The 133,566-nt window shown below is 37.3% G+C and overlaps 2 protein-coding genes across 2 annotated transcripts; one reads left to right on the top strand and one right to left on the bottom strand.

The window, feature by feature from the left end:
• Positions 1 to 18,427: 18,427 nt before the first annotated feature.
• HEPACAM2 (HEPACAM family member 2) lies at positions 18,428 to 39,189 on the bottom strand. Its single transcript, XM_041466601.1, has 9 exons — positions 39,120 to 39,189; positions 33,188 to 33,538; positions 32,078 to 32,362; positions 25,809 to 26,105; positions 22,809 to 22,934; positions 22,703 to 22,727; positions 22,543 to 22,580; positions 20,654 to 20,727; positions 18,428 to 18,544 (listed from the first exon to the last, which is right to left on the bottom strand). The coding sequence occupies exons 1-9, from the start codon at positions 39,187 to 39,189 to the stop codon at positions 18,428 to 18,430; spliced, it is 1,383 nt and encodes a 460-aa protein (XP_041322535.1).
• Positions 39,190 to 41,737: 2,548 nt separating this feature from the next.
• Positions 41,738 to 121,665, top strand: VPS50 (VPS50 subunit of EARP/GARPII complex). Its single transcript, XM_041466619.1, has 28 exons — positions 41,738 to 41,861; positions 44,236 to 44,304; positions 51,529 to 51,651; positions 52,258 to 52,329; positions 56,951 to 57,004; positions 60,068 to 60,138; positions 60,541 to 60,658; positions 60,749 to 60,784; positions 63,163 to 63,245; positions 64,361 to 64,403; positions 65,906 to 66,004; positions 68,899 to 69,039; positions 72,126 to 72,261; positions 76,894 to 76,991; positions 77,665 to 77,759; positions 78,375 to 78,473; positions 81,727 to 81,817; positions 83,326 to 83,502; positions 87,857 to 87,975; positions 89,412 to 89,518; positions 96,904 to 97,025; positions 100,253 to 100,333; positions 111,589 to 111,737; positions 112,822 to 112,918; positions 113,042 to 113,200; positions 115,528 to 115,649; positions 118,553 to 118,742; positions 120,216 to 121,665. Exons 1-28 carry the CDS (start codon positions 41,829 to 41,831, stop codon positions 120,333 to 120,335), a joined length of 2,904 nt encoding a protein of 967 aa, XP_041322553.1. The 5' UTR covers positions 41,738 to 41,828; the 3' UTR covers positions 120,336 to 121,665.
• The last annotated feature ends 11,901 nt before the right edge of the window (positions 121,666 to 133,566 follow it).

Genomic DNA, 133,566 nt, shown 5'->3' on the forward strand with positions numbered 1-133,566 from the left:
CCTTCAAATATGAACAGTACTGTATACCTCAATAATTTTTTATGAAAAATAAAGATATATCCATTTTAATTTTTATTAAATATAGTTGAAATGCACTGCCTGGTTTTTTTCTAGTCTTTCTAATTCAAAGGATGAAAACTAGCATGAAACCAGGATTGCTTCCACTGAAATAATGCACCTTCACAGAAGTAAAAATAGTGCAAGGAGACACTGAAGTCTTCATTCCAGCATTTAATGAGAGGGGACCTATGAACTATGTTGTCAAACCACAACAAGCTCATGTAATGAAAGGTCTGACTCTTCTGTTACTAGGGAGTAATTTAAAAAAAAGTTCCCTGAGATTATTCACTCTTCAGTTTTTAATTTTTTTATTCTTCTTGTCAAAGGGATTGGGCCACCAATTGGCACTAGCTTCAAGCAGAATTAATGCCCCCTCAAGTAATTTTATATTGAGCTCATTTTTATCTGGTGAAAAAGAAGCTTATGTTCATATAGATCTATATTTTTCTTCTACAGGCATTAAAATAAAGAGAAAGTGTGTAACATGAATCTTGATAAATAGGCTCACAGTATTGGCAAAATACTTAAATACAGTGAAAATCAAATTCTATAGAAGGAGAATACTGATGACTGGGAGATGTGTCATAACAGACCTTTCTGACTAACATACCCCATAACTAGCTTCTGTGTTTCTTACAAAGGTGGACACATCTGATGGATTTTGTCCTAACTGACCTCATAGGAAACATCTATATGAAACAAATAAATGTTTGAACAATTCTACAAAAAATACTGCAAAAAATACTGCAAGGTTTTCTGACTCAGCAGGTATTCCAGTAGAATCAACTGTCAACATAATTGTTTTTAAATACAATTCAAATGTGGGACTAAACATCCACTTTCTCAAGCTACAGCCATTCTTAAATACAATGTGGGGAGTTGAGATTATCCTTCAATTACTCTTGAACACACCAAAGCAAGTGCAAATTAGGGGTGTACAATTAATTTCTGTAGTGTTGCAGATAGTTAAAAGTAATTCAGTCAATGGTTGCAATTCAGCATTAGCTTGGTGAGTGTTTCAGTATTTGATAACTCCACATTTGCTTACTGCAGCTTCTTACCAGAAGCTGTGTTCCTCTACTGCAGTCAGAGGCATGTAATCCAGCTAAGGCAATTTCTGTATTGTGGGCGTGTAGCAAAACACCTCCAGTGCTCAGCCTGGCACGTCTTTAGAGAGCTGCCAGCTTTCCAGGCAAGTCTGGAAGTCTAGAGGGTAGCAAAGAAACCACAGCGGAATGCTACAGTGAAAGCATTAAGATAAGAAATACTACAAAATATAAAAAATTAATAACTATTCTACAAAAAGCTACCCAGTAAATAACTTATGGAAATAAGCTGTATTTTTAATTTTTACTACACTAACTGATCTTCTGTGGAAATATAATTTTCTCTGTTACTGGCTAAATATATCCAGACAACAGAACAGCTTACTCTTGCTTGCCAGGTGGACGGACCTTCCTTCCTTCCTTCCTTCCTTCCTTCCTTCCTTCCTTCCTTCCTTCCTTCCTTCCCCCTCCCTCCCTCCCTTCCTGTAGAGATACCTAGATCACCACTTATTGCTGGAGAAAGTGATGCAAGTCATATATGCAAAATATCTGCTGCTGAGCCAGTACTGTACTTTTCAGGGGCCTTAGCTAGAAGAAACTTGAAATAGCTACTTGATACAGAAATTGTGAGACATTAAAAAGTAGCTTTCAGTGGTGTCTGTCAGGTTTATCAGAGTTCTCTGTCCTTTCAGACCCCTGTCAATCCATACACTTGGTCCTCCACAACAAGTACAGACAAGTGGGATATATTTCTTTCACATGCTAAAAGGACTCAGTGAATGTATCTTGCTGGGAGATGGTGCAGGCAAGAGGTTCCTGGAATGGTGAGACAGATCTTCTGTAAACTGCTTTTGCTTCAGTTCCACAGCTGCAAGAGCAGCAGGCGCTGGAGTCAGATGAGTCCAGAGAAGAGACTTTGCTAAAGGCTGGCCAAGAAAGCAAGCCACAGGCAGAGACACTGGTACGTAAAATGCATTCCAGCGGTTGGCATCTGGGCCCTGCAGCTGCCAAGCACACCCAGTGTGTGGCCATGGGTGTTGGCTTCAATACTAGAACATTTTGAGGGGGAGGCCAACACCAGTAACCAGAGAAGACGGTGCCAAATTACTACAGAAATTAAATTCATGTGCCAATTTCCTTGCTATTTCAAAAGACAAAATTTTATCTCATAAGTATTGTTTTGAACAGAGCCACAGAACAGTTAACAAAAATATGCTGATATTTGCTAGTGGGGGGAGGGGGTAAAATACTCATGTAAGTGAAACGATGCTCCTTGGGGCACTGGTTAACAAAACAAAACCATACCCATTATACTATTCCTTAATTAATGCACGAGTTTCCTTAGAGACCACGGCTCTGTTGGGGGACACAAGTCTGGTGTATTTCTTCCCCAGAGACAGTGTAGGGAGAGTTATATAAAACAAAGACAGAGATGAAATGAAAGCTATAGCACAAGGCTGAGCAAGTTTCAGCTCCAAAGATAGGGTCTGTGAACTAAAAATATGTGAGTAGATCAAAGTGTCATGTAAAAACAAAAAGGTTGTATTAAACCTTTAGAACATAATAGAATTTAACACATGGCTTAGAGTATAGTATATCTAATGGCATGCATGCTGCACAGTCCCAAGCTGCATCAGGCTTTATATCCAGCTCTTCAGTGGAGACTATGTCACAACAGATGATTACATTTCATAATTTGTTAAGAGTTAAAAGAGGGTCAAATGTATCTTTGCCTCTCTCCTGGGAGAGCTCCTTTTAAAAATAAAAGCCCTTAGGTTCTCAAAATACTTGAGCTGTGGTAGCAAAAACTTCATAGAGGCTAATTTACCAATCAGATCACACGTTAATTAGCAAAAGGGATTACTGTTTTAAACACAGCATTCATGTTCCTTTGAACGAGGCTTGAGCACACTGCTACTGCATGATTCTTCAGTCCCTGTCTCCCCAAACCCAAAAGCAATGCTGGAGTGCAGTGCGTCTCTGAAGGAGAGCTCTCTAAAACTGTGAGACTAAGATCCCCTCTCAATGAGTCACAGACCTCCCACCAAATCTCACTTCGCAGCATCTGCAAATTCAGTTAAGAATCTGAATGTCAATCAATGGTTTTCTCTGGCTCAGTAATCATTCACAATAATGATTTTGTTATTGAAACTCCAGCACCAGTTCTGTTGAAGATTTACAGGCCAGAATGGAATCCAGCTCTCTGGCCTTTAATTATCCTAGCTCTATAGTACAAAAAAACCTAGGAAAAAAGTATCAAAAGCCACTGAATTAGGCAGATATAACTTTACAAGCTCTTGGGACACATTAATTTAGAAAGACAACGTGGCAAATTGAAATTAAAAAATACTAAGTTTCAATCATATATGGGCTGGAATAAATAGAAACAAAACAAGAAATCTCAAATTGCACTGTCAGCAATCTCTTGTCATAATTTTCTTCTGAGACCTTAGCTTTTAAATGCCTATTTCGACTATAAATTAGCAGTGAAATCTTCAGAAGTTAAAATGGGCAATATGTAATATTCATCCTAGTTAACATGAATGTTTTTTAATTCTGTTGAAGTCTGCAAAATGAGAAACAACTACCTTAAGTATTAGTTTAACTTAATAACTATTTTGCCTCTGAATAAAGCTGTTGCATATTAAGTGTTTGATTTTAATTTCTTTGTTATAACTGAGAATTTACTTACCAAATTACCATGTTCATGTCAATATAAGAAAATATTGTATGTGTATCACAGGAGAGCCTGTGAATTCAAATGGTAATGAGATCTTTTCTTTTCTGTTTCTGTGTTACTGGACTAGATTGTGCCATACTGGGGCTTCTTAACAGTTTGATGTCTGTGGAACAGATGGCTGAACAGAATGAGTTACTGATGCAGATGCAAAGTTGACACAGAACCATCTCCAGGCTGTGATAATAGGGATGGATGGCTCTGGGAGGGAAAGTTCACACAACGGTGTATCTTATCAGAACACTATAGACCCTAAGTCTTTGACATTTCAGCTTGATCTCAAAAAAGATGTTTTCTCTTTGCTAGTATGCTTATTTTATTTCTTTTGCTACTGCCCTTTTCATGGCAACTGCAGATTGAAGAAATTTAACCATAGAGATTAGTTGTTACAATGTAAAAACCCTACTTGTAAGACCGGTTATAAACAGCTTCACTAGGAGGGATTTTAAAACACCCTCCCTCTAACAAGACTGTCATTCCTGCTCTATCTTTGCCTTCTACTTGGCCTTTTGGGAGAGCAGGTCCATATACTAACATGTAACTCACAAATAATCATCATCACTGATCATCATTATCTTGAAATCTATACACCGATGCCAATAGGAGTTTTCTGAAGGATCTGAGCTGTTTTTTTCTTGTTTCTGTTCTCTGCAGTCCACTGGGCAGTTTATCATGAGGTGGTAACTCATGTCTGAAGTATGTAACTCTTCCTAGGTTTTGTTTCATTGGAGCACACACATCCCATTGCATGCATAAACTGGATTCATCTTGACTGCTTGTACTAAACCGGTCAGTTTGGGTTCTTCTCTCATTTCCCTCAGTTAAAAGATTTGCACACAGGAGTTATCATTGAAGACTGGGAAGTTAGCACAAAACCAGGTCTCCCTTCTTCCCTCCTTCCTCACTTCTCATTACCATTATTAATTCATAAGTGTTACTATATTCTTTGCAATTGTAACTTTCTCCGTTAGTTTTTATGTGCTGTGAAGCCAGACCTCTCCCAATGCAACCATAGCTGCACTGAAGCTGGTGCTACAATTTGGCTCAGCAAGAAGTGGTGGAGCCCTGAACTGCTCTCAGGGAACACAGCTGCTGAGTAGGAAAAAGAATGGTTTTTATTCTGAGCTCTTAAGCAACAGTGAGGAACAAGCAAGGGCCTACAAAGGGGAAGTCAAAAGTCGTCTTGTGACATGTTACATAAAGTGAAGATTTGTGGTTCTAATAGCCAAAGGGAAACCAGAAAAAAGCTTTCTGCAGCAGACTCCTCAAATAATATGGATTTGTCACAGCCAACACTCCTTTCACAGAAGGGTGGGTTGATGCTTCTAGCTGGAATCAGCCCAGTGAGAAACTGCTTATGGTGTGCTGGCTCTCCTCGTTCTCTTTGGACAAGGTAAGTCCCTCCAGCTGAGCCCAGGCACTCTCACCGCTCAGGATGCATTAACTCTTGCCCCGCTGACACCTGGATCGGGCCCGCGTGAAGCTTCCCAACACGGGCGTTTGTGGTTGAACAAAGTCCATGTCATTGCAGCCCTGTCGATCTCTGGTGCCTCTGTTCAGCATTTGCCCAAACGGTGGCAGCGATGGAGAGGGCCATCTGCCACGGCCCTGGCACAGGTGACACACAGGTCCACGCCGACCCCTCTCGGTACCACGGCTGCTTACTCGCACATGGCTTCGCGACGCTGCCGGGAAGGGGAGAAGGGGAGGGCCCTGTTCCGCCCTGTCCCGGTTGCCCTTGCGCAGCTTCTGGAGCGATTTCTGCACGGCTGTGGGACTCCCCCGTGGGAATGGGGTTTTCCACATGTCCCCGCAGGGCCAGGGGCTCTCTTGCTGCAGCGACCAGGGTACGTGGCAAGAGCGCGTCTTTCCAGAGGCCACTGTGATGACAGACTGTGACAGTCTCGCCATCAGCACCCCTTCAGCCATATAGCTGGAACATATCTTTGCAAGAATCTAAGACCTGGGTAAAACATATTACTCGTTTAACTGGTGTTTCTTTGTACGGGCTGCGCTGACCGCAGCGCCCGCTGTCCCCGCCCGCCGCCTCAGCCCCGCCATGGCGCGGAGCAGCAGCGCCCCCTGCCGGCCCGCGCCTTGCAGCTGCTCCGGAGGGAAACTCAAATTCCTCCTGCCAGGAACCCAGCGCTCCTTTCCCATCAAATTCCTCCTGCCAGAAACCCAGCGCTCCTTTCCCATCAAATTCCTCCTGCCAGGAACCCAGCGCTCCTTTCTCACCAAATTCCTCCTGCCAGAAACCCAGCGCTCCTTTCTCATCAAATTCCTCCTGCCAGAAACCCAGCGCTCCTTTCCCATCAAATTCCTCCTGCCAGGAACCCAGTGCTCCTTTCTCACCAAATTCTTCCTGCCTTATTTTCTCCTTCCACGGATGTATCAGGTTATTTCAGCCCCCGAATCTTTTGGGTCCTATACACATTTGTGTAAGAAAAAGCCCCGAGAACCCAGAAATAAGCAGAAGCACATTTGTTCTTTAGAAAAACTTGGGCCACGCAATTTGGTTTGAAATGGAAGTGTGAAGTGTGAGTACTAGAAACACTGCTCATTGCACCAGGCAGAGGTGAGGGGAGGACTAGGCAGCATCAGTGTGTAAAATTTTCACATACAAATACTAAACTATTGTTATGTCTGTAGTATGAGTAAATAGGAATACATTTCATTTCACAGATGGAAATATTGGCATAAAATTGCTTCCTTTATGCTCCCCTACATGGAGACTAAATGACAGACCTGGGATTTCAGTTCAGGCATTACCAGATAACACGTGGTACATATGGCTACCCACCTAAAGTTTATGAAAAGAGGGTTGTGTAAATAGTAATTGTGAAGAAATATCCACAAAAAATATTAATATGTGTTAAGATGTAAATCTTATACTCTTGCAGAGATATGCTCAAATCTTGAAGTGGATAGCTGAAGTTTTAGAGGTTCTGGTAACAAGACTGTGTCAGTCTGTAATCACAGCAGCTTCTTAAGAGAAGAGACATGCTCTTGCCATGTACTTGGACATTGAATTAACTAACATTTTCATTCTTTGCACAGGTTTCATCTCTGCCTCTAAGAGACTATTCTCTGGTGTTGAACAGCTAGGAGATGTCCTTTGTGGATGCTTTCCCTAGGAATATCCAGCCTATCCCAGTCTATCACTTTTACTGATACCTTTTTTTTTAGTTATTGTTGTATAGCTTGAATCTTTCCTATAGTGTGTTTTTACTCTCAGTCCATAGCCACCTTGGGCATGGAGAATATTTTTCTACCTTCCTTTTCATCCTCTTCTTTGCAGAAGCCCTTTATCTGTCAGGAGACACCGTATGCTCCTCCATTTTCTCTTTTCTTGAAAATCTCTTTGTTCTGTCTTACCTCATGAGTCCTATTGTCCCTGCTCTGGCTGCAATCTTGAGAGTCTTCAGCACAAGAAGTATTCCCTTCCCTTCCCTTCCCTTCCCTTCCCTTCCCTTCCCTTCCCTTCCCTCCTCTCCCTTCTTCTTTCCCTTGAGCATCACAGCTCTCCATATCTGCCTCTTGTTTCATCATTTTCTGGTATTTATTTCTCAGCTCATTTTCCTTCTTGCCTAGTCTAGACCCTGCCACAGTTCCCATCCTAAATCTTACCAGCCATGCTCCAGTCTGTTTCCCCTAAGTTCTTCTTAGTGAAAATTTCCCTTTCTGTTACTGCTTGTGAAGCCCCCACCATGTTCTGTATTTCTAACTCTTTTTAGACTGGGAAGATTTCCCAGGACTTTTAACTTCCATCCCCTCAATGCACTCTTCCAAGAGAGGATTCCTCAGTCCTGTTCCTGTGCAGGAGTTCACAGTCCCTAAATGCTACTTGGGCACGATGGGGACCCTGACTGCTCCACCAGCACAGTGGAGGGAGCTGCTGACAGAGCACCACAGTGTTTGGGAAAATCACACTCCTTGGGCCTCCCTGTCTCTCCTCCTTCCTGCAGATTTGCCTCTGGCTCATGTACAACCAGGTTGTGTAAGGTTGTCTCCTCCAGGTTTCTAGACTCAGGACTGACAGCGCAGGGCTGAGCTCTTGGCACTCACCTGGCCCATCACAGCCCAGATCTGCGACTTCTGGAGTTGTCACCTGTGTGTAGACCCTGCTGTTACATCCTGAGTTTGCATATGCCCACCTAGCCTGCATAAGAATGGCAGTATTTTCTGGGCTTGCAACTTGACAAAATTAGGCCTGTGCAGACAAATTTCCCCTAGCATATCCCCTTTTTCTTCTAGCAGAGTGAAGCCTTATTTGAACATGCTGTAAAAAATTCCTTAGCATGCTGGGAAAAGCTGGTAGAGTTGTTTAACATAGGCAATATAATATATTTTTTTCCTTGACCTCACATTTGGAGGCTACTGAGCCTTTTGGCTTTAATTAACATGAAACATATCTGAGGTAGATGTTTGGTGTGGGACAGCTTAGTTTTAAAAAAAACCCAATAAATTCACAAGCCATGTAAAAATGTCTTACAAAGTAGTGGAAAATAGGAGATTCTTGTAAATAGCAATTCTGTCAGTCTTTTTCTGTGATATATAATTAAATACAGTTCCACACTGTGCAATTGTGATTGTTATTAAACATGCATTTACTATTGGACTACTGCTGAAAATACAGTTTTATAACAAGCAAACTGCTGTACACAAATAATAAAATCTCTATTTCTGTAAACTAAGATAGGCATAGAGTGCAGTATGCACTAAGATAGGCATAGTGTTTCACATGTGCCAGATCCCAAGGGTTATTAGTAAATATACAAGTATTGCAGGCAAAACAGTCTTGACTTGGAGAGTTTGACTTAGTTTATTGTCAATTGCAACCTTTAAATACTGATTGGGGTATTAAGAAACCAAGAAGACAAACAACTAAGCAAACATGGGGAAATGCCTTTCTTCCCACCATTCCTCCTTCCCATCACAGCTGCTACACTTTCTCAAACTTGTTGGATTTCCTTGGGCTCCCCTGAATGGCAGAGGTTGGTGGGAGACAAGGTGCTCACCCCAGTGCTGAAGCTGTCTGAAAGACAAAATATTTTTTAGGCCTGTTCTAAACTTTTTTTCCTCATTTCCACATTTGGCTGTATCTTTCAGACACACTTGAGAAGAGTTTCCAGTGTCTAGTTTTTTTCAGTGTCCCAGCCTACTGTTTAGAATAGAGCTCCAGAATATTCAAATGTACATGTTAGATACTTCTGTATGACTTCTTTAAGTCTAAGCATGTTAGACTTAAAAGGACTTGAAAAAAATTATTGAAAGTCAAGTTTTGAATTTAATATGATTTGATAAAACAGCATACAAAAAATCAGCATGCTGAAGTTAAAGAAGAGAGTGTCACTCTGCGGAAAACACATGAATGATGCCCAATACAATTTTTGTTTTCTCCCAAATAAGCAATAGTCTTGACTTTGCAAGACATCCTTACACAATTACTATTAAATGAAAACAAGTCATATAGAAGCTACTTTTTAGCCCTACAATATAAAAGCTGTAGCTTGATGAAGATATCAGTGTTGACATTGGACAATACTTTCCTAAATAAGAACATATGTTACATTTGGTTGGGTTGTATTTTGGTGAAGTACTCCAGTAGAGAAGCTCTGCCCTAATAATCGTACATTTAATTGTATCTGAGTCACGACATCCTCTGTGACCAGCAGTTTGTACTTTGCCCTGGAACACAGCACAGCCTGAGGAGATACATACATATTATCTTTTTAGGTGGAGTAGGATTTCCAACATGCTGGTATTTGCATTTCATGTTTAACTGAACTGTGATAGAGATTTATACCTGAAAGGACTCCTTAGATGTCTAATCCTTTATTTATCTTCTTTGCTCCTTGTCTGTTGTATATTTACCACAGATTCTAATCAAGAAACGATCCTCCACTTTTTTTCCTTATTATTTAATGACACAGCACAACTGTCACTTTCCATGGCAAGACTGCATCAGTTTCATTTCTTACAATGGGACACTTTTAAATCTCTCTGTGAAATGTTTGAAAATTTTGCCACAGTTCTGTTTTTTTCTACAAAAGCCTTGTGGTCTCCACAGAAAGGCAGTGACAGAGCTGGGCTCCTTTGGAAGAGTTGGGTTCATTTCATACACTTAGGAGTCTTTATGAAGAGTTACTTGTTGAGAAAAGCATTTCTGTACCTACTGACACGGCCTTTTATATTGTCAGCCAGTGTTAAGATTGGGTACTGAACACTGAAGTTTTTAAGAGATGCTTATGAACAATGTTCTGAAGTTTTTTGTGGGTGAGTAGAGAATATACGCAAAAATACATAATGATTGACTGTTCAAGGGCATTAAAAAATACGTGGTTGGATGCAAAAGTATTCTCAAAACTGCCATTTATATACCTAGAAAGTAACTTCTATTAATCAGGAAGTCTCTTGCAGGACACAGCACTGAGGAAACAGTCCCCCTTCAAATGGACATGATCAACTTGCACACCTTTCGGAAAGTTAATATTTACTAGTATTGTGTCATTTCCCTTTCTCCTTCTCACTGTCTCAAGCATAGTTCCCAGAAACTCCTGCCATGTCCTGTGGGAAGCCATTGCCCTCTAGCTCCCAGAAAGATGTATGATATAAATGCATTGATAGGTGACAGATTTCCAAAGGAATTGTACTAACACCAAAGAAAGTCCATCGAAAATATCTGATTGTATCTTATCTGAATAAGACAAAAAGTAATAAAAAGAATAAAGCTACTTTAAAAAGTGCTTTAACCTGAGGTCATAAAACAATGGGACGTCTCCTTTTCAAGGCTCAGCTTTCTACAGGTAAAGCATGGAAGTACATGCAGTGTATTGTGCTTGTATTTTGCCACCTTATCTTGCTTAGCTGGCCATGCATTTTTAAAGAGGTGTTTAGTGGAAGCATATATTTTCTTTACAATAACAGGACCTCATTTTGTTTTAACTGCCAGTGCCATTTTTGCTGAGATCTACCTACTGATCATCTCCCTCCCTGAGTTCACAGAATCACAGCATGTCTGAGGCTGGCAAGCACCTCTAGAGATCATCTGGTCCAACTCCTGCTCAAAGTGGGGTCTTAGGAAAATCTCACTCCCTATCTATTATACCAATTAATCTTTGTAATATAAAATGGTATTAACTTTCTTTAAAACATATGTATAGTTTACACTGGATACTGAACAGTCAGGCTTAAGCAAGCAAACTAAAGAAACCCAGCTTATTGTAAGGAGAAGGACAACCTGGTTCCCAAGATAAGGACTCTGCTTCTTGGAATTTTAATCACTGTCCACGAAGAATAAGATACTCCTGGGTGACCAAGATAATGCCAGCATTCTAGCCCCTCTAACATGTGTTTGAAACCCTCCCATCATCTGTAACTATAGATAAGTAAGTATAGCAAGACTGACTCTGGGTGCATCTGATCAATAGAGAAGCAGGTGGACGATGACGTCATAGAAACGTAGTTGCTTTGCGAAGTTTTACTATGATTAGTAAATATTAGTGTGTGTTTGTTAGGCAGCAGTAAGTGAAATGTGCACCTGAATGCCTGCCCTGCTTTGAAGGGGACACCTCATGTGCATGAATAAAAGAACTATGCTTGTAATTCTATGCTTTGCATCCCAGCTTGTCTCCTTATATGGCATGGTCCAGTGCAAAATTTAGTACAATGTCAACTACAACAGATTGGCCAGGACTGCATCCAGTTGGGTTTATTGTATCTCCAAGGATGGAGACTCCACAGCTTCTCTGGGCAAAAGTCTGTGACCACCTTGTCAGTGTAAAAGGTTTTTCTTGTATTATGAACATTGGTAACATCTCCCTGAGGCATTTCTTCTTCAGGTCCCAGCTCTCTCAACTTACCACTGTATATCAGATGATCCTCATCATCATTGTGGGTCTTTGCTGGACTGCTCTGGTGTGTCCATGTCTTGTATGGAAGAACCCAACACAGACTGGACTCAGCACTCCAGGTTTGGCTTCAGCAGTGCTGAAGGGGCAGAGTCACTGCTAGCAGTGCTTGTCCTAATGCTGCCAAGGATACTGCTGTCCTCCTTGATCTTCCTGCAGTCTTCAAAGCAGTGTGGAATATAGCCTGATGGCCCCTGTAAGAAGGGGTTAATATTTCAAAGCCATAATGAAGTGTGAGTTGGAGCATTCCCATACAAGCAGTGGTGAAAGCTGATACTCTTCAGTGTTATGAATTGTTCTTATGAATTGCTTTTAAGATATGTAGTAAGAAAGACTAAGTACTACACACCACCTTGTGATATGGTACAAGCGCCTGAAGGTGCTGTGACTGCTGTTACTGCTCCTACACTTCAGATTACAGAGTTAGGCTTATCTTCCCTACCTTTGATCTCAGGTCCACAGCCTCACTTCATCAAAGAAAGCCTTTCTTGACCCTCATCAGCAGGAATGGCTAAAGCCTCCACCAACAGGAATGGAGGAAAAAAATAAGACAGGATTTTAAAAATTCCTCCCTGTCCCATTTCACACTGCTTTCTCATTATCCCCATCTTATATTTCAACTGCCCAGTGTATACATCATCTAGTTAAATGGACACACACTCCATTGGTTTTGGCAAAATTTGGAATAGATTTTACATCAATAAATAAAAGCTTATCAATCTCTTTTGAAATTTGTGGTAATAGTGAGAAAGAGGCAAGAGTACATTACGCAAAGGTTTTCTTTGTCATCTATTAAGCTCCTGTGACATTTCAGAATTGTTTTTTCCTTGTAGTTTATTGTTTTTATACCTCCACCAAATGGATTTCCCCACCATAAGTAGCTCAACACACTGTGCAAGTTCCGGAACAACAGTAAAGAATGAGCACAGTTTGAATAGGAATTTATGCCAGTGTATTTTTGGTTAACAGTCAGTAATACACAAGACAAAATGAAACAAAAACAGATGAGAACAATATATTATAAGCAGAAGATGACTTGCCTGTGTTTGCCCCCTGTCTGTTTCAATAACATATTCCTATCTGCAGAGCTGGTTCTGCTGCCATAACTAAAAGAATTATTTACGCAATTGTTTTTCTTTCTATAGTAAAATAAATTTCCCTTTCAGTTGAGGTTTTTCTCTGTAAATTTTTGTTGTAAGTGAAGAGTAGGAATGTGAGAGCCACGACTTTAATACAGGGCCTCTAAGGGACATTCTACTTGCAACAGGCAGGTTTTTGTTTCTTACAAACCTGATGATGGGTGTCCCTTCCAGTGAAAATGCATGGACCCACAGAGCTTTTAGGCATTATGTGATGCATAAACAAAATTGTTTTATTAAATTTACAGTTATTTTTACAGGCACTTTGCAGAAGTTCAAAAGACTGTTAAGGTGGACTTTCGTATTGGACTACTGAAGTCATCTCCCATTATTGACAAATGGCTTAATCCAAAACAGTTTTCCCCTCTGTTATTGAGACATGAGCACAGATTCTGAAACAAAATGTTTTGGGACCTTTAAAATGCACTTAGGCATGGGCTTCTGTGAGCTTAAAAGAATGTAGAATGGAACTGACGTTGACCTGACTTCTTTTTTTCTTTCCTCACAAAAGCTTAAAAAATGTAAACAATTGGCAGTTTTAAATACAGAGGGCCCAGAGGTGGAGAAACTTTCTCTTAATTTATCTGCATTTCCTGCCCTGTGGCCTGCAGTGACATCCAATGGGGTAAGATGGAATGGTCTCAAGCACTTCACTAATCAGCATACTCCCTTCAGAGCAATTAAAATTATTGCTCCAGCAATAAGAGGAGGAGAAAAGAGGGTGAAAATCAGACTTTGCAAATCCCACAGAGCTGTCCTGATTTGAAACACACATGAAGTCTGTTTTGACTGAACAATGGAGGAATTTATGGGGAACTCTCTAAGCTTCTCAGTCTTTCAGAGTTCTGCCCAAACGTTTCTACTTAGAGCCTATGCCTGATGCCTTCATGTCAGATGGCTATTTCTTAGGGAGCAAATCTGGTGACTATGTTATTTTTGAGATCATATCACTACTACTTGCCTATTTGGGCTTCACGTGCTGCCTTTGTGTAATACCAAGGCCTATTTTCCTCACATGCAGTGGTGCAGTTGTTTTATTCCTTTTTTTGCTTTTCAGCCTCACAAGATCAGAATGCTGACTGAAAACCATGCTATTTTTTCCTTGTCTTTGAAAGATGGAGACAGGAAGAATGTTTAGTAAATATGGATTAGGGAGGTATTTTAAATAAGTGTACATTATTTTTCTTAATACATAGTGCTTTAAATAATACCATACAGCCTGTCTTAAAGGGTGGGCTCACTGTCTGCATTCTCATTAGTCACAGTAATGATTTTATGCACATTTAACTGTCCCTGAAGTAACTTTTTTCCCCCTGTAAATTAATTAAGTTCATATTTCCTCTTTTCCCTGACTGCAACTAAGTGACACCAACTAATAGCTAACCCCGTGGAAATAATAGTGAATTTTCCTGCAGGATTCAGAAGCCAGCTAACAGAAACTTCTGGAAGAGTATTCTTCTATTTGCAAGGGACTTGTAGCACACTGTTTAAACAGAGTAAGATTGGTTTCATTTGCACTGGAGAATTATTTTAATGTACAAATAGCCTGAACTTCCTGCAGCTTTTGGAAATAACTTGAATATTACTTACTCTCCTAGTCAATGAGAAACAGGCTCTTCAGCAGCAAATAGAAAACCATTTCAAATGCAAAGGAAACAGAATTTAATGAGAACACATTATTCTAAATAATATACATATGTACATTTTTGTAACTGCCTGACAAATCCATTTCTATGCTTGAAAATTATGCCACATTAAATGAATTAAAAGAATTACTTTATTCTTAACCCCAAATGTATTTTGCAATCTGACATACTGCATTTATTACTGTTCATTCGAGTATGGAGGTCTTCTCTTGTGAAAGTCAACCCAAATAAAAAAACCTTCTGTTTGCTATTTTTTGCTATTTTTAAAATAAAACAAGCATGGATGGCACCTTGGGCCTTGTTCTTTCTTGTGCTTCTGCTGAATGTTTTTTTAAAAAAATCGTAGGTTTTATAGTGCATTTTTTAAGCTATTCCTTTGTCTTTTGTATTCACTGATAATGAAAAAAAAAAAAGAATTTAAATATCCCTAGTTTCTGAGGAATTATTACTTAAAAAAAGAAAAAATAATTTAAAAATGGGCAATTTGGACTACCCCAAGAGAAGTTTTTCAGTCTGAAGAAAAATTGCTATTTCAAGACAAGGTGGCATAAGCCTTTGCTACTCTTGAAATTGTTGGCATTTCCTTCAATATGTTATAAAGAAGAAGAAGAAGAAGAAGAAACTTTACTATTTTCAGATGCTTTGATTTCCTCTTCCTGTATCTTCATATACATCTAGGAAAGAACATATACATAGATACATCTAACACTTGTCCACAATGCTGTATTTCTTTTCTTTAAAAGAACTGTTGCAAACATGTAAGCAAACCAGCAGCTCTAAACACAATTCTTCAGCCTGAATAAGATCTGTGGGGACAGATTTGCAACACTAATTTTTGACTGAATTTTTAGTATGCATAGTGTGTCTAGTTTTTAAAAGACAGCCCAGGTTTGAGCCATAAATAACATAATGGCTAGTATGGCATCTTGCATTGCTGCTCTTTCTGTACAGCTATTTCTGTATCATATTGTATGATACAATATCATACAATATGATGACGTATATAGGTGTTCATATTGTATAACAATAATGTACCTGCTAAAGGGTGGTGGTAACCATGGACTGAGCCAGTGCTGTCCACAGCACAACCCTGTACTGAAATGCATGGCAAGGCTTTGTACCCTTACTGCTTTAACAGCTGGCAGAGCAGAAATCTGTGAAATGGTTAACGATTGATATGAGAGAAACAGTATGGATCAGAGGAGAGGAAGGTGATGTAAAATTATCTTCATGTGGAGTGAAAATGAAACCTAAGTTACAGTTTTTAGTGGAATGGTTATGAACTGTCCATACTTATCTGTAAAAGCTGCTCGCTCATTAGCTTTGACAGACGTCTTTGGATTTCTTCCATACATGGAAGAACCTTCCTGTTCAGTTTGTCAGAGGGTTTATATTTAGTTAAAAAAAAAATCTAAGGGTGGGAAAATAATCAAACCAAAATGGCTTAAAAGAATCTGTTTAATGAAATACTGGACTATGACAATCCTGTAACTGCCTGTAACTGTGGATCCCAGAGATGGAGCAGAACAGTTGCCTCAAAATCTGATTTTGTGTTTTCCCCTTGATTCTTTGGAAGTGCAGAAGAGGTGAGTCTGAAAAAGACTGTTGTGAAAAGCAACTAATGGAAGCATATGAATGTAAAATTGCAAAGCCAGCTATCATCTCACCTTATGTTTTGACTGTAATTAAGTTATAAGTCTGTCAGTCCAAATCCAAGAGATTTAAAGAATTTAATTACTTTCAAGTAGTCTTTCTACCTTTTAAGAGCTGGGGCACTTAAAAAAAATTTGTAATTATTTAGACTGTCAAAGGCATATGTGCATGTGTGGATGAAAGGATAAAAAGGCTGATAAAAGTATGATGAAAAGTGGAAAAAGCTATTCCCAGGTGTTAGGCATTGGCTAGTCTACAAATCTGCTGGTACTGTCACTGGGGTTTCTGAGAGCAAGAGAGAGAACACCAGCTAATTCTGGTGAAGATACATTCAAAGACAGGATTTGAAAGATTCAAAAAACTGTAAATCTGAGAATTAAACATTGCTTTTGACTGATTTTGCTTTACATATTTATTTTAATAAATTTGTGAAATCACAGCAGTTCTATTTAGAAGAACTGGGCATAAGAATAAAGTGATCACTTAACTAACAAATTTGTTTGGCTCCCATAATATCTGTTCTTTTGCTTTGTACAAAGAGAGATTCCTGCCACAAAGAGAGTGCAGGCAAGTTTTGTGTAATTTTTTCAGAGAATATTGCTATTACTGTACAGATGACTGTATACTGAGTCTGTGGGATTCAACCATAAGTAATCATTACTTTGCTCTACACGAGTTTGCAATTACTTCATTCTCTGTTCTATGGTGTTTTGTTTCTCCCTTATACTGAAATGGAAGCATCCTCCTGTAAGCACCAGTATTGACTTAGTCATCCCTATTTATCACTCAGAGTGCTCCTTCTCAGCAGGTCAGGAATTGGAAAATTCATTAACATGGTCCTTCTAATCGAACTAGTTTGCCCAGTATCATGTTTAGCAGTTTTTGTGCTATTAGTGAAAACTTTTTCCTGTTTCCTTTTTAAAATATAAAATATGAAAAGAGCAGCAGAATTGGTTTATGCAAAAGAGTCCTTTACAACTACAGAATATGTTTTGCAAAGTTTAAGTTGAAATCTGAACTGTCACAGAGTTCAAGTTACCTTTTTGTTGTCTTTATTTCTTTTTTCAGAGGGGTCATGTATCAGTGAGAAAGTTGAGAAGGAAGACATGTAAGAGAAAGAGTAAGAAAATATGTAGTTTATGAATGGTATTTTTTTACATCTGGCTTTAAAAATCTTAGGGTTCAAAGTGAAAAATTCTAAGCAGAACAAAAACATCATTAGCAATTCAGTTTTGCTTTCTCACTGACCAGCTTGTTTTGACAAGCATGGCTGCATACTTACATACATAACTTGGACACACAGTTGAAGACATAAATTAAGATATAACGACATTTTTTGTACTGTAAGTACTGCATGCTAATGCAGTCACATAAACATTGTCAGCCAACTGGTTAGCATATTGTTAAGAATGTGTATTTTTCTTTTCAAATATATAAGAAACCAAACACATTAAAAAACCATGGAAAATGAGATATAATAGACTTGTTACCAAATAAAGTCTTGTGCACTGTTTTTAATTTGTAAGAAAGACTACATTCACAATAGATTTTTGGCAGCTATGCAACAATTACAAAAAATTTAGTGTATTCACCCTTATGCTAGGAAGTGAGATACAGGAGGTGATTTGAACAAAACCAGGTCTACGAGACATAAGCACAAAGTGCTGTGACCTTCCTGGTATTGAACTCAGCAAAAGTGTTTCTGTGGAGCTCCCAGCCAGGGTACCACACAACAAGAACTCGTTTGCTATAGAGACACTGCTTACTTAAGTAGTAGTCTGTTAGTATTTCAGTGACTATTTTAACAACCACTGATTATTATTCAGCTGACCAGTTTCAACATTGTAAAAACCCCCACTCTAACTCTACTTGACACATGGCTGAGTGGTCTGGAGGCCGTGCTACCAATTAAACTGCTTTGATTGAATATTTAACCTATTCAGTAGGAAGTGCTAATGTTTCAGTGCCCTATTAAATTAAGTGGGAATTTTAATTTGAAGCTGTATTTGAAGATTTCACCTTTTGTTTTTTACACTTTAACAAAACTGGTGTAATGAAACTACAGACTGGAGCCTTGAGGAAAAGGGGGGGATTGGATAGGAAATGGTGGAGGAATTAAGGTAGCTTTTATCTTTCATTCCATAATCCTCTCAGTGGAATAAAAAAATGTAAATTGCTCTGGATGAAAAGTATTTGTCTTCAAGCTACCACATGAGTGAACACAGTCTGTAACTTACTGTTGGTAGTCTTGCTCTGGTTGCTCAGGAATGTGCTGAATAACTTCATAAACCGTACTTAGCATATCCTGGCCTGCGACAAAGTCAGGGCCAGGTACAGATTGACTTGAAACCTAAAACCAACAAAGTGTATTCCTACTGTAAGTACAAATATGAAAAATTCAAGAGAAATTAAACTGTTCATGTAACTTGTTGTTTTTAAAACTTTTTGTCAAAGCTTTGTTTGTGGATTGAATGGGTAATCTCTGCTAGTTTAGATTTCGAGTACGTTCTTGTCACATTAATAGTAAGGCAAGTATTAGTTTTAAATTCATTTAGCCCCTTAAAAGATTTAGGATGCAGCTATTGCATTTAATACAGCAAATACTTTATATTAAGGTACCACAAGTCAAGAAAGAAACATTTAATAAAGAGAAAAGCAGGAGAACAGACAGTAAAAAAGCAGTAAATATTCAGGCCATGAGATCAGCATAAAATTCCCCCCCAGCCTGTCAAAGAGAGAGACATGCATGGAATTTTTGTAAATCAAGTAATATTGATTGTTCAGCACATTAAGTATATTAGTTTCCTCTTATGTTATGACAACAGATTTACCTAGACTCTACATCCATAAGGAATTACCAGTCTTTCTGCCTATATGCAACCTCCAACTCTTCATTATTTACACTTTCTTATTTTCCCCTTTCTCTGCTGACTACAATGAATCAGTGGATCAAATGCTGACTTTACCTGCAATGCTACACATTTGAGTAGCTGAACATAAATGAGTGGAGTTTCTCCTGCTCCTTGAAAATTTACTGGAAATTATAGTAGATTTCATTGCTTGTACATCCATCCTGTCATTCTTGTCACTGCTTTCTCCCTCCTGACTTACTAAGGCCCTAATCCTGCAAGATTGTGATATGATCAGCTTAAGGGATATAGAAGGTCTGTGTTGGAAGTCCCTAAAGATCATCCAGTTCCAACCCCTCTGCCATAGTCAGGGACATCTTTCACTAGACCACGTTGCTCACAGTCCAGTCTGACTCTGAACACTTCCAGTGATGGGGCATCTGCAACTGAGGCAACTTTCACTTGCCTCACCATCCTCACAAGTAAAGAATTTATTTAATCGAAATATACCCTCTTTAGTATAATATCACAGTATGCTTAAGGCTGTAATGATCTAGGGTCTGATCTTTAAACTTAATAAGCCTCTTACTGGCACAAACTGTAAAAGAAGCAGTTCAGCTGCTCTGTTTTCTAAAAGTCTTTTATCTCTGCTGCTGTAAAAGTCTGTCCTCTCCACTAACATTTGCAGTAGCACTTTAGCACTATAAATGTATATTTCAAACATCTAACTCCATCAGAGAAGACAAATTAATCTATGACTATTTTTTGACATCATGTATTATGAGTACTAATCATAAGAACAAATTAGGTTATGACAATGTGACCCTGTGACCATGCTTTAAGAGCTCTCCTTTACCTGACCAGACTGATGCTCTCCAAAGTTACAAGATTACATTGCTGGCAATTTTCCCTAGCAAAGTCTCTATTCTCTTTCCTCCCAGTTTTACCATTGTCCCTAAATTTTGTGGCCCTGTCTCTGATCTTTTTTTCTGTCCTTTTACATCATATCAGAATGGTCTCCAGCTGCTATGCAGTAATGTCAGCAAAGACACAATGCAAGGAAACCGCAAATGTTGCAAGATTTCTTTTCTGCTAGCAAAATTCCAATGCTTAACTCCTACCCTACAATACACAAAACCAACCAAATAATTTTTGTGAAATACAGCTGAGACTTACCTTACATTTACACTTTAAATAACTCCCTGAGACTTTTCTGCACTGCCAGGGCTGAATGTTGATGAGCAGAAATATTAGGATCAAGGGAGAAAATGGCATCACAATAGTACACTTGCCTGTGTTACACAAGTGGCTCAGTGCTGCTCAACTACCCGACATTACTAATATTCTTTTAATATAGAGTAGTTGAATGGAGATTGTTGTCTTTAGAGCTTGGTTATTCCTTACTTCACTATGTTGATTATGAAGTACTGAACTAGTAACACAGGAAAGAAAGAGCAAGTATTGGGTGAACAATAGCCATGAATATGATGTCATGCACACATCCGTAAAAAGCAACAGAAGCAAACCTACAGAAGGATTCTGGTACAGTTATTTAGTATACCTAGAGAAATGGAAGAGAAACGGTCTGTTTATGATATAAAGTCACATACCCTAGAGCCACTGGTAAGATCTGGAAAAGTGATGAACTCATATATCCCAAAATCATCCAAAGCACTTTCATGTCCTAAAGTTAGAACAAAGATTTTAAAAAAGAGATGTAATATGAACCTGGAAAATAATGACTGGCAAAGTATTTTGCCTTGATTTTTAAAACACCTGAATAGTGCTTGTGTGACCTGCTTTAGACCACTTCCCTGCTGAGCTCCTAAACTGGTGTGGAGCGAGGCAGGACAGCTGCAGAGCTGGTGTGCATGGTACTCAGTGACTTCCCACACCTTGTACCAAGAGAGAAGTCTCTTGCTAACCTCAGCAACAATTTTGATAGAGACATTCATACTCTCTATTCTGGAAGGCTAAAATGACCAATTTGCTTTCATTTCCCATAGAAAAAAAAGGCTGAATAAATAAACTCAGCACATCCACAGTGTAGTGAAGCAGTATCACCTGAATGTTTTACAATTCTGAGAAAAATAAAAGGGAACATGGTACCTATAGATGCACATTATTATTCGGGACTTCAGATACAGCTTGTATTTAGGTGTAGTTAGTCTACCCTCCCACTGCCCAGGAGATGTGAGGCTCTTGGTTGTCTCCTGGGCACCATTCCACATCAAAGGCTGTAGCACTAAAAACAATGATGAATTTCTATCCTTTGATATGACTTTGATGGACCCTCTGTGCTCAGGTGAATGTCCTACCTTCCTAAGCTTCATATACTTCCCTCTACTTGTGCATGTAGCAGTTTATGGCCTGCTCTGATACTTTGGCAGAAAGGAATGGGAATAAAAGTGATATCCTTCCAAAGGATGGCTGGTCTCTATCATCTCCTGCATAGGATCAGGTGGGAAGTATTGTGGAGGGAAAAGAGGCAGTAAAAAAACCCACTCTGGGTCCTGATAACACAGAGAAAGGCAGTACAGAATATGACAGAAGGTTATATATGTATACTGCAATGTCATTAACTCATGATTTTGTTACAATTCTGAGAAAAATAAAAGGGAACATGGTACCTATAGATGCACATTATTATTCGGGACTTCAGATACAGCTTGTATTTAGGTGTAGTTAGTCTACCCTCCCACTGTCCAGGAGATGTGAGGCTCTTGGTTGTCTCCTGGGCACCATTCCACATCAAAGGCTGTAGCACTAAAAACAATGATGAATTTCTATCCTTTGATATGACTTTGATGGACCCTCTGTGCTCAGGTGAATGTCCTACCTTCCTAAGCTTCATATACTTCCCTCTACTTGTGCATGTAGCAGTTTATGGCCTGCTCTGATACTTTGGCAGAAAGGAATGGGAATAAAAGTGATATCCTTCCAAAGGATGGCTGGTCTCTATCATCTCCTGCATAGGATCAGGTGGGAAGTATTGTGGAGGGAAAAGAGGCAGTAAAAAAACCCACTCTGGGTCCTGATAACACAGAGAAAGGCAGTACAGAATATGACAGAAGGTTATATATGTATACTGCAATGTCATTAACTCATGATTTTGATAACAACTGATGCCATGAACATTTTCAGCTGTAAACCTCCCACGGTGTATCACCTCTTACTGCTATCCCACAATAACACTGATTTAAGTCATATTGGTGACAACAGCGGAATGCAGGTATTCCAATCGCAGAATACTGGGATAATAGGCAGAATTCAAGACAACAACACATACTGCTATGAGCTCCAGGCATGAGCTAAACCCAGACTGACTTATCATTTAGGTCTAACCTTAATTAAGCTATCATAGAGGTGTGCAACCCAACATAAAACCACACTTTTATTCTTTTCCTTTTATTTTTTTTTTCCTGTATTTTGTGATGTTATTTTTCTTTTTCAGGAATGGACTTTGACCTTATGCTCACACTTACTTCATTAGCATTACCTGAAAATGCCTGTGCCTTTCTGTAATCAGTCTCTGCCCTAGAAAACATAAACATGTTTCTCAGTTTGACGTCATAAGCCAAGGAAAGAAAATCAATATGATAAAATGCAATTCTCTGGATGGAAAGTACTTTTAGATGTAAGATGAATTGTTTTTCTACCTGCTCTGTAGCTTCTGTTGTATCACTGAAAAGAAGAAAAAAAAAATTATTCTTTTTGCTCCAAGGGTCCAAAAGAAGAGCTGGACTGTGTTTAACTTTTACATACCTTTATGTGGCTGATATCTTTTCCATAGGAATAAAAAGGCCATAGCTAGGATCAAAAATAATGAGATTCCTGTTATTACTGCAAGAGAAGACAAAGACTTTCCTTTCTGGGCCAGCTTTTCCAACCCTGTGACAAAGAAGATGAGTACTGTATTTAGTTCCTTGTTCTTTACAATGTGCTACAATGACACTGAGAAATGCATCTTTAAAAATTATTCTGAAACTAGTAAACCTGCACAGAGATACAAAACAGGTGCAAAATTTGGGTCTTCTGAATGGGTAACATTTATTTTTCCCCACAGATCTCCTGAACTGAAAAAGCAATGATATGCATATCAGAAAAGACTCCAAAGCAGATTAGTGCCTGGAGCTAAATGGAAGTCAGTAAATGTAAGCCACAAATTACAGCATCAAAAAAAGAAAATGCATATTATAACTTGTGGTATAGAGACACTGAACAACCAAAAAGGAGGGTGAGAGAGCAACTTGTGCTCGATTGGAGGGAAATCCTCCTAGTAGTTGGGAGCTATAAAGCAGGAGAAGATAAAAGATCCATTCGACTTTTTGTAAAGATTTTTAGATCACTGACAGTCTGGTTATTTATCAAACCACATCTGAAACCAATACATCTTCACAGAATCACAAAGTCAGTTAGGCTGGAAAAGACCTCTAAGACCATTAAGTATAACCTGTGACCAAAGATCAACATGGCATGGATCAAAAAGTTCTATGTCCAGTCTTTCCTTAAACACCTCCAAGGATGGAACCCCACCACGTTGTTTGTATTCATATCTAAATATATTCAAAATATTTCTTTCCTTTGTTCAAGTCTTTTGCTGGGATATGCATTAGCAGAACTTTTCCAGCAGGATTTTCTGATACAACACATACACAAATTGCATATAATTACATACCTAGAAGCACATGGAAAATGTTTGCAATGATTTTGCAAAGACAAGAATGTGAAAGTTAGGAAATGCCAGACATATTTACTTGTGCACTCTTTCCTCCTTTTGCTCTGAATTGTGCAGAATTAATGTCATTAAAGGATAAGTCACAATCCATACAGGTAAATTAATGTTGCATATTTGCTAGTGCCAGATTTACTAGTACAATTAAAATGTGTATTATTTAGCTGGATGTGTTTCCAGTAATCAATGAACTCCTGTGCAGAGGGCTGCTTATATCTACTTACACCTTCATGTAATTCACTGGCATTGTGCTGGCTACATGTGCAGTGGTTTTCATGAAGATTAAATATGAGGATTTCTAGACAGATATGTCCTAAAGATACAGGAAAATAAATCACTGCAACTTCACAAAATTTTTAATAGTCCTTCGGTGTACTGCTCTCCTTAGGAAGAAAAAGTCCAAATGCTGAAGAATCAGATGAGTCCTTAAAATTGTTCCTTAAAGTGAGTAATTTCAAATGTAGACTCAATAAATCACATCTCCGTAGATGCATCAGTGCAGAAAACAGACATGCTTTTTGCATGCATTTAACACACTCAAGCTGACTAACCTTGAAAACTGAGCAATGACTGGTGTACATGAGTACCTCATCTTATTTTAGAATCTTGGCTGAAAATGGCAACAACTTAGTACAACTATTGATATAATTGTAACTTATTAAAATAACTGTTTTCTAGATAATTTTTAGGATTCATTAGGCAGCTGTCTTTAGCACCATATAGGTGAGTTTCTGTCCCATAGGGAAGTTGTGTAAGGTCTTCTGAAACATCAGAGTTCCTGTTGCTACTGAAAATGGGGTTTTCACTATTTTGAATGCCATAGTCCAGCCTCTGTAACAAGGATTAGGGGGTGTAAGGAAAAGGAATATGTACAATTTTCATAGTCTTTTCTTAGTATGTTTATTCACCTGCAGTGAGAATTTAGCCTAAGCAGCATCGCTGAGAATGAATTGTGTGTGAATTCATACCTCTTAGAATCAGTCAGTGCTGCTCTGCAAAGCGTAGCCTTGACATCTCCATTTAGTGCTATTTGAATAAACACTCATCAAAAAGAAAATGGCTCCAGAGGGGGGAAAATATATTATTCTATTTTTAAATACACAGGATAAAATGTTTTAATAAGATGTAAGTAAAATATTTGTAATTAGGAAATCTATTATTTTAAGTGCAACCAACCATGAAGCTGTGGAGTCTTCCCTCCTTTTTGGCCTTTGAAAGGAAATCCCAGCTGAATATCATATCTTACATGAACTTCCTGGAGAAATGTCATGTTTATTTCTATAAACACATAGTTCTGGTAGCATTTTCTTTCACTAGTAACCACAATATTTAGTTTTTGAGTGCACTATTCTTACTATGAAATTGCAACCCATATTTTTCCCAGCATACTGAAAAAGCCCTGGATTCATGATGAATCAGTAAGTAGCCTGAATCATGGACATATCTTCTTGTTTATCAGACTAACAAATTTGTTAGCTCTTTGCTCAGCCCATGTGAAATTGCCTTGTTAAATTTTCTATCAGGCAATCTAGTAATTCTTGTTGAACATTTATGGCATATATTCCTTATCTAGAAATACTTGTATCTGTCTGTATTGAGAAGAGACATCAGACTTCCTTGATATCCCGTTCTTTGCTCTGTGCTTCTGGAGATTTTCTGAAAAACTGCTTTGTTGCTATTGAACACAATCATACAGGAGCTGAGTACAGGAGCTGAGGTTATACTGTAGGAGCAATGAAGGTATGTGTTCTTCAGAACGCAGCAATCAATACAGACATTCATAAATATGACAAGGAAACAATTTACATGAACATTGTAATAAAATCCCACAAAACTTCAGTGTCTTGGTGGGTTGTGTTCCAAGCTGTGCCATACAGCAAGTAAAACCTGTATCCCACAGAATGTCCAAAAGCCCCTTTACTATATTCTTAGCAAAACCTAAATTTCAATACATTTTCTAAGAATGACTTCCTTTTTCTGGGGCATCCATGCAGACGTTACGCTTTACAGCAATAAAGTTACATTCTTACCTACAGACATAACAACAACTGTGAAGTGAGTTTCATCTCGTTTTCCAGTCACGTTGTTGAAAGCACAGCACATGTAATCCATTGTCTTCTGAGCCACATTATCAGATACAACTTCCAGATGGGGTCCATATTTGATTACTTGAGTGTTATTGTCATCCCTTTGAATCCATGAATAAGTATTTGGTGGATTTGAATCTGCTGAGCAGTCAAACAGTACAACTTCCCCCATGTCCACTGTAAACACTGCCCCTATGTTCAGACCTTTGTCTGATTTGACTCTAAGTCCATAAGGTCCATCTGCATTGGGAAAAAAAGGGAAATACAGTGAGAAAATTAAAATCAAAGTAGATAATTAAAATTAATCAGAAGTGTATCTCTAAAATTAGAATATTTAGAATGGCTGGCCGTCAGTCATTTCAATGAAAAGGCTTTCAGTTCAATACCTGGATCTGTGCTAGGCTTAGCTCAGGCTACACCCACTTAATACTGGTCTAATTGCTGTTTCAGGAAAAAGCATGGATCTAGGTATTTTTCATTATGATAAAAAGAATGAAAACTGATATCAGTTGGATTTTTATGAAGTAAAGGAGCATGTCTTCTTCAGGAGCATACTTGATTTCTACTTCAATGCCAAACTTACCGGCATAAGTAATTTCCCTACAAATTTAAAAGTGAACAAATTGGCCTCACAATGTTATCTTCACTGCAATAATTTACAATATAAAAATCATTCAGGGAACTAACTTACAGGTATCATATTTAGTGGGGTGTGCCTTAGACAAATTCAGAAAAAATTTTCCATAAATTACTGCTAGAATAAATTTTAACTTTTCCCCTATTTTAGTGGATTTGTATTACTAAATAATACTTTAAATTATTAAAAATTTAAAATAGTTAAATAATTACTACTGTAATTATGCTTTTTTCAAGAGCAAGTTCTTGTCCTGAAAGTTGTTTTTCTGAATATAATTAGAAGAAGCATATGTTGTTCTATAATCATGTGTTCATTACTCAAAAAATTGAGCAGATAAGTATTTTTAGTGCAACCTGCATAGGAAAATGAGAAGGGAAACAATATACTTAAATATTATAAGAATATTTCTCATGTTGTTTTTATAGAACATTTCAGATAATTGGGGCTTTTATATCTTTACATGTTAAAATTATTTTTACAGGTATTTAAGTATAGAAATTTACATAGAGAATATAATAATTGAAGTGTGCCTTATTAAATACCTTTCCTACTTAAAAACAAAACAAAACAAAAACTCCTAATCATTTTAATGTTGTTAATTCCCTGAGGACTTGCATGAATAATCAAAAATGCACAGACCTAATATCACAGAGCAAAAGAAGAAAATATGCAGAGTATCCTTTTGGTAGGATCCCTGAAGATGAGTAAAGCTGCCTCATACAAAATGGTGTAGCACAAAACAGGCACAGTGCTGTGCCCACTCCAGACAGTGGAATCTAACAATATTTCCACCTTCCTGTGGTTGTCTGGAAGAATTAAGACAATGTAGCTGGGTTTGAATGGGAAAATCTCTGCTACAAGAAGCTGCACACTTGTATATTTCAGACTTTATTTCCCACGAGGAAATTCAGGACCATGTTACAACATTCTCTAATACACACTTCTATTTACTGTTTGCCTTTTTTAATGAGACTCATTTATTCTTCAAGAACACCTAAGCCACCAGCACACAGCACAAACCAGGCCATTTTTTGTGTGCCTCTGTGTTTTTTTCTGTTTGTTCAGGCTTAGACAAGAGACTATAGACCACCACATATGACCTCAGTTTAGTCCATTTTTAAGTAAATGTCCATACTTCACAACTTAAACTTGTCAATCTTTAAATTTTCTCTGCTTATTTCCTAGTGGTAAGCTTTTTGCAGTCTCATTTTAAGGAATGGCCAACATCATGCATAATATTTTCTTGAGAAATGCAATACAAATTCACTTCAGCATGAATTACTGCTGCTCCCACCTACATTGCAGCAGCCACTCTGAAGAAGCATGGCTTTTCTTTAAGTTCTAGATGCTGGGCTACTTCCCCACAGGCTTTGCAGTTCCTGAGTCACTTGCTTTATTGTCTCCCAGAGCCAGCTGACCCCGTAATGATGATTTGTGTGAGTACAGACCTATACCCCACTGTTTTGGCTTGGCTAGCCTCACTCGGGCTGCATGTTTCTGTGAAAGGGGACCTTTTCACAGGGGTTCACCTCTTATAGGTATTTACTTCCCTTTTTTTCAGATCTGAAAGGAGAAGGGATGTACTGGCCTTTGACATTTTTCCTAAATTAATTAAAGTCCCTTACAAACTATGTATATGCAGGAACCTACTTTTTTTCACTTTTCCGAGCAATTCAGTGGTTCTTCCAATCCAATTCTTCCTTCTTAGGAGAATTAGCTTTTATTTTCGCAGGTAATATGACTTTGATATGTGTTAACAGAAATTATTGGTAAGAATAGCTGACTGGTTTCCATGCTCTCCTTACTGTAGTGGGTGGTTTGCCACAGTCTGCAAAAGAATTTGAACTGAGTTCTGCTTTTCTATCAGTATCAGAACTGTGCAGCATAAAGAGATAACACTGAGAACTATATTTTAATGGAAGCTGCAAGTTGAAAGAAATCATTATACGAACACTGACACACACTGGCTGGGGAAGTAAGTTGCATAAAACCAGAGGGCTTATCTTAAGAAATAGCCAAATCTTGGCAAAATTGGAAAAGCGGCACTCCTGCTGAAGTCAACACAAGGATTGGGTAACCCTTCTGCTTTGCCTGGAGCAGTATTTTGCCTCTCCTGGGCACAGTGTACATCAAGGTCCCTAAACAATGGGTAACTGACAGTTATACACAGCTTCAAGGGTGATTCTGAAAAGCAGCCAATTAACCATTTTCTCACTAGAACTAAGTATATTCTATCTTTTGGAAGACTTGAGGAAGAAAATCCCACTTAGTCTGCTGAGTTCAACTCCATCAACACAGTACAACAGTGTCTGCTGCAGCCTACAGGACAGCAGCTTCTTGAAATAATTTGTTTCTGAGTCACGTGACTGCAATAGCCATGTTCCAGGCTGCCTTATCATCATAACTAATGGAGAAGCAGGATAATATTAATAAGACATGAATTAAAAACCACTTTTATACTCAGTAACAACCCACAATGATAGCCTGCATGGGTCCCTCAGCTCTATTTTCCCTTTCCAGTATTGTTCTCTACAGAAGACTGCCTCTTGTCTCAGTAAAACCAGTTAACTAAATGACGTGTAAAATAATAAATCAATCTTTCTGAGTAACAATTTACTGCTCCATGGGAATATTTCCAATTGCTCCCATCACTACGAGACTGTTACAGTTTCCAAGCAGATGGCAGGTATTTACCGTGAGCAACCTTTTCTTTATCACCTCCAGTAACTCCCCCACAGCAATGACATATGGCAGAGAGAGATCTCAGGGCCTGGTCTGGATTGTTATTGACAACTGGGAGCTAGGAGACAAAGTATTTGTGCAGGCAGAGGCTGAACCAAACTAGGTGACTTCATATAGCTCAGGAAGTAAGACCCTAACCCCCATCACTGACTTGGATATAGAGAATACCACAGGTATTTGCAGTCTTTCAGCATTTGTTGTTTGCTCACCTTATTTCAGATTTTATATTATACACAAACCAAACCCTCAGTTCTGATGAAGGACATTCATAAAATGCATATAAAATAATATTTACACACATGGAGAAAAAGTGAATCTCAATTTTTGATAAAGCTGTATATCACAACCATTTAAACAGCAAAAGATTCAAGAAAAGTCACTTAAGTAACTTTGAGATTTTAAATTTCTGGCAAACAGTTGGTCAAAAACAGGTTTCTAGTTTAGAACTTAGAAAGATTTTTCAAATTTACTGAAAAATGCATGTAGTTGAGTGAGGAAGAAGCAGGGAAGCAGTACCAGAGCTGGGATTGAAGGGCACACACGTTGTCAGAGCAAGTGTCCCAGACAGCTGTGAGTGCCGTTAGTGCTTTGGAAACAATCCCATGTGTAACAGGTCAGAAATTCAAACCTCACACGGGCTGTGCAACAAACAGAGATGTCTGAAAGGTAGCAAGGGTGGCAGATGTTTTTCTAGCCTGACCCGACTTCACTGCATGGGAAGGGACTGTCAGGCTGGATACAGTGTCCCAAGTTCTGTAGGTATTCTTTGTTGAAGACAAACTTGTACAAGGCCAATTCACAGCTCATTAAAGTGAGAAACGCAGTAGAGGAGCTGCATTCATACACCTTCAGGTCTCATTCTTAGCACTTTAAGCACATAAGTGAGCTGAGATTGTGACAGGCATATAAAAATGTGCTACCTTGAGAAAAGAATGTGATTGATTTTTTTTTTTTTTTTAAATTACAGTAATGATAAGTTAAAGGTCTATCAGTACTGGTTATTTCCTTGTTTATCATGATTCCTCTGTCTAATGAGATGGAAGCTCAATTAATATTGGCCCTGTTTAGAACTCTGCAACTGCTTCTTCCTCTTCAAGTCTGCACTGCTGTCAATTTTATAAGCTACACATAAGCTTATATCAGCTTATATCTAACAATGTCCTTATTAATCTTTGCTAGTTTAGGCAGTCTTTTTCTCTTCTCCTGCTGCAGTGTAGAGACCCCACTCCCCCAATATTTTAGATGCAAGTCATCCCCTTATCCAATGAATTCTTCCAAGTTATAATAAAAATCTCTGAACAACTAGCAGAATAGTCAATCAGAAATGAAAGGAGATGATGGAGGAGGAAAATATAAAAGGTAGAGACACAAGAGATGTAGGTTCTGAATATGTTGGTAGTGCAATCATAACAAGTTGAGCATGGGCTGCCTACCAGCTGCCAGAGCCTAGGGAAAGCAGGAATGAGCACCAGCCCTTGGCTGGACAGGAATTCCGTCTCAGTCCTTGCAGTGCCCCTTCCAGATCAGGCCACTGGGTAAACTGGCTATATCTGAACAGGACTGGTGGCAAAGTAGGTCCTGGCCTTTCAAATTTCAGCTTTCCTCTGAGAAGGCTAATTAGACCCCTGAGAACATGAGGATTAGAGCATAGCAGGTGACATATGTGTAGCATGTGCTACTTGAAAACTGAGGAGGCACTGGGAATTCCTGACATGGACCAAAATGAGAAGGCTCTAAGATTTATCGTATAATTGTTGAATGGTGATTAAATCAATCTTTTGTTTCCTCCAACTCAATCAGTTTCTCAGGTGCTTTAATTTCCAGTCAAAATACCTGGTTACCTTATGCTTTATTCTTCTGTCAAAAATGGTCTTTATGCAATTCTTCTTGCTCCCTCATGTTTCCCATTTGATGTGGAATGCAATAACTTTCAGCTCTAATTTTGCTAAGCCTGACTGAGGTCTCTGTGTCTCTTCTTCATTCCTGTCTTTCTTTCTTTCTTTCCTTCCAGTTCAAGATCAGCATTCTGGGATCTGCAGGGACTGCATGAATTATTGCACATGTGGTGTTATCTTCAGTGTGCCATTAGCATTCTCCTTGTTTCCTTGTTGGAAATTAATTTCCCACTCCCCTAGAATTAAATATGTCTTTCTAATGCCTGAATCATGCTGTCAGTTCATAGATATCATGTGATAGCTCAACCATCCTAGGGTCACTGCCTTGATTATTTTCTAATAAATCTCAATCCTATCAGCAGAAGTTCATGTTTTTTATTCTCTGAAAGGGCATGCCCATTTATTTTTTTAACTGGCAGATCTCATCCCAGCTCTGTTACTCTGTCAAAGTCATTCAGTCCTCCTGTTTAATGTCATGAATGAACTCCATTGAGATACTCCCTGTCTTTTTTCTGGTGTCATTAATGGAAGTATTAAAAAGAACTGGACTTCAAATGATCTTGAGGGAACCCACTAATACCAGTTCTTCAACCTGGTACTTCCTGTGCTTAGCTTTTTGATACTATTTTTGTCTTCACATATAACAACATTTTCATGTATAATGATCTCATTATCTTTCCTTTGAGTCACATCTGAGGATATCTGTGGAGATTTTGAAGTTTCTATTTGAATTCTGCAGTTGAGACTGCTCTTCACAACTACACAACACTGTATAATTTTATTATCCTAAGTTAGAGCTATTACAAACAAGCTCATTTTTAATGCAAGCTCACATACAATGTTGACTCCACTGTTTTCTGCCTGTTTTCATATTTGGAGGCACTCCTTCCAGCAAAATAATTAATACAAAGATAATAATGAATATTTCATATACTCACAATATATGGTTGGCACAATTATCTCACTTTCCATTGCACTGACAGGGTTTGATACCAGACAGCTGTAATTCCCAATGTCTTCTTTTACTGCAGGAACAATTAGTAGTGTAGCATTGTTTGATGAAAAGATATAATTAGGGCTAGCATGAAGACGCTTCCCGTTTTTCATCCACTGGTAAGCTATCCTTGTACCTCTATTCACAGTACATTTTAGGGTAATATTCCCTACATACTCCACTACTCCTGAAGATGGTTCAGTATGTACAGTTGGCTTTGTGACTGGAACTGTAAAATAAAGAGAAATGAAGAGTTGTTAAAGTGACATTAAAGTGACAAGCCATTCTATTACAGTCATCATGGTCAAGATGATTCAAATCATCACTCTTTCTGGAAACTACTAATATTTCAAATTTTTTCTCTTAAATGCACTTAAAGGTTAAAAAAGAAGGCCATATTCTCAGCTGGTGACTGTAAGAATTGTTATGGGACATAAATAAAACCAGACTGCTTATACTACTGGTATTAGGATAAAGGCAGCAGTCATGTGTACCATGGCCTCTTGCCTCGTATACAAAACACAGAAAAGAAAAGTGCACAAAGCATGACACTGCCCACCGTGTGTGACCTCAGCATGACTGCCCACAGCTTTGCCCACACTGGGCACCACTGAAATCTGGGCAACCTGTCATGAGGATGTCTGCAGATTGGGATGGGCTTGGGAGTTAAATGGCTCCTCTTTGCTACAGGAGGTAAAATTGTTCAGGGAAAAAGACTATTTGAAATTCAATGCATCCTCATGATAGCACAGCAGAAACTTATGAAATCTTATTGTTTGTCTAATGTCTAATATAATGCCAAATGTTTCTGTGCCTCTTCAGTATTTTATTTATGATATAGAAACACCAATCAATATATTAATTTTCATTAAAGATGACATATTTTAGTATTCCCTCCAGCAGCAGTAGAAAAAAACATAACTTAGTGTTTGCATTTATTCATGTATTGGTTGCATTAAATGAGACACCATCCTAATGGGATACTAAGAACCAGGACTTCAAAACTATTGTAATTTTATTTTCAAAATGAAGATACTATCTTTTACTAACTTACCATCAACAGCTACTTGAATCTTTTGACTTGCAGCTATGGTCCCATTTCCACGGACATTGACTTTTACAATGTAATTGCCCTCATCACTGAGATGCAATGGGTTAATCCTCAAAGATGCATTCGGTGGCATAAGGGTAAACTTGTCCTGGTATTCCAAGTCTGGAACTACTCTTTGATTTACAGAGCCAAGCAAGTATTTTGGATTACTTTGAGACCTCTCAAAAAGCCAAATTATCTGGACTTCAGAAGCTGTAGCACTGAAATTGTAGTCAACAGAAAGATGAAGTGGTTGCCCCTCAATACCATGGATGGTATGAGATGGTACTGTCAACTTTAAGGCAGAACAAATCCCTGCATAAAAATGAAAGAGCAAATAAATAAACAAACCAAAAACACAAATGCAAACCCCAGAAAACTCAAATGAGAAATTCATAGAGTGAAAAAACTCTCAAGGCTAAAACTTACATTTTTTTTGCATGGTTATAACTCAGATTTTGAGTACAAAAGGGGCAAGAGCTCATTTACCTTGGTGCTGCATCTAACTACAGAGCTCTAGCCTCATGTTATACAAAAAAAGCCAAAGGAAGAATCTTTTACTATTGAAAGTTTGACAAAAATGAGATAATGTACATTTACCTTAATGTATAAAATATCTGCCCTTTAAAATATTTTGCATTTCTATGTCTTACACTGTCTAAGAGTCTTGGATTGTAAACTCAGTTTTTAGGATTTTTTCTGGGCTGTTCAGCTGCAGAGGACTTCTTAGGTACTCTGCCAGTTATACTAAGAAATTGACTAAAAATCTGACAAGCACTATCATGAATTCTGACTAAAACTATATATAATTGTTATTGCTGACTGCTCTGTACCTGTAAGACTAAATTCAAGAAACATTACAAAGCTTGCAAAATTCAAGTATTTAAATTAAACTTTGTTTAATTCCAGTCTTAGGAGATTGCCAGAATTAAGCCTTGCTGTTGATATGCACAAAAGTGAAATTTTCAGCCACATGATTAATTCTGTTTTCCAAGAATTCTGTCTCCATTACAATGCAAAAAGGCCACTCCTTGGTTAATCACTGTCTTTCTCATACATTTTTAAAAATAATTTTTGCTTGTGCTGGCCTAAGACATATTTATAGAACACTATTAAAGCTTTTGTCTTGGAACTAAGTGATTAACACTGTTAAAGCTTTAGTCTTGGAACTAAGTGACTGATTTTCACATTAACTTTTCCATGGCACTCATGAGAACAGCAATGATGTAAAGAATTAACATTAATGAACTGATCTCACAACACCATTTTTACTGATAGGACTTTAGAGATGAAGAATTTAAGCCCAGAGAAAATTAACAGCAAAAATACAGACACATTTTGGATGATCAATTTGAAATATAAAGGATACGATTTTTCAAAATACATATAAAAATATTTTGGTATGTTAAAGATGCAACTCCAATTGACTCTAGCTGCAGGTTTGATTGCTCAGATTTGTGTTCAATACTGCTAAAAAGTACACTGCATGTGGTAAAAAAAAACCTAAGAAAAAAGCAACCTCTTATAAGTAAGAAATGTAAAAACTGTGATGTAAGTAATCCATCTGCTACTGCATAAGAACACACTGGACTGGATAACACTGCCTGAGAATGCACTGCCCTGGATAACACACAACGCTTTCACCATGAACCATCTATCCTTTTCCTGCTAATGACCATTTCTGGTTGGACTTGATGATCCTTGAGGTCCCTCAAACCTGAGATTCTGTGGTTCTTGACAGGCTTCCAAATACCTGTAATGAAAAAGTAACTTCCCAGCTGATGTACATGGAATGCATTTCTACCTGGAAAGAGCTGGGTGGGTAGGGAAGAGCAGAAGGAGCAATGTATGAAAAAGATGTGACTCTGCTCATCAATATAATGCAGAGTTAACTTTGTTTCTTAAATGTCCTACTTTCATATCATTATTCTTTACGATAGAAATGGTTAAAGGTTCATTTATGTCTAATTTCCTAGGTTATGTGACAGAAAAAAATCAATTCAGTAGCATAATGTGGTGGCTGTACATGTCTTTTGGATTAGAATCATCAAATTTCAGTGCACAGTTGTTTGCTATGAGGTAATGGCAAAGCAAACTTGTTGGGGATGAGGGTGGGGACACAAAAAGGGAGTGGTGGTTACAGATGCAGCTGTAAGGTCAGTAATTAATGTCAGAGGTACTCTGGGGTGTGAGTGGACTGGCTCATGTGTAGCCAGCAGTGCGGTACAGAATCTACCCCAAAAAAGTAATTTTGTGGCTGGCTTCCCTTTTCATAAAGCTGAGCAATATTACACTCAACTAAAGATAGCTTACAGCTTTTCTGAGGGCATGGCAGGGAAGCCAAAGGAAAACATTGCAGAATACTAACAGGGAAATATACAAAAAGACAGTGAAATCCTTTGACAGAAAGTCTGGCAAGCCCCCATTAATGGGGCTAAGGAGGAAGCAGACAGAGGGCTTCAGGCTGCATGAACTTTAATTTGCAAAGGACTGGCTGGGGTTCAGCTGAGATAGAAAGAGAACAGGGTAAAAAAAAAGGAAGAGTGTAGAAAAAATGTGGAATGGCTTAATTGGAGGATACATAGTACAGAGATGTTTACATGCTTAACTTTCTAGATGAAAAACCTAAACCAGATGACGCACATCAAATTGAAACCTGCTCCCCTTTTAAACAGTATTTATATCCTGTTATTCTTGCAATTTTCTAACACAACTCTTCAAGGCTTGATAGACTCGGGTTAACAGGACATTAAGTATTTTTTTGGTTATTCTAACACTTCTCAGATGTTAATATGCTCCCTGAAAACATTACAGTACAAATCAGATTTAAACTGCTGTTGTCCACTTGAAAAAGAGAGTAACTCCTCAGCAGAATCCTTAATGAAATATCTAATGTTAGAGATCTATTTCATATAACCTACTAATTACATAACCACCCATTTAAATTTTTAGATCAACTGGACTAAAGTCAAACATCTCTCAAACAAACAGAGATCTGCAATTAAAAGATCTGTCCATATACTTACTCACTCCTTATGTATGATGCTGTTCAATTTTTGAGTTTATTTAGCTGTCAATAGATGATTGTGCTGTTGGACAACATGTCAGTAACAGAAGCAGTGCAATCATAAAATATGGAAAACAAAATATGGAAAACAAATAATATTTCTCACATATCTGTTTGTGCAAAAACTTAGTGTAACTAAGCAGGTCTTGTGAGCACCAGGATAACTGGGACCACCATTATGGAAGGTAACAGCATAATAGAGTAATGAAAACAGAATCAGGACTGGAAAACGAACTTCAGTAGCAGCTAAAAACTGTTGGAATAGAAACTGCAAATAAACTTTGTTCCACTCGATTTACAGGGAAAATTGGTTCTGTGTCGTGTCTTGGAAAGACATGTTGATCTGCAATTAAGGAAATTCTTTTAGCTGGGACCAGAGGTGGTGAGGGCAGAAACCCCATTTTCCCCTCACCCCCTTCAGGAGTGGCTTTGGATAACTCCAGTTCTTGTTGCTCTCTCTGGCTTTGCTGGGGTGATTTTGTGGAGTGCCAACATTCCATAGGATCTTCCCCATGGCTGGTATGGCAAAGGAGAAGGCAGGCTGAGACTGGGGCAAGTTATTAGATAACAGTGTTCTGTCAAAGGCAAGGGTTTTACAGGAGCAGTGATGGAAATATTCTAGTCTTAGCAGAGATCATGTCTTCTGCAGTCTGGAATATTCTTTATTGAGAGGGCTATCCTCTTCATCAAGTGTTGTCAGGCATTAAAATGGGGCACCCAGGGAAGTGGCAGAGTCATCCTCCCTGGGGATACTTCCAAGATGTGTAGATGTGACACTCAGGACCATGCTTTAATGGAGGAATTTGCAGTGTTAGGTTTATGGCTGGACTTGATGCTCTTTAGGGTCTTCCCCAACCTAAAGGGTTCCATGATTCACTTCTATTAGACTAATCTTGATTTTTAATTTAAACTGGAGACTGTTATCACTAATCCTTGAATTAAAGTTAATAGAAAAATCAAGCCAATGTGTCAAACTAAATTCCTATTTTTCAGGCCCGAATTCCATAAAATTCAAGCCTATCCCTACTGCTTCACAAATATAATACACTTTTTTCCCAAGATGATGAAATTCCAAGACCTAACTTTTGCATAATGATTGTAAGGGCTGTACCACAACGACCTCCATTTGGAGCTCAGTGATCTGTGCTTTGCTTCCATTTCACATTGCTATCACCAGTATTAGCAAGCACAACAGAATTGTTGTTGACATAAAACAAGGGCTGCAGTTTTAGTTTAAATAAAAAACTATGACATAACTTTTGAGTTTATGGCATAAACTGAAACCTGCTTAGCGAGATTTGAGCATTCTCTGAATTTAACATGCACATCTCCTTGATAAAGTGAGTTTGGATTCTCAACTGTTTTTCACCAGACTGTTCATTTAGCCCTTCAGCTCTCCTGAACTTGATGCAAAATGTCACTAGATCACTGAATTTTTTTTTCCTTTTTTACATGTATGATCATTTATGGAACAAAAAACCCCAAACAACCCAGATGTAATGGTCCAGGAAAGCTGCAATTTCTATACTTCCATTTATATAATGGAAAACTTGGGAATATTCTTCCCTGGATTGGGATTTTTTTTGCCCAAGAAAAAGTGCCACTGAGCTTTGTTACAGGACTTAATTTTATTTGCTGAAGTCAATGTCTTCAGTGGCCTTTGTGTCATGTCTCCAATGTATCTGATTATCATCATGATATGAAGTATGGGCAGGACATCTCCTTTACTAGAAAATGTGTTTATCTGGGTAAGGGTATAAGGCTTCATAGTGAATAAACCTGTACTCTAAGCACTCTGCTTGCATGACAATAACCCTTGTAGGATTGTAATGAAAAATATCCAATAAAGTGGTAAAGCAGATAAAGCACAAAATCACTGCTTTTTATCAACCAAATATTTTTCATTTTTAAAGAAGAGATCCAATCATCAACATATAAAACATCAATAATTATAAAGCCAAAAGTCTTGGAAAAGTATTGAGCTCAAAATCAAGGAAACTAGGTGACTCTATAATAAGCTAGAACTGCGAGGTTCACAAAGAAGATAAAAGAAAAGTTGTTTCTATACATGAAGGATTAGAGGATGCACTGTGTTTGTAATATTATATATTTCCTCTGTTGACATTCACAAAAACAATTAAATATAGAGAAGGTAATTACAGTAGTTTGTAGAAATAAGCTTATCTAACATTTGATCACAGGATATTTCTGTCAAAGTACATAGAACATCTATTTTTTATTCATTGCATGGATAAAAAAGCAGACTTGCAAAAACTGCACCCAGACACCAAACAAATGCAGTACTAATGGGGAGATATTCTTCAGCTGACTAAAAGTTTAATTTAGTTTCAATACCAATTACATTTAGATGTTATATATAAACTAATTAATAATAAAGAAGTGAAAAATAATGTATCAGTGCTGTCTCAAATTTTTAAACAAATTAGACAGCTTCTGTATAATCTTTGATTTAGAACCTGTCCAGCCTTACTGGTTAAAAAGAATGCACCATGTATATGTTACTCAATAAAATGTAATAGTATTTATTTAATCAATAACTATGTTTTGCATGTAGATTATGTATATTTAATGAACTCCAAGTTTTACATAGAGATTATGTATAGCACCCATTTTTGTTCAGCTGCTAAAACTTTATTTTCACATATAAAACAAAGTGCCACTACCTGATGACAAGCTTTTAGGCTACCTTCCTGAAATGAAACATCTAATAATGCAACAGAAATACCTTTAAATTTATAAAGATAAATCTTATAGAACCAATTCACATTTCCACAATGACAATCAAATATAATTCATACTGTATCTTACCTACAAGCAGAAAATATATTTTGCACTGTAAGTCCCAAAAGAAGCTGGCTAAAGGGCTCCATGAAAGCATCCTGTCCCACACAAAGGCCACCTTCTCAGCACTAAGCCAGGGCTTGGACCTGCAGCTGCTGGTTTATTTGCTAGGGAAATCAGCAATGAGTTAACAGGTCCTATCCTGTCCCCTGCCTTATGTGATTTGAATATGTGTATACAAAGAACAAAGGGAGTGGAGCACCTGTTAGATGAGGACCCATCTTCATTGCCTCTGACTTTATCATAACCCATCCCCAGCAGTCACAGCAAATATGACACAGAATGTAATAAATGGGGCACACAATACAAAGTACATTTAATTAATAGAAGTAAGTAAACGCATCAAGTGAACAGGTTATACAGTCATTAACTTCCTTTAGTTACAGTTTCATAAAAATACTGTGATGCTACATGCTTATTTCAAACTAAAATTAGTAGTCAGAATATTTTTTCAGAACTTTTCCGACAGCCTCTCATTTTCTGTTACAAAAAAACCCCCATAAAACAGCTGTTAAAGAGCCTTTATAATTTTTTTCTTAGCACTTTCAAGCCCATAATTTTCTGTATTTTTTCCTTAAAGTAAGTATAACTCAGCAAAGAATTAACTCCCTTTCTTTAAACAACATGTGATGTCAAGTATCTATGACACATCATTGAAATGAAAATCCTATGGCTAGAGTGGAGAGCTTACTACAGTTGTTAACTGCTGATTATTGTTTCTTCTCCATTAACTTACATCAGTTTAAATTAATATTAATGTAGGATTTGGATTTTGTCCAAAGCTGTCATTCACCATACAAATCAGCATCAAACTGGACAAACCCTCCCAGAGCTGTGCAGTAACAGTTTGCAACAGCAAATATTAGCAGTGACAGAGATGGTTTATCCATACAAAACCACACAGTATTTTTCACTAAACAGCACTTAGACAAACTATTATGGATTAACAAACATTAGGCTAGACTTTATTCTGCTTTGTGCAGGAGCAACTTGTAGGAAGAAATTGCCTCCCCCTCACTGTGTGCTAGAAGCAGGGGTTCAGCAAGGTGCTAATCCCCCATCAGGAGGAATGAGCACTCAATTTTTACCTTAGAGGTGAGAACACCCAGATGCTTCCAGGTCCAATATAAGAAACACAAGGGTTATTACAGATTAATAAAGCAGAAGTACAGTGATCCCACCAGAAATAATATCACCAACTGACATATGTCAGGAGATGAAGAGAATATTTCACATATTCCCAAAAGCTTTCTGACTCCATTGCCCTGTCCACCTGAACGTTGCTGTTTGGAAGCTGCTTAATCCACCTAACTGTATGCTTGATATATCAAATTGCAACCTTTCATAAAACCTAGGTTAGAAATTATCTACTTGATTTCACCATGTAACAAAATATTGGTCATAGATTCTAACTAAGTTCTAAATGAAATAATGGGACCTTTAGCATTGGAATAAAACTTGTGTTGGCACTTCAAATGCCCCATATGGGCTAGGAAAATAATAATAAAAAAAGAAGAGATAAGCAGAGTTACGTTTTTCAATTGTGCCCTGTTATTTCCAGCATTTTAACATATCTTTGATGTTATTAATATACTTCAAGTTTTTACATGAACATACACAAATGTTGCGCACGTGAAAAATGGATTTTCTTTTCAGCAGACTTGTAGCTTGTACTAGTTGTTAAATGGCATTTAAACTTAATACAAATCAAACCTTCCTCCTTTTGAATAGAAGCAACTACATTAAAGCAACACTATTTGCAGCACCAACATTCTGCAAATTTTAGTTATTTTATTAACGAGAAGTAACTTTGTCATGTGCTAAAATCGTTAGAGGTTTTCTACTAAACAATCACACGATATTCCCAATGGCAGCCAGAAGTAATGAGCTCCTGGCAAAGAAAGCAGGGAGGGACCATGGCTCCCGACCCTCCTTTGTCAGTGCCGTTTCAAAGGCACCTGCTCTCACCTGCCCTGCCCCAACACAGCAGCAGCTGCGGCGCTGAGTAACAGCAGGATCAGGAAACAGCGGAGCTGACCTACGTGCCCTCGACAAGGAAAAAAACCTTTTTTCTACAGGCACAACCGTGCCACAGCGGAAGTGCAGGTGGTCCCACCCTCGAAAGCTGTCTCCGCTTAAGCAAAGACTGTAGGATAAATTCTTTCTTGCCTTGTGCTGATATAAAATAGACTTAAAAAACTATCTGGTGGGTCTTGGTGTGTGTGTTTTTTTAAAGCTGCTATCAATACAACTAAATAAGAGTGACACAAGCCTGTTTTGCTGATGCAAAACTACATCCATCACCCGTGAACAGGCCAGACGCGCTGTGTGCCTAACGCCAGAAAAAACCCGAGACAACCAGGAAATTCCCCTCGTCTTCGTGTACGCTCCGGCTTGTCCCCACACACAGAGCCTCGTTTTACCTTCCAAGCTAATCACGTCCAACCTACACAAACAAACCCCAATACTCAAACACCCCACCCACCCCGGCAGCCGCAGCTCCAGGCCCGCCCTGCCGGCCGCGCTGCCGGGACTTGTAGTCGGGCCGGCCGCTCTGGAACTACCGCTCCCGGGGAGCCGCGGGCGGGCGCGGTCAGGTGGCGCCCAACATGGCTGCGCCGTGCCCCGGCGCCTTGCGCGGCCGCTGAGCGCAGTCGGGGCGGCGGCGGGGCCATCATGCAGAAGATCAAGTCGCTTATGACCCGCCAGGTGAGCGGCTCTTCTCGGGGGGCGGCGGGGTACCGCGACGGCCGTCCCCGGCTCTCCACGGGGCCGCCGTGCCCGGGCACTCCGCGGAGCCGCCGGTGCGCGGACATCGCCCTCTGTCCTGCCGGGGAGGGAGGGAAGCCTTGGGGCGTGCGAGCTCCTGCTGCACACGCATCCACCTTGTTTCTCTGTGCCGAGAAATGGAAGCGTACGCAGGTGCCACCGCATAGCTCATGTCACAACAGAGAAATCGTTGTTGAAGATGACAGGGCGGGCCCGTGTCAGTTTGCTTTTTTGACATATAATTTTGAGAGCTGGGCTGTGGTTCTGTAACATGGCTTTGTCTGGCAGCAAATGCCTTTGGTCCATAGGGAGGCGAGGCTGAGAAGGTGCTAGGGACATATCTGGGTGGGCACATAGTGAGTGTGTACCAGAGCACTCGGTATGTCTGTCAGCTCACTGCCGTGGGCCACTTGTACCGGTTGTCTCCAGGATTGTGTAGATCCAAGCCTACTTTTGGACCAATTTTTCTAAGATTGAGATGTCTTTTAAGGAAGTGTATCAGCAGAACATTCCAGTTATTCACATATATAAGATACCCCTAAAAAAAAGCCTCTTTATTTTTGTCTAATTGGAGAACTTAAAAAAAAAATCACTTGTGTCGCCCACATCAGATATTCTAGGTAGTTACAGAAAATCATGGAAAAGTCAGAAGCTTTTTTTTTTTTTTCTTCCCTCAAACTATGTTCTCAGAGTTGTGATCCTTATGCAGGAGGCAGGGCTTAAAAATGAACACTTGTGTGAAAGTGGAATTGCCAAAATAATATTCTGTTCCACTTCAGTAGAGGGTTACATGATTTGTTTTCAGATTGACTAGGAGGAGTGCTGGGAAGCCTGCCCGGCGTGGAGATGATGTTTTCTGCAAATAATAACAACTTAGGCAATTTTCAGTCATTTGGAAAGATTAGGTTCCACTTGCCATTTGATAAGTGAAACATTTTATTTCTTCTAGAGGTAAGTCACTAGAACTACATATTTTGGAGAGGACTTAGGGATGAATTTGTGTGAAGTATGAGAAATTGCAGCAGTTGCTGTGCTTGTTTCTTACTTTGAATTTCTGATGCGCAGAGGTGAGTCATCTTTGATGGTGGCAACTGCAGAGGGAGGATGTTTTGAAGTGATGTGTGACAAAATCTGAGAATCAAAACCAAAATGGAGAGGTTTTGCATCTTAGGTGGATGAAACAGTTGTAAAATGTAGTAGTTAGCACGGAAATTATGTACAACACTTTGTCAGTTTCAAGGAATAAATACAAACTTTCTCACCATAAACTAATATAGTACTTGCACAGGTCCTTTTAGAAATATAGGTACTCAGGACCAGAAAAGGGCTTAGAAAAAATACTGTTAACATTGATCATATGAGAAGGAAGAAAATCTGCCTGAAACTTTTGACTCACAGGAACACACTGAAGTCTCAAGGGAAGCTGGAGTCAGAACCATATCTGAAACCTGAACTTGTAGATTCATTTCTGTCTAGGGAGCTGGCAGAAAATATACTGTGCAGCCTGTTCTGTGGTATTGCTGTTTGAAATGGTGAGATGCTGTTTCAGGTTGTCAGGAGAAGTTGTGGATTCCCCATCCCTGGAAGTGTTCAAGGCCAGGTTGGATGGGGCCATGAGCGTCCTGATCTAGTGCAAGGTGTCCCCTCCCGTGGCAGAGGGTTTGGAACTACATGATCTTTAGACTCCTTCTAACCCAAACCTTTCTATGAAAATTGTGAATATGTTTGATATTCAACAAACATATATGCTGTTTATGTGGCTATACATGTTTTAAGGAGTAATAATTATATAAAGCAGCTAGTGTGGATATGCAGCCTTTTCAGTTCAGTTACACATAGGGAAAGCCAGTCCTAGTAGTGGAATATGGTAAGTAGAAAAATATACCATCAATCAGAAATAATCTTGCAATAGATTAGGTGGCACCTAACTTGAATTCACTTATTTGATTCCATTAAATCATTATGTCAGTGGAACAAAGTATGCTATGTTTTTTTGACACATGCTCATTCTAAAATTTAAGATAACACCTGGATATTGACAGGAGGATGTGAGTTTTATAAAGAAAATGTTAGTGAACTGTACTGAAAAGGTACTTATTGCAGCATAAAAATGGAAATGCTTAGATGTTTGTGGAGCATAATTTATATACCAGGGATCTTGCTTTAATGTTTCTAGAATGAGGTCTTAGCCTTCCAGCAACATGTCAGAGTATTTATTAAGGGACCTGTAGATACCTTTTCAACATCAGGTAAGACTTGATTGCAAGATACATAAAGGAATCAAACTTAACTGATTATTAAAATTCTTTTAAAGGGTCTAAGAAGTCCTCAGGAGAGTGTTAATGACCTCAGTCCTATTGAAAACTTTCGGATTCCTACTAAGGTATGATACAACATTCCTCCCCTCCCACTCCCTTTGTTTTTAGTTTTTCATTTTATAGCTGAATGACATTTAGTTGTGTCTTCTTTTCTTCCTTAACACCAGGTTTACTGTTGTTCTTTTTTCAGTTTTATTTCTTGCTGAAAGTCTTTTAGAGTGTTTTAATGAAAGAATTAAGAGCTGTGAGACAAATCAGTTCACCAACTCCAAATGAATTTGCATGAAAATTTTTTCTTGAAACTTTTCAGTTGTCACAGGATGTTGATCTTAATATTATTTAGGTTTCTTGCTGGAGTAAATTAAAAAAAAAAAGCAGAAAAAAGAAAAAAAGCCTTTTTGAGTTTTACTTTGGAAAGTAGATGCTGTGTGGACGGCCTGTATAGTTCTAGTGTTAACATTTAGTTTCTTCATGCTTTGAGTGCTGTAAGTATATTTTGAAATTTCATAGTTTTAATCTTCAGCATATATAATTAACTTCATGTTCTACTTTAAAAGCTATCTCTTTATAATAGCAATAGTTTTTGGTATTTTTTTGGGTCTCACTATTTAAATGAAGCCAGCTCACTGTCATCTCACAAGTCATGCTGAGTAATCTATGTGTGAGGGTACAATTGTCACAATAATTGGCTGTTCCTTATTCCCTGTTGATCTGAGGGGAGGATTCACAAGACTTCTGTGGTTGTTGTCTATTATTTTCTGTGAATTTGGCCTTTGCCTTTAACCAATAAGATACTTAAATTACTGACTTTAATTTAGATGACCTATTTTACAATAGTTAAAAAGTCAGACCGAAAGACCCCTTGTGTTTCTTTGTCTCTGTATAAGTACTGTGTAATATGTTGCTTGTGCTGAGACAGACCAGAAAATTAGCACTGCTATGTGTTTGAAAAATCAGGTAAGAGTCTCTGAATTGGTACATTATACTTTGTAAAACAGTGGCCAATATATTGATATCAAAGAGTAGAAGTATTCAGTTGCAGCAATGTTGAAAAACCTGTCACATCTTCATTGCTTAAGTCTCACAATTGCAGATTCCTGCCACTTCCTGAGCAACCAGTTTTTTGCCAAGTTGGCTCTCCAGGTAAAAGCAGATGTAGGGTATCTTGGCTGGATTTCCATTCTGTAATGGTTTCATGTTATATGTCTGATAAGTCTACACTGTGTAGCAATAATTGTTTTTATTTAACTCTTGAATCATGAAAGTCTCAAGCTGTTTTGACGGCAGAATGGTTATGATGCTGCACTTTCATCGTCACACTTCCACATTTAAATTGGTATCTCCAGACTGATTTAGGGCAAATGATACTGAAAACTTCAAAAGCTGCATTAAAGCTATACAGAAGTACATATAATGAAAGGCTGCAGGGTCAGCATTAATTAGGGCCAGTGTGAATTCCTGGTAAAAGGACAAGCCATTTGTTAGACAACCCTAGGTACAAACCCATGTTTTTTGGGATGACAGACTACCACACTAGTTTGGAGGTCAAATGGGAAATATAGAGGACAGGAAGAAGAATCTGCTGATGTGCCATCCCCTGAAAGCATAACCAGCAAAATTCTTTTGGGTCTGGATATCTGAAAGTTGTTAATTTGCTGACTGTTTGCTGACTGTGGCCAGCATGATGAAGTGATGACTGTACCCCTCATTTTTTTATTTTCAGGCAATGAAATTGTTAGGCATTTGGACATTTTAGTGAGTACCTGAGTGTATTCACTCACGTTAACTGGTACTTCAATAAGTTCTGCAACTATTTTGAAAAAGTTAAATTTCTTATCATATGAAGGCAAATCACCAGCAAACTTGCTTAACTTGTTAATACAGACTTGTGCAGCCAACTCACTCACATAGGGAAGTATCTCAGTAGGAAGTAAGTGTATAATAGTTTGAGTCTGATAAAGTCTCATAAAGTAGAGAAGCCAGATCTGAACTGGAAGGCTGGATATAACAGGTTGCCCAGAGAAGTTCTGGATGCCCCATCTCTGGCAGTGTTCAAGGCCAGCTTGTATGGAGCTCTGAGCAACCTGGTCTAGTGAAAGGTGTGCATGACAGGAGAGTTGGAACTAGATGATGTTCAAGATCCCTTCCATCATTCTCTGATGATTCTTTGATGATTCTATGATATCTAGAAGAGAAAGTCATCTGTAGAAGGACATAACATCTATTTTGACTGAGATACCTTACTTCATTGGCATACCCTGATTACTCAGGGAAACTAATTTATTTTGAACCATTCTGTTATTGTTGTTTCCCAAGCTGATAACAGTTTTGTCACAAAAGTCTGAGGTAGGTATTTTGCATGCTTGAATTCAGGTGTGTTGGATTAATGGTGAGTTGACTTTGAATTAGGTTATGTCTATTTTGATGATAATCAGCTCATATGCAATATACAAATATTATTTGATTTTGTAGCTTATCATGGTAAATAACACTGAGGTTATTTTAAAAATGTTTTTTTCCTATAGACATAGGAGTGTGGGTTTCTATTTCCCCAGCAGTAGCTGAGTGCTTTTCAGGAGTGCATTAAGTAGTAGTGTGGCTAACATGTGTTCTATGGATAGGCTTTGTTGTTCTCTCCATTAGGAGAGTGGTTTTCAAAGTATAATATTTGTTTTGGTAGAGTGAGAGCTTTTTAGTAGGTACTCTCTGCATATATTGAACAAGGGAAAATCAAAAGGAGGTTCTGAGCATTTTCTATGAAAGATAGGGAATACCACCAACTTCCCTGTGGTACTTCCTTTTCTAGCTAGGGAAGAGGGAGGGAGGGGCAGGGGGGAAAAGCAAAGTATATATATATGTATATATATATAGCCATACATTGTATTTTTTGGTATTATAGACATTAATTGTTATATAAAACATACAGAGAAAATTAGATTGATATATATAGTTATATATGTATATTGTTATATTAAATATATACTGTTATAGTATATACATTAGATAAGATTTTAGATAAAGGTTCTTCACCCAAGGGTGGTTGACCACTGTAACAGCTCTCCAGAGAAGTGGTCACAGCACCAAGCCTGACAGAATTCAAGAAGCATTTGGCTAATGCTCTCAGGCACATGGTGTGACTTTTGGGGATGGTCCTGTGCAGGGCCAGGACTTGATGATCTTTGTGGGTCCATTCAAACTCAGTGTATTCTGTGATTCTGTGATTATAAGACAAATATAATCTCTAAATATATCTTTGTATATAGATAGAATTCAAAGATGGTGTTTGCATGTGTGTATACAGATACATATATAAATGCTTTAATACTTTTATTTCACAGTGGTGCAGTGTTGCAGTATAGCTGCTGATTGAATTTGTTGAGCACGGCCCTTATCCTGATATTTAGGATTGGATTTTAGCACAGGTGTTATCCATGCTCAGAATGGAGGGATATAAAGCAGCAGCATATTCATTGGTGTGTTTTTGGTTTGTGACAGAAAGGGAGGCTGTGTCCAAATCAGTATAGTGCAGACTTGGCCCCTGGTAGTCTCCAGATAAAAAAAAAAAGTGCATAGACTGTTGCTGAACTTCAGCTTTTAATTAGATTAGAAACTGTTTAGATTTTTTTTTTCCTGAGTAGTATCAGTTAACTTTTTTCAATGTCTTCATTTCCCAGTCTTTTAGGTGATAGTGACTGGAGTGCAGAAAGTGTTTGCTTCCACTCCTTACAAGCAATGCTTCATTCAGCAGAGCAATATTGGTTTTGCTGCTACAGGCAATATAGCATACAAGGAGAGTGGGAGTGTGATGCACTGGGAAATAGCTGGGTAGACATCTAAAACTTGCTGAACTGCATTTCAGATGAGTCTGCAATGAGATGACTCTTCTGAAATACATTTCAAGAAATTGCCACAGGCTTCTAGACTGTAAACTCCTATTTCCATAGGACAGAAAGACAAAATGATATGAGAAGTGTGTGGATGCAAACACTGTGTTTTATTTAGCAATGGCTTCTTTGAGCACGCAAAGCTGTCAGACTTCTTTTTCCTTCTTTCTTTTCCTTCCCAGATGCTGTCTTTCACTGATCTGTTTAGGTGACATAATGAGAGAGGCCTGCTGCTGAAGGTTGCACTAGTGGTAACCCGACAGGATAAATTGTTTTTCCATGAAAGTATGATCCCACAGTACTAGGGAAAAAAAAGGTGCAATTGGCACCACAAGTGGCACGAGTTTTAGGTAGGAGATGAGTCCTCTTGCTGAATAAAACTTAGGGAAAATGAGTAGCCTGTGAAACAGTGTCTTACCAGGCTGTGTTGGTCCATTATTTATTGGAGAGTTTCTACTGCTGGATGCATGTGTTAACCTGGACAGGTGGATTGAAGTAAAGGTTGTGGGGTCCCCCTTGCCAATATGCTGCTCTTTCTGACCTCCTGTGTATCTAGTTAATGCTGTTTAGCAGTGGCAAAGTTCTCTGTAAGGGTATTATCATGAGATCCCTGCTGTCACAATTTTTGACAGGATTTTCTGTTCAGAATAGCACTCGGAATTGCTGAATTAACATAAAATGTAAAATTATAAATGTGTTTTAATGTTGACTTTTTTTCTTTTTGAGGAGGATATTTATATGGCAATAGCTAGACAAGTTTTGGGGTGGAAAAATACCTTGAGGGATTTAATACAGCTTCTCTCTTTCCTTCTGCTAAGTGTGTGAGTACCAAGTCTACAGAGCTAAACCGGCCCTTTGCCAAGACCCCTGAAACTATGGACTTATTTCTACATAGTAAAATTGTTTTTGTGTATCTGATTGAAAGGATGAGGAAAATGGAATATCAGCAAATAAACTTTAGCTAGGGATAGTTGCCTCCTTTAGTGGTGAGTGAATAAATTTTCCTTTGCTATGTTGGTTATTTCAAGCTACTGGAGCGTGATGTGCTGAAAGCTGCAGGTTATCATGGCAGAAAGTCTGGTGTCAGGTAATGTAATTTATGGGGGAGCTAAAGTTTATCCTGGAGAGTTACAACTAGACTGCTTTTCTAGAAAAAAATGAACAAGGTAAAGAAAAACCTTCTAATTTAATAAATATTTTCCTGAGTAGTGTTTTGACAAGAAACACTCAGATGAGTGATCTTTCTGAGACAGAATAAAATGGTTTCTTAGCAATTTTCCTAGGCACTCCAACATCAAATCCAGAATATGTGTCCGTAATGGCTTTCTTAAAGCATCTTTAGCAGATGTAAGTCACCACTGACCTATGGTATTGAGATATTTTTTCACCAACATGACAAGGTATCAGTAGTCCAGAATTTCAAATGATCCTAAGCATTTCTTCTTTGGTTGGTTTTTCATATTTTTTTTTCTTTTAGGAAACAGCCATGCAGGAACTTGTAGGCAAATATTGGATGATAAATTCAGTTATTCCATTTGCAGTGGTTCAGTGGACCCCGTTGCCTGTCTTGGATAATTTTTAATTTTAGTTTCATATAGCTAAAACTCAGTGTACTGTAAGATGTGAAACTGATTTACAGTGGGATGTACATTATAAAGCTACCATTACAGCTATATAACGATATAACTGTATTATTTCCTTGTTCCTCTCGGTCTGTGGGTGCAGTCCATATCCTTTCTCTGGCTGGGCGTGGGTTGCTGCGTTCACCTGCGCTGGTGGCAGTGACTGCATCAGGCGTTTTAGGGGGGGATCGGAGGCGCTTGGGCGGGAGAAGGTGGCTGCTAGAGAGCTTTTCTCCGGTTCCCCGCTGCCTCCTCGATGGTTTTTCTCCCGTTCCCCGCTGGCCCGTCACGGCTCGGAGCCTCCCGGCTGCGGCCTGGCCCGCGGCCCAGCGGGGGCGCCCGAGCACCGCTGGCGGCCGCGCCTGGAGCTTTCCTTCAGCCTCGCGTGTGGCCGCTTGGGGACGCGACATAACGCTTGAAACCCGTTTTTCTCTGTATCGGAGTCGTTGCTTTTTATTTCCCCACCGCCCCACCTTTTCTTATTTTCATTTTTTTCCCACTCTTTTTTTTTTTTTTCTTTTGAGAAGTATTTCAGAGGAGCAGCGGCTCCTCTGATGCTCTTCCGAACAGCCCACTTGTGACCCCTTGGCTGCCTCTTACAGCATAGAGAAACAGCGCCGTGCTGTGTGTTGTAAGGGTCACTTTGCCTCGGGGCGCCTGCACAGTGACCTTATCTCCGCTGACGTGCAAAATAAGCAAATTAGTGGTTGTTCAGACATTTAATCTAAAATTGGATACCATTAGCTGGTGAAATAAACCTTTGATCTCTTTGGGTTGAAAATACCAGCACCTTGCCCCTCTGGAATAACTCAGCACTGCTGGGAGGCTCAGGGTCATTATGGGACTCTTCAGTCTGCTGGATTGCTTCACCAGAGTTTAATTTCATTATCAAGCAATTTAATCCATTTTATCTTTACTTTTAATGAAAATAATATTCTAACATTTCTCGCTTTCGAGTCTCTGATAAAGGATTTTTCATTTTTTTTTTGAGTGAGTGACATCCAGTTGAGGGCCAGTGTTAGTTGCAGTGTCCAGTGCAGCAGAGGAGGAGGGGGTTCAGGCTGAGTCCTTGGTTTGCTTCAGCCACTGGAAGCATCCAGGCTGCCGGGGAGACCTTCCAGAGGAGATCGTGACAGCAAGGAGGGGGATGCTTATCTCTGGAATGTTAGCTTTCCGAGAGCTGACAGCACATCTCTGCTTAGACCACTGTGCTAAAATCTGAGAGCTGTTAATCTTGTGCAAAGAAGGCAGATCTGTTCAGGTTTTACCTGTAGAAATGAAGTGTTTAATGTCATGACTTTTATTTCAGTGAATGTGAGGGCTGAACTGAAAAGTTATGCATTTGTAATGACACTGTCTACATGTCATTTACAAAGAGGGTTCTTCTGTTTTAAAAATTCGGGTTTTATTTGTTTTGTTTTGTGCAATTTTTTTCTCCTTCTGGAGAAATAGTCTGCCAGTTTATTTTTAGTTTATTATGAGAATTTCTAAAGGTGAGGAGGAAAAAACTGAACTCAGTATGCAATTGGTGCAATAAATCAATGAAGAAGTTTTTAAGTGAGCTGCAACGTTGAAGTCTACACTATGTTTTTTGAAAAGTTTTGGATGTCTTGCTCTCCCTAATGGGAAGTACAAGCCACAGTATGCTGATCTTTTTGTGTATTTTGCCACTGCTTCTTGTGCTAATGTTGGAAGTGGCTTTTGGAAGATGTTTGTTTTGTTAAAAGGTCATTCTTCCTCGGATGTGTTATTACATTATGGAAATTATTTTTATTTCATGCAGGAGGAGCTCAGAGAACTACATGAAGAACCAACTGATCCTCAGGCACAACAGGAAATAATTAACAGCATTGAAGAAGTTTATTTTTCCAATGACTCCTTTGATATTGTGAAGTATGAATTAGAGGTAAGCTATCATCTTGAAAGAAAAAATGGCAACATAACAAAAAATGAAGACCAAAAGTATGCTTGTTTCAATGGGCTATTTTTTGTTTCTTAGATCTTGTATGAGTACAACACTGTACTCCCCTACGTCATCTTGCAGTTGTGTGCAGCTTCTAGCATAGACTATTGGTGCACATATATAGTATATAGTCTCTTCTTTTAATGTAGTAGAGTGTGCTAACAGGCATATTGTAATTTAAACTGAAGTGAAAAAGTCAAGATAGGTGAGGAAATCTTTTCTACAAATCTTTTCTATATTTTGTGTATTTTTTTTAGCAAACTAACAGAGGCAATCATTTCTGTGATTGGGTGGTTGTGTGTATACATATATGACGTAAAATAGAGTAACTTTGAGGTAATTATAATACTACATGAAGCAATTATGATCATATATTGTATATTTTAACACTAATTGCAGTATCCATCATTTGAAAAAAATGGATTAATTCTGCAAATTAGATTACAGAAGCCACAAAAATGTTTATTTAATGAAACTGATTGCCTAGCTAATGCTATATGTGAGTTAACAACCTTTAATTTCTCACTGATTTTAATTTATTAAATGCAGAGGCTTCCTCCAGTACTTAGTCTTCAAGAACTGGAAGAGTACAGAGATAAACTAAAACAACAGCAAGCTGCTGTAAGTAAAAGTTTTTTCCTCTGTACCCTTACACAATTTGTTGTCTTGTCTGTAAGTCTAGCAATAAATGTAACTGAAAAAATTTTGATTTCTTAACACATCAGATTTTTTTAACTAAGTATTTTTTTAACATCATGTTGTGTGCTTTTATAGTGGAAAATCATCACTAAATCATATAATCATATGAAATGATGAAAGTAAATCTTAGTGTTAAGTATTGTAACAAAGAGCAAATGTGCTAACTATTTCTTTAGAAACTTGACTTTTTGAAAGTTTATCTTGTAATGTTCAACACAGTGCTGAATAGTGGACTAGTGGGACTTCTGGCAATGAGGGATTTCTGGCAATGTAAGACTTAAAATGTTTTAAAAACTCTCTCCTTGAAGATGCTATTTTCTCTTACTTTTCATTTACCAATATGTTAATTGTTCACAAGGGTTTCTAGAGAACACAGATACAGAGTTATTATGTAATAAACCAAATGAAATGTAATGAGTAGTAACTGTGAGGTATGAGGCAAAATCGGAGTTGCAGCATTTGAAAGGTGCTTGTTATGTTGCAGAATTTTAAATTTTCTATTCATGTGTTAATTGTTCTGGTACTCCTTTGAGATGAATAACATGGTACAGGAAACAAATCTATTAATTGTGGCATTTGGAGAGTATCTGCAAGTAAAATAGGAGTAATCCTAATTCATGTCCTCAAATAAATGAAATGTATAGAGAATCTTGCATTGTTAACAATACATAAATCAAGTGCCTTCTGCCTTAAACTGCTTTCCCCATAATACACCTATGAAGTTTTGTGAAAGAGTAGTGAGAAGTTGAGGAAATGAATATTCCGTGTTTCTCACCAAGATTTGTAAGGACAGAAATTGGAAGTGCGTGAGAGGTAGTAATTTTTTTGGAATGTTTGTCTATGTGATGGTGGTAGGGGTTTTTTTTTAATTTTAAGAGGACATCTTGTGGTGACCTTGTTTTGCAAGAAAGTGCTCTCAAGACTGAGACAACTTGAGTGAGCTATGCTGCATAATCCTGATATGTGTTGTCAATGTCTTGGCCATTTTTTGCTTGCAGGATGTGAACTGGCTGCAGCTGAGGGAGTAGTTTCAGGGCATGGCTGCTGCCATGAAACATTTGAACTGAAAAGTGCATGCAGCTAATGAATAATAGGAAAGAGAACTGAGCACAAGGCTTCCAGTAAATATGGCCAGATGTGTCTTTTAGAATACAAACAGGCAAAAGCTCTCAAAGCCAAAACTTTTGACAAGAAACATGTGCCCAGTTCTTCCCTCACCAACTTCCCCCAGTCAGGATTGGTCCTTGCTTGTTTCTTTCTTAATTTTGTCAAAATGTGTTTCTGGTATAGGAAGGAATTATTTCCTCCTTGAGCGTGTGCCAAAGTACTAAATTTTCTTATATGCTGTATTTTGTGTCCTTATGTCGTATTTTCAGGTTGAGTGTGAGAGACTGTTGCATGTTTGTTTCTTGTGTCTCAGGTATTATACATTTATCTTGTGATAGGTCATTTAGAAAACTGTCTGCCTTAAAGGACGTTAGTGTCTTTCATGGAAGACAAAACTGCAGAATGTTGTATGTTGTTAGTTCAGTCCTAAAAATATTTTAATGGTGAATAGATTATTAGCTAGAGGATTCAAGAAGTCTGTTGACATATTACGCAATGGCTCTGCTTCTGCAAAAAACTAAATACTGCCTTTTTCACTTCAGTGTCTGTACCTACAGCTGGCAGAGGAATTTACAATAATAGTTTGGAGATAATACCAACTTCTAAATTCTTCTAATGCAAAGCACTTATATGAGTGTGAATTACAGGTGTTAGAGCTCTGATCTTTAACAACTTACTGCTTTTGCACAGCTGATCTTGGTCATCCTGTTGTTTTCAGGGTCACTATAGACTTATTTTCTGTAGATTTCTCAATAGTTTTCCATTCCACTGGAAGGATCCCAACTTGCTCAAACATTTTTTAATGTATGTATCATAACAACTTTAATTTGTAATTGTCTTGTTATAGACAATTTGGATTAGAAAGGCTTTTTAGTTGTATGTCTGCTAGACTTCATTTTAATTAGTGGTCTAATATCCGTAGCTGTGTTGTTTTTTCTTTAGGAGATGAAATATTTTTTACTGATGTGATTAAGAAAGAGAAAATTGTTTGTCCCTTCAGCAAACGTTGTTGGCAGGCGTTGATAACCACGGTCACATTCAGTGCTAGCTGCTGCAGTTCAGGATTCCAAGACTGAGCACAACACAATTGTATGGAAGATGCCAAAAGGGGTGTGACAGCTTGGAAACAAATGAAGTATCTGGCGATAGTATTGCTCATCTGAAAAAGTATCTGAGGGCTTGGACCCTCAGAAAGAAAAGTAGTATCGCTAAGTACTGGGAAAGGAAAAAAATGAAGTATCTGGCGATAGTATTGCTCATCTGAAAAAGTATCTGAGGGCTTGGACCCTCAGAAAGAAAAGTAGTATCGCTAAGTACTGGGAAAGGAAAAAAAGTGCCTGTGGCAGGTGCTTGTTAGTGTTGAGGTCGTTATTAGTCAAGGGTAATTGAGGACTTGCAAAACAAAGAGTGTAGAAACGGAAAAGAAATGTATCTTTTATTCATGTGTACTGCTTGAACATTGCTTAACAGTACTAGAGCATTGAATATCTAGCAGATATATCCATGTTCTAAAGTTTTTTACAGGTACAGGACTAGAATGAAGAATACGTTGAAAAAAAGAAGGTGAAAATTTCACAGTGCATAGACTGTGGAGTGAACAAATTTTCTTAAGAGCCCCAGGGTCATGTAGGCTTGTGTTGCATTTGGCTTGATAATATCCTATCCTGACCCCACCTCACTCTGGAGTGGTTCTTCTGCTGTCCTGCAGAGGAAGGATTTATTAGTTATGGAACAACTAAAAGGTTAAGAACAACTGAACTGTTTTAAAATTGCTCTGTGAGTCTGGCTTGCTTTTGATATGGAAGGAGGAAAGCATAGCTGGGTATATGCTCCTTGTCCCTGATGACATTGGAATATTTCAAAGACCATTTATGTGCAAGTGCTCTTCTAGAGGATGGGAATTGAGCTGGTGGAGCCAATATAAGATTGTTACAGGAATGGTGATTGAAGAGCTCAAATCTGTGCTACGTTTAGGCAAACATAGCAGTCAAGCAGTCAAGTTTACAAAAACCTCTTTGTTTCTCTCTGCCAGTAGTGCATTGTGGGCTGGCTGTCATAGCCAGTTTTATTTTATTTCCACTTCTGGCAGTATTGTTCCCCCAAAAGGATATAGAGCAATACCAATAATTTCTTTGTCATGTATGAAACCATTTCTTAAATATTTTTAGTCCCTGATGAAAAACAAAACTAAATACGCTATTCTCAAGCTGTCATTTATAAGACTGTTACTGTTGGATTTCTTTTTAAGCTTCTGTGTTTGTGGACAAGAGATTGATTAAGGTAGCAATGCCCAGTTTTTTAAATTCAATACAGACAGCAGCTCTCAGGAGTGTTCTACTTAGAATTATACTCAGAGAATGGAGAAAATTTTAAAATATACATATTCTGTGTTCTAAAGAAAGGGTATAGTATGCACAGGATGCATATTCATTTTGGCATAGTTTTACTTTAATGCAGTATCAGTCTCAAAGATAAGTGTTCTTATGTTAAATGTGTTGTGGTTTAACTCTAGATGGCAATGAAGTATCACACAGCCTCTCACTCACTTCTCCACCAGTGGGATAGGGGGGAGAATGGGAGGACTAAAAGTGAAAAAGCTCATGGGTTGAGATAAAGGTAGGTAATGCAGAAGAAATAGCTAAAAATAGGTAAAGCAAAAGCAACTGAAGCAAAACAGGGAATTAATTCACTGCTTTTCATGAGCAGGCAGCTGTTCAGCCTTCTACAGGAGAGCAGGGCTCTATCATGTATAGCATTTATTTGTGAAGACAAATGCCATCACTCTGAGCATCCTTTCCTTCCTTCTTCTCCCCAAACTGTATATGCTGGTCATGACACCGTACATTTAGGATATCCCATGGGTCAGTTGAGTCAGCTGCCTCAGCTGTGTCCCCTCTCAAAGGTTTGTGCACCCCCACCCCACTTGCTGGTGAGGTGGTTCGAGGAATAGAAAAGGCCTTGATTCTCTGCAGGCACTGCTCAACTGAAACACCTCTGTATTAGCAAAACTGGTTTCATCTCAAGTACTTTGGAGAAAATTGAATACCCCAGCCCAACGCAGCACACCATGCTATATCATTAGCTTAAATTTGTACTGTAGCAATAGCATGAACAAAATGTAAACACTTGCAGTACCCCAAATTATTTCTATTTGCTTTTCTAGCATGTTCATTAACAAGTGGAGAGTTAAGTGAGTAGTCTAAAAATGCGCACTAATTGCTAGATGGATTTGTGAACATTTCTCTTATCTTCGTTCTAAGGAAAGCTCATCATAACTTTTACAATTTTTTTGTATGTTGTTCAGGAATATTTGTTAATAAATTTGAAAAATGCAGAACGTAATGGTAGAGAATCATAAGCTTGTAGAACTTTATTGTGGGCATGGCCTATGTAATTGAGATTGCTATGTATCATATGGAGTGTTCTTCTTTTTAAGGTATCTAAGAAAGTTGCAGATTTAATCCTTGAAAAACAGCCTGCATATGTTGAGGTAAGACAACTAACAATTTTCAAGAATAAACTGCTCAATTTTGTGCTGTTATAATGCTGCAGTTGTGTCGTTACAGTGATTTGTAGTAGGGGTGCTAGTGCCTGGTTAGAACCAGGTCTTTTGTATGCTAAAGCTCTGTCTCTATAGTGAAAACCAACGGTGTATTGAGTTGAAAGTCCTTAAGATGATAAAGATTTTGTAATATGGTCATTTTACAAGGCCTTCTGAAGAATTCAGGAATTCACAGGCTTGGCTAATACCTGTAACAGACTTGGAGCAGGAGCTGCTTTATTGCCCCTGTTTAGGAGTGGTGTCACATCTTATTCCATAAGAGAAAGCAGTAGTGATCTTTCTTAAGATCACTTACCTGCCACTCATCACAGGCAGTTGTGAGAATCACAGAGTCACAGAATATATGTCATGTTGGAGGGACCCACGAGGATCATCAAGTTCAACTCCTGTCCCTGCAGAGAACCATCCCCTAAAGTCGCACTGTGTACCCGGGAGTAATGTCCAAACAATTCTGCAAAGTGAAAATGGTGATTGTTAGTAAGTTAGTCTGAGAATGGTGAATACTTTTGTTTGTGTACAGCGCCTTACATCACCATTGTTGTATTGGTGATTATGGCAATTCTTTGGGCAAGAAGCTGGAGAGAGTGTGGAATAGCAAAGATGGCTTCCTGGCTGTTAAACTGTGGTAGATGTCATGGAGCTGCAGTAATTTTCCTCTTATCCAGAGGACACAACATCCTTTTTGTTCTCTTGCTCTTATGGCCAGTGCATCCAGCCTTAGTGAAGTTGCCATCTGTGCTCTGGCATCATTACCTGGGGAAAGGAGTGCTGCTGTTTAAAGAACAGTGTGGGGGGGGGAGAAGTGATCATTGCTTGCATCATCTCCTTTGATAGCAGGTGGAAGAAAAAGGCTGTAACAGTAAAGTTGTTTCAGTTTTAGTTAAAAGGGTGATGAGGTGGGAGGCTATTGCAGAAAGAGGCTGGTAAGTGCTACTGTACAGTAAGGGCCAGTGGTTGAGTCTTCACAAGATCATGTAGAAGGGGGAGAAAGGGTAATTGTATGGTATAAAAATATTCAGGTATTATTTCACTGTTGTGTGGGTTTGAAATTGATAGTTTTGAGTGAGTGCTGCTTTTCCTGAATCCAGCAGCTTCACTTTGAAAACCTCTCACTGCATAATGGAACTGCAGCAAATGTTCTTGCATTTTGCTGTGTAATGCTAATGTTTTTATTGCAGACATCTTAGTGAGGTGAACCTATTTCATACCTAGAAGTGCTTTCAGATATTCCAAAAAGACAGTTAAAAATCCCTTGTGCCAGTAAAAATCTTTAAAAAACTTTTCTTAAATGCTCTTGTGCCTGATTAAGTCAATAATCCTTCAGTGTTACTTACGGGCACAGGCCTGCACAGCATTATTCTTGGTTATTCTTGTCAGTAGACTTATTGGTGGGCATTTAGTGAATCACTTTCCCACTGATTCACTAAATGAACCTCCTGCTGTGCTGTGTGAACTTGTAATGGCAGCTCCAGTTCAACTACAGTAACAAATCATTATAAGAACCAAAAATGCAATTGAACACATATCCTGGACACATTTTCACTGTGCAAAATGTAGTTTAGGGATATTATGGTTTGAAGCCCATGCCTAGTGTGAAGTACTGGTCTAACAGGCACTCCTGTGGCCACAAGATGCATGGCACAGAGACAGGGTAGGGGATTTACAGTTTTCTGTTCTTGGATGAAAGACTGTTTTTGAGAAGAGGAAAATTGTATTCAGCCCTAAATGGTGGGCAGAAGACTCCCTCTTTGGGAACATTTAGACTGCACTCTCTTCCCATTCCTCTTCATCCAGTTGTGTTCGAAGAAGAGATTTTACAGAGTCTTTGCAAGAAGGAGGACTGGAGTGGAGTTGCTCCTTACTGTATGTTTCCTCATGAACAAGGGAACAATGGCTTTTTGAGTAGCTGTGGTATTTGCAAAGTATGTTTTTAGAGAGAAGTAGGTATTGAGGAAAGTAATCTTCAAGTTTGGTTTCTTAAGATATTTTGCATATCAGCAACTAGGCTGTCATTTATAAGAAGGCAACACTGGTAACATGAAGGAGCAGGTTGTGGTGGAAGATGCAGCTTAGTGATTTGGAGACTGACTGGGAGCTGATCTAAAACTGAACTGAACTTTGAACTCATTTTTGTTTGTCATATTATTAGAATTAAATGAGTTTTCAAAGTGAAAATCTCACTTCTCATGGAAAGCACTTGATATATTTTGAATTGATTAGCAGAATTAAAAGATAAAATAAACCTCCCCTGCCAAAAAAAAAAAAAAAAAACAACCCCAAAACCAGTAAAAACTCTCAGACAAACAAACAAAACTCTTTTTTCTGTAGCCTGGGGAAAGAATGCACTTTTCTGCAGAGCTGTTCTAACAAAAGAAATCCTAATAATTATATTAAAACATTTATTTTTTTCAAGGAGTTGAGATTATGCTAGGCACTTCCCTAAGTCAAAATCAAGCTAAATTCAGGTCACCTCTGCTGAAGAGTTTTCAGCTGAAAGTCAACAAGATACAATTAACATTCATTATGATGTGACATCTATTAAATTGGTGGAACACAAGTGCTTCTAAACAAGAAAATGCTGTGTGAAACATAATTTGAGTTTTTTGTTTTGCTGCTCTCAGGCATATTAATGCAAATTAAACCCTGTGGTTCTATCCCTGAAGCTTTGATCATTCTGTTGTGATGCATTAATGGTATAGAAGTTTTTAGGCTAAATGTGCAATATATAAATGTAGAGGGTCCCACTGCAATGAAAACATATTTCAACTGTCTTATCTTCAAAAGAGAATTGTATTTCAAAATATAGTTTATGTGAATGTTACATTGCAGTACTTAGTGTATATAAAATGATGAAACAAATAATATATGAAGTAACTCCACAAAGTCATTATAATATCTCAAGAGAAATGTACTAATCAGTAGTCTTCACTGGTGTGTAACTTGTGTATTTGTTTAACTTGTATATTTGTTTAACCTGTTGTCTCTCTGTAGGAACTTGAACGTGTTACATCATTGCAGACTGGCCTTCAGCTAGCAGCAGTTATTTGCACAAATGGAAGAAGGTATCTTCCTTAAGGAACTACCGAGATTGAGAGTGGGGAAGTATTTAACAGGAAATCTGTAAACCCAGGAAGTTTGCTTGCTGATGACATTTCCTGTTCATATGCTGAATGTTATTAGCAGTAGTAGTTGAAGATACTAAAACAGTTGCAAACTCTTGCAGCTTTCACTTTTGCAGTTGGTAGTTCTCTTTGAAGCAGAAAGCTTTGGAGATACACAGACAAGTGCAGAAGGGAGGATGTACCCTCTTAGTAGTCTGTTGGTACATGCTCATTTTCTGAGTTCCCCTAACAATGCTGACAGTCTTACCTTCTACCATGTATTTTGTTGGACTTGTTAGAGCTGATTGGAAGTAAGTTTTATTTTATGAATTGTTGAAGATTATGTTAATTTTTATGTTGCAGACACCTGAATATAGCAAAGGAAGGGTTCACACAAACTAGTTTGGGGCTCCTTGCAAATCAGAGGAAACGACAATTGCTTATTGGACTGCTGAAATCTCTGAGAACAATTAAAACACTGGTATGTACAGTTGTTTTTGTTCAGTAACAAATATTTTTCTTAATTCCTGCATAGAAATGACTGGATTTTTTTTTTTTTTTTTTTTTTTAGCAAAGAACTGATGTGCGTTTGAGTGAGATGTTGGAGGTAAGTCCCTAGCAGACTGGTATAATTTGAAGCTATTCTACGTCTACATTTGTAGTCATCTTAATTTTTGTCTTGCAAACAGGGTGTGTGCATGGGATAAAATTATATTTTTATTCTTCTTATAAACTGAAAAAACCTATATGTCAAATTAGATAGCCCTGCTGCCAGGGGACAGTATTTTCTATCAAAAACTCATTCCTGTCCTTACGTCTGGGCACTGAAGCTTGAGTTAGTTCAGTAAAATTTTGTGCGGTCTTCACTTAGCCCTGCTCTCAACTTATACCTGTTTTCTTTAGCTTGATATTTGGGGAAGAAAAAAAAGATGAGAGATTTACCTGATTGTTGATAAGCTGGGTCTGTATCAAGAATTTCTATTGATATATTACAATGTAAATCTATAGATGGGCTCCCTGCTCAGCATTTTATTTGTAAATGCAGTAGCATTTTGTCCTTATTCATTGGGTTGGCTTTTTAATTCAGTTGTAGAAAACATTGCAACATGCAGGCCATGACACTGAAAATTCTTATGCTGTTATATATACTGGCTAAAAATGCAGTAGATACTGTACAGAGCAAAATAGGATCTTGTCTTAAGGTGATGAATTTTATGAAAGGAAGCCTCAGGATTTTATTGACAGCTGTAGTACTTGTAGTGTAACAATTTCTACTTACAAGTTTACCAGATATTTTCAGCTAATACTGGAAGGAATGTCATGGTGACAATCCCCATTTATTAAATTTGGAAATGGAATCTTAATAGTCTCAGCTTTCAAGATTCTGTGAATTTAATTCCATCTTGAGTAAGTCACCTTGTGTCAGCAAACTTTCTTACTCTTTACCAAGCAAAATGGCACTCATTTTCAGGTGGCATAAAGGCTTTCTGCTCTGTACAATGATTTTCTTTTAATTTCTGTGCTGTGTTTTGCTACCCAGGAAATTAACTCTTCACTGTCTACTGGCAGGAGTTGTCCTGGGGAAGTGTGGTTGTTGCATTCACACACAGACCCTAATGTCTGATTACCATAACTGGTCAGTGATTTTTAAGGGCTGGAACTGCTGTTTTGGCAGAGTGTGGTTGTAGAGCTGTGCTCAGTGTCTGCTCCCAGTAAGTTATTCCAGCTACTGGCCCATTTATTTTCTGTACTCCTAGAAGTTAGTAGGTTGGAATATGCATGAGAGATATTAGTAGCCACTCAGGGAAGAGCATTTTGAAAGGGTTCCCACTGAAAAAAAGACCTGGAATGAAGTTATGGTAGCTTACAGGGCTGAGCTGCATCTGGAATATATTAGTAACATATTTTATGCAAGCAGGCTTTCTGATTTGAGCCATGTTAGACTTAATGGAGCAAGTACTAGGTTTCCAGTGGAGAGAAATATAAAGAGCTAAAAATGCAGCAGTCCTTTTAGACCAGTGTGCTGTTCTGTTTTCATCTAATGGATAATGTATTTAGGGTTTTTTAATGTTTTTTAGTTAAATTCGATCTGCATTAGAACATTTCTGGTAAAACCAATTTCATTTCAGAAACTCCTCTATGATAATAGCTGAATATAGATTACCCTTGCATTTTTGCTCTTCAATCAATGACTGAAATTCCAGTAACAGCTTTGCATTTGAGCTCTCTAAAGCACGTAATATAACAGATGTAATTATGACAAAACCCAGAAGCTCTTAACTATTAAAGATAGTTTATCTTCTTCCAAGGTTCTTTCTGGTCTCATGTCTAATAGAATACAAAAATAATAGGTATATCTGAGGCAATGCCCATGCCTTGTTGGTAGGACCCTTGGGTTTTACATTTTTGTGTGTATGTTTTTGTTTTATCCTCATAATATTTCCTCATTGAGCTGTCTACCTATATAATTCTTATATATTAGGAAAATGCATCCATAGTGTATTCGTTGTTTCCTGAGGCCTTCTGTGAGTCAATTGTGTTTAAGCTAATTTCTAATGAGCTGGATGTGTCAATTTAAATAGTGTTTATTTGGGTGTATTGTTGGGAGTGTCTTCCTTGTCTCCTTTTATGTCTTATAAAGGATGGGAATAGGCTGCCAGTGCCTGAATTAACCTCTTTCCATGCCCATTAATAGATTACTGGGAAGATGTTAGTTGTTCTGTAATAAAAACTTGGTGATGTATTTTTATGTATTTAATACAGCAAGTTGTTTGCATGAGGTAATGTAATACCTAGTGTTTTCAGATGTTGCTAATTCTAAACTACCTGCACATCAAGTGCTGCAGTAGACCCTCACTCTTTAACTTTACTGTGGAGACAGGAGAGGTAAAATGTTTTATTCCTAATGTTTATACATAAGCATGCAAGAAAAATGGGTGTTGCGCTGTTGCTTCAGATGAGCTTTCAATTGTATTTTATCCTAAGGAAGAGGATTATCCAGGAGCTATTCAACTCTGCTTGGAATGCCAGAAAGCTGCCAGCACTTTCAAACACTACAGTTGTATAAGGTAGGATGACATTGTGCAGATGTCAGCTTTCTTATGATTTTGTTTGTGATCATTGATTCTCATTCTCTAAAGAAAGTTTAATTGAAGAGCAATTTTCAGCTTAGAATAGTAAAATTGAGGCAGTTATAAAAGCGTAAGTAATGGAAGCCCTTCTATTTGAAGGTTCATTGCATGTGGAGAAATGATAAAGCAATACTGGCTACTCTCTTTAGTGTTTAATGGCAGTTCTTTTTGATGCCTTTTTTTCCATTTAAACTTTTTTTGCAGGGTGTTGTACCCTGTTTGTCTAAAGGAAATGAAAAAGGAGGGTGATGTGTGTATCATTTAAGCGTAAAGAACTAATCAGAGATGCTAGAATCTGTCTCTTGATAATTAATATAGGCTCCTAAGGAGAACATTCACAGCACAGAGGGTAGTTGTCTAAAATAAGATATGGTGATTATTTAATGAAACTGCGTTCCGTGCAAGAAGATAATATCCTGCCTATTTCTTTGTTGCTTTTACCCTTCCAAACAAAAACATAGTAGTCTTTTTTTTCTTTTTTTACTCCTGCTGTTATGAAATCTTTAAAGCTGGTTGTTGCAAAGGTGCAGTGGTGCCTTTCTTTGTCCTAAATAGTTTCTCTTACGGTAGCTGTTTCGGTTAATTTTTTATACCAACTTCAATTTTTTTTCTGAGAATGCTTAAATTCTCTTTTTCCAATAGCATTTCTGCAAAGGGTTCCTGAGCAACAAATAAAAATTACTGTAGTTTGCAAAGACTTGACAGCCCTGGCCCTTCTGGGTACGTTCTGCTGTAGATCACAGTGCCAAACCAAAACATTTAAAGCAAGTTTCTTGGGGGTTGGGAATGTCTTTGAATTCTTGGTTAAATCCTAGCAGGATGGAGTTTTGTCTAGACCCTCTTAACACTGTTGTGTTATAAACCTAGAATAATGTGCTTTTCAACATAGCAGTGGTGTGATGGTGCTAGTCTGGCACAGCAGCAATAGCTTAGTGGTTTATGATGAATTGCTATGTTGTGGCTCAGTAGCAGGGTTTTTGGAACTAAGAAATGGTCTGAAATGTTTATATAATCAGTAATTTTATTCTGAACATTTTTTTGTTCATCAATAGTGAGTTAAATTCAAAACTACAAGACACCTTGGAACAAATAGAGGTAAGAATTAATATACTGATGTTTAGTATATGTTAATATTTAACGTCTGAGTATGTGCTAGTATTTAATCTCTAAGTACTAGAGCTTTCTAGTAAAGTGTTGTTAGCAATTATAGAATGTGTATGGTCAGCAAACTGGAAGCTGCTGGATAGGACCAGTGCTAAGCTGCTGAACATAGTGAAGGAATAGCTGTGAAGGAAGAGACTAAAGTTGGTTTAAGTTCGTAGATAGTATCACAAAAGGAAAGGAATATAAAATGTCAAGTGTCTTCCTGGAAACTGGTGGAAAAAAAGGGAATGCTTTGAACTCCACTACTAGGTAATTTTGAGCTGGAACTTGGCAAGCTTTTTGTAGGAAGTCTAGTAATGTAGGTATGTATAATGTGTATGTGATGCATGTAATGCATACACATGTAATGTCTAGCAGGAACCTGAATTAGCTATTTGAGTAGCTGTCTACACCTGTTGTTACATGCTGTTCAGAAAGTCAGACTACCACTTCTTTTATCCTACCTTGTTATTTAATTCCCTGTAAAATTAAAATGTTGTCAGTTTCCTTCAGTTATGTCTTTGTACTTCAGCTTCTATGCAAAGCATTTTTTTGTTCCTTTAGTCATTCTCAGATAGTACTTTATTCAGAGCATGTCTGGTTCACAAATGGTGAATGACTGTTTTCTTCCTACATTAACACAGGCCGTGTGAGAGTGAGCACTCATTTTTCCCTTGTGAGCAAATACTGATGTTGCTTAAAAAGAGACATGCATTTTTACTTCCTTCTAGTAACAGCTTTGAAGAGCAAATCTGATCTTATCAAAATATGACAAAATGTGCCAAATTGGTTGGTGAAAGCAATTCACAGCTAACTAAATAATCACGCTCAAGATTTTTATTTATTACTTGTGAAATTATAAAAATACTTTCTTCCTGTGAAAATATCTTATTTTTTACTGGAGTTATGCCTGTGCATATGGAAGAAACATAAGTCATCCTGGGGTCCATGAAGTATTGCTGAAAAATACATGGACTAATTAATATACAATAATATTCTGCTAGTTAGAATTTCCATAATGAGTCTTTCCAATAGTTGAGTGCCTCTACTTAAGTGCATTCCTTTTCCCATTTTTTAAATATTTTTTTAATTTAGGTTTTAATACAGATCTTACTTTTATACTGAGTTACAAATAATGATGGCTTTTACAAATACAGGATGGCTTTAATGGAAGGAACTATTGACAAGTGTAACAGAAAAGATTAATGTTCTCTGTTTAGTTGCTTGTTCTTGGGAGTGGTGGAACTCTTTGGATGACACTGAAGTACTTACGCTGCAAGAAGTAACACTTAAGCACCTCAGAACAGTCCAGTCACACAAAGTCTTAGTTACTTTACAACATAATTATCACACTGTTTAAATAAACATCTTCCTCCCTTGCTGTTGTTTAAGTAATGTATTACATGGCCTGGTTTTTTTTAGTGTTTAATGCATTTTTTCTTCCATTTTTATAGGAACAACTGGACGTAGCGCTTTCCAAAATATGCAAGAATTTTGATATCAATCATTATACAAAGGTTCAGCAGGCTTACAGGCTGCTTGGAAAAACACAGGTTAGTACTTATCTTCAGAGGAAATCACAAAGAATAGTCATGTCACAGCATGAAGCTTTGAGTACTGTGATGGAAATTTATTTTCCTAATTGTTGTGGTTTAATCCCAGGTGGCAGCTAAGCCCCACACAGCTGCTTGCTTCTTCGTCCTTGGTGTGATGGCAAAGTCAGAGGGCAGGCAGGTGTTCAGTCATCCCCAGCACAGCAGGAATCCGTCATGTGTAACAGTGACTTGTGAGGACAAACTTCATCACTCCAGACATCCCCTGTTCTTTCCCCAGCTTTTATTACTAAGCATGACACCACATGTTATGGAATTTCCCTCTGGTCAGTTGGGATCAGCTGTCCTGGCTGTGTCTCCTCCCAGCTCCTTGTGCACCCCCAGCCCACTCTGGAGGGTTGGGGTGAGAAACACACCCTGGGTAAGCTCAGCAATGGCTAAAACATCCCTGAATTATCAACACTGTTTTCAGCACAAACCAAAACCATAGCCCATGCCCCATACCAGCTACTGTGAAGAAAATTAACTCTATTCCAGCCAAAACCAGCACACTAATGCTGATGGATCTTGCCAAATATATGTATACAAAGGTTTTTATAATGCTCACGTAATTTAAGAGTATTTGCTAAAGGTAAGCTGTGTGTTACTGCAACATGTAAATTTTGGACAGGTTATAAGAGTAACAGTTGCATATTTCAGCTCTGTTTATACTGCTGTTTGCACTACCCATTCTGTTTGGTCATGTGAATACTACTTTTTATAGCTAAGTCTGTTTTTTTGGGTTGTGCACTACCTCTGCCTTGAGGATTTCCATTTTGTATTGTACTATTAACATGATGGCAATGTAACATGTGAGGAGATATAGATTTTTACAGCAAAGTACATCCCATGGCATGTCAAACACATACTGTGGACATGTCCTGAAAGTTACATCTGTGTGTGCCTAGAGCATTTTCTGTGTACATAAGAGTAGACCTAGGTTCTCCCATAGGATGGAGTTCTCTTCTGTTTGGTGCACTGTCTTGAGGCTTCATGTTGGTTTGTTTCTCTGAGGAGGCAATGAGACAGTTTCCTTCAGAAGGTATGAAGTATAGCAGCTAATATCAAGGTCCTGTGGAGTAAGGTGGATAAGGAGACATGAAAGTCTTGGACGCATGTTTTGTCAGTGATCAGTGCTCATAATACAGGCTGAACGTGGTGATGCCAGTGTAGCAGGGATTGATTTGCTTAGGGAAGAGGTTCCCGCAGAAAGCTTTAGTTGCTAAAGATGAAGTCAAAGCACCTGTCCCCTGGTGAAGACAGGACAAGAACCCAAATAATTTTTTATTATGTTTGGCTTTTTTAATGTTCTTTCCTGATTTCAGGAGAATATCTGGTATAAGGTTGCCTTTCTTGTTTTAAATTTTTGTTTGTTTGTTTTGCTTCTTTCTAATTAGAACCTTTCTAGCAAAGTTAGGTTATTTTTTTCCTGGTTTGACTGTAAAACCAGTGGAGGTCTGCAATAGGATAGAAAGGGATTTCTCTTCCATGCTTTGTTAATGTGCAGAACTATTGGGATGCCTAAAGACTGCAACTTAAAATCAGGGGAGAAGTTTAATTAGACTTGTCATTTTTTTAGTGCATTGTATTCAGTTTCTTATTTACTGAAGAAAAATAGGTACATGACATGTTGAGAAAGGCAGATATTTGTTGGAGAGGAATGAAGTTTCTGACAAAACATACGTGTTATTTGTTACTGCATGGTTTTGCTTGTTTTTTCCATTATAGAGTGACTTGGTTTTGGCATTCTTTTTATTACTAGTAAAAGTACGTATTTTGAACTTTTCCTGAAAATAATTTAGTTGCATTTTTATTGAAATCTCTCCCATATTGACCTCTTCTCAGTAAACAAAATGTCAAGGTCCTTCAGTATCTTCAGTACTTTTCATTGTTTAATTTGTCATTCTGTTTTCTTTAGCTAATTCGGTTAGGACTACCTATAGGAAATGGGCTGTTATCAATAGGATTTAAGCAGAATTGCTTCTTCATTTCTTGTGGAGTGATTGAGTTCTCAGCTCTTGTTGGTAGCTAAAAATGTCAAATAGGAAGTAGTGAAACTGAGCACTTTCAAATCTGCTGATTACATGTGTGTGAAAACAGTGAGAAAATTCAGTTTCTGAAATAATGTTACATACAATTTATTAAGAACAGGGACACTGGGGAAATGTCCTGACCTGAAACTCAGACATGATTAGGGCAAAATGAATATGTTACATAGTCATTAGTCCTTAGTACATGTTATTTTTACCTGGTAAAGGTAGTCCTTTTTTTTTAAACAAATGTCTTTTTTTTTTCCCTACCAAAAAGAAGAGTTTTGTAGGAAATTTATTTATATGATGTGCATGCCTTTCTGTAATGCTTAATTGTACTTTGGTTCTTCACTCTGGCAAGTGGATGAAGCCTTTGTGATTGTGTTTTTAATTTTAATGATTGCAAAGGAAATATTTTTGATTTAGTTGGCAGTGTTTCTACTGGGAGAAAGAGCATGAATTCCAACTAATTTATTTTTGACATGTTGTCAATGATTGGGAGGAGGCTAAATGAGTGAATAAATTCTATAAATAGCTATATTATATTAATATGTAGTGACAGTGTACAAAAAAAGGTAAAGAGGGAAGATGGCAGAGGAAACTGATTTTACTTGCAATACCTGAACTCTTTTATGAGACCATATTGTAATATTGTCAAGATCTGTGTTACGTATTTTCGAGACAGAGATTGGAGGACATGCTTACTGTGTTCAGTACTGAAAAAGATGTATGTTAAAAGATGATGGCTAAAATGGCTAAAAGATGGTTTGGCACATGACAAATTGAGTTTTACTGTTTGGTTTTATGTTACTCTATTTCTTTCAGACAGCAATGGACCAGTTACACATGCACTTCACCCAAGCCATTCACAACACTGTGTTTCAAGTAGTCCTTGGATATGTGGAGCTGTGTGCTGGAAACACAGACACCAAGTTTCAGAAGTTACAGTACAAAGACCTCTGTACAGTATGTAATTCTTGCATATATGTATTGTTCTTAATCTGAATTTTTTCACTGTTGTAGGTGTACCTTTTGTCAGTAGGGACTACTTTGTTAACCCTATAGCTGCTCTAGTTTCTTAATACAGCTTATGACTGTTTGAGATATTTGTTACTCATAACTTAATGTTGGTTTTGCATAAATCTTAGCACCTTGGAGATTTTGTGCACTCCATCTGACAAATACCAACATTTCAAAATGTGTGTGTCTTCAGTGTGATATACTAGTTAGTGGAATAACTGTTATCTTTGAACTTTATTCCAGTGCCTTTAGGTAGTATTCACAATTTCTCTGATACTGCATTTCAGTAAGAATTCCTGTAAAGATTCTAATTTAATTGGTGTCTTTTCATTATTCCTAGCTTTGTATCGTTCACTTTTCATTCTCACATTTAATTTTGCACTTTTGATACCAGGATAAGGGACAGCTATAATATTGAGATATGAAAGCCTGATGATAGGCAGATCATGGGCTGGGAATATACATATGTTTTCCTCTACTGCAAATTTTAAGTGCAGTTTCTTGCATATTTTGTAATGTTTTTAGAATGAATGTAGCATTTTTTAATTCACTCTTTTAATTTTTTTCACTTGAGATTTTACTGTTACACCCTGAGAAATTTTCTAAAACTTCAGTGATGGGGAAGAAGAATGTGAGGTATTTTAGGTGGTTCTAATGTTGAATTACAATTTGAAATTATGTTTCTATCTTGAATGTTCTTTAGGATGTTTGTTGTCAGTCACAGACGAATCCCTCATACTTCATCAACTTAAGGACCTACCCCATCAGCTGCAATTTATTAAATTGAAATACACTCACAAGGAGATTAAAGTTCATATTCTGATCCATTTTCTGTTCTTTCCCTTCTCTTATCTCCTGGGATTATACTGCCACTAGTAATCAACACATCTGCATTGTAAACCATTTCATTGTAAAGAGGTGCCTCTTTGACTTAAAAAGTTTATATTATCTAAGAACCTTCATATAAGTAAAAGTGTGATAAGCAAAATAAATTTATTTGGAATAATTGACTTAAGTGTTCATGAACATAATGAGTAAGTTTCTGGATAGTTGGTATTTCCACTTCACTGAGATGAATTCTGGTTGCAGAAAGCCAGCAAACTCTGATCTATGTTCTCCAGACTGCAGTCCTTTCATCTTTCTGCTATAAGCCTTCAGAGTGTGGTTTTATTTTTGTTTCTTAGTTTCTAATGAACTTATCTTCCAAGTTTTTTTTTTTTTTGCTTTATACTTCTGTATATCCTTTTATTTCTTTATTTCTAACTCGTTGCTAATACTAATGATACTAAGCCCACTTATTTACACTAACAAACTACTACTGAGTTGCTTCTGAGCAGTTCGAAAATCCAGGTTGTGTGTTGCTGTTTATCCTTATACTTGAGTGTGTGGAGGAATCTTTCAGGTACTTGGAAATACCACATTTTGTAATACACAGAAAGAGGGTGGCTTTAACTGCATGATTACAAAATTATTACCTCATTATTTCTGTTAGTCTTTACTTATGCAAAGTCTTATTGACATGATGCTTAAGTTAATGTGACCCTGCAATAGCTGGCATTCTGTATAAATGAAGGTACTCAAATTTTGAGATTTTATTCTACGGTGAGTATTGCTGCAATTGCATTGAAATTAACGTTTAAAATTTTTCATTACTATCTTGGTAACCATTAGATATTTAGGGACAGGCTGCAAATGGGAAATTTTGGTCTCTTACCATGCTGTTCAGTGTTGGTGCCTGTTGTAATACATTTGTGAAATCAGGGTGCTGAATAAGATGAGCTATCATAGCAATTCAATTTCTAACTTCCTGTAGAAAAAAACAGCAGGTTTTCATCTCATGCATTCAGTTGTTGAGGAATAAATTGTTCAAGACTGAAATATGAGCCCTCTTTCTCTTCGTTTAGTTGAAGTGAGAGCCCTCGTCAGGCTGCCTATGCTGTTAAGCCAGGATGCCCTTAACATGTAAAGGGTTATGGAGTACTTACTCTAATTAAGCAAGGGAGTGTGAAATTGAAGTATTCCTTTTGAGGCAGGTATACTGCTGTGTGTTTCTAAAAGTCTGTCAAAATGAACTCATCCAGCTTATTTCCATTGTACATTGGTAGTGAGGGACTATAGCGGCTTTTTTTTTGTTTTGTTTGCATTTTTTTGGAAGTCAGATATGGATATTATAATAATGTGAATCTTTTAAAAAAGAGTAATATTTTCAGAAATTCTTAAGCCTTTATGAAAGTTAGTGCCTGTCTACTCAGAGTCACTGATTCATTGTTGAGTCTTTCTTTTCTTAGCAATATGCCTTGCTTTTTCATGTTTTCTCTTTTTGAATATTTCTGGAGCAGGGCAAAGTTTTGCTGCTTCAGTCTCAAGTTTTAATTTTCTTTATTCTAGTATAGGCTCAAAGAAATTCAGTTGTTTCCTTAGTTTAAATTGAATTATCTTGGTATTTAGTAAGTAATCCTTTCTTCCTGTCCACCTGAAAGTCAATATGTCTTCAAGTATAGTGATTTGCACAAGAAAACTTTAGATTTTAGATACTAAAAGCCCTGAAATCCAGTAAGAATAACATTTCTTGATAAGTTAGTAGAGAAAATTGCTGAATCAGCAACTTTGGGGTTTTTTTAAACTACTGCTTGAAAAATCATTCAACCCAATGGGGTATTTGCCAGGAAGCCTTCTTTGTACAAAAGTCTGCGTCCTTGAACTGACACATAGGAGTGGCTCCATCCCTCTGATAGTGAGATGGCCTTACTTCTGCATCTCTGTCACTGTAAAATAAATGTAAGAGGTAGTTAGCATACAGGCCAATTGAGAAAATTAAAAACAAGATGCTAACAAAAACACTTTATGCTTTTGGACAGCATTTGATTAGTTGACCAAAATCAGAAATTTGTCACTTCTTAAAATACATTTGAAAATGAAACTGATGTATGTCAGCTCAGCTGTATGAATTTAGAGTTTCTTATGGTTTGTGTTGCTGCAGCAAAAAATGAACACCATTTTGAAGTTTCCCAATGCTATTTGTTGTTCTGTAGCACATTACATCAGACAGCTACATTCCATGCCTTGCTGATCTCTGCAAAGCCCTCTGGGAAGTCATGCTCAGTTACTACCGAACGATGCAGTGGCATGAGAACCACGACCAAGATGAGGCAGCAGTTGTGTCTTCTGGTAAGAAACCTCTGGGAACTAAACTTCTGGTATTTGGAAATAACTTCTCTGGTGCTCAAGTTATGATTTTATGTGTTGGTATCTTTGTGTTCTTGACTCAGTGCCTTCAGCATTTTTGCTGATAGTGTGCAGTAAGGACTAAAGCACTCACTGGATTTTTTTTACTCTTCAGTATAAGATTAATTTTTAATGAATATTTGTATGTGCCAGTCTTGCAGATATAAACGATTTTATTTTAAACAGTGCTTAGGGGAAATGTCCTTCCCCTATGGTGTGCAATCTTAAAAAAAGATCATTAAAAATATTTTTCAGTAAAAAAAATTATTTTGGATTGCTGGAGCTGTTTTTTGAGTTGAAGCCATTGCTTGAGTTGAAAGTTTTTATAGCTGTATCAGATGTAAAATTCAGAGTTAAAATACTTGCTTTTGTGATGTGAAGAAAGATTCTAGAGTTTTGGTTGAATTGCCCATTCTCAGTAATATTTACATTTACAGTTTAAATAAGATAGTTACATTTTCTTCTCTTGTGTCCATTTTGCTGTGGTTTTTGCAGACGTGAAATCAAGCAGGTACCATAAAGAACTTACTTCATGGAAAAATGATCACAGTGTACTCCTAATTCAGCCACATATGCACTTATAAACCTAGCTCCCCTTAGAGTTGTTACTTGTGACATCCTGAGGAAAGAAAAGAATCTGCACTCTAAAGCCTTCTACAGGAGCCATTAAGCCTAATAAAGTGATCTATACAGTCAGTTGCATAATTTTAGATGCACTGCTTTTAAATGCATGCCAGAGCATTTTGGTATGTTTACTACTAGCCTTCTGTTACTCAGTTTTTAATTTTCTGGACATACGGCTTAGCTACAATGTACAGCTGAAATGTAGTGATCTGCTGAATCACTTTTTCAAATACCTCAGTAACGATAAAGCACACAGAAGGGAATTTTAGAAGTGCAGCTTAATTTCAGAGTGACTGTAAGTATCTACTGGTTGTTTTTTTTTTCTAAAACTCATTACTTATTCTACTATAATTATTAAAACTGTACATGGAATTCTTATTTCATACTTATTGATTTGATGGCTGTGATATGTGGTAAAGTCAAAGAGTAAAATTCCTGTAAAATGGACATGTCTGTCAGAGGGAACGAGGGAGGCAGTTCAGGAGATTATGCTGAAGTTGTTCCTTAAATAAGCCCCACAGACTGGAGCAGCAGATGTACCAATATGTCTGGCTGTTATAGTTTTGGGAATTCCTGGCTGTCCCAGTGTTGTCCCAGTTAATCTCAGCACTCTTAGAAAGTACCTTAAATGTGTCAAGGGACTCTTGATCTTAGGGCACAAGTATAACTGTAGAAGTGAGAAGTTGGACTTGAAAGACATTATTTATAAAGCTCTTTATATTTTAATAGTGAAACTTATTCAGAAGAAGTCCTTGGAAAGACAGAATTAATTATATGTTGAACTTGTTTAATCAAACTGAAGATAAAATTAGTGAACTAAAATTATCAACATAACATGAAATGAATGTCGTGTTTATCTATATCTATGTCATATTTAATGAGCTACTACTTAGTCTATGATTTTGTTGTTTGTATGCTAAACAGCAAATTGCTGTAAGATGGGGTTTCATCCCTCTAAATAAACTGCTTACTGGAAAATTTTCCATTACACTGTTTGTTGTGGTCAGGGCATTGTTTATGTTTTACTAAAGTATCAAACAGAAAATGAATTTTAAAGGGACCTATGCAGATAATTTTTGTCATCCCTGCTCAAAGCAAAGTGATCTTCGAAGTCACTCTGGTTTGTGTGAGGGCTTGCCTGGTTCAGCTGGATTTTCACATAGCATGGAATTTACTATGATGTTGGTGTAATTTACATGTAGTCATGAGACAATGATTTAACAGAAGACGTGAAAGTGAGTGGTAAAATGATCACTATAGCATTTAAACTTCTGATTTCACATGTGTAATCATAGGGGTAAAAGTTGGTAACAGCTCTAGTATCTATAAAAGATTCAAAGAAAAGCGAGGAGAAAATGATGTGGGATGTAAACTCAATTTCAACCATTTTAATTTTCAAAATGTTTCCTTTATAGTTCTGTGTAAATTCCGTGCAAGACCTGCTTAGTATTCAATGAGTGAAGCTAGAAGACAGAGATTTGATTGAGTCCCTTTTTTTGCTTTCCTCTACCGTGCAGGGATTAAACAAAAACCTTTTGTTATGACTGAAAGCTGCCTTTTTGAATTTTGAGAAATATTGAAAAACCTGAAGAATCACTGTATGTAAATCAGGCATCTAGAATAATAACTCCTGAGTGGTTTTGATCCTTATTTTTATGTGTAGTTATGAATATATGTGTTCTCTGCCTGTTCCAAATTCCTTAATACAAAATGTGTAAACGCTTGTGCAGTCCTTGACTTTCAAGGAAGTTATCCTCAATTAATGCATTTGCATGTGTGAAATTAGCTGCAGTGCAGTTCATTAAAAGACTAGAAACAAGACCTCTTATCATGAGTGTCCATAAACCAAGACCATTGGGAGACTGACAGAGAATATTCCATTGGTTTTTTTAGTGAACAATAACATGTATATTGCAGTATCTGTCCAGCCATTCCTTCATGAATGGCAGCTTGGGAGTACAGGGACTATGATTTTAATCTAGAGAACAGGTTAAGGACACTGACTTGTTTAACATTGCCTTCAGTCTGCAGATGTTCAAAAGAGAGGAGCTTGTAGAAACACACAAAGAGTGTGCTGTGTCTAAGATTGCTGGTTTTGTTTCCTTGATAGTCTGGGAAAGGTTAAATCCACTTTGATGTTTTCTGTTCATAGAAATTAGATTCTTAGATTCTTTCTGTTTGCATTTCATTTAATGTTCCATGGAAGATCAGGAAAATGCATTTGTCAGAATTATTGCTTTCAGAAGATGAGCATATTTAGGTACAGTTAGTAAATTTTGATTTATGTAGGCAGTGGGTAATATTTGTTTTGTGATTTTTCTTTCATAAGGAACATTTTTTTGCATGCCTTGCAACAGTAGATATACTATGGAATTATGTTTATGTCTTGTTTGCACATAAAACAGCCTGTTATCATCTTATTTTGAGCTATTAGGGTAGATTCTCAGTTAACTTGCAAAAGCAGTCTCAATGTCTTAACACAGGAAAAAGTTGAACACACATTTGCAGCCTTGACAAATGAATATCCCTAATATAAATCCAAATTCTGGACTGTATTTTATTATGTTTTTTAATTTTGGTGAGGAGTTACTCAATTCACACTACTGGAGCTTTCACATTCTGGCTGGTTATTGTTCTGGTTCTGTGTTCTTGAGTTCCAACTTTGTGGGCGCACTAGCTCAACTAGCTTGCCGCTAGTTCTTGGTAGTGTTTGTATGTTCACTGCTGTAATCCCTAGTTTACAGACAAAGCTTTCTCAGTGTTAGGTAAAGTTCATAATTTAATAACATGTCCAGCCACACCTTACGGCTCCATCTGAAAGAAATCTAGCAAGGCCAGCATCCTTCTCAATTTTCATATTCCCCGTGTCTTTTGAATTTAAATGGAGATACAGATGTAGAAGATATAATATTTTTGTTCTTCCTGTTAAGCTTATATAAACATTCTTATAATAGGCAATAGTTTTTATTCTGAGAATCATACTCTGAAAAGGTTCAAATCAGAAACCAGATGGTTAATGAGGAGAAGGATGATGTACATGACACTGTTCTACTTACAAAGAGTCTGGCCTAGGACTGGGAGAATGAGGCACTGATAAGTGGTGTTTATAATTGGTGATTGTTACAGAAGGAAATTGCTCACTTGACAGTGAGCACTGGATGATCTGAAGAAGATACAATCAAAACATGGTCAGACTGCTGTGCTCTGTTGTTATTTTGGTTTAATTGAATTGTCAATGTCTAATAAAAATCATAACAATTCCTGTTAGTGGATGTTTTTTTCTTTTGTTCTCTTAAATATGTGGTAGTTCAGACAATGCTGCAGGATCTGTTCTGCATACATCTGAAAAGGCTGATAAAAATCTTGTATCCAGTGTCCCATTCCTTACTGCCCTCTTTAGTAAGGTGCTCACAATATTTAGATGTTCATCTAGACTGCAAGGTCTGGATTAAGAGCAAGGCATGACAAGGCAAGAGCACTTTGTTGATAAAAATTTCTTGGTGCTGACAGATGGATGACATATGTACGCTTATGTTTCTGGACTCTTCTTCAGTAGACAACAAAATTAGACACTAAAAATTGCTCTTTTCTCTAAGGAAGGTGGAGCTAAGCCAGGAGTTTCTCTGGAAAAAGCTGTGAAGCCTAGTAATGAACAACTGCAAGGATCAGTCAGGACTGGCTCCCACTGTGATCCTTGCAGTACATTACTACCTAAGGAACACTGTTGGGATGGGTGTTTGGTATGCAGGGGATGAAACTCTCCTGGTCTGCATTTGCACGTAATGCTTACATGCTGATATGTGCGTTACTCGTTTCTGTTCAAAAGTTTAGAGAAAAGTAGCTCTTCTGGAGTTTGTATAATAATAATATGTCAATAGCTAAGGAAATGTAATTCTGTGTAGGATAACTTCCAAAGCTTTTGGAAATACTTATAATACCTTTAACCTGAAGTTTCAGATGGCAACAATGTGATTGGAACTGAAGAGAACAGTTTTGACCGCAACTATGTAAAAAAGAAGTTGGAGCATGGGCTTTCACGAATATGGCAGGTATGGGTTTTGAATTTTGTTTCCCCCTAGGTATTTATTCCCCCTCATTCCACCTCTCCAATATTAATTATGGTTATATTTGCACTAATGTTCTTAAAGAAATGTCTCCAGATTTTTTTAAGTGACCAGAGAAATTAATTTCTATGACTCAGTGGTTGCAATGCTTCCAAATTCAGTCAAGATACCAAAACATAGTAATAGGACTTTTAGTCTGATCCCATTTCTTTCAACCTGTGTGCTGCCACACAGTCTATTTTCTTCTCATGTGCTTTTCTCTGTATACTGCTTTATATTTCTGGTATAACCATAGCTCTGGAGAACCTGGAGCCTTTTGAACCTGGCTGGTTTCATGGTATTCCTGGTGTGATTGCTTGATCAGTTTGGAGTGTAGTGTCACCCGAAATGTATGATGAAAAAGCTGAGTTCTGTTTTTGTATTGACAACAAAGCATCTAGGATTGACTCTATCTGTGTTATAGAGTGGTAAAGAAAATGATTATAAAATTGTTTTAGAGAAATTACCCATGTTACAGAAAGTGAAATTCTATTCTGAGTCTCAAAAAAAGAATTTATTTATAAGTGCAAGCAACCAACAAGTGTTAATGAACCAGGCATCCAAGCCTTCACTTCAGTGTATTAACTATACTTGTTAAAAACTTTTTTGTGTTTTGTAGGATGTTCAATTGAAAGTGAAAACATATCTTCTGGGAACAGATCTGTCTAACTTCAAATATGATGACTTCATATTTGTACTTGATGTTATCAGCAGGTATGCTGGTGTGGTTGTAAGAGCTTTAAGTACATGAGCACAGATGAGCTCTGATCAGATACCACTGTTGATTAAGGCTGATATTTGCATATTGATGCCAATTTCATTCAAATGTGCTGATAGCTTGAAGAGCAATTCTATATGTGAGAGTTTATGAGGATGTATTTAGGAGAGGTAGCATGAACCGTTTTGCTGCTTAAGTGTGATATGATTTCAGTATTATCTCCTTTTAAAGTATGGGTGGTGCAGGCCTAGTAATTTTTTTTTTCTAAGAGCATTTAAAGGGTGTCTGAGTCAAGCAGAAAAATACTGTGGTACTGCCAGCCTGTACAATATTATATCCTTCTATTGTGACAATAAAATCGCACATTGAGACTGTGAACTGACAGCTTGTCCTGTGTAGCAGGCTCTTAAAAATACATTTATTTTGCTTATGGCTCTTTGTCTCTATGCATATGGCACACAATGGTAGGATTTGAATTTTGTGAAATGCAGCCTTAACGTTGCAATGTAACATTGGTACTCTGTGTTTCTGAAGATAAATCTACACTCACAGTTAGAACAGCAGTATTAAGAAATCAATAAATATGTCTAAATTTTGTTTTATTACTTTAGGCTGATGCAGGTTGGAGAAGAATTTTGTGGCAGTAAGTCTGAAGTTTTGCAAGAATCTATCAGAAAACAAAGTGTTAACTATTTCAAAACATACCACAGGTGAGACTATTATATGTGCAGTAGATGATTCTAATGACATTTATTGTTGTTGGGTAAACAGATTCCTTTGCAAAGGAATTCCACTGCATCATGTTCCTGCATTGAGGTTGACTGTAGAGTATATTTCCTGATGAGAATAAGGTCTCTGAACCCTGGAGAAGGGGAGAGGATAGAGAAACCTTGGCTTCCACTGTATTTGTGGAAAACTGTAGTTCTGCAGCTGGCAAGTCAGATAAAGACAAACAACTTTTTAATGTAGAGTTTCAGTCGTTTTTTAGGTTGCCTCTTGTCTCCTGGCATCCTGGGAAGGAATGCCTCTGAAGTCCATACTTTGTAGCAAAATTGTGTCTTCTTTTTCAATGCAATTGCTTAAGAAGACCCATTATATATTGCTATGAAATGTTTTTTCAATATGCAATTCTGTTTTGAATCAAGTAAGATATTTAGGACTGAGTCCATCTTTTTGAGTCGTGTCTTCATGGCTTGTTCGTTGGCAGGATGTAATTACATTTCAGTCAGCTCTAATGTCATATCCCATGAGGCCAGTCATGTGTTGTCATGGACAGGCATTCTCGGGACTGAGATGTGATATATGGCTATAACAGCATCAAGACTTATCTTTCTGTTTGTTTTAGTTGTCTTGATTTTAGAAATGTTTTGGTTTCGGTGATTGACAACTTTTTAATTCTAGTCATCTAGCATTATATTCTTTCTGGGCGTAAAACCTAAGAAGATATGAGAAGAAATACAGCCTTCCATGCTCTAGGAAATGCCTACTTTCCTAGTCTTGATCTGTTGTCCTCTTGTTTCAGAGCTGTCATACAAGTAATACATCCAGAGCCATTTGAAAAGTCAGAGACTTTCTGCCTAAAGTCCCTGAAGTATGAAAATTAGGGCAGGAGAACATGAAACAGTGCCTAAATTCAGAAGATGAGAATGTGGTTTGGAATTTCTTCCAGCTTTGGTAGTTTGTAGCTAGGAATTCTTTCTTGTCATTTGATGAAGACCTCAGTTCCAGTTGTCTGAAAAACTTGAGCTTTAATCAGATCCACATTATGTCTTGTCAGGAGATGCCACCTGTTTATTTCTTGAAATTTTTCTGAATCCTAGACAGAATTTCGTGAACCGATTTTGGTCTAACTAACCATCTTTTACTACACTGACTTACCACATAATGCCTTGTTGGGTTAAGTAAGCATAATTTTACTTGTTACAGTTCTGTGTATGTTTAACAGCTTAAGTAATTACAGGCAAATTTTCTGAATTATTTTTTAGTAAAATAAAGGTTAAGGAACACTGCTGGAATATGGATAGAAATAGTAATTTTTTGTAATAACTTGTGTTTTTTAAGATAATGTAATTCTTGTGAAAATAAAATTAAATATTTATTGACATCAATTAAATTATATGAGAACTTTTAATAATTTCTATGTGTTTTATGCTGCATGGGTATTGTGAAGATTAATTGGCTGATGTTTTCATTCTCAGAAGAAAAAACATTAAAAACCCTGTCACACAGCTATATCCCCTAGGTTGTTTTATATAAAGCTTTACGCATCTTGCCTTTTCAGATCAAGCTAATGTGGCTTTCACTTCTCTTGGGCATTTAATTGGAGGGGGGAAAAAAAGCAGTAGTGCTTTTAAGGATGCATTAGTACATGAAAGCTGAATGAATGCTTAGAGTCCAGGAGTAATCAGTTCTTTGTGTAGTTTGACATACGTAGCCTCCTGGGCAGTGTGGTGTTATAGAGCACTGCCAATATAGAGAAAATATTTAAAGGAATTGGCTTTCAAAGTGTGATTCAAAAAACATAGAAGAGAACATAGTACTAGAGCATACAGGAAGCCTTTTTTTGGTTGCAATTGATTGTTCTGATAAATCAGAATGAGCTTTTGGCAAAAGTATCAGTAAGGTGATTTTTGAAATGCAATTTGCTTTTGTACTGATACACTTGTAAAAAAGTGTGTCTGATACAATTAAGCTTTTCAGAGAATTAATGCATCAGGTCTTCATGCATTCCCCTTTCTAGATGTGTATGCTGGTAAAAATTAAGAGCATTTGTTCAAGTACTCTGTTAGAGCTTCAGATTCTCAATGCTGCAAAACCTGTTGTGTGGCTTTTGAATGTTTGCTTTTCTATGACTTTCACCTCAGTCTCCCTCACAAAGACTTTTAATCTCTAATGCTGGTTTTCACAGCATCTCTGGCTGTTGTTTCTGTCGGCTTTACTGTGAGAAGATCTGCAAGCTATGGGTGCTCAATGCCCTGAAAATAGCACTTAAAGTCCATTTGTATTTAACTGATGAATTTAAATAGACACAGCAAACTGTAGTCAGAATTCAACGTATTGCTTATCTCATCATGGCAAGCAAATTTTAATTGTAGTGATGGTTGTAGTTTATTACTGAAATTGTGGTATTCCTAGAATATTTTATTGCCTGATTAGAAACCCAGTGCATAATTTACCAACTGTTACTTGTTAAACAAAACAATATGCCCTATATTAAGAGAAAAATATAGAGCAATATGATCCCAAAAAGCATTCATTGTTGTCTTTTCCTATATGATCCATTTATGTGACAAATTTTTTTTCTTTATCAAAGATGTTTCTGCTTATGACAGAGTGGAGGCTTTTCTAGTGATTAAAAGCAATAGAAGAAATGCAGAGATGTAATGGCTTGATTACTTTTCCTTATTACTGTAGTACTGATACCAAAGTAAAATTAAGCTGTAAGGAAAATTAGAGACTAATAGCCATTTAAGTTTTATCTTTGAAAGGCTGGTATGTCTGTAGAATATTATTTCTTTCCACTTGCTTTTGCTCTCTGTTGGCTTCAGTGTGTTTGAAAGAAGCATCTGTCTTATGTGGGCTCTCAGAAGCTGTTGTGGTGCTAGTGGAGAGTTTGTGTATATTATATTGTTTTCTACAGTTTACAGAGGAAGAAGATCCAGTACTTCCGCATAACTGTAGGTGTCCCTCTATAATTTGTAATGGTTTTGACTAAAAGAACTAGTTTACAGATTTATGGAGATAGTCTCAAAGAATATCTTTCTGCAGAGATGTCATAAAAAATACACTGCTTTGGTAGCCACAGCTTTTGAGTATTTTGTTGATTGGAAGAATTGCTTAAATACTTGTTTTAAAGTGTAACATTTTTTTCAGTTTTAGAATTACTTCACTGCAGAAGTGAAGTAATTGCCAATTTTGTGATTTACTCTTTCTGCTAATTAAGAGTATTCATTTGTGTTTCAGAACCCGTCTTGAAGAGCTAAGAATGTTTTTGGAGAATGAGACCTGGGAACTTTGTCCTGTTAAATCAAGCTTTAGTATTTTGCAGCTTCATGTACGTTCTATGAATAAAATGCACAAGTGTATTATTACTTCAATAACTAAGAGTTGCGGTGTTCTAAGAAGTAGTAAGATCCATGAACTACTGTACAAATGTTTTTAATTGCTTCTAAAAGCTCCTCGGTTTTACTTCATGGTATTAGAAACTTCGGAGTTTTGAAAGAGTAGTGTTTCTTTTTCAGGCAGGCAGAGGTTTTTATGGAAGATGCTAGAGTTGTAAGCATAATGCTAGCCTTTATTTTTCCTGTTTCAATGTACTGTTAATGTGTCTGTTTTTAATTTCTAAATTATTTATCTGATAGTAAGATGCTAAAACATGAGTGCCTGAAAATAGTTGCATGAGCACTCACTAGCTTGTACCAACTTGGCATCTGTTTCTGGAAACATAGGTCATACCGCCTCATTTGGACAGGAAAAAAAAATATTCTTCTGTGGTGAAGTCCAACTGAAAGCAAGTAATTACTGTACTTACCTTCTAATCATCTGAAGTGATTTTTTTGATTTTTAGCATGTGGTGGATGAAATTAACTTGTTCTGCCAAATAAAACATAGTGCCTGTGATTAAAGCTATAAGTGAAGTTCAGAAATGTTTTAGCACACCAGTGTTGAGCAAGATCATTTTGCAGCCTCTGTGGAGTTAACTGTAGAAGTAAGCAATAGGCTACTGGGTCACTAAAAGTATGGAGGGAAAGGAAGGGAGGACTCTCAGCAGCAAAAGAAATAATATTTTTAATAAAGAAATGGGATTCTAAATCCCTACATACTGCTCAAGGGACTGGAGCGGCAGAAAATGGCAGAAAGTTACTGATTTGTTTAAGCAAACAGAAATCGAACATTGTAGTCCTTTTAGCTGCATGTGTTTTAATCTTTGAACCTTTAGTTAAATGAAAATGTACATTTTACCGTTATGAGTATTGATAGCTAGAGTTTAATAGATAAAAATGGTATGTCATCTGAGATATGATGTGTTTGGTTAGGAAAAAAAAATACGCCTTTTGGATCCTACTTGGTCCATACACTTGCAAAAGTTTGTGCACTCACCCAGTGATCAGAAACTGTGTAGTGGGTTTGAGAAGTTAAAAATCTTGACAATTTTTAAAAAATAAAATATCAACAAGAAAATTTCAGCTTTAGTAAATTGCTAGGTAACTTGTGTAAAGAGAACCACATTTCTGGATGGAATTTTAGTCTTTTTTATCTCCTTAATTCGTGAAATAAAAGCCACAGTTAGTTTTCACCTACTTTGAGACAGTAAATACTTTCAGAATGTAGATGTATTGCATGTTGTAGCAGAAAACTCCTAAAAGTACAAAACCAAACAGCATAAGGTTGTCACTTTTGAGGTTAACTTGAGCCAGTGTGAAAAGCATGTTTAAATAAGCAGCAAACTTTGGCTAAAAGTTAATTGTCCACAAGTTTGTTGTTATCCTTTGTTTTTATGGAACTGGGGTCATAATAATATTGAAAATGCCTGATGAAAACATGATTTCTTTCTTTTGATAGGAATTTAAGTTCCTGGAGCAGTCGCGTTCCCCATCCGTGTCACCGAGTAAGCAGCCTGCCTCTGCAGTTGCATCGGCGGTGACGCTGTTTGAGCAGTACTGCGCCGGAGGAAACCCCTTCGAAATCCAGGCCGACAGCAAAGATGATGAGACAGAAGACGTGTTAGCTTCCAATGGGGTATGGAGTGTTTCAGGAAAAAAAAAGAATCAAATAATGCTTTCAGTAAATGATGATTTATTTTGTGAGGCAATGATTGTAAAGTGTCTTACTACAAGATTCTGTTGCCTGCAATACTGTGCTGCTTTGCTTTTACAAGTGCCAGAAACCCAGGCTTCCTGTTTAAAGTTCAGTTTGTTTTGCACTAAATCAGCATTTTTTTTCCACTCAAGTCAAGTATTCCTGAAGGTTAGCAAGACATGTTCCACCTAAATTAGTATTTTTCCAGGGATTTAAGTTAGCTTTCTTTGTGGAGGTAATTTTATCATTTTAGGACTTGCTTTCCGGCTTCATAGGAAAGAATCGTTGTGGGTTGCTCCTTATGTTGTCTTTGTTCACTCCTATGTGATTTGCCATGGATTTTCTGGTGTTTGTTACGTCATTTTTAGATGTAATTGAAATGCTCAGGACAATCTCTTTATTGTGGGTTCTTCTGTAAAACTGAGCAATAGCTGTGTGGTTTTTTTTCAGATGTCTGTCAAAATCTATTAGTGATCAAATGTGTTTCAATGTAAAACTTTGTATCATTCTCTTAAATGCTACATTATCGTGTTTTTGTTTAAGCTTTTGTTATTGTTTATCCCTTTGATGAGTGATGTTTTCTTGGGCTTAACTTGTGCTACTGAGGTTGGATAACATCTTAAGAACAAAAAAGAATAATTGCTGCTTAGTGATTTCAGACTCCTCTGATACCTTGCGGGTTACTGCTAGTGAATGAGAGCCTACATTGTTCCCATATTTTTTGTTTAGTGGCTTGTAAGCAGCATACTTACACTTGTAGAAGGGGTTTGTAGAATTGTCTTCATTTCTCAGCTATGGATAGGTTGAGGTGTTTTTATTTCTCTCTGCACATTTGTATGAGGTATGAGAACTCTGCATACGAGTTAGGACAGACCTTCTTTGGTCTTTCCATTACTAACATTTTACCCTTCAGAATCTGTTTCTCCTTGCTTGAAGAAAAATTTAGAAGACATTGTCTTACTCTGTGCTAAGCTTTTGCAAGCATTAAATAATTTGATGAAAAACTAGGTAGCAAATGCTGATGAACATGTTGGAGACACTGTTTTGTTGGCTTTTGTCAGCATGAAGTGTCAGTGCTGCCTTCTGTCAGTTATACAGAATCACTGAATTGTTAGTGTTCGAAGAGACCTCTGACACAGAGACTGCAGGCTCATGAGAGAAGTAGTGGTCCTGCAGGTCTTACTGGCACTCTTTGAAACCTGCATGAGTTACAAAACATAAGTGTAAAACAGACAGAAGTTTGTCTCTCTGAATGGAGACAAGTTGAACAACTTGCGTACAGGATGTCTCCCAGGGCTGGTATTGGAACGAAGGTATTTTATGACTGAGGTGACTGTACAGTGCAGATGACCATCCTACTTTCCCTTTTGACATTTTCAGTCTCCTCTCTGCATTACTGTCCCAGAGGCAGGGTAAGTGAGGTACTTGTTAATAGATCCTTTGGGATAGATTAGAGTGAAACAACACTGGATGATTGGTGTTTATACAGACATATAAATGGCAGGTTTATTTTAGAACACTTTGGTTTCAGTGGAAATGACCTATGTAGCCATTTTATTTAGTGTGTTATCTACAATAATAGAACAACATAAAAGTATCAAGATATAACTTAATGAAATATACAAAGGAAAAAAGAAGGAAAGGGTAAGAGTAGATAGTGGAAAGATAACACAACTCATGGATCCAATGGGACTTGGTTTTTACAATTTCAGTGTCCATTGCTCAAAGTGATGGCCACAATCTTGATCTGTTGGGGCTGAGGCAAACCACCAAACATGAAAGTTCACTGGGTTAATAGACATTCATGTTCAGGGAGGAGCAGCCAGGTACCGCCATTTGAGGGGTGTTTTTGGCTGCTGCAACACTGTGGATCATGTGCAGTCCTTTGGTGGAAGGCTGCAGAAATGAGTCTGGTGGCATTTTGGGGGTCTTTGGTTTGTGGCCCCTTCTAAATAACTTGACTGCTGTTTGACCTGGTGAGGTGAGCCAATTATGCATTCTCAGAAGGGGTGAATACCTTAAGGCTTATGTGATACCTCCTCATGGGAAGGACTTTGTCATGATAAAAAGCATTATCCTGTTTCACAGAAACTGTTTATTACTGACCTTTTTCCGTATCTGGGTCAAAAACCAGCTTGTTTCTAAACAAAGGCTGGTTTTTCATGGTCATCCTCTGGTGGTGGCTGTGCATCTCCTCTGTCTTATGGACATCAGAGATTTTGCCAGCACACTTTTTTTTTCTTGCTGTGCAAACCTGGCCTCAGCAGAGCACCTGCTGCTCTTGCAAATTGACGATTGCTTGAGCCATTAACCTTTAACGTCTCAGTCTCAAAACTGTCTGTTCCAAAGTGCTGATGCAGAAATGTTTAAAATTTAGAAGGTACACCTATTTTGTTATTCTTTACATGGAAAGATAGATAACCTACTTAAATAATGCAGGATAAAATTTTTACTAAGGTTTTGTGTTTCAGTGTCTTGACTGACCGGTTAAGGTGGAGGCACCTTTTAGCACTGAAAATTGGAGTTATTTCAGATGGAGGTTGCAAAATTTTGTTTCCAGAGAATATAGACATGTTGCAAAATGTAGAAAGAAGTAGCACGATAAGGACATAAACATTTAATTTACTTGTCAGTTTATCTGTAGGCTTGGAAGACTTGTCAGGATTTATTTTGAGAATTTTCAAGTCTTTTCAAGTGCTTAGATGTTGCAAAATGGGGCCCCTGGACCCAATTAGCTCAGCTCTGTATCTTGAGCTTTGGTGAGATGCTTTATGCCCCTTTTCTGTAGCTTCTTAAAATGTGTCCGTTGTGATACAGTTAACTTCCAGTATTGTAACACTCTTCAACTTTGATGAATCTTACAGCTTCCTGTGGGATGGTTTGAGTGGATTGCCTTAACACTTTACCTTGTTATTGCTACAAGATACCTGAATTCATTTTACCACTTCAAAATTTTACTGCAGACTGTGTATGTTCAAAATAGATTTATAAAGTCTCTTCAGATTGAGGTCACTATTTAATAGTTGTGGTTTAATGCATATTTTAAAATACAAATGCATTTATCCTATAAATAGCTGTTCCATATCAGTAATAGCATTAGATTGAAGGAGACTTAATAAGAGTGTTTTTCCATGTTAAAAAAAAAAATAATTCTCAAAATCCCTCTTATTCTATGATGTTAAGACATTTCATTAATGTCAACTGACAGATTCTTACATCAATATGAATTGTAGTTAACAATTTGTGGTCAATTTATCTTTTTACTGTCACTAAGTTTTAATCGCATCAGCACATTATTAATGCATAATAAGTGGTGGTAATTCTCTGTGCTAATGTTCCAGCCAAGTTAGTTAAACTGTGGTTCTTTTTGTCTTTAGTTAAGGCTGATCTCGGCTCATTTTTGAAATAAACTGAGCTGCTTTCTTTACAACTTTCCTTTGTCTAAAATGTTCATGATGCAGATATTTTGCCTGGGAGTACTAATGGTCTCAACATTTCTTTCAAGTGTCTCATATTACATTCTTTTTTTCCACCTGAGCTGTTTTTGTTTTGAATTTGTACTGTGGGGTTCTTGCTTTTATACATTGTGCTAGCCTTGAAAACTCTCAGCAACTTGGGGGCCAAGGCATGTGTGACTGAAAAAATATGTGTCCTAGTGTGTTTTGGCTGCCATTTCTTAAGAATCCTGGAGCCAGAGTGTGTTACCTGTGTCACTGTGTGATTACAGTAGCTTCAAAGCAGTCTATGTATTAAGGAAAAGTTTCTCTCTTCAAATGCAGGTGCATTCTGCGTAGCTACAGGTTATTTTTTTGGTATTGGGTTATTTTCTTAGTTGAATGTGTACAGTATAAACAAGTATTTTTGTGAAGCAATAGTTTAGTTCTTTTTGCAATAATAATTAGCTATTATGCAATGCCAGGGTTTTTTTCTTTTTTTTCTTTTTTTTTTTTACTGCCACTGTAGGGATGAATTTTGAGGATTTATTACTGTTTCTTTTCAGATTATAAGAAAATAATAAAAGCTCAAATATGTGGGTACTTTATACATCAACTAGAAAGCAATACAAATTATTGGTAGCTGAAATAGAATGATGCAGGTATTTAACTAATCAACATAATATAATTTACCTGCTGCATTTTTAAAGAACATTGACAGCAGCCTTTCAACCAGCAAAGTTATTTGTATCCCAATCAAGGTAAAAGCCAAAAAGTGACCCAAGTGCAACATTAAATGTGTGATAATATTATAAGAAAAAGAATGGTAGTCAATTTATTTATTTATTTATTTTTACCAGTATGAATCAGATGAACAAGAAAAAAGTGCATATCAAGAGTATGATAGTGACAGTGATGTTCCTGAGGAGCTGAAAAGAGATTATGTGGATGAGCAGACAGGAGATGCCCCAATAAAAAGGTAAGTAGGCTGTGTGGGTTCTTGGGCTAATTCACATGCTTTTCATCTCAGTATTCTAATTAGTGGAATAATAATCAAATAAACATTATGCTGCCTGCACAGTTAGAAAGCTCAGCACTTAGATCTCCAGAGTGGGGAGGAACATTAAACCACTCACGATTATTGCAGAGAAAACCTGAAGAAAGGAACATATTGAAAACAGATAAAGGGTCTCTGAAGCAGGTAGTGGAAAACTGATTAGTAAGGACTAGATGTTAACTGAAGGTCCTTCTATAGCAGCTCTTGTGTATATTTGTATTTTCTGTTGTGTCAAAAGTTTGCAGACAAATGCTTTGAGTTTTGGGCTTCTGCAGAACAATAAACTTCTACAGGTTAAGAAAAAAAATAAGATTATTCCATAGCTTGAAGATGGTACTTTTGAATTTTAAATTCTCTTTTTCTTTAATGCACACATAGACACATATAAATGAATATACATATTCCATTTTGATGTATATAAAAAAGTATTTTATTTATATATTCATATTAAAAAAGCCAACTTTGCATCCTCTAAAAGGGTCTGAAAACAAGTTTCTGTCTAGGACACTGTACAACTTAGATGTGCATTCAGACTTTGTGAAGCAGGCTAACATTTTTTTATGTAGGGTTTGCAGGAAAACTAGAATGCCATCACTTGGATCAAAGCAGAGTAGCAGAGTAGTTACAAAATAACTTTTTAGGATAAAATATTGTTAGCATGATTCTTTCTATAAGGTATACCATGTAAACTGCCTCCTTTCATAGAAGTGGTGGAGATATACTTAAAAATCATTTAATTGGAACAGACAAGAGTTGCTGTCCATAGGTTTGTGCTGTGAAATTGACATTTTTGGAAGAATATAATTTTGAGGTATGGCAGCTATCAGAGGGTTTATCTTAAAATTAAAATGTATCTAGTTGGATAAATATCATTGAGTCCAACTTCCTGACTCTTTCAGGACTAAAATTTATTAAAAAGTTAATGACTTTTTTTAGTTTCACCTTCCTCAAAATTGCTTCTATTTCTAGGTAGTAACTTTCAGCTGTAGCTGGCAAATCTGCCTCTGTTTTGTTGTGACTTGTGTTGCTTTTATTCTCTTAATGAATTATGAATTTGATTCAGAGTGACTAAAATGACTGTTGGGGCAAGACAGAGGCCAATAACTCCAGTATTAGAATAAAAGTCAAAATTCTTTCTCTAGCACAATTCTATGTAAATTAGATCAGGCTTCTTTCTTAAATGTTAGAATCCTAACCTTGTTGTGCTTTGGCATAAATAAAACTCTGCACTGGAAGGCATACTGTCATGTGAAAGAACGGGGGAGGAATAATACATTTTCCACTAAATTTCCTTTGAATGTCTTTGAATGTTTTCAAATTTGCTGTACTTTGTTTTGTTTTGTTTTTTTTTTTTTAAGTGTTTCTCGAGAAACTCTGAGGAGCAGAAAGAGATCGGATTATAACCTCAATAAAGTGAATGCACCTATTCTAACCAACACTACACTGAATGTAATAAGGCTAGTTGGTATGTAGAATAATTTTTGTTTTTTATAAGTGTTTTTGATTTTTCTGCAAACTTACAGATTATAGCAAATATGTTAAATGATATTTAAGACCCTGAAGAATATACCTAGTTGGACTCTATTTCTACTCTTTGAAAATATTAAGAAAATAGAAATAAAACACTAAAAAAATATTAAATTAAATAGACAAATTTATTTATATCTTGTGAGTTATTTTTACTTGGAAAATTAATCTGCATGCATATGTTGGTTTTAACCAATAATGGTAGTTTATTTGTTTGAAATACTGAATGTGTTAGACGAGTGAATATAGCAAGCAAAAAGATGAATGCTCTGTGTTGCTGATGTATTTTATGAAATGATTTAAAGTAGAATAGTTGCAAAAATAAGAACTTTAGAACTATTTTTTTTTTGTATTTCATTATTCAAATTCTCACAGTCAGAATAACTGTTTTTACTACAGAAGAAGCTAGAAGAAAAGAGCTCTCATACATGCTAGCATAGGGAATTTCTGTCACTGCAGGGTCATCAAGATGTGACTGGTCAGGCTGCTGAGCAGCCTTGTGTCTTTAGGCCTGCTCTGAGCAGGAGGTTGCACTAGGCCACTTCTTGAGGTCTTTCCTTGCCAGACTTTTCTGTGAAAACACTGGCCTCCAATTCTAGATGTGATGGGATTGATTTTCTGTGATCATGCCTTCTGTGTGATGATCTAGATAATTTTACGGTAGCAATTTTCTGCTACTGACTTCTGTTTTATTTATAGGGAAGGGGAAGTAACTGCCTAAATATATCTGAGTAGGCAGGAGATAGAGGAATTCTGTATGTGTTGCATTAATGAGGTTTGCCTTCAAAGTTTGAAAATGATTGTTGCACTTCAGAGTAAGCCCTTTTAAAAAAGGTTACTCCAACACCTGGTTAGCACCTTTTGCTGTCTTCAAGGGTGGCATGAAAGTCAGGAATTAATTTTCTAAATCTTTTTGGCAGGTTTGCTAAAACCTTTCTTTTCCTTAAGCATTTACCATATAGACCTGAAATGAGAGTTCATTCTGTTGTAACTTTTCTGTGATTGATCTGTGACTTAGGCTGGAGAGATTTGTTTGCTCTTTCTGCTATAAGGTTTTGCTCTGAGAAAATGGAGGATTGAATATAGATACCACTCATGGCACTTTCCTGCAAACTCCAGCCTCTGTTCCTGCCATAAAACACTGTACCAGTAGGAGAAGCAGTAGTTCTGATTTTCCAATTTTACATAAGGAATCCTATTTGAGGATTATGTTGATAACCCCAAAATTAAACATTATTTTAAAAGCTCATATGTATGCTTTCATCTCCTTCTGGAATTATTATTAATTTTAAAATTTTCTGATGTTTGGGGTGTTTTATATTGTTTTGGTAATGAGTGATAGTAGTGTTATTTAAAACATGGAATTGGAAAGGACTTCCTGTGGGAGGAAGATATCATTTAGTACTGCCTGTAAATATGGCTGTTTTGAGCTCCAGCTTAAAAATACTTCTATTCCCAGCACTGATTCTAACAGGAATTCTATTTCAGAAGCCTTGTCAGCCTAAAGAATAAAAAAAAATTATCCTCCTATTTTTTGCTGACTTGATCTTATGACAAAAGAAATTTTGAGGTTTAACAGATCATTTTGTTTTTCAATGAGTACTGTTCTGCTGTTTTCACAGGAAGTGATCCTGTTTCTTCTCTGTCTTTGGTTTTCTAAACAATGTGCCAAGATTACTAGTGTCCTCTGTATTTATCCACTAGAAGCTTAAATTTTCTGCTCTTGTTGTAATCTTACCAAAATCATGCAGTACTTTGGATGAGATCTTGCTGCATTGTCCAATTCTTATATCATTGCATCATGGTCCTAAGTTCCTTCCATTTTGCACCTCTTTAGATTTCTTACAGCTTCCTTGTAGAGTGTGATGGCCTTGTATAGCCAGCAGATCCTTCACTTTCCCAGTTTTTCCCAAGAGATAAGCTGCTAGCTAATAGTAGAAAGATGCATGTTTTTTAATTCATTGTCCCCTAAATGCCTGGATTTACAATTTGTGCTACTGAATTTAGTCCAATTTTTATTACAATCATCAAGTACGCCTGTACATTATGTTAGTACTTTTCTCTTTTGATGGTGCCTGTTTATTTTTTTCTATTATCACTCTTATTTTTGTGCCAGAGTAATTAATGAAAATGTTAAAGAGATTGCCGATTACTGGGAAGTCCACTGGTAGCTTTTTTTAGTTACCTTCCTACTCAACATGCCCTAGCTTCATTTATTTACTGTGCAATGTTGTTTTATTAATACTTTTACCAAATCCTAGATAGATGAAATGTACTGTGTCCTTTGTGTAGAAAATCGTGAGTCTGGCTCATGTGCAGTGTCTGGTACAGTTCACTTCTGTTAGATCCATGATTTATCTTAATTTTGCCTCCATATTTCTGTTTCTGTCATTTCCATAATTTTTTCAAAACAATCTGAAATTCTGCATCCTAAAAATTAAAACAGTGGATCAGTAGTTATTTGGATTACTATTTTTCCTCCTCAATATGTTTTTCTTTGCTGTTTTTCAGTCATAGTGATGAAGTTGCCCAATCAAATAACAGAAATAATTGCCTTACTTTTTAGGAAAGTAGTAGTGCCCGCTGTTAGGAAAGTAGTGCCCATTGTGTCATACTGAATGAGTATTGCTGTTAGGAAAGTAGTAGTGCCCATTGTGTCATACTGAATGAGTATGAAGTGTTTGTTAACCATTTTGAACTATTTCTATGTGCTTTATGCTTTGTATGGAGGCTAAATGAATTTAAAAAAAAAGTAGTTTAAGATTTATAAACTACATAAATCAGTTGCTAATGTGTAATTGAAGTGGGAGCAGTTACAATTGTGTTTGAATCTCAAGTGAACAGTTCAATTTATCAGATTTCTCTTATATTAATTAAGGTAATTAGTTCTCTTTCTAGTATAAAGTAGCCATTAGTCTAATTTATAAGGTTAATTTTTCCTATCAAGCCATTGCATTTTGGCTTAAAATGTAAAGGAAGAATAAACCTGTGTTAAATTTGTATGGAATAGTTTGACTAACCACTATATATCAACAAGAATAATTAATAATAACTGTGTCATTGTGTATATTGATTCAGTGATCTCTTAATTAATATCATTCTGACCTAAGAAATAGTTTAATGGGTATTTATTATATTGATGGGTTTTAATGCTTTTTTGGCCTTATTTTTGTTTGTGTTAGGAATGTGTTTTGAGGACAAATTCTTAGATTTTGCTTGCTTTAAACCCCATTATCTTGCAAGAAAATAATAATAGTGATGACAAACCTCACAGCAGAAGTTAGCTGAAGTGAGTAACTGATAACATAACATAGAACCTCACGTGACTTAAAAAACCTTAAATCACACGGTCTTTCAATGGACTTTGCACTTCTTCCTTCAAAGCAGCATTTTAGCTCTTAATGTGTGTCTTCCTTCCACCATTCCTTTTTCCCAGTCACCTGGGTCAGGGATTCCCAAGGTCTTGTCAATGAAGACTGATGCACAGAAAGCATTTGGTATATCAGCCTCTCCTGTGTCCCCTCACCAGGGTTCCTTCTCCATTTAGTTGCAGACCTTTTATTATTGATATATTTGAAGAAGTCCTTCTCATTGTCCTTGACATTCTTGACCAGTTTTAATTCCAGGTGGGCCTTAGCTTTTTTGTCTTAATGTCTGCTCACTCCAACAACATCTCTGTATTCATTCCAAGTGGCCTGTCTCTACGTCTACCTCCTGTATATGTCCTGCTTTAGTGAGTTTTGATAGATGTTCCTTGTTCATCCATGCTGGTCTCTTGTCCCCTTTGCCCACTTTCTTGCTCATCAGGATGCACCGTTCTTGAGCCTGGAGGAAGTGGTGCTTGAATATTGACCGTCTCTCTTGGACTCTTTTTTCCTGCAGAGCCTGTCCCCATGGGATTCTTCCAAAAACATCCCCAAAGATGCTAAAGTTAGCTCTTCTAGAAGCCCAGAGTTGCAATTTGGCTTGCTGCCTTGCTTCCTTCATGCAGGATACCGAACTCCACAATCTCATGGTCATTGTAGCCAAGGCTGTCCCCAACATTCACACCTCTAACAAGGCCTTCTTGTTCATTTGTATAAGGTTGAGCAACACACCATTCCTCATTGATATCTTCCACCATCTCTGTCAAGAAGTTGTTGTCAATGCTTTACTCTTTGTGCTTTGCTGTTTTGTTCTTCTAGCAGATGTAAGGATGACTAAAGTTCCCTGTGAGAACCAGGGCCTGTGACCATGAGGCTGCTTCTACTTGCCTGTTAAAAGATTTCATCCACTTCCTTCTCCTCATCAGGTGGCCTGTAGCAAACACCCCTGACAGTGTCACCCTTACTAGTCTGCCCTGTTATCCTAACACTTGAGCTCTGGACTGACTCATCATCTACCCCAAGACAGAGCTCGATACATTCCAGGTGTTGCCTGACATACAGCACCACTCCACCACTGTGCTTTCCAGGTCTGTCTTTCCTAAAAGCATGTAGCCCTTCATGACAATATTCCAGTCACACAAGCTATCCCAACATACCTCCATAACTGCAAGGAGGTCAAAGCCCCATGACTGCATACACATCTAATTCCTTCTGTTTGTTCCTACTGTGTGCATTGGTGTACAGGCACTTCATAGAGGTATTTCAGTGTGTCAGTATCTCAGGGGGAGTGCAAGGGGGTGTCCATTAGTCCTGTCTTATGTCTTTGGCTGCTTGTACCTGCTGGAGGTATCCCCACTTAAACCTTATTTTGCTGTGTGCATGGTCACTGTAACTCTCCCCTTACCCCATCTTTCCTAGTTTAAAGCTCACTTTACCAGGTTGGCTTGGTAAAGATTTATTGCAAAAATTTTTGTGTGCTAATCTGTGAGGTGCATCAGTTTTGTATAGATTAGTCTGGTAAAGAATGCTCTCTACTTGCTATCCTTATGGACAGAAGGAGTTCTGCAAGCAATACTTCAAAAGAAACCTGGCAAATGTTCCACAGTTTAAGCTGTCTAGAGCCTCTAGAAATTCAAGCTACTTTCAGTTGCTGAAACTTTAAGTGTTCTTTTCAAGTATTTCTGGAAATTTATATTTTGATATGGCTTTGGACTGTGTTTGTGCTGTTTGAAAATATTCTTATATATCCCTTTTTAACCCAGAGCAGTAACTTCAGCCCAAGTATAGGTAACAATGTGTAGACATTAAAAACTGGTGTCCTGTTGGAGAGAGCAATGAGGAGGAAATGTTCTTGGAACACTTGTATCAAGATGATGAGTGATGTCGTAATAGAGAAATGTTCTTGGCACTGGAAGATTTTTATAGGTACAGTACTTGGGCAGTGTGTAGTGCATAGCCCTTTGGAAAAGTATAAGACACTTCCCAAGAGATTACCTCCAGTACTGATGCCAGCTGCACAGATGCTTGGAAATCTTAACTGTCCAGATTGTGACTTACCACTCATATTGGGTTGCAGGCAACTTCAAAAAATGTTTATCGCAGAGTAAGTGGAAAAAGTCAGCCTGTCCAATCCAGAATATTCAGATAGTATGGATGCAGGTGGCACTTGCTTTAATTAGGGTACCATCACCATCCTTTCACAAATATGCAAAAATTTCCACATTGGACTGTGCATTTGATTTTCCCTTTTAGAAGACAAATAGAATTTTTTAAGTCCACTTTTCAGTTTGTTCATAATGCTATGGGTCAAAGCATTAGTAGTTAAGTAGTATAGAGTTAGCAAAAGGGCTAAAGTGACAATATCAATTATTACAACCTGTGTCAAATCTCTAAAAATAACAAAACATATTCTTGTGTGTCTTAGCAAACAGGAGCGTAGTCATGTAGTATTCAATAAGGAGTCTAAATCAGATAGAAACCTGGAAGGTAGCAATGTCAGGCTGTTGCTTGGTTCTTACTCTAGTGCTCTACCATTTTGTCAGGTATGTAGCTGTATCATGCATGTTTCAACTTAGTTATCTTTGCTGATCTACACAATTACTTCCTTGAAAAATTCAAATAACTCCCCTTTTATTAAAAGCTAGCTTTTGTTTCTTTACTACCCAGTTTCTCTGATTAAACCAATATTTTCTCTATCTATTAGTAGATTACTTCTCTGGGCATAGTATTAACTTGAAGATGAGTGTTGTTGACTACAGGAAAAAGAAATTGTTTTAGCACCTTCCTGTAATTTTTCCAACTTGTCACATCTAAACATGTCTGGAAGATGACAATTTGTGAAATGACCTGCTGTATTCTACGTGCTGGGGTGGACTACATTTGTGTTTTGGTTTAAAAATTGCTGTCTGTCTCTTACTGTAATAACCAAACAGTTTGTTGGTAACAAAATAACATTTGTTATATGTTATGTTTTTAGAACACTAAAAGGGCAAGCAGGATGTCATTTTTGAGGTAGTCAGCAGGAAATATGGGGTCTCTGGAATATCAGGGTTTTCATTAAGTGTGCTTCTTTTATGACCCAATGAAGAGCCATTTCCTATGCTGGAAACAGAAATAAGTGAAAACTGTGGGCCGTGTGAACTAGGTCTGTAGGGAAAAAGCCCTTCTGGACTCCAAATCCTATGATCAGTTTGGTTCAGATAACATATGGATGAAGATCCTGAGGGTGGGGTTTTAAATTATTTAAAAAAAAAAAAAATTCCTAAGTCAAATGTGTTACAACAGAGAATAGTAAGGAAGAGAAGGAATTATTCTTCTCCCTGGATGTGCCAGGGTACCAACATCCTTCTTTACTCATAGTCTCTCCTCTTGGAAACATTTCAAACTTAAAACTACTTGAGATTCTTACCACAGGATAGAAGAGAAGGAGAGCAGAAAATGCTGTATCACTGATGTGAAGCGCATAACCCCTACAGTTCTTGGGTAAAATCCAACATTGGACATATCATTTTTATACTTTGTTTTTCTATTGCTTGAAAAATATCTGTATGTGCATACATAAACACACTCAAGCATAAAATCTTCAGTGGTTCTATATAGCATTTGCCAGACACTGCTTTAGCAGATTATTATTTTTTACCTAAATGAAGCTGAAACTTCATTTAGAGGTTCCAGACAGTTGTGTGTTGAATTTGGTACTAGAAGGCTGAAAACAGTTGAAAACATTTTGATATGGATCAACATCTGTATTTTGAGAAGTCTTGGAACAATTGTGGTGTCTTAAGCCATCATTATAGCTTTGTTTTTAAACCTTTCCAATCTGTAAACTATTATTAATTGTTGTTAATAAACAGTGAAGGCTACATAATACCCTTGGTAGAATAGGCTTTGAATTTGTCTAAACTGTCTTTGTAGCACCTGTGCTGAGGAAACTGATCTTCTGTATTTGATTTTTAAGGGAAATACATGCAGATGATGAATATTCTGAAACCTATTGCATTTGATGTGATCCACTTCATGTCCCAGCTCTTTGATTACTATCTGTATGCAGTCTATACATTTTTTGGCCGAAATGACATGGTAGGTAGAAGCATTTTTCATTTTCAAGTATCACTGTACACAGAGAATGAAAATACAGAGGAGATCTCTTTGCTTAAAATATGTAATTCCCAGAAAAATTAGTGGCAATAAAATGGATTTGAATGTAGGAGTAAGAAAAGGCTGATTAGATCAGCAATAAGGGAAGGAAGTACTGGGAGCATTATTGTTAGTGAGACATTAATCATAGTATGTTTTGAATAGATAGATTCTCTATTCTTTTTTCCAGCACTATTGAAAAGGAGGAAAGACAATGTGAAATACCTAGAAGTAGTGGTAAAGAGTGGGTAGCAAAGGAGATTGCAGAAGGAGGGTGGTTTGATCCTAGACAGTATAAGGTGATTGAATTTTTCTCTATGTATTTCTCTAGTTTACATAAGAACAGCAAATGTAGGAAAAGGGGGCCATGAAAGTTAAGTAGTAACTCAAGTTTAAGGAATTTGAAAGACGCTATTTCATATCTAGTATTATTCTACCAAACTACTTGCATTAATGAAAACAATGGTTTTTTGAGTGATCTTGTAGTTGAAAAAAATGCTTGTTGGCAATGTCTTTACCTAACATAGATCAGCTGTCAATAGAATTGTCTTAATAGCTGCATGTAAAAACAACTTTCTCATATCTTGGCCCCTAAATTACTGCACAAGTAACAGTGTCGAGGGGTTCCAAATCCATCATCATTTGTTGGCAAATTGTAATGAATTTTCAGACTCAACATATGGTTCTAAAACATTTTGAACTGTTTGGCAGGACAACTGTATTTGCAATTTATGTTTACAAGATGGGTGGAGAGTTTTTTCCTTTTGTTGGGTTTTTTGCTTTGGTTTTTTTTGTTTGTTTGGGGTCTAGTTTGTTTTGTTTTCTTAAGATAATTGATTTCCATTGGCTTAGTTGCTCTGCTATTCACATTGTGTTGCATTTATTGTTATTTTTTTACACCTTCTGTTTTGTGTTTCTAAAGCCCATACCAGCTTCCTCACTCTGTGCTTCTAACAGAGAACAGCACAGTGCTAGGCAGGTAAATGTTCTAGCAGATGGGTGGTAAAATTGTGATGTTTTTGTACTGTGCCTAGTATTTGTTTTGACAGATTGTTTTCCATGGGAAACACAAGGGTTTATGATTGGAAGAAACCCTCTTGTAATGCTGCTTAAATGTCCTCACTCCCCATAGTGTTTCTAAACCTTTAGAAATTAGAGATGGGTGATGGTATGTGATTTAGACCACTCAGAGAGTTCCTGTTTTATTTTTGTTCAGAAAATAATGTCAAATGGGATTCTTATAGTATGCTGGTATAACTTCCTTAAATGTTTAAAATTATTTGTGAATATTATGGTTATTTGGTATATGTGAGTTAGTACACACATAAGGAGAGTGATTGGCTGTACAGAGTTCATTGCCAGCTCAGTGAAAACCAGGGATTTAAAATACAAATGTTGAGTTCTATGTCTGTTCATAATGCTGTCGCTGCTTTCAGATCTCGTTCAAATCATTATCCTATGTAATCAGTATTTAGCTTTCTTCACTGCCAAAAGTTAAACACTGTTGTAACAAGAATTGCTTTCAAAACTTTTTTTATTTGTGGGCTGCAAATTAAGCCTGCCTTATCTCAAATTATGGAGCAAGAAAAGATTAAAAGAATGCCTGTATTTAAAATCTACTCACTAAAATTTAAGACATTCATGAACATGCCACAAAATAGTTTTCCTTAGCAGAAACAAATTGAGGTGGGTTTTCTTTTTTTTCTTTTTCTTTCTTTTTTTTTTTCTTTTTTAAGAGGACATTGCACTAATTTATAAACTTACTTTTAAAAATAACTATAGGAGGTTATTATAAGAGGTAATTTCTATAAGAGGTTAATGATAAGAGGTGAAATTGGTGATGAACAGAATTATTCTGCAAATTGTTTAATGCTCTGCTTACTAGCCTTACTAGGTCATCAATTTATGGAATTTAAAACTCTATAGTTCTGCAAATAGAAATAGCAAAAAATTGTATGAATTGAGTCAGCTGTACTGATGAGTGAAATGTTCATGGTGGAGCCATGAGGTTCAGTTCTTATGAACATGTCTCCTAGATCAAGTTATAGATTTCATCAGAATGTACTTCCAGTGGGACTTCAACTCAGATGTAAACTGTCATTTAATATATAGAAGGACTCGGGCAAATGGACATTTTAAACTGGAAACTTTTGATGCAGTAAATGGGGACCTAAATTATACCTGTCTGTATTCAAACAGAGGGGAGGAGGTCATGTAAATTCAAATGCTTCCTTTCCTGATTCAGCCCACTGAAAAGAAGTCTAATAATGCAGCGTACAACAGTGCCCTAAATATTGTTCAGCAAGTTGCCTTTTGGTGTGAATCACATACCAGAACTGTATTCAAATCGTTCCAGGTTGTTGACTTAAATTTGTGTTTGTTACATGTCCCAAGTTTGTTTCCACTTTCTTTGTTGTGTTATTAACAGTAGAACATAAGAAGTTACAATAATTATGCATGTTAAATCAGACCCTCAGCTGTTATAATCCATTGCACTCAGCAGGAAGTTAGTGTAGCTATATATATGTGTGTGTATATGTATACAAATAAAATAAATACATATATATAGCATAGTTGTATGTATATAACTATATATCCCAGCTGAGCATCAGCCCCATACACTCCTGAGCCGGGAACATGAAGATGGCACATTTCTGAGGTAGATCTTTGTAGACATTAAGTACTAATGACTGTTTATAAATATCAGTGGTTATAATTTTTACATATGCAAGATATATATTTGATGATTACGAGATATTGTATAGCTAGAAAGAGGAGTGAAAACCATTTGACTTAGGTGTGGTGTGAATGCAAGGCTCAGAGATGGTGTTGTGGGGGCACCATTCCAGGCTTATCACCCAAATGAGAAAATCTAGAGTCCTGCAGATAAATACATAGTAACAATAAAAGATACTGGATCTTTTATTGGTATGAATGATACACTGTCATCTTCATGGAAGATAATTTGGTCATTCCTCACACCAGTGCAGAGTTGAGTGCTGTGACCTCTGTTGATTTTCTTTTCATCTTGTGTGTTAAGATTCTGTGCTAAAATTTTAATGTAAGTAAGTTGTAGCAAGTCTTTGCAAGCTCAAGTTTTGCTGTATAACACTAAAGTTTAAACCAAAGAGATTTTCTTTCCCAACTTAAGTAGAATGTATTTCTTCCAGTTTGAATCAACAGGACTGGGCCTCAGTAGCAGCAGATTACGCACCACGCTGAACAGAATCCAGGAGAGTCTGATTGATCTGGTAAGTACCTGGATGTTGTTAATGCTCAGTGGGATGGAGGTCTGTGTACGGCATTCAGGAATTATATTTCATCATGGCTTTTTGATTTTTTTCTTCTTTTCACATTCAGTGTGAATGTATCTAATAAGTTGTCTCATAACAAAGGCTTAGTTTCTTGAGGTAGAGGTTATTATTGTATGAAATCACTTTTTCCGATGTACAGCAAAATGAATTAAATAGATTTTGCTAGATGTAACAGTGAAATTCGATATTTAAATCTTCTATTATGATTCATGTAATAAAGAGAGACATTCAGTATTATCCTTACCAAGAGACATTTTATAAAAAGAAATAGATGACTCATTTTTCTTCAGTAAAATAATAGCAAAAAAGTAAGCTCTCCTGAAGATTGTTCACCGTTCAGGGTGAGGTTGTATACTAAGACCTTCCTTAATTTTGGGGAACTTTCCAGAAAGTATTTTTTAGATTACATCCCGCTGGTCATTTTGTGATTTATTTTCAAAGTGTGAAAAGTAAATATGGTGCTCATGTCACACTGGTAGTAGATTACTGTCCTGCACAGGAGGATGGTAAAGGAGACTGTAGGTAGTTTTTGTGGATTCAGCTGGACAGCAAAGTTTATAAAGAAGTATTGCTAAAAACTACACCAGAAGTGGAAGTTTGAAGTTTTCATACTTCACCTAAATATAAAACCCTTGAAATGTTGTGAAGAAATTTCCTCAGGGTATCATAAATGGCTTGTGTTGTAGTTAATACCATGGATGCTGCAGGAAAGTTTTATTTTCTGAGGCTTCTATCTTAAAAAGAAGAAAAAGATGTTATACTCTGACTTGCACAAGGATTTGACACTCCAAGAAATGTACTTTATGCTTTTTTAATTCCTTGAATCATTATATCCAATCTTAAACTGTTCTCTTAGAGAATCATCTTAAAAGGCTTGGAGACCATTTCTTATACAGTCAGTAGAGGGAGCATAAGATAACTAATAACCCTAGGCCTCTGTAAAGGAGAAAAAGGCTTCTTGATATTCTTCTCAAAGGCAGTGTATGCAGAAAGAAAAATTAATTACAGGAAGTACTTGCAAATTAATCAGTTAAAGAATATGGAAAAATGGCAAGTTATGGAATTCATTCTTTAAATTTCTCTGTAGTGATAATTCCTGACAGACTTCATTTTTTTTAGCAGTTTAAATAATTGAAAACAAAATTCTAGGAGTGAAATGGAAAAAATAACAGCAGTTTGTTTTGTTCCTCAGTCATTAATAGTACTGTAATAGATAATGTTATTGCCAATTGAAATTAGTAGCTATGTTCAATGTAAGATTTGAAAGAAGAAAGAAATCTGAGTTAACTGCTTAAAGACATTTCATGAGGTTTATGAATATCTTAGGAATTTACATCAATCTTATACTGTAAATGGAAGTTTTTCCCTTTTGTATTTATGAGGAAGTAAAAGTAGTCTGGATATTTTTGTTTATTGTTTGCTTATTTTTAAGAGTTTGTGAAAGTCAAGGTTCATTTTCATTGTGTCATAAAAAGGGTATTTCTCAAGACTGTATGGATGGTTCTGAACTGCTCAAGGGATTCTCCTATCTTATTTTAAATTTTTGTAAATTGCTTTCTGAAAGTATTCATGTTTGTGTTGTGGCATTTGGTTTCATGGCCTGGGAATTAAGGGTTGTTGCCTTGTCTTCTACCCATGGTAGCTTTATTAAGAGGTTAATTTCTGTCAAATTTCAGTTCCTGATGTGGCAGCATCAATGTTTTATTTCCATAAAGATAGTCTGAATCTGACAATTCTGAGTCTGTGACCAAAACTTGTCCGGACTTGCATATAGATCAGAATAATTTCACAAATCTGTCAGTCTCTGTGAAGTTTGAGCTACATGATCTATATCAAGACTCTTCAGTAATTTAGACTGGATCATTTCTAGCTTTCCTCTTGGACTTTCTCAATTCCTTTTTTTGAGATATGAGTGAATGAAGGCCTCTTTGCTCAAATTTATTGTCAGGAGTTAGAGGAATAATTGGAGGATTGAGTGGCCACCCCCTCCAGCTATGTGTGGAATTCTGGTAGTTTCTGTTTGGGATTGAATTAATGCTATCTAGTTCATACCAGATACCTTTTTTTAAAATAATACTACTTTTGTTGTTATTCAGCTGGATTTTAAGTTTCCTTTGTTAAGGAAAAAGTGATGTGGAATGGGAGTTCCACTTCTGGCAAGTTAAAGCACTAAGTGTTCTTTCTTGCATTTTTGTAGCGTGTTCAGTACGAAGAGTATGGGGTTGATTGGAGGCATTCCCTGTAACTCCTTATGGAGCTGCTCTATTTTCCCATTATTACAGTGCAAGAAGTTTCTGTCCTTTAATATATACTGTGCTTACAGTATATTAACCATACTTGGAAAAGAAGTACTATCCCAGATTTTATTTGGACCGCTGAGCGACTAAGTCAGATTTCTGACTTGTGGCCAGTGTGGAAAAGGCTGCAGCAATCCGAAGCGCTTCCTCTACTCTTCCCTGCATCCCTTCTCATGCATCACGTGCTGGGGGTCCTTGTCCCCTCTGAGCAGGATTCAACTATAGCTGAATCAATTCTCCACTGTTTTTTTTGCAGTCTAATACTTCATAGCAAAACCAACTGTACTTTATAAACTGCAGCAAGTTCTCCTGCAGTTTAGATTAATGTTTGACAGTGAACAGGAAATAGCTGAAATGTGAACATGTGTTTAGTCCTGTTAATTTCTTTGCAAGGCAATGATGTGACCTCAGCTGTGATACATATTATTCAATGTCAGTATGTCTCTCCTACACTGATAAATGATAAACCACATTATAGTAAGCAAAAACCCCCAAACAATAAACAATGACCAAACCGCTTCAGTTGGTAGTAAATGTGCTCCTGCTGGTCATAATTGGGATACAAAAACATTTTTAATTTGAACTTTTCTTAAAATTTGGAGGTTCTGTATGATGTAATCAAAATGACAGTGATGAAGGTCTTCATTATGACAATGATAAAAGGACTTAACTCTTTACAATTGAGCAAGCAGGCTCTTAAAACACTAGTGCTTTAGATATGCTTCCAATCTCAGACTGTTACAAATTTAATAATAATGAAATCCTATTATGGCTCTTTTAAAACACTGTACTGCTAGTACAGATACTGGTTTAAGTATGATCTGAATTTTATTTTGGTAAATAAATAGACTTAGTTAAAAATAAATAAAAGGGGATTACCAATTAGCAAACCTTTATTTGCTTTCTTATAGTAAGTTTTGTGTAAGTGTGCTGACAGCTTACAGTGATTGAGTAAGCTGTTTTCTGTATGTAACCTCCTTGTCTTTGCCTTAAAGAAATACCTTTAGGCTAAATCAAAAGTATAAGAAACAAAAGCACTGTGAGTATTTGTTTTAAAGTAGTTTAGGGTCCAGTTTAATTTCTGAGAGTTAAGAGAACAGTATGACTTTCAAAGATTTATTTGGCCACACCGTACTGAACTTCATATGTGTATCTGAACTTCATCGTCAGGTCTTTGCACATCTAGCACAGAATAGCTTTCATACAGATTTCTGCTATGCAGCAGCTTCAGAGTTAGTAATTTAATAATTATTTCTGGATCCTCCTGAAGTAGCACTCTACAAACACTCTGCTCATTCATATAAGCAGATTGTATTAAAAAGAAAACACAGAAAGAGACTGAAAAGGGGATGAAGAAGTGCTGTTCTTTCAGCCTCACTCAGATGTGGCTTAGATTAGGCTAAATACATCAAAACAAGCCCCTTTTTTGAGTTGCTTGTATCTCCTCACTGGCAGTTTTCTAGTCAGTGTGTAGAGGTACCTACACACATTATGATCTTGTGTTTGTAATTTCTAACAGGAATGTGTTTTTACACAGTAATGATGTCCATATTAGTTCAGAGAGCTTTAAGCCCCTGAGTACAAGGCATTAATCAGTTTGTTGTGTGCTTTGGTAGGAATAATTAGTGCTTTGGAAGGAAAATACTTTTGATTCCTTGCTTTTTCTGTTTTTAAGCAGCTTCCTTATCTTCAAAAAACGTAATGTAATCGTGATATCGCCGTTGCCTTTATCTTGTTTGTGAATGTCCCGTGTATGTAAATAGCTGCTGTGAGTGATATTGCTGCAAAAAGAGATTTGGGCACCAAATAACCATGGAATACTCATAAATAATTAATTGCAAACAGGTTTGCTCAAGCAAAACTAAAATTTAGAATGAAGTTTCTTAAAGTTACTGTGTCTTACAGCAGTAGAAAATCACTGTAGTAAAGTATCTGAGCATTGCAATACAATGTATTGTAGAGTAGATGGAAGGAATTACTAATATAAATGAGTATGGGTCAATGTATTTTAGAATCTGTCTTTACTTTGGCTTTTGGACTCCTTCCCCAGGAGGAGTCTTCTGGCAGAGTCAGGTTAGAGATTGATGGTGCAGAGATGGAAAATGTAGGTTTTTCAGATATACAAATAAGATAAAGATTGGTAGGAATAATTTCTTTTTCTTCCTATGTGACTTTCCATCCCATTTTGGCTTTGACTCTTTTATCCTGTGGAATGGTACAATTTGGTACAACACCAAAAATGGGCTGTTTCCAGAGGGGTGCAGGTGTCCACAGAGTCACAGCTGAGCACCTGGGAACCAGCAGCAGCTCTTCCTGAGAAAATTTCTTTGTACAAGAAAGTGGTGCAGTAAAAATGTGTATGAGCAGACCAGACCAGCTTATGTATTTTTTCTTTTTTTTGCAAGGTAGCGGTTCAGGTTCTGATGCTCCTTGTGCATGTGGTTTTCTATGGAGTCTTATTTATTTTTTTAGGGCATAGTTCATGACTCATTTTCTCAGTTGTCTGTCAGCACACAGTGGTTTCTCATAGAGACATTGTTGCATTGGTTGAGACAACCAGTACTAAATAAACCTTCCAAATTCTTGTAAATTTTTTATGCAAAAGGTCTGCCATTTACCTTTGAACAAAAAAAAAAAAAAAAAAAAAAAAAAAAAAAAAAAAAAAAAAAAAAAAGAAATCAATGTCAAAGATCCCAGAAGTTTCAGTGCAAACTTAATTGAACTGTTTTACTGAAGTCAGTGGGACTGACCCAAATGAGGTTTGGGACATGCTTGTTTTGTGACAAAGAGCATGGAGGATCCCCACTCTTGAAACTAGATCCTCATGCCTGCTGTGAGGCAATGCTGATCAATTCAACACTGAGGACAATGTGAAATGTGTGCACTGTAAATGTTGGGAAGTTTGGAGATCCCTTTAATGGCTCTTCAATATAGCAATGGCTATAAAGATACCATTTTCATGAAAAGGATTGTAAATAATGGAAAATTAATAGCATGGTTTCTCAAGTTGGTTTGTAGTTTGGTTTTTAAAGATCTGGTTTCTTAAAGCCTGTAGAGGGGCGATTACATTGTTTATGTTTGATTTACTTTCTTGCAAGTTGAGGCAAGATTACCTGCTTGGTAAGTTTTGTGCCCCTCAGCAAGAAAATACTGATTTTGCAACTTAAAGCCTAGTAGGAGTATTATAAAATACCATTTAAAACATTAACACAATTGCAACATATTCAAGAAGTACTTTTACCTTGAAAGCAATGTGCTTTTGCAATTGGCCCTACCTGTACTTTTCAGCATTCAGCTTCAAGAACAGTTAGGGATGTGTAAACTCAAAGGGGAGAAAAAAAAGCCTGATTGGTTGCTTTCAGTACATTTCTTGTGATAAAAAATTCTTGTATATTAAGCATCAACTTGGAGTTAGTTGAACTATTTTCTGTCAGGTTTTGAATACAATAAGAAGTTATGCTTTCTTTGATCAGTTTGTTTTCTTGTAATTGATGCTCATGATATTACAGAGACTATTAATTACAGTTTTTAAAACAGAGATGATGGAGCTGTCCTGTTTTATGTAAACGTTTGGGGTTAGTCTGCTTTTCCTTGTCCATCAGCACATATCAAGGTCTTGCCAGAAGTGTTGGTATATCGCAGCTGCTGTAGACTGTTCTACTGCTAGAACCTTTTTAGATAGTACAGTTTTGCCAATGCTTTTTGAACACCACTTACTCTTTTAAAATTGGGATTTCTTCAGTAACATTTAGAGTTATTGCAAAATCAAACCTAAAATTTTTGCTATTGTGTATGTATATTTAAACAATTCTGAAACTGAAATCTTATGCAAAAAGTATTAGGCTAGAAGAAGAGCAGTTTTAAAAGATTATTGGTTATGAGTGTGATTGCAGAACTTCGTGTGCTGGGGACGGGTTGTGGAGTTTACTGGTTTTTGTTTAAAGTTAGTGGAGGTGGAGGATTGTAATTAACTGTCAACTATTTCTCCATAATTGGCAGATAATCAGTTGCTTCAGTCATAAGTTCTTTTGGATAACTGAAACAAAGGTGTTTCTGTTCTCATGAGATCAGCCCTATAAAAATGTCTCTCACAAATTGAAATAAAAATGTCTCTCGCAAATTGAATGTCAAATTTTTAACTTAGATAATTGTCTTACATAGTTTATACTTCCAGTTTAGGTAATTAGTTTACAGTCTTCTCTTCCCATTGAGATGGAAGGCTTAACAGAGGCTTGCCACTGATTTCAGCCAAACTTGAAATGTAAATGTTCGCTTGTTACAGGTGACATCTTTAGATGAGATTGAAGAAGAGGCTTGTTCCTTACACAGATAGATTTTATTTTTCTACCTGTTCATAAAAAATTTTGTTCTTGCATGTAAACAATTAAATGATCAAGTGAAATACCCAACAATTAAACAATATCACACTCCCATTCATTTGATACCTGTTATTTGCTAATACATACCTTTTTGTTGTAAAAACATGTTCCAGATGAATTTTAATTCAGCTGTAGGTATCTTGCAAAGATACTTCCCAAAGCATACACTGTAGTTCATACTACTGTTATTAGCAACTCTTAAATAGGCGAAGCAGCCATAAGCCTGCTTTAACACTTCATCCTGATATTTTCAGGTCTTTATAGCAAAGCAGCTTTTAAAAATAATTGCTAGTTGGGTATGCCTATCATGTATAGCATTAGAACACGCAGTTCTTTTCCTTTGACAGTATGAGGAAATTAAACTAGAGAAAATTTAATAGGTAAGACCTACTGTAAGGTGTCTGCCGGCAATACTGGTTAACCTGTCCTGCTGTGGTTATTGTTCAGATCAGTCTGATGCTTTTAATATTCTTTTAAATTTTTTTTAACACCTTGAGTTTTTTCTTTTTTGGCAAGGAAGGAGAAGAGCATCTTGTAGTTTGCACCAGTTCCATATATACCATTCCATTCCATACCATTCCATTCTGTACATGTATACCTTGAAATTATTTTATCTATTTTGTGCAGTTTTCTTACACTTATGTTGTGTGGGCTGTGATCGGTCTTTGACATATCCCAGTTCTGTTGGATCAGCAGGACCTGCTACTCTGATGCAGGGAGGAGCTAAGCAAGTTTATTCTGCTTTAGTATTGCTCTCTGCATGCTTAATGCTGGGTGCTACAAGATGTTCTCAGTGTAACTTGACATTTTTTGAAATTAAAGTTCGACTGGCTGCTATTTAATTTTCTAGCTTCTACTCCTCTCCTCTTCCTCTTGAGGCTGGCAGTTTTACAGGTCTCTGCTTGTTTGCTACGGTACACAAAGAGAATCTTTGGCAACAGACATTTTCTTGCAGATTTTCTTCATTACTGGAAGGGTTAACTTTAACAAGTCCAGTACACTGAAAAACATCTAATTTCTTTAAATAGTCTGTAGCCTTTTTTTCCTGTTCCAGCCTGTGTGTTTTGCCCCTTTATTTTCCTCTTTCAGTCTTTGGATCATTTCTGTTAATGAAGGCAGGAGGAAAAAACACATGCATCACTGAGGGCCTTTTAGAGTGATCCTGTGCTTCTTTGGGGTATTGGCACACTGGCTGTTTGCTTTTTGCTATCAACATGCTTTTGCAGTGCCTGCTTTTTAGAACAAATTAGGAGAATGAAATGCTCATGCTGTTTGGCCACGATATTTGAGCCAGAGTTTGACTCCCGAGTTGAAGGTAGCATGTCTTGGACTTAGCCAGTTCTCGCGTACATTTTGTGTTCTTCAGATGCAACACAATTTTGGCATTTAAAAGATGTTATTTACCTTCATGGGAAGCAAAACAGAAGAAAAAAATGTTTAAAATGTGTTTGAAGTGGCAGACAACTCTGAAGTGAGATAAATGCAAAATGAAGTCTCCATAATACTTGGTTTTTACATAATTTGTAATTAGTCTTTGAAAGAAAGAAAGAAAGAAAGCTTCGTAATTGTTTACTACTGGTACTCTTCCCCCAGCGCTGTCAAGGATACAACATTGCTTGATGAGCTGTGGGTTTGGCTACTTTTATCATGGGTAAACATTTCAAAAAAAATTTTTTTTTATATTTTTGATTGGTTGGGTTTTTTGTTTTGTTTGTTTTTTGTTTTTTGTTTTTTGTTTTTTTTTAGTTGGGTTTTTGCATTTGGAATGAAGTGAAAAAAGTAAAAGAGTGGACAGATAAAGAGAGAATTTTAGTAATTAATCAATATTGTCTTTGCCTTAGTTAATGTTTTTAGAGAATTGATTGTTGTGGCTAGATGGTTAGATGTCATTGCCTATCTGCAGTGACCATGTGGATGTGCTCAGGAAGTACCTTAGACCTCTCTGAAAGAGGTCTCAGGATCTTTACTGAATATCCAGGTCCTTTGGCTTGCTTATCCATTCTGATAACCTCAGCAGAATGCAAACTTCATAGTATTGTGAAGCATCTAGTCAGTTTAATTCCAGATTTATCTGGCTGAGTGTGAACACAGATCAGAGCAATGAAAATTAATTTTTCAAATAACATAACATTTTAGCTAGCCTTTATAATTGTTCCTGTGCTCAGTGCAGCTGTATCTGATCACATTTGCCATAAGCTTCTTTTAGAAGTTTTATCTTCTGCTCATTGATGTATTTCTGTGAGATCTTCTAGTGCTACAAATGATGTGTTGATGGAATTTCTCAGTCAGCAGTCCTTGTTTTTAGTGTCAGAATTTCTGTGGGGAACCATCAAGGTTCCCTGCTTTATTGGCTTTTTACATCTGTAACCTAATTACAATATTTTTTTAATAAGTCTGAAGGTACTTCCTCATCCTTGTTAGTGAGAACTCTGCTTTCCCAGACTGTGCATTGTTCCATCTGCTGTAGCCCATTTTTATGTTTGTGTTTGATGTCTCTGGAGATGCAGAACTGAAAGAGCCTTTCTGATTTAACAAATCCACCTCCTATTGCCTTGGGCCGTCACACCACAGGAGGAAACTGCCAAATAAAATCTCAGAGAGTTAAAGTGGAACTTGTGAATTTTTGTTCTCCACACCTCAAACCACTTTTAACAGCTTGGCCGCTATTATCTTCTCAGTTGTCTTATATTCTTAATGTCACTTTTGGTTTGGCATTCATCCAAACAGTAAACACATACTGGTGCTGCTTTGTCTATAGCAGCAAAGTTTTGATCTTTCTGCTCATCCTGTATCACTTAAATTCTCACCAGGTCCTTACACATTTTGACATAATCAATTTTCACCTGCCCTACCTTTAATTGCTGCAACACTACCTCAACAGGTCTGTCAGATATTTTGCTATCAGAATAACTGCCCTGTTGATTTTCCAGTTTTCAGCTGATCATATGTGCAGTACTTCTTCTCTTGGTGTTTCAAGGTCTGCAATGAAATACTCCTCTTTGTCTCAATCCTGACATACAGAATAAGTGACACTACTACTAATTTCCACAAGTGTTTCAGGTGCGCACTGCTTTCCTCTTCTCCTTAAGCAGAAGTGTCTGAACAAAACCTTTTTGAATAAAGGCTTTCTATTTCAGGTCGCTTCTCACATTTGTTCTCTGTTGTGGAGCCCAGAAGAAATTCATGGCTACTGTTGTGGTTACCTTGAGTCTGTTTTTCTCCCTCTTTCCATAGCTACTTCACTGCAATTTCTTCTGGTTTTATTTCTTTCTCTAGTTGAAACAAACAAACAATTCACAAACTTGAAAGCTGCTTTTTTTCATTATGTTGTTTTTGTCTTTATCTTTTTCCCTTGTTTAACAACCATTTCAGTATTACATTAATTTGTTTTTTTTGAGTCCAAACATAAATGTTATGTTTAAGCATTATTATTGTCATAATGATTGGTTGCTCCTATGCTGTTTACAGCAGCCATGTTGGACCACTGATTTTACTTTCGTAAAAGTTATTTTTTCCACTACTTTGTTGCTGTTACTGTTATTTGTTTTCATTCCATACTTACAGGCTGATATGTTGTAGCATCCATAGACTGTAGACCCTGGCCAGGGTTTCTATCCCCAGGGTCTTGAAAGGCTCTTATTAAAATCAGTGCCATATCCTGCCTGTCTTCTTACCTGTTCTGGGTGCTGTGCCTTTTCTTTGTAGCATGTCTCATCTTCTTGTGGCCTGTGTATAAGCATGGTATGAATAATTAATTCAAGCCAAGCAGAACTACCTTTATGTTTTCATGCCCTGAAGCCCTCTGAAGACTGGGAAATAGCAAGGCTTCAGAGGGTGTCTCTTTGTACACCTGCTCTGGGAATTTCTTCCTTCTATGGTTCCTCTTCTAATTGTACCCTATAGTTAGATTCCTTAAATGTGGGGGTAGAATTTTTCCTCTTTTTTTTCCTTTAATTCTGGAACAAGGCAGTGGTATAACCTGTTTCTCGCTACAGATTCTACTCCTTTGCTGTGAATATTTTCTTGCTTTCTAGCATCAAGATGTCTTCGGGGTAGAAGTTTTCATGGAATGGATTAGTTGAAGTGTTAGGACATGAGTTGGACTTGATGATCTTAAAGGTTTCTTAGCCACTGCTCGTATAAGTAGTAAAGCCCATGCAGAAGTAACATTTCTTTGATATGTCTCTTTATTTGATTGCTGTCGGATTGAAGATATACTGTCTCCAAGGATGAGAAGTCAGTCTCCCAAAAGGCATTTGGGCTTGTTTGGGCGTTGTGTAGTGAGAAGATTGTTTGCTGCCTTTTTCTTTTAACTTATTTTTCCCTTGGCTACTGATTTACATGATCTGATTTTTTTCACCCATTTCACTATACTGTTTAAATAGAAATAAGCTTGATTTAAATTACACCCTAGAATTTGAAACATTCCTTCATCTTGTCTGGCATCTCAAACTGTTCAGCTGGAGCCATCCTTGCTGGTTTTGTGGAGTTTAATTTGTTTAATTCTTTGTTTCAGGAGGTGTCTGCTGATCCTTCAGGAACTCTCACAGCTGCTGAAGAGAGAAAAGAGAAGGTTCCAAGTCCACATCTCAGTCATCTCGTAGTTTTGACATCTGGCAATTCGCTGTATGGCTTGGCGGAGAGAGTGGTGGCCACAGAATCCTTGTAGGTTGTTTACTGTACAGACTATTTGTGATCACTAAAAGCTATTGATTCTTTAAGAAATTGTGGTTATAATCCAAAGCCTTCTTGACAGGTTAAAAATTCCTACCTCTCAAAGTGATTTTAAATATGAGTGATAAAGGTGGTTTTTTTCTTGAAGGTACTGGAGTCTAATTCTTTGGTCTAGCAACATGTAAACACAAGAAATGAAATTTTACTGCAGATGATCCAGTAATTTCTGACAATACATGACCAAATCTATTAGGAAAAAAAGTTTAATTTCAAAGAAGCTAGTGGGAATATTTAATCTGTATGGTTCATTTTCACCTTATATTAAATACTTGCCTCAGAACTCCTTAGTTCATATCAGTTTGGCTTGAATCACTATGTTCTTTGCAATGGATAGAAGAGTATCTGTATCATACCACAAGAGAAGAGGACATAATAATGAATTAATGCAACTGTAGCAAAATTATTTTTATTTGAGAAGAATAATAGTAAGAGTCAGCTAGGAATTATTTTTTCCTCACATGAGATGACACTTAAAGATTAGGAGTTAATTTAATTTTTTTTTTTCATTTATGCTTAGTTAGAAATATATTTCCTTATAATATAGTTATTAACAAATTCTATCCCTGAGGAGGAACATGAGATCAAGTTCAGTTTTAGAGAATCACTAGCATAACATTAATTGGGAATGCTATTTTGAAATTCTAAGATGGATTTATTAATATTGATGTTGACTGTCCTGCAGTGTAAATTATGTGACTCTTGGTCACTGACTTTACTAGACCCTGGCCCAGACTTGTGCAGTGTATCCTCAGAAAAATAGAAATATGAATTTTTGATATTCAAGCCTTAGTCTCTTTATTTAAATATTTTCTTATTTGCAAATACATTTTAAAGTTGTCAGAATTGAGACTGCTAGTTGATATGCTGGCACACAACTGATACAGTTCTTCTCAGGACTAAATTTTCCAAGGTTGCATATTGTTATTGCCAGATATGTCAGCTGTAGAGTAAAAATTATAAAGAGACATGCCAAATGTTACACTTAGTTCACAGTAAATTTTCTTTGCTTTCAAAGGGTATTTCTGGCTGAGCAGTTTGAATTTCTTCAGCCTCATCTTGATGCAGTGATGCCAGCTGCCAAGAAGCCTTTTCTTCAGCAGTTCTATTCTCAGGTCAGAATTGTGGCATTCACAGCTGATTTTCATACAGAAGATTTGAAACTTGTACATTATGGTGACAATACTTCTACATCATAGATATTTACTGAAATGAATTTTATTTATTTTCTATTTCAGACAGTGTCAACTGCCAGTGAACTACGTAAACCAGTTTATTGGATTGTTGCTGCTAAAGCCATTGATTATGAACAAATGCTTCTTCTCATGGCTAATGTGAAATGGGATGTGAAGGAAATCATGTCGCAGCACAACGTATATGTAGATGCTCTTTTAAAGGTGAATAGTTTATGGGAAATGGTGTGCTAGAGTTTATATAAACAATGAATTGCTGTAATACTGTAATTTGTAATGGGAAATTTCTCATAGTAATTTCCTGTGAGATCTGTCCAGAAGTGCTATTATTCTTGCTTCTAAAGGATTATTTTCAGTGATGATTTTTTGACTACATGGTGATGAAATTGACCAAAGAAGTTTAATGAGTCTCATGTCTAAGTCTTGACTGGTAGAGAAATGTGTAGTAAACAGAGTAACACTGAGGAAAATTCTGTGGCCAGAGATATCATTTACAAAAACCCCAAACCACACTACCTGCTGTTCTGAATAATTTTGCTGATTGTCTTTGAGCTATGTCATAGGAACTGTAGGTCAAATCAGCACGAATAATGATCATGCAGTATCTAATTGAAGTTGCTATATTAGAAGTTAACACTTGAAAAGGAAGCTAAAGGGAAGTTATTCACCCAACTTGTCAATTGCATTCAGTAGGTGTCATTATACAATTGCCATGTCTTGTGGCATACAGGACTAGTTCTTGGGACAATCCCTTTCTCATCCTTTTATACATGCCTAATTAATGTTTCTAAAGGTCTTCAGAGGGAATTTCTGGCAGTGGTAGAATTATGCTAATTAATTATACTATATTAATAACTAATTATTTTCAGAGAAACTGAAAATTTTATTTTAAAGATGTGTGAAGTGTGAATCACAGAAAAAGCTACACATCTGTGTGGAATAACGGTTTGGATAACACCTTCATACTTTGTAGCTCTTCTCTGCTAAAAAAATCAAGGCAAAGAAGGAAGAATTTGACAGAGGATAGATCATTGCACTGAATTTGATGGAATCTTTATGATTATTCTTGTTTATGCTACTGTGAATTTTTGATATCAGTTTGTGCTTAAAATAGTTGATCTCTGGGGTGAAACTTTTTTCTTCTGTGAGTATGCAGCTGCTGATGAATTTGCTTCAGGACAATCAGAGCTAATACCATTTAAAACCAATTTTAGTCTCTCTATTCTATAGCTAGTACTAGTTGGTACAAAAGCTTTTAAATAACTGATAAGCAATGAGTTATTTTCTGTGTACACTGGGACTCCAGGAACATCAGATATGAGCGCAGTTATGAAAGTAATAATCAACTACTTTCAGTCATGCGCACACATACGCAAAGTTCTATATTCAGTCACAGTATGTTGGAAGCAGACAAAGTGGGGAAAGAAGATTGTTGAAGAAATAGGTTATGGAGCATTAGGCATCTTCATCTTTAGAAGAATGAGTTGTATGGCAGTTAACGCATGACATTGTGGTACCCTGCATCTTGTTGCCAAATTCATCTTTCAGAAAATTTGTGTTAAATGCCAGTTACTGAAGTTCTCTTCTGACTTTCTTCACTTACTGAACTTTTGAGAGGGTTTGTAAGAAAAGAGAAAAAAAACCTATGTTAACAGCCTTGGAAATAAAATCTCTGTTGGGCAAGTATGGTCTTAAAAGACTGCACAGCAAATGACTTTTGCTGGTTATACAGAGGAATTTATTACCACTCTGCTTGATATCGAAGTAATTTGATACTTTTTTATATGATAAAGACTTTAATCATTGGCAGAGGGTTTCTGTTTCACTTTTAAGTCACAGAAATCATTGTAGCAGTAATTGCATTCAGTTATGACTAGTTTCTCACTCAAAGTATCAGCTGAAATCCATCCAGGCCATTGATGATTCATGTGGAAATAGGTGCGTTCCTTTGACCTGAATTGTTATCTAGTGCTGCAGTGTGGTCCTAAACTGTTAGATTTGGCTTCTCTCAGCTCCTTCTAAAGCACTGAGGAATTACCTAATGTGAAAGGTTGAAGCATGAAAAGTGGTTACAATGTTTCTGAGCCTCTCTTTGAAAACTGGTGGGGTAGGTATTTAGAGGGCTAAAGAGATCATCACTGGATTTTTTTCAGTGGCTATATTTTGACTTAAAGAAATTAAATATGAGTTTAGGGAGTGAGGCAATGAAAATGGCATTTGAAGAATAAGCTACTTGGTTCATTTTCAGAGCTGTCAATTTCACAGAGAACTACAGCTCTGGGGAACAGAGCAACAGTTCCTTTAAAAAAAATCACTGAGGTAATGTTGTGAGTGATATACTAGAAAGTGATATGTTTTCTACTTTACACATTGAGTTGTCTACAGTTTGTGCCTATTAAGCCTCTCTTCTTTGCTCTTACTTCTCAGTATACTCTTTCATGTGCATTTCTAATTAGTTGTTGCTGTTGTTGGATGTATAGACTATGATCCATTTTTACATTAAAGAATAAACATCTTTTATGTTCTATTAGGAATTTGAAGAATTTAACAGGAGGTTGAATGATGTGTCTAAGAGAGTCCGTATTCCATTGCCAGTCTCCAACATCCTTTGGGAGCACTGCATACGCTTGGCCAATAGAACTCTTGTGGAAGGGTAAGTATTTATGAAAGTCTTGCTTCTGGGTAGGTATGTCTGTAATGATAGTGTTTATTTTATAGAGTTAAAAGTTCTAATTTTATAGTGTCCTTGTGAGTTCATGAGCTTTTGGGGACCTTAAAAATTATCCGTGCTTAACACACTCCTTAGCAGTTGTTTCACAGTCTGGTGCAGCATTAAGCCTAAAGAGGGTGGTCTTGATCCTAGATACTGCTGAAGAATGACACTGAGTGTTTTACTGAAGCATTTGAAAATACAGTACTCTTTCAAAGACACTTCGGTATGAAAACTATCATTTCCCAGCAAAGCAAAGAAGGAAGTTACAATATAATAGTCAGTACTTCCATGGTGATGCCATTTATCTTTGCCAGGAAGAAAGATGGAGTTATTAACACTATCACTTTTCTTAAAGTAGCCATGGAACATGATTTTTCCAAATTCATCAAGAACAGAGAGATGTCTTAGTTGGCTTGCTTGAGCACTTAGTCAGGAACCTACACCTTGCTCATCCCTTACTCTTGTAATCAGTGTCCCAGTATTTTTGGATTCAATTTTGTCACCTGAGTATTGTAGTGTTTTTATCCCCTGCATTTATTTTTATGGTTTTGTCCCCCTACTACATATGATTGGGCTCCTACCAGAACTTATTCTGCATCATAGAATATGTGCTGTCTTCCACTCCTTCTATATGTTTCCATACTTCTTTCCTGGTTATCTTTAGCCTATTCACTCCCTACTACCTATTTTACTTCTTTCCATCCCACTCTCCTGCTGTCTGTTCTAAATTAGGACCTCAAGAAAAACCACCCTTCTTCTGCAAGTGTTAGCTGCCTATTGAGAATCATCAGCTTCCACTGCTTCAATAAAGTCATCATTTTTTATCTCCTGCCCATTCTTTTCATGCCGCCATCCTTTTGCAGTCTCTAGAGAGATCAGTTTCAAGTTCAGGGTAACTAAATCTATCCATGACCTGTCTCTGACTTCTCAATTCCTTCATATAACATACGGCCTATACAACTAGCTCTCCTTTTTGAAATTTATTTTCTACTTTCAAATAAAAGGAAGTGAAACAAAGGCCTATTTTGTCTTCTCTCTGTACCCCTTACCTTTCAAGTCGATAGCGCTGTCAGTCACTATCAAACTCCTCTATCTCAGCCTTTGTGTTTGTTTTCGACTTGATTCCTTTTCTTACATCACATCTCATTCATCTTTTGTGGCTTCAGTGTTCATGAACCATTTAATCCTTATCTGTGAAGATTATCACTCATATGTGAGCAAGCTCCATGCTGCAGTTCAGGTTCATGTTTGTGACTTACCATGAAACTTTAACCTTTACTTTTGCCTAAGCAGGTTGGACTAGGAATACTTTCCTAATATAATTTGTCCTGTACCATTTCTGAGAGTGTAAAAAGTACTCGTTATCATCTTCTCCCAAATATTTGCCTGTAATTTCTTATTCTTGGCCAGTTCTGTTATTTTTACATATCTTGTAGGTTCTTTTCCCACTGTGGAAATGGAAGGAAGGTGTTCAGAATAGCTTGCTCTCTGAACTTGTAACTTCTTTTATCTCTGCATTCAATGAATGTATAGAGTTAAAAGCCATGAAGGAGATGTTTCTCATCCAGTCAACTGAAATTGCTTTCATCAGGCTCTTCACTGAATGAAGAATTACCTCCACTGCAGTCAGCTGTATCTTTCTTTAAATTTAGTCCTTCCCTATCTCCTAGTGCTGTGTTCTCTCCTGTTTCCTAGCTGGCTTCTTAAGCCTACTGAAAATCATCTGCTAGTCTTCTGTGAAGCTCCAGAGGACTTTTGCATTGGCCCTCTCTTGTTTTGCCTCTGTTACTTTTGCATTCTGCAAAGTTTTTCTGTGTACCAACTCTAAGTGTGAAATTTCTTCATATTCTTAACCTGACCTCGCGGTGTATCCAGCTTCCAGCTGCATATTTCTGCTGCCTATTTTGCATCAAACCTAATCATCTAGGGAGTGTATAATAATTAGGATCAACTTCACGAACCAGTGAAAAACTGAGCTTATTTTAGATTTGGTAGAGGGGAAGAGTGAGACAGGGTCGTCACTTGTGGGATCAACTGGTGGATGAGCTGGATTAAGTATCTCAAGTCACGGTGCCCCCCCACCCTGTACACAGTTGAAATTGGTGTTCTTAAGGGCATTGCAGTGTCATTTCCTTTGATCTTGACAAATGCAGTTCCTTATCCATCTGAGGAACTGCAAAGATGGTTTTCCGCATTTGTTGCCTATCACTCCACTGTGATCCTTGCTAGTATTACCCTGCCCTTAAACTCATCTACTGTCTCCTCTAACCTGTCACTAGTTTGCTGTCAACCTGTTCTTGTTAAATCCTCAACTTCTCACAGACATGAGCCAGTGCTGCCACCCTGCATCCTCTGGTTGCTGTGGCTGGTTTTGAACAAGTAGCTTTGTATCTTTGCTGCTCCCACTTGGTTCAGCAAGCTCCTGGTGACCATTCCTAAAGCTGTTGTGGTACCTTTCAGACTCCAGTGGTTGTGATCACTTGAAAAGTCCAGTGTGCTAATTAGCATTGGTTTAATTTCCTCTAAATTACAGTAAGCTGTTCAATGTGGGATTTTTTTATGGCTTTTGGGAGAGGAGGGTGTGATTTTTCTAAACATCACTGAGTGCAGTGGGATTCTGTTTGATAACTGAGCTAAAATGTGTTGTGCTAATGCAAATAAAGCTCTGCAGCAGAAATCCTAAGAGAAGTTCTTGTCTGCTCCTAAGAGAAGTTCTTGTCTGCTTTTGACTTAAAACCATAATTTTGCTCCTCCTCAAGGTTCAAAATACTAAGTTAACTTTGAGAAGCAAAATTAATTTTTATTTCCCTCTAAGTTCTGCTTTGCACTGGTTCTCTTTTTAGTTATGCCAATGTAAAGAAGTGCAGCAATGAAGGACGTGCCTTGATGCAACTGGATTTTCAACAGTTCTTAATGAAACTAGAAAAGTTAACAGACATTAGGCCTATTCCAGATAAAGAATTTGTGGAGACCTACATTAAAGCATACTACCTGACAGAAAATGACATGGAATCCTGGATAAAAGAACATAGGGTAAGAGTTAAAATTGCATTATTTTCCTCTCTATTGAGAAAATTCACTCTGATGATAAAAACATGCTAACAACTATAAATAATCAATCCTTCTATGTGTTAAAAATGAATATAGGCATATATAACTATATTTTCATTTATTATAATGAAACTTACAGCAAGTTTCATTATAATAAATATTATTACAATACTATTTTTTGTAATGGAAGCAGTATAAATATAAATGTATGTGTGCATGTATGTGTTAATTTTTATCATATGAAGTTAGGATGTGTTTGACCTGGTTCATCGTCTGATGACTGGGGAGGATGACTAAGCCAGTCACATCTGCCTATTGTATCAAAAAGTGTAGATAACTAGAGAAAAGAGAAATTGAAAACATTTGTGAGCTCTTCAGAATTTGCCACAGTGCACAACTTGAGCATCAAGAATTACGTTTTGGGATAACACCATTTGGTTTTGTATTGCCTTTAGGAGTAGATTGCTTAAACTAAGTTGTAAGGCACAATGGAGAAGAGAATTGCTTTTTCTTTCTTCATTTGATAATGCTTAATCAGCATGTCTTGCTGAGATAAGTCTATATTTGTCTTTTGAAAACATTCAGATGCTTTCACTCTACCATGAACTAACAGTTGTAACAGTTCTGTGTAAGTAAGTCACATGCTATTGGAGACACCCATCTTTGAAGTAAAAAGTCTTTTAAAGTGAAGCACTTGAAATCTGTATTTTGGGATTAAATCCCACTAGAAATGGAGGAAGGAAATATGTCTTTGACTGAATTTTCCTTGTATTGCCTGGAACCCCGAGAGAGATTGTGAGCTACAGGGTTTGATGACCTACAGGGAAAACCTTTATTAAAACACATTGGTGGAAGCTATGTTTTGGATAGTGTTAAGACATAAAGGTAATACTGGAAAATATGGTATTTCCACAGGTGTTAAGAATTGTTTTCTTCACATTTTTGACATTTTTTCCTCCTTTGTCACATACTGAAATCAAAATCATTTGGAGACTCTGCAGACAAGAAGCATTAGAAGCTTATTGGAAATGGAAAGTCAAAATAAAAAAGATTACCAACATTTATCACAGTTTGTGAACAAAAAAAAAGCTTTTGTGTTGAAAGCTTAATCATTTGCATATGTTTTCCCACCAAGCCTCACAAAGAATGGAAAATACATTAAAAATTGATTTATATACATGTTCACAGAGTTACTTTATGTGAACTCTTTCCAGTACTTTTAAAGTCATAAGCATTTTCCATTATAAGCCACCATGTAGCAAAACACAGTTTTGTCCTCTGCCTCAACTGTGAAAACTATCCAGACATGACTGAACTATAGCTTTAAATCTCCCCTGTGTACTGATGCTTCTATCAATTGTGAAATCCACACTGAGTATGTCTGTGTGTTTTAAAATTTTCTGTCTTTGTCTGGTGTTTTATTCTGCCCTAACATGATCTGTTTTTATTTGCCAGGAATATTCCACTAAGCAGCTGACCAATCTGGTGAATATTTGTCTGGGCACCTACATCAACAAAAAGGCAAGACAGAAGCTGTTAGCTACCATTGATGACACAGACAGGCCTAAGAGATAACTGGAGAAAGCTGCTTTCTTTCTGACTTGTACCTTTTTCTGTTCACGTGAAGCACGCAGACATTTCTCTCATGGACTAATGACAACATTAGAAATGTTGTGCATGACCTTTCTTAGCAACATTGGGGGCACTGTGAAGTGACGATGTTCTAAAATATGACTTTTCTAATCTGTAGAATTCTTTTCTCTCATATTTCTTTTTTCTTTTTTTTTTGGTTACTTGCCCTTAGTTAAGGGCCACTGTGTATCATTGATGAGCTATATGTTTTACAAAAGTGTATACTATAAGTAAAATCAAAATCAGAGAGAAACACAATGGCTTAATATATCATTGATGCTCTTTTTAAATAAAAGAGCTACTTGAAAATATTATTTCTTTCCTCCCTGCTTTCACCTCCAGAAATTGTGCTGTATTATAGTTCAGTGTAAAGTGAAAGGATATGTACAATAATTTGATCTATGTATCCTGCATGTGGATTAAGAGTGCAGATCAACTAAGTACTCTCATGTTAAAGCCCATCATCTTCATGTGTATTTAAAAATGTCTGTTTATTTCAGAATTAATTTAGTCATATCAAAATGATTGACTTCAGATTAATAGACGATAATAAACATTGTATGCTAATATGATTTGTTTGTGAGACTTTGTTTTTCCAATCCAACAGTGCAAAATGTCAGCAATAATGCCAGGGAACTGGAGTAATGTTTTTCTGACTGAAGTTTTGGATTGATACTAAGGTAATCTTCCTGTTTCCTGCTTTGCTGTAGGCATCCTGAGTGATCTTGAGCAAAGTAAAATGGCTTTGCTGCATATATGCCCTAGAAATCTATTTGTCAGGGCATCACTGACTTTACTGAAATTTTCAGGTTTACCTTTGGTTTTCAATATGTAAAGTTTCAGGAATTTTAGTTTTTATTGCACAATTGACTTTCTGGAGTGCTCTCAGACCGTTTTAAAGGAAACTTTGAGCTAATAGGTAAAATAAATTACATAGGCTGCAATGCACTGGTGTGTACAGCATGCTAAATTCTCAGTTTAGGATTCACACTTGCCATTATACATTAATTCAGACATGAGGGCACCAGGAGTTAGTGAATATCAGCAGTAATGCAGTGACAGAGAGTTGCCTCATAGAGTCATTATGATTGTTCTTTTCTGTGGCCTGATTTCGTCTTCAGAAGTGTACTGAGCATCATTGATTGTGTGAGTTTAGAGAAAGCCTGTATACAGTTTTAGAAGAATTATAGAATTTACATTTTAAACATTGACTGTGTGGTATTCAGCTTCCTTGTTTTTCTGTATTTTAAAGGAAATAAGATTTAAAACAAAATTTACACTGTTCTTTATTGACCATGCTGTCTTGCCTAGTTCCATTTAAAACTTGCTTAGAGGTTTGTCACCATATATGTTAAAGCTGAATCACTTTTATCCTCATTAAAAAGGTGGGACAAATGAAAGCGTGGACTTTTGCGTCAGCCTATCTGCCCTGGAGTCAAATCCTGAGCGAGAGCTCTTGGAAGAAGCAGAAACATATTAGGGACTATTAGTGTAAAATATCTTTCCATTTTCTTCTATTGGATGAAATAAGAAATTCAAATATCTTTACCAGAGATTTGGTGAGCTGAACACATTTAATTTCTCCTGAGCTGCTTAAGTCATTGTAATTTTAGTGCTTACCAAAAGGTAGAGGTATAATCATTGGAATGCAGGGTCGAGGTGAGCAATGAACCACAATCAGGAGTGATTTTTTGTGGTATATCTGTTGTTTGACTTGTTATTTTTAAGTAAGCCCTCAAACAAAAGAATGTGCTAGAAGCAGTTTTAAACCTATGTAACAACTGTATGATCTTCAATCATGTATGCCTCAGAAATAATTATATTTTCCACAAGAACTTTTCCTTGCTGCCCAGGATTGATGCCAAGCAAGAAGCCATATGGCTAAATGTCCTACATACACTCTTAGACACATGTTTTTAGGTAGCCCTGTGTGAAATCAGGTGTTGGACTCATTGGGTCTGTTCTAACTCAGAATATTCTATATATTGCTTGGTTCTGACTGACTAATGTAGCTAAGTTTTCACTGAGTGCTGAATTGTTATCTTAGGGTATGTTTGGTAGTTGCCATCCTTTGATAAGAGATTTTTTTTATAAAATTGATTTTTGAGCATCATGCATCTTTGTTTTCCTCTGCAATAAGCCTCTTATACTGCTTTTTCTGCAGTAGAGAATATAGCTTAAATATCCTTCGTGTTTTAGAGGAATATTTTGCAAAACTAATAATAGATGAAAATTGCCTTCAGTCTCCAAGAACACTCACCAGCAGTGCAGAAGTGGGCATCTGTCAATTCTTCTTTAGCTTGATGAAGATTTTCAATCCTAGTGCCCAGAAAATAAGTTCTCTGATATTTGTTAAGCTCACCTGGAACATAGATGAGCAGTTTTCAAGTCTCTGGTTAGGCAAAGCCTTTACCTACACAGATCAGCACACAACTGGCTTTTCTACTGTCAGCTCCTCTCAGTTGTATCTCATGGTGACACTGTTCTTCCAAAAAGCAAGGAACTGGGACAAAAGTAGCAGGAAACCAGCTGATTGCTTGTGTGGCTGTGATGTACAATTGAGGTTCTTGCTTTGGTATAGGTTTAATTATTCAAAGCAGATGGGAAAGACCATGTTGGATCAGCAGTGCTTCAGCTGGTGGGACAGCACACAGAGCAGCCCCTGGAGGTGTGAATTCTAATGCTCATCTGGGTGGAACATGGCTGTTCCACGATTTCAGGCAAGTAGCTACATTTTCAGGTAATTGACTGTTCCAGGTTCTGTTTTTCTCCATGGCTAGGAGTCTTCCCATGTGTACAATAAAAACTTGGCTCGCTTCTGATCTTCGGTGGGAAAAACCAGGCCCTGTCCAGACCTGCTTAGCAAGCCCTGGATGTGGGATGTAAATTATAGCTTATGTTCACTGAAAGAACAGCCTCCCTTCTTTGCCTTTATCCCCTTAGGGGACAAAAGAGGATGAGTGATCAATGGCTGTCTCAAGGCTTCTGTGAAAGGTTTGCACTCCCTCTTAATTTTTTTCAGATACGGATGATAAAGGTATGTTTTGTGATAGGTACCAAATGCAAAGCTGTGAATATGAATTGTGCTTGTTATTGTGTCACAGAATGCACAAAACTGTAAGGAATCCCCTCTTCTTACTGTGAAAGTGATCTGTTTGGGGTTTTCCTGTTTAAGACCTCCTATATTGTAAATGACACAAATGGAGATGTCCAAAAAATGTGGATTTTTTGTATTTTTGATGTTATCTATTTTTTTTTTTAACCACTGTTTGAAACAGCGTAGCATAAAGGCTAAACATTGTACCAACAGTGGGATTATGGTGCAAATATGGAAATAATGCCATTTGCAAGCAGCAAGGTTTCTGTGCTTGATGGCTATTTAAGGATATTTGTGAGTGTGTTGTTTTTGCTCTCCCAGAGCTGGTTTTCATCACAGTAGAGACTTGGTTTCTAAGGATCTCCTGTTCATCCATGAGATCGTGAAGTTACAGCATCTTTAAGTAATACTCAGGGCTTCACAAACCTGTGTTTTGGTTTTTTTAAAGTAGGCATAAATCAATAGCATGCCATATGATAAAATACGTGTCTGAAAAACAAATGATGACATGAGTAACCTTGGTTTTGTGTTGTGGATCCAGTGCTTAATTTTGCCGAGTATTCTGTCCAGTCACAGAGACTTTATAAGCTAAATTAAAAATGGTTGTATGTGAACTGAACTTGAGTCTGCTTGGCTGTTCTGCTAAACAAAATCTCTACAGTATACCTCAGCTGTGCTGGTTTGGTCTGTAGTTCTGGATACATGAGTGAAAAGAAGACCTACTTTCAGAGCGGAGATCTACAGGTCTGTGTTACATTTGTGACAATATGGAAATCTTGCACAGATTTCCATCTTGTCAGATTTAAAAAATACCTGTCTAAATGTGTTAATCTTGGAAAAACAAAGTATACAAGCAAGCTGAAGATCTAGGGTAAGAGATGCAGGGGAGTACCTCTTGTCACTAGGCACAAAATGAATGATCAGATGTGCAAAATGACTGCTGGTGTTTCTGAAGATCTTTTTTACAAATAAATCCATGGTTCATACCTGTATGTATTTCCTGCCCTATATCACTAGTAATTTTTGTTCATACATAGAAGGTCATCCTTTTCATTGTATTTCAGTAAACAATAAAAAGGAAATGTCACTTGAGCCTTAAAATAAAGAGGAAAATTATCCTGGGACTGCTATCTGAGAGCTGCAGGGATGGCATGTGGAATATGCATCATGAATTTGTGTTCCTTGAAGTTCATCCTTGTATTATAATGTAAAGATATACACAGACAGAGCTTTGTGTGAAATATTAGGGACTACAAAAAAAGAATGGTAAAATTGAACAAGCCACATTATACTGCTTTCTCTGATGTCATTGACACTGGGAGGTGTTTTGCTTGTGGGAGTAATGGGTGTCCATTGAGGACAAGGTCATAATCTGAGTTTTTAATTGGAATTCTGTGTTTGGGATACACCTGAGTTACCATTCTGCTCCCTCTGCCACTGCCTGTGTGCTGCTGATACGTGGTCTGCAGGAAGCACCACACGTGAGCCTGCTGGGGAGGAGCTCCAGCAGAGCCCAGGTCATTGAAAGCACCAGGTTGGACACTTGGTGGAGCATGTTGCTGTTGCCCTTGAGGGAAGCTCATGGATAGTCATGCCTGCTGTCCTGGCTGCTGGGGGAGGATACCTGTTTCAGATGTACAATACTTCTGGGTCAGGGCATGGGTGGATCAAGCTGAAATGCAGTGGAAAGGCAGCCTGGTGAAAATGTGTCTTGCTCTGGGAGAGCTTGCTGTCCTCTTGAGACCTCGGACCCCAATAAATGCAGGAATTCAGATGCTGGATGCAGTTATTAGCACAGTACTAAGCATCTGTGAGTTTTCAGGACCATTTATTTCCAGAAGTGTAGGAAAATGTCATTTATGTAAATGAGTTTGACCTGGGGGTAATTCCCGGCCCTGAGCTTCTAGTTCAGCTGTTTTCTCCAGCACAGTTAGAATATTTAAGCAGCCAAATGTTCCAACCAGCTGAGTGGTCACGGGTGGTTTATAATGTGCTACATTTCACTAGAGGAAATATTTGCCATGAACTGTAGTGGTGTGTCATAGCTGTAGTGCCATTATCCCTTCCTTCCCCCCTTGCAGACGCATCCCAGTGCTGTGCTGGTGTCTCTGCTGTTCAAAAAGGCATTTCCTTCTCAGACCTTTATGCTGAATTCTGTTTATTTTTAGTGAGGTGTTTACTTCTTCCTTCGATTGCACCAAATGTCTGTGGTGAGATGCAGGGCTCTGAGTGATGCACAAGAGCTTTTGCCTTGTGTGCCAAGAGAGCTCTTGGTGTTTGTGGCTACCCTGGCTGGGAGAAAGGATGCCCCCGTGGGACCACCTTAGAACTACTGCATACCACAGCATCCAGGTCACAGAGTTGTCCTGAGCTTTGATTCGGGTTCTGCTCTGTCTCAGTGCCTGATGTAGAGATGTTTGTTATATTTTCCTGTTCTTTACTCCCCTAAGTATAAAAGAAATGGCACTATCTATAACATTTTGTGAGGTGCTGTTGGGCACAAGTTGTACTTTTAGCAGCCACTGGGGACTTAACACTAGGGAAGCTGAAACATGAGCTGTTTCTTTTCACAGGGGAACAATAGGCAAACAACCAACATGGACCACATTTTTATTTTCCTTGAAGCTCAAGTTATATTTCTTAAGGTTCTGAGTTAAGACCTAAATAACAGAATTAATATGCAAAAAAGCTAGACCAGGAGGTTCAAGGAGAGTGTAGATGAGATTTAAAATCTTGCTTGCTCGCAAGAAAATTAGGACATAAAGTTCTTGGCCATTTATTTTTTTTACAAATACTATTTTTTTTGTAAAGCCCATATCTGAAACTCTTACAAATGAAATAATCAGGTAAAGAGATTGGGGAATTTTTTTTTCTATGCCTATCCATGCTTTTTAAGATCTATGTCTTCAATAATGGGAAATTATGGGATAATATCTCTAGAGACTTTTTCTTTTGAGGCAGTAAATTGATTAGCTTCAGTTTCCTGAATCAGTGTGCAGACTCTAAGCTGGTAGGCTCTGTTGAAAATTCTATATGATTAGTTCCCATGAACTTGCGTGGAAGTTGGGAACTCTTATCTCTTATCTTGGGAACTCTTATCTCCTGCCTTTAGGTTGAGAGTAATTTCTGTATTAAATTTCAGTTTTCTGCATTTGATTTGTATGAATTGTATGAATAATTAAAACACATTCATTAACCTCTAATGAATGGTCAGTAAAGCTGGAAATTGGACTGATTGACATGCATGTGGGACATTTTGAACTGTGCTCTTTGTAGGAATGAGAAAAAAATGAAGTTGATAAAAAATTTTCTGGGGGTCGGTATGTGCCTGTATCACAACCTGAAAAATAGAAGTATAATTTTCTCTGGGATTATCTGGTACTTCGTGATGAACCTTTTTGCTCTCACTATTTCATGGGGTCAGTGAAGGATTTTCAGAATGGGCTCTTCTACATGTTTTCCTGAAAATGATATAGTGTTCATATTGGCTGTTTTATAAACATTGATTTCTTAGGAAAAGAAAATTACAAAAAATGCAGAACACTGGGCTTCTTTAAATATTTTGTTAATATGTTTACCTTGCTTTACTTATACAGTGTGGAGGAGAATAGAGATTAAATCATTAGCTTCTTTTTGCACATAACTGACAGGTAAATTTTGGGCATTTTTTTTTTCTTTTGCATTCTACTGCACACTGCAAGACGAAAAAGGGCATAGCAATGGTCAGTGACAGTCTGGGGGGAAGCTCTTTCTATGGGCATTACTTCCAACTTACATGAGTCTTGTCAACAGCACTTGGGAGCTCTGGTCATGGACACCATCATCACCCTGCTGGGGTTTCAGTTAAAATATGGAATTAATGATTTCTGTTGCCTCAGGCAGGGGGCTTGAATCTAAGAATAACATAGGTTTCAGCCAAGTCTGGCTAATGTCCGCTGGCTTGTGTCTACCCACAGCACAGAATCCCCCTCATCCCTCCTCCCAAAGGGGTGCCAGTCACCCAGAGGAGATGCCTCCCTCCCCTCTCCCCAGAGATTAACCCCGAGAACACCTTCTGTCGAGATCACCAGATTAGTGCTGGTGTCACCGAGGCTGGAGACATCAGCCCTTGCAGTGGAAAGCAGAATCCAGCCCTGCAATTGTTGAGGTCTTGAGCCATGCCTTCATGGGACCTCTGTGACCTGAATTGTGCCACCCATCCTGGCTGTGTGGATTTTCCAAGAAGAGGGCTGGAAGTGGTGGGGCCAGCCAGCTGAAGATGGGTTGTGAGAAAATGGGCAAAAACCCCAGTCTGGATGACAAGGATACAGGGACTGGTGACCAGAGGACACCTGACTGCCAAGAGGAAGTAATCTTCTGGCTTGTTTTTCTGCCTTCCATATGCTGTTGAAGCACGGGAGCAGCCTGGGGGAGCACACAGAGGGCTGCCTCTTTCTCAGGGCGTCACAAGCTCTGTCACAGTGCACAGGGAGGACATTCCTCCTAATGAAATCACCAGCCAGTCTCTGCTGCCTGCCCTTTGTGTTAGCGGAGTTTGAATTTGGGCATCACTCTGAAACACCAACCTTTGTTTGGTAGGGACAGAAGAGGAGATGCAAGCACAATCAAAGGAGGACATCAATTAGATCTGATTAATCTAATCTTGGTTTTAATGGAATGCTCCAAGGAGGCAATAGGGATTTGCCTTTCAGCACGTGCTGGATCATGGGCTCAGGCTACAGAAGCATTTCCATGCCAGCCCTGGAGAAAGGCTGACTGAGGGTGCCCACAGGGTTTAGGATGTAGAATGAGAAGAGTAACCAGGCTGCAAGCTGAACAGAGTCACCACCTTGCAGAGACCATATTTCCAATATGTTCCTGGGCTGAAGAGAGGAACAAATGGAAAAAATTCCACTACAAAATAGATGACTTATATATAAGTTTTGTGGTGATCAGATTCAGGACTAAAGCAATGAGGGACCAGAGAAATGCAAAATGTGCTGCATGTTTGACAGAATCTCCCATTATCTACCCCAATATATGGAGAGGAATAGGACAACTGAGCAAAGTGGCCTCTCTGTCACCTGCCATGGAGAGGGAACAATAACCCTCCTAGTTCCTCCCCTCTGATCTGTTAAGTCAGCCTAATATCTAGTTTTTCATGTTCATCTCTAATCATTATTTTGTATTCAAACCGATTGAATGAAAATAAAGAATATGTTGAACAATTTCTTCTAGAAGGGATGGAAAACATTATGCTTATATAAGCAGCCGTTCTTCATTGTGCATTAAATACCTGCCTGGGTGTCAGTGAAAAGTCATTTGCAGACTTGGTGTACGTGTATTGTCTGCTGTTTAGAATGCCTATTTTGTGAAAATTAGATGGTCCAAATAATTGGGTGTAATGAATAGGAATATTTGTGAGCACAATATTTGTGCTTTGAAAAGGCTGAATGCACTTTGGAAGAAGAGTTAGAATTTCATTCCTCCCATTGCAGTATCTAAAAGTAAGATAATCTGAAAAGGAAAGGGGCTACTCAGACAAATTGCTTTTATTTTTGCTTTTCACAATAGCTCACAGACAAAAGACAGACTCTTTTTGATGCATTGTGTCAGATCATTCTCTCTTCTGACTCAGCCATCCTCCCCCAACCTTCATTTTACCCAAATGTCAATTTGGTTGTACATGTATGCATCCCACCATCTTCCTAAATGTGGCCTCGAGGTTTACCTGAAGCACCATGGCCTGTATTTTCCCTGTAAAATTTAAAGGTCCCAAACAGTTCCATGTGTACGAGAGGAGAGGTGGGATCGAGTCCGTCGTGTTGCTCTTGCAACCAGCAGCCATGAGGCCATTGCCAGTGTGCCCTCGTGGTTCAATCATGTGCACCTAACTGGAAGAGCTGAGGAAGAAACCTGAGCAAGGAATAAAGTGTCTGAAAATTAGATGTTTTTAGAACATTGGGGCATTTAGTCCAATATAGAAATGCTCAATGTCAGCCAGAAGCTAAATAATTCTGTCAGCCAGCTTGGAAGATGATTTCCCATTCCCAAGGGCTAGGATGACCCACAAATCTGGAGGGGACCAGAGGGAATGGTGAGGGTTCCTGTCTCCTGCAATCTTGCAAACAAGGTCATTAGGTTTTCTTCACACCTTTCCTGTGAAGTTAACCATCTGCTGTGGTTCATATAGCCTCAGTGTCACTGTGCTGTTTTAGGCTAGAAAGGAATATGACTGAAACTTTCACAGTTTCTCAAAGATAGGAAGGAATAAATCACAAAATACAAAGGACTCTGTCATGACTGAAATAAAGGGAAGAGAAGCAATGGAAGCCCTGAATTGTTTCTCCATAACACCAGTGGATCACAGAAGGAGCAGGAATGTGGCAGAGCCTGGCTTCAGTCACCAAAAAGGCAGTGAGGAAAAACCTGACAGTGCAAGGAAGGATTGGCAAGAAGCACCCTGAAATGAAATATTGAAATCGAACCTTCAGAAAAAATATGCTTTGAAATAGTAAATCAAACACTGAATTCCAATTAGATACAAAAAAACTCTGAAATAAGCTTTTGAGATGAAATCTACCAGTAAAGTGAGAAGGAAATGGTTTCTTCCATAGAAAGTCAAATGTACTTTTTATTCCATAGAGACACGTATGTGCCCAGGGCCATTGCTATATGTGAACTCTGTCAGAAAGACATTTTTCTCCATCATAATCCATTTGAAAATTGAGTCAGTGAAGTACCAATTACCCTTAGGTCATTGATTTTAAATACACCATCCATTTTCTTTCTTTTTTTTTTTTTTTCCTTGCCTTTTCTTTTTAAACTTATGTAAAGATCTGTGTGGAGTCTTGGGTCCTTAGCCTTAAACAGATCTTTTTTAATGCACCAATATCAGGGCTCAGATTAACATTAACCTTGGCCTTAGAACTGCTGAAGACATTTCTACACCTTTAGTTTTAGTCTTCATCCTCAACTTCCCTGGGTGGGGTGTTGTGTGAAGGGCAGGAATTAGTTCCAGCCCTTTTCTTGATTGAGAATGTGAGTCTATTTTGGGGTTTTTTGGGTGACACAGAAGGAGCAAGAGTTCAACATCTATAAAAACAAATTCCTGCTTTTGTTTCTTTAGTTTTATTATTTTATTTATTTTATTATTTTAAAGTTACTTCCATAGTGTAGGTTTTATATTTCACTTTTACTTTCATATTTTTAAAATTTTAATTGAAGGCTCATAAGAATAGAATGTGTTTTGTCTTTTATAATTTGCCAAGAGATCCTCTGCTGTGAGCTTCTTAAGCAGATTTGGAAGATTTGGACATGGCTAAGTTTGCCCCAGGAGGGGCTTAATGAGTTTGACTTGACTGTTCTGCCTTTGTTAAGCCCACTTAGCAGTACTTTCAGTAGTGCTGATAGAGGAATTGCTGGCTATTATGGGAAGCGACACAATCCTTAGATTAGGCAGGAGTTCTGTTATCTCCCTTAGGAGACCCATCCAGTGGGTTTCTAACCACTCAGCTCAGTTGCATGCATGGCTAACACCATGAGGAGTTTCTCTGTGCAGATCCTGAGAGCAGCCCAGCACAGACCCCATGACTGAAGAGCTGCCCTGGAATGGATTCTTCCGCTTGTGAAAGAGGAACGATGCCCATGTCATTTTACTCATTTTCTTATCAGCTATTGTAAATGCCCAAGTGTTTAATCTTAAAAATTGACAACACCAAAATCTGGAAAAATACTACAACTCCAAGACTCTTCCAAAATAGATAAAATCCATATATTCATTCTGAAATTTTACCTGCATTCAATTTAGGAAAATAAATCTCATTCATGGAACAATATAATAGGAATTAAAACATATTATATCTAGAAAGGTGGGGCTAAAATGATTAAATTGACTACACCAAGCAGGAGTTAGGGATCCCAAGCTTCTGGAAGTGCTCAACTTAGCATGCACAAGATTTGTAATATATACATGTCTGCATGGGGGCTTTGGCCACCCTGTGCAAATCAAAATGACTCCCTGTTATCTAAACTTCGTGTTAACCTTCACTGACTCTTCCATGGCTGTGAAAGGGAGCTGGCTCTGACCTTGCATACACGTTTCCTGAAACTATCAGCAAAACTTCTGGGTGATCAAGAGTGTGTTGATGTTTCTAAATGAATTTATGATAGCGGAAACAACATATGACATGGATCTACCATTTGATTTAGGAACTTGCCAAGTTGTTTCTCAAAAATGTATCTTAGAACTGATAGCATCTTTATACCTGGCATAGGAAGGAGTTCTACTTGCAATATGGAATTACAGATTATTTAATTCCAGACTTAGATTAGGAGCTGTAGCATGTTGTCTCAGTCAACAACTGTTAAAATAGTTCTGTATAAAAATAGTCTTAGAAATAAGCAGCACTTAAAAAAAATCCTAAATCACTCCATCTATGCATATTTCTTTGCTTCCTGTTTACAGTTTAAACCCTGAAGTTTTATGGTAGCATTTTTGAATTTTTATTAATATTAATTTGTATTACAGTTCCCAGTTGCTTGGTAACTGGTGACAGGCTTATGCTTGTCTTATTCATGAAGGATGTAGGAGAATATATAATACAAGCATGAGGCAATTGGACTGCCGTCTACTCAAAACATTCTTCAAATTGCTCTACAGATTATTTCTCTGTTGTCTTCATCCTACCCCCTTTTCTGGATTCTACTTGCATGCTCCTGCTCCTCTTATCTTTCTCCTTTTCTCTCCACTTTGTTTACCAGGAGTGAAACTCCTGAAATGGCCAATTGCACTCAGGTCCTGTGTGCAGAGTGAGTAGCTCAGCTCTGACTTTGACTGCAGTGTGACAAAAGCTTCACTTGCCCAGTGGCTGCCAACAAGCACCTCTGGCTTTTTCAGACATGTTTGCTGTGCAGTGCAAATGAATCATTCTCTGCAACACAGTGGCATTTGAGAGTTGGAGACAACACAAAATAGATCCAATAACAATCTAATAACAGATTACTATTCATAAGACATGCTGTATATTTTGTATGGATGGGAGATCAGCTGGGGAAGCAACTCGGTGGCCAGGCTGGAAATATTTAGCATAATTTTGCTCTTGTGCTCAAATTCCTTTTATAAGCAAAAAGGAGAATATACGTATATGAGAAAATAAATGAAAAGTTTTTAGAGTCTAATAATAATAACATGATTAGTCTAGTTACAATATTATATATTTGTATTCCATATATCTTATTCAAATTAATTCTGGAGATCCTTGATAATAAAGTTAATATGTGATAAAATGAAATTTCCTTCTTAGTATATTTCTTATGTTCACCCTAGCAATGCTTCTCCGGTTGACAGGCTGTGAGTTTCAGTGTGTGTACCTGTGGGTGGGTTATGAGGAGCTGTCAGTACCCTGCAGCATTCACCAGGGGAGAGAAAGGTGTCCTGTCTCTCTCCTCTTTGCCGGGACAAACACAGTGATAATTTTTTGTACACCTTTCTCGTGTTCCACTTGGATTTATTTTGTTTGCTTTTTGTAGCAGTTTGTTTCAATGCTATTCACTGCTTTCCATTTACTTAGTTTTTTCTATTCTTTTTCTTACTGCTAGAGCTATTTTTCCAGAGCAATGCAAATTGCACTCCTGTGGGGACTGCTGACTTTATCAGCATGATTTGTTTTATAATCTGTGACCTCTGGTATGATCCTGAACCTACCATCTTCCACACCAATTTCATTACAGGCAGTTCAGAGGCACTTTGGTCCACACAACACAGGTATTCATTAAATTATAAACTGCAAGTCAACCAAAATAATCTTAGGCAACAAGTACCAGACAATTGGACTATTGTCACAGTTAAACAGCTAAATTCAGGCCTGTCCGAGTCAGGGTGTCAGGTTATGCAATTTCAGGCCAATACAGAGCCTGTAAGTCATAATGGCAAAAATTACATTATCTGGATTCTTGTTCGGTCTTAGCATAACACCTTGACTTTGTTAGAAGCTACGTTGGAAGGCTTGGACAGAGCCAACTGTGGCTTTCAGGCAGGCCATAATAAATAGGCTGACTAGATTTTATTGATGTTTGAGGGGCTTTTTAATTGTGCAT

Source organism: Pyrgilauda ruficollis, unplaced genomic scaffold (assembly GCF_017590135.1).
Source record: "Pyrgilauda ruficollis isolate IOZ18807 unplaced genomic scaffold, ASM1759013v1 scaffold2, whole genome shotgun sequence".
NCBI classification, from domain to species: domain Eukaryota; kingdom Metazoa; phylum Chordata; class Aves; order Passeriformes; family Passeridae; genus Pyrgilauda; species Pyrgilauda ruficollis.

What these genes read in the sequence shown, in the direction of transcription:
- HEPACAM2 (XM_041466601.1), bottom strand. Translation starts at nt 39,189, where the DNA reads ATGCTTTCATGGAGCCCTTTAGCCAGCTTCTTTTGGGACTTACAGTGC. An exon ending in AAGATATCAGCCACATAAAG is followed by an intron (nt 22,728 to 22,808) that starts GTATGTAAAAGT and finishes TCTTCTTTTCAG; the next exon opens with TGATACAACAGAAGCTACAG. An exon ending in ATCTTACCAGTGGCTCTAGG is followed by an intron (nt 18,545 to 20,653) that starts GTATGTGACTTT and finishes TGTTGGTTTTAG; the next exon opens with GTTTCAAGTCAATCTGTACC.
- VPS50 (XM_041466619.1), top strand. Translation starts at nt 41,829, where the DNA reads ATGCAGAAGATCAAGTCGCTTATGACCCGCCAG. An exon ending in GGAGATGCCCCAATAAAAAG is followed by an intron (nt 87,976 to 89,411) that starts GTAAGTAGGCTG and finishes TTTTTTTTTAAG; the next exon opens with TGTTTCTCGAGAAACTCTGA. An exon ending in CCTGGATAAAAGAACATAGG is followed by an intron (nt 118,743 to 120,215) that starts GTAAGAGTTAAA and finishes TTTATTTGCCAG; the next exon opens with GAATATTCCACTAAGCAGCT.